The sequence below is a fragment of the Oryzias latipes genome, chromosome 2 (genome assembly GCF_002234675.1).
Source record: "Oryzias latipes chromosome 2, ASM223467v1".
NCBI classification, from domain to species: Eukaryota; Metazoa; Chordata; class Actinopteri; order Beloniformes; family Adrianichthyidae; genus Oryzias; species Oryzias latipes.
Window position 1 is genome coordinate 11,734,386 of NC_019860.2, and position 144,179 is coordinate 11,878,564.

General features: G+C 40.5%; 3 protein-coding genes, 1 non-coding gene and 1 pseudogene across 8 annotated transcripts; 4 read left to right on the top strand and 1 right to left on the bottom strand.

Moving 5' to 3' along the window:
- Positions 1–9,897: 9,897 nt before the first annotated feature.
- Positions 9,898–22,705, top strand: LOC105355574 (gastrula zinc finger protein XlCGF57.1). Its single transcript, XM_020708166.2, has 2 exons — positions 9,898–10,380; positions 18,839–22,705. The coding sequence occupies exons 1-2, from the start codon at positions 10,182–10,184 to the stop codon at positions 20,140–20,142; spliced, it is 1,503 nt and encodes a 500-aa protein (XP_020563825.2). The 5' UTR covers positions 9,898–10,181; the 3' UTR covers positions 20,143–22,705.
- Positions 22,706–25,138: 2,433 nt separating this feature from the next.
- On the bottom strand, positions 25,139–45,904 carry LOC101171644 (NLR family CARD domain-containing protein 3-like). Its single transcript, XM_020708085.1, has 9 exons — positions 45,772–45,904; positions 45,069–45,188; positions 44,161–44,239; positions 43,801–43,999; positions 41,891–43,658; positions 41,621–41,794; positions 37,709–37,882; positions 26,203–26,249; positions 25,139–26,052 (listed from the first exon to the last, which is right to left on the bottom strand). Exons 1-9 carry the CDS (start codon positions 45,858–45,860, stop codon positions 25,511–25,513), a joined length of 3,192 nt encoding a protein of 1,063 aa, XP_020563744.1. The 5' UTR covers positions 45,861–45,904; the 3' UTR covers positions 25,139–25,510.
- A 13,017-nt stretch (positions 45,905–58,921) lies between these two features.
- LOC101172139 lies at positions 58,922–63,947 on the top strand (annotated as a pseudogene).
- A 2,099-nt stretch (positions 63,948–66,046) lies between these two features.
- LOC101172391 (oocyte zinc finger protein XlCOF6.1) lies at positions 66,047–85,594 on the top strand. Of its 4 annotated transcripts, none has more exons than XM_023964566.1 (4): positions 66,047–66,337; positions 66,477–68,270; positions 68,371–68,544; positions 83,975–85,594. In XM_023964566.1, the coding sequence occupies exon 4, from the start codon at positions 84,037–84,039 to the stop codon at positions 85,357–85,359; it is 1,323 nt and encodes a 440-aa protein (XP_023820334.1). In that variant the 5' UTR covers positions 66,047–66,337; positions 66,477–68,270; positions 68,371–68,544; positions 83,975–84,036; the 3' UTR covers positions 85,360–85,594. The 4 variants fall into 4 exon arrangements, with proteins under 4 accessions (XP_023820334.1, XP_023820333.1, XP_023820330.1 ...); XM_023964565.1 differs by lacking the exon at positions 83,975–85,594 and adding an exon at positions 70,249–71,191 and having other exon boundaries at positions 66,051–66,337; XM_023964562.1 differs by lacking the exon at positions 83,975–85,594 and having other exon boundaries at positions 66,051–66,337; positions 68,371–68,775.
- Positions 85,595–111,117: 25,523 nt separating this feature from the next.
- LOC105355585 lies at positions 111,118–114,253 on the top strand. 2 transcript variants are annotated; one of them, XR_002875016.1, is made up of 3 exons: positions 111,118–111,226; positions 112,261–112,373; positions 112,577–114,253. It is a non-coding gene; the product is annotated as an uncharacterized LOC105355585 (transcript). The 2 variants fall into 2 exon arrangements; XR_002875015.1 differs by having other exon boundaries at positions 112,261–114,253.
- Positions 114,254–144,179: the final 29,926 nt, after the last annotated feature.

Here is a 144,179-nt window from a genome sequence, read left to right on the forward strand (position 1 = left end):
AGACAAGGTGGAAGGGCAGCAAGGCACGTAGTATTGGAAGAGGATACAAACTGTTCTATCATGGTGTTGATAGGAAGAGAAATGGGGTAGGAGTGATTCTGAAGGGGGAGTTTGTAAACAGTGTTCTAGAGGTGAAAAGAGTCTCAGACAGGATGATGAGCCTAAAGTTAGAAATTGAAGGGGTGATGGTGAATGTAGTCAGTGGGTATGCGCCACAGGTTGGCTGTGAGTTAGAAGTGAAGGAGAGATTCTGGAGTGAGTTGGATGAGGTCATAGAGAGTATCCCCAGAGGAGAGAGAGTTGTTATTGGAGCAGACTTTAATGGGCATGTTGGTGAGGGCAACAGAGGTGATGAGGAGGTGATGGGCAGGTTTGGTGTGAAGGAAAGGAATCTGGAAGGACAGATGGTGGTGGACTTTGCAAAGAGGATGGAAATGGCGGTAGTCAACACTTACTTCCAGAAGAGAGAGGAACATAGAGTGACATACAGAAGTGGAGGTAGGAGTACTCAGGTGGACTACATCCTATGTAGACGAGGTCATTTGAGAGAGGTTAATGACTGCAAGGTGGTGGTAGGAGAGAGTGTAGCCAGACAGCACCGCATGGTGGTGTGTAAGATGACTCTGGAGGCCAGGAAGAAGAAGAGAGGGAAAACAGAAAAGAAGACCAAGTGGTGGAAGCTACAGAATGAAGAAACTTGTGAGGAATTTAGGCAGAAGTTGAGACAGGTCCTGGGTGGTCAGGATGAGCTTCCAGAGGACTAGGAAACTACAGCAGAAATTATCAGGGAAACAGGTAGGAAGGTGCTAGGTGTGTCATCTGGAAAGAGGAAAGACGGTAAAGACACTTGGTGGTGGAATGAGGAAGTACAGGAATGCGTCCAGAGGAAGAGGTTGGCTAAAAGGAAGTGGGATGTAGAAAGGACTGAGGCAGGTAGACAGGAGTACAAGGAAGCGCAGCGTAGAGTGAAGAGAGAGGTGGCAAAGGCCAAACAGAAAGCTTACGATGAGCTTTATGACAGGTTAGACACAAAGGAAGGAGAGAAGGACTTGTACAGGCTAGCCAGACAGAGAGACAGAGATGGGAAGGACGTGCAACAGATAAGGGTGATTAAGGACAGAGATGGAAAGGTGCTAACAACCCAAGAGAGTGTACAGAAAAGATGGAAGGAGTATTTTGAGGAGCTGATGAACGAGGAAAATGACAGGGAAAGAAGGGAGGAAGATGTGGTTGTTGTGGAGCAGGAAGTAGCAGAGATTGGAAAGGATGAGGTTAGGAAGGCTCTGAAAAGGATGAAGAGCGGAAAGGCCGTTGGTCCTGATGACCTACCTGTGGAGGTATGGAAGTGCTTAGGAGAGACAGCAGTGGAATTTCTAACGAGGTTGTTCAATAGGATTTTAGAGAGTGAGAAGATGCCTGAGGAATGGAGGAGAAGCGTTCTGGTCCCGATCTTTAAAAACAAGGGTGACATGCAGAACTGCAGCAACTATAGAGGAATAAAGTTGATGAGCCACACAATGAAGCTGTGGGAAAGAGTAGTGGAAGCCAGGCTTAGGAAGAAGGTGGAGATTTGTGAGCAGCAGTATGGTTTCATGCCCCGTAAGAGCACCACTGATGCCATTTTTGCTTTGAGAATGTTGATGGAAAAGTACAGAGAAGGTCAGAAGGAGCTGCATTGTGTGTTCGTAGATTTAGAGAAGGCGTATGACAGGGTGCCGAGGGAGGAGCTGTGGTACTGTATGAGGTCGTCTGGAGTGGCAGAGAAGTATGTCAGAGTAGTTCAGGACATGTATGAGAGAAGTATGACGGTGGTGAGATGTGCTGTAGGTCAGACAGAGGAGTTCAAGGTGGAGGTGGGACTACACCAAGGATCAGCTTTGAGTCCTTTTTTGTTTGCTATGCTGATGGACAGGCTGACAGACGAGGTAAGACAGGAATCTCCCTGGACAATGATGTTTGCGGATGACATTGTAATTTGCAGTGAGAGTAGAGAGCAGGTGGAGGAACAGCTAGAGAGGTGGAGGTTTGCTCTGGAAAGAAGAGGTATGAAGGTCAGTCGTAGTAAGACAGAATACATGTGTCTGAACGAGAGGGATCAAGGTAGAAGCGTTAGGTTACAGGGGGCTGAGGTGAAGAAGGTGCAGGAGTTTAAGTACTTGGGGTCAACAGTTCAGTGTGATGGGGATTGTGGAAAAGAGGTGAAGAGGCGAGTGCAGGCAGGTTGGAGCGGTTGGAGGAAAGTGTCAGGAGTGTTGTGTGACAGAAGAGTGCCAGCAAGACTCAAAGGAAAGGTGTACAAGACAGTGGTGAGACCAGCTCTGCTCTATGGGTTAGAGACGGTAGCAGTGAGACAGAGACAAGAGGCTGAGATGGAGGTAGCAGAGATGAAGATGTTGAGGTTCTCCTTAGGAGTGACCAGGTTAGACAGGATAAGGAACGAGTACATCAGAGGGACGGCTCATGTTGCCTGTGTTAGCGACAAAGTCAGAGAAGCCAGACTGAGATGGTTTGGACATGTTCAGAGGAGGGATAGTGGATATATTGGTAGAAGGATGTTGGAGATGGAGCTGCCTGGCCGGAGGGCAAGAGGACGGCCAAAGAGGAGATACATGGATGTCTTAACAGAGGACATGAAGTTGGCTAACGTTAGGGTAGAAGATGTTCATGATAGAGTGAGGTGGAAAAGGATGATTCGCTGTGGCGACCCCTGATGGGAAAAGCCGAAAGAGAAAGAAGATTATTCAATATATTTCATTTTGCTTTAAAAACCTGTTCATTATTTTAAAACAGCATTTTAAAATATTCATTTTATTCATATAAAATTCATATTATTATAATTTTACGTTTGTTTGTTTTTTGGATTTCAAAATCAATATTTTCCAAAGTAGCTTTGTTTTTATTTCATGTTCCTGTTTTTCACAATGGCTTATTTCATGAAGAGCTTTTTCAGGAAACTGTGTCTGTCTGTCAATCAAACTAGACAAGGCGGAGACACTTTTGTGATTGGCTACTCCTTTACTCAGACATGAGCAGCAGCACCCTGACTACATCGATCGAAGATGCTTCACCAAACGTGACGGCGCAATGCACACTCCTCAACACTAGGGGGAGTATGCACCTCAACACATCCACAGTTTTACACGAAATTAGGAAGTTTTTGTTCTAAATTTGCGGATAAATGTGGCTTTGGGCAAGTGTGCATAATTCGGGTGATTTTGTGGTCGGTTCTGCAATTTTCATCTTCTCATTAACATCTAGTAGTGGTCTAAGTTAGGCTGGTGGCTGTTGGAGTTCCACAAAACTTCTATGAACTGGAGTTCCATGAACGCAACATGCCGCGTGTGGGAGGGGCTACCAGCTGATGCTTTAGCCTGATAGCCACATGGAGCGGTTGCCTGTGCTTATCTCAGTAAAAATGCATGGATGCACAATGTACATGGAATGTTAAAAGATCAGGTTTATTTATTTTGAATAGTTCCACATGATAACAATGTTTCCATGTTTGAGTTCATGAGATCATCCAGGAGAGTCTCTGCTTCAGGTCCTGCAGTCAAACTACGTCTTGAATTACGTGTAAATCAGAGCGCCCAGGCAGCGCGAGAGTGAGTGTGTGAGCGCAAGTTAAGGGTCTGTTACCCTGTTCCCCGGAAAAGTAAAAATAAAAAAAGGTTTCCTCCAAAGTACAGAGCCTGATTCTTGGAGTAAACCCTGGATCAATCCCGGATCTCCGCTGCGTTTTCCGACCACGGTCAGAAACGTCATCGCAGAAAAGGTTCAACATATTCCCGGGAGATAAAATAAAATCAGAGGACCTAATTCTAATCATTGTCTCATTGAAAATAGAAAAATATCATAAGGTTCAGGAGGCCTGAGCAGGCTTGTCCCGCTTTGCGCAGCTGCCTGGTATGACTCTCTGTCGGTCCGCCAGCACACCTCCTGCGAGCCGACATAAGGCATGATCTGAGCTATGAGTGAATGGCGTAAGAATGAGGAGTGTTTCAACGGGGGACTTCAAGATGTGGACGACCGGAGCTCCTCTGTGGTTTGGTCCACACAAACCCTCAAACTAAAAAAACAGAGTTGTCCATGTTTGCATCTGCTGTAGCAGACAGATTGTTTGTCTCTATTTAATCCTCTAATGTCAGCAAAGCTGTGCAGATATCGCTGAAATATGTCATCTCTCTGACTGGCACACCGCTGAGCGGGTATCCAGGAATATGAGTCGATTTCCAGGGATGAGCCAATGAGCGTTTAGATCCCGCCCACTTTCACTGATTGACAGATAGTCTCATTCTGCTGAAAAAGCTCTTCATGAAATAAATCAGTCATTGTGAAAAACAGCAACATGAAATAAAAACAAAGCTACTTTGGAAAATATTGATTTTGAAATACGAGATTCTGAAAAAAGACAGAATTATAATAATATTCCTCATGATTAAAAATGAATATTTTAAAATGCTGTTTTAAAATAATGAACAGGTTTTTAAAGCAAAATCCAATATATTGAATAATATAATGGCTTATTTAAAATCAGTGTGCAGGTTTTTCACAATTTCATGATCTTTTTATATATTTATGAGAGATTTATTGGTTGATTGTGTTTTTGCATGAGGCCATATTTATTTATTTAATTAAATATTTATTTATTTAATTATGAACATTATAGGACGCCATAGAGAAGGCCCTCCCGGCTGCAGACAGATGGGCGGAGTTGAAGTCTTTAAGTAACGTGTTTATTTTTTTGTCACAGTAAAGGTAGGCATTCAATTATACCAAGTGTGGCATCTTACTTAAGCTGATCTGGTTTCCTCAGTCAGTAATGATCTGTTCTGTTTAGAAGATTCTCTCAGTTCTCAGGTGCAGGTTTTTTGGGTAGCCGGTTCTAAGTTCTAGATGGAATTGTTTTCTCATAGACTCTAAATTCTCTTTTCGCTTTATCAATTAAAGTACAATTGTTCTGGATTTTGCTCCTTTTTCCACCGTCAATCATTTATGTACATTTTTGTGTTGATGTTGTCTCTTCTAGTCTTCTAAACCTTTTTTCCATTCACACGCTGTGCTGCTGTGTGAGAAGTTTTGCTACCCTTCCCCTGCTGAGCACAAAAACGTATTTATATCAATTATGAAGAAAAATAAGTAATAGAGAGAGGACAGTTAAAAAAACGGTTCCCATGAAGAATCCGGCTCTTGTCTTTCATGTCAAAGAGCCAAGCAATCGGTTATCGGACCAGCCATATCCACAATCGCTCACTTAGTTACTTAATTTTAATGTTTCGATTTACCTGCGATTGACCGCGAGAACTGCAAAAAACTTCTGAGCAGCGTTTCTACTTTTCAACAACGCGATTGTCTCCATGTTTATTTATAACATTTATAACAATATATTTAGAACTATCTTCTACTCATTGACTTGCTTTGTGTATGTGCTGAGGAAGAGGATGGTGGTGTGTTCGTCCACTGAGCAGAAGCAGGGAATACAGAGGCGGAAAAAAAGCGAATTGCATTCTCTAGTCTAGTGCAAAAATGAGATAAATTAATATGAAATAACAGACATCTCGTCCATGACAGATACATCACACCCTTTCTTGTTCCTGTAGCCATACATAAAAAGGGCTGTTTAAAAAAAATCTTAAAGCAGAAGAGTACATATCCTAAAATCAAAATAATTCATTTTTTCCTGAATTAAAAAAAATGTATATAGTGAGCGTTAATTTCTTAATTTCGGGATACACTCCAGAATCCAGGCGGCAATTTTGCACGTGGAGACTTCTAAAATGTGAAGAAAAAATAATTACGTTGACGAAGAAGAATCACATACAGTGGGTGGAACGCAACGCCTTTAACACCCCCTACGTTGAGCCACGTCTCAGTCTGCACACTGCAGCCAGGGGTAGTTGGAACTCATTGCTCCCTCGCGGCAGCAACCCCCTCCCCTTATAAAGCGAAATTACAGAGGGAAAGAAAAGGAAAAGTACAGAGCATGGTTGTCCTGCTCCACACCCAAAGAGCGGAGCGACGATTCTCTCCGCTCTCTGGGTGTCATGATATACTTTGTGCTGACTGCTCAGGAAATAGCTCTGTGGCATGGACAAGAGAGGGACGCTGCCATGACGGAGCAATGTGGATTGAGAAACTTTAGTGTTGCGTGATTTAAAGACGCATCTTTAAGGCCCGTACACACCGGGACGAATTTCGCGCGCGATATTCGCCGACGTTTAACGCCTCGTGACTAAACAAAGGGCACCAATGTGAGTGTGCACACCGACGCGAAAAAACGCCACGCGTCAAAGCGTCACTTTTTAAAAAACGCCTCGGGTTCATTTTTTTGGTCTGACGCGCCGCGTCAAAAACTATACGACCAATGAGATTGGCGCTTTTGCACAGATGTCTGGAGCTTCTGAAGTTACAGTAAACCACAACTTGGGGGCGCTCAAACACAAAACTGCCTTTCTGAGCACACATACCAGCGAAGAAGATAGACGCCAAGTAGCATCTACACTGCCGCGAAGAAATAATGACGGACACTCATGATACATTTTCAGCTCTTGTACCAGTCGATAAAACTCCCCATGTTCTTCTCTTCTCGTAACTATGGGATGTACCCAAAATCGGCGTCTTTTCCGGCGTCTTTCATCATTCAACAGAACAATAATTTTCTTCATCGCTGGAACTGGAGCTAGAGCTACAAGTGCTTGAAATATTCGTTTTCTTTGTATGATTCTGACCAGCGCGTAAATACTTGCTATCTTCTTCTGAGTGAAAAGCGACTTTAAGAAGCGTAAAGTTGCGCAGCGCCACCTTGTGTACAGGAGTATTTCTGTTTTACATTAAGCGCCATCTAATGTCAGGGAATGAAATTGCATGGTCGCTCGGCTCATTGTCAGCGAAAATCGTCTGGGTGTGAACACAAAAAATGTGTTGAAAAACGCTGGCGAAAAACGGCTGGCGAATATTCGTCCCGGTGTGTACGGGCCTTTAGGCTTTTTAACTGTTAATTATCAGGTATATCTTTTTAAGTAAGTCGGCAAAGTTGTGTATTGAATTTAATTGTATAGAACTTCTTTACCCAGCATGCATGACTATACATTATGCTAATGGAGTAGTCAGGTGTTAGTGCACTGAGTAGAGCTAAGAAGCTGTTGAGAGATTGCCATGCACTGTGTAGTATGTTGAAAGACACTGTTTAATAAAAAGTCTAAATAACCCAGCAAAAATTGCTAACTTGAAGATAACCAAGACGGTGTCAGAAGCAGCAAGATTAAATAGAAAAAGTCTCTGTCTTGTGAGAGATACATGCTGAGTAGCGTGCTACATCGTAGTGGGCTACATCGAGTGATGGCCATGAGCAGACTATATCACATTTTCCTTGACATTCTTCTACACAGTTTTCTGTCACTTTCTCTTTTCTCAGTCTTTCTTCCAGAAAGTCAGAGCCAGAGTTAGACTTTAATCCTTACATGTGTAAGCATGTGCACGAAGGTCTACCATTCCAGCCACAGATCATCTCTCCAGACAGAATCAAAGAGCTTCGTCTGAGCAGATGATCCTACAGTTTCTGCTGGTTCTCCTTTCACTCAGTTTGTGAGCCTATAGCCTCCCTCACTCCGACTTCTTTGTGTTCTTTTAACTCAGTGTGCCCCACAGTGTTGGGTGGTGGTACAGCTCTGCTGTAGCTTTGTATTATTATCTATTATTATTTTTTGATCCAGATGTGCAGAAGAATTAGGATACATTGATGCAGATATTTACTCTTCAAAGTAATGTATATATATATATATATATATATATATATATATATATATATATATATATATATATATATATATATATATATATATATATATATATATATATATATATATATATATATTCATCTATGTTTAAACCAATATTTCTTTTATCTCTCTTACATATGGTTATTTAATGTAGACATTTTTGAAAAACTCTGCTTTTTACTCTTTTTTTTTATTTTATTTTTTATAAAATAAACTTTATTGCACATTTTTATTACCAAAATTTACATACAGGTACGCAATTGCAAATATAAAAAACACATATGTATAAATATATATCTATTAAAAAAAACAATATTGGAAATAGAAATAAGCCAGGGGGTTAAACTTTACAAAAAAATGTTGAATCACATGCAGACAAGGTTTTGAGTGCTTTTTGCTTCTCAGAGTTGCAAATACTATTGATAAACAGATTTCAGAAAAAAATACAACGAAACAGAGTTTTTGACCAGAGAATATTTACTTTTGTGAATATGAAATTTGGCCAAATTTTAGCACCGAATACCAATTTTTTTTTAATCTTTATTGAAAATATACAGAATCATAATATAAAAATAAGTAACTTTAAAATAAACTGATTGAAAAATAAATAACAAAATGTGCCAGGGGAACATAAAGAACAAAAAGAACAACAACAACATAAACAAGAGCAGAAAAGAAGTAAACAAGAGCAGAAAAAAAAGTTGCTATTTGGTAGATTTAAAAAATTCCAAGGTGTAAAAAGTTCTCATGGCTTTGGGGTTAGAAGAAAATTTGATTGGTTGGCATTTTGGTTTAAATCATTCACAAAAAGCTTGAATAGGGTTTTTTTTTTGTAAGAAAATTTGCATTTGTGAATATGAAATTTGGCTTGCATTATGAAAAGATTAATTAAGTGGTATTCCCTTATAAGTGATTTTTTAACATTATAAAAACCAAATAATACATCTTTGTATACCGGATCAAATTTTTTTAAAATAAATTTTACAGTGTACAAAGGAGGTGAAGTTTTTCCCGAAAGTTGCTGTTTGGGGGTGTTTTCAAAATAGAAGTATGGTTTTTTTCACTGTCTAATTTACAAAACGGGCAGTTTCTATTAATGTCTATGTGTAGTGAGGATTTGGCTGCATCTGTTAAACATCTGTGCATCTGTGAAGAAGTTCAAAGCAAACATTCTGAGATTTATTTGAAATAAAATATTTGGAGGACAAACTTTCTTCCATTCCATATCTGGGGCAAATTTTCTCCAGTAGTGAGTCACATATGGTGCAGTTGCAATATCTGTCACAAACATGGATCTTATTTTTTCATTTCTTGTCGAAGATCTCACAGTAAAGCAGGCCTTACCAATATTGGTTTCAAATAAAGAAATTAAACGTGAGGGTAACGGGTGTACCGGACCTGTAAATAACATTATAATTCCTTCAGGAATAGCATCCATAACTTTTGCAAATTCTGTGGGGGTAACTGGAATCTTATGAGCAGTTGAAAATTGATTGTATGACATTAAACACCCCCTTGAGTCAAATAGTTTATTTACATATAGTATATTATTTTTAAACCCGTAAAGGCAGAATAAAGATATTTTTTAAATAAATGTTAGTGTTATTCCAGATATGAAAGTTGTGGGGAGAATATGAGTGTTATAGATTAAGGACCAAGCCAGAAGCATTTGCTTGTGAAAAATTTCAAATTTAAAGGGCAACTTTTTAATGTTATAATTAGATTGGAGAAGAAAAGGGAGGCCACCGAGTTAAGAAAAGAAATAGTTTGGAATGAAATTCCATAAGGAATCTGGGTTTGTAAGGAATTTCTTGATCCAGTTGATCTTAAAATTAAAGGTGTAATTTAAGGTGGTGAAATCCTGCGTCTATATTGTGCTCAAAAGCACTTTATCTTTGATGTACTGAGTTTTATTTTTCCAGATGAATGCCGAACACCAGCATTGTATCTAAAGGTTAGTCTTGCCGTCATATGTCATTTTTGTGTGCAAAGTTTTTGTTTTTCAGACTTTTCAATTTATTTATTTTTTTATGACTGAAGGAGTTATACATTTGTAAATCAGTTTAAAAGCACATTAAGCTACACCTAATTTGTGATTTTAAAGTTTTGTATCTATGTTATTGTCCTGACCCGGAAGTAATCCAGGCGAGGCGCTAGCAGCGTTAGCTTGTGTTCAGAGGACGGTGGTGTTTTGTTTTGAGTTTTAGGTGTTTTTAGACAGAAACAACGGTACGTGGTTCGTGTCCGAACTCTCAGCATTTTCCAAAGTGTCGTCAATGAGTGAATACGAGTTAAATGTAAAGACAACGTGCCTGTGTGATTGTGCGACTAGCAGATCATGAGATGGTGACATGGTGGTCGGAGCTGCTGTGAAGAGGACGGCGATGTTTGTGTGAGTTTGAGCTGATGATGATCGGAGCAGCTGCAGTAACGATGTCTTCACTTCAGTCTCTGAGAGAGTTTATCAACGAGCGACTAGCTGCTGCAGCTGAAGAAATCTTCAGACACTGTGAAGGAACCATCGTCCAGTACGAGCAGGAGCTCTGTCGTCAGCGCAGACTGCTGGATGTCATCTGGAAACCACAGCTTCAGCTGGACGCGATAGGTATGTTCACTTCAACAACAGAGAAGATAAAGCTTTCATCTTCCAGAACATTCTAATTCAGGTGAAAGTGGACAGATGACTGCTTATATTGGAATATTACGGTCTGCCATCTTGGAGCGGTAAACAGACGACCTGCACAATGAGTTAAATAGGCCAGAGACGCTACGCCTTCCTCTTTCCATTGTCCAATGTACGTAAAAAAGGACGCCTTATTGGAAAGGGCAGTACAGTAACACATCTTAGCGGCCACGGCATGCTCAATTCTAGTCCGATTAAGAAAAAAAAAAAGAAAAAATTTACAACAACTTTAACTATCACAAAAATAAGACACAAGCCAAGGTATAAGTTTTTTTTTTTTTTTACAAAGTGCAACAGTTGAATGACATTTCAACCTTTTCTTAAATAGGAAAAACAATGTATACCTGATGCATGGTTGTGACTATAGTAAAGTCTACACACATACTAAGACTTACACATGTTTTTAGATTCTGTGGTTTGTGTTTTAAGACGGGTCAGGTGGGTAGCTGAGATTGCCAAAGACCCCTTGGGCCTGTCATACATGGGCCGGTCCCCACCCATGGCGGGACAATGTGGTCGGCGTGCGCTGGGAGCAGCGTGTCTCGGTGGACATTCAGGCCGGGAGAAGAGGTGGGGCCTGTTCTTTGCACAGTTGGGAGAGAGGAGGGCGTAGTGAGCACTTCAGTCCACAACCCTGGCGTGACAAGGTCCGGTTGGGGGACTGTAAAGCATGTGGCGGCCAGGGCTTGCAAGCCAAGCCGGTCACAACGCACCACTCTGGATTGACTTAGACATTGACTTTGAATAGGCTTGGTTTGTGTAGACTTTGCCACCATCACTACAAGATCAGAGTAAGCCTTCTCCATTCTGACAGTAAACTTACTCAAATTTCCCTAAAATATATACTAAAAGTTCTCATTTATTAGCTGACAGTACTTATTTACTTGTGAAAAGTCATATCATTATTTTTCCAGCTCTGTTTGTGCAATTATGACAGCAGTGAGCCGGCATCTCGTCCTTTCCAATTGGCTTTGATAACGGAGGGTGTGCCCTCCTTCGCGCATGGGTATGCTTCGGGCCAGCCTGTGAATGTATCTGCAATCAGCAAAAGATATCTTCTGTGTCCAACTTTGCATATGTAACTTGTAGAGCACCGACTCTAGCCTATAAAAGTGAATTATTCTGCAGTGCAGTGCTCTCTGAATCTACAAGTCCAAAACAGCATGCCCTAGAAATCTCCTAGCAGTCTTTGCGATAAACCAGTGTGCATTGAAGCTCACTAGATTGGCTACATTGGGGAATATAGACCACAATTAAGTGTTTAAAAAATTTTGTGAAAACCTTTAGTAATCATTTAGTAATCAAACTACAATAAGGAACAGATAAACTGCTGCCCAACCTTTGGAATTTAATAAGAGGACAGATTGACTGATATACTAATAAATAGCCTTATGATTAGTTAAGGAGCAAATAATGATATTTTTAGAAATGTTATTTTTAAGTAGTAAGCATGGTGTCTGAGTTATTTAAAAAATCCAGGCAACTAGATAGTCCCGCACTATATAGTTCTTTTTAGTTGTTGGGGAGTAGGGAGGGAATTCTGACAGCATCATTCTTTGGCCTCTTTGTTGCTCCTCTATACAATCCAAACCTAAACGCTATCTGAAGAAAACCTAAGGAGGACGGAAGAGTTCAATGTGAGCTTGAGTCAGGCAAAGAACAGAGAGATGGAATCTCTATCTCTTGATAACTGATAGATGTGCGTGTGTGTCAGAATGAAGAAAAGCTCTGGCTGCAGAAACTGTGAAGAAAGGGGAGGGATGGGTGCTGTGAGTGACTGGCTTATCATGAATATTGATGAATTTTACATGTGAGTTTCTATGATCCATAACCCAAATACTGACATCACATGTTTTGTAGGATTCAGTGTCATCCTCCTGGAGATGCACAGAAAGACAACCAAGAACCAGAGTGCATCACATGTTGATGTCACATTGAGAAATACACATAGGTCAAGGTTGATGGCAGAGCAGCTGGTTAAAAATAACCCAATTTGAACACAAATGCACAATACACATGAAAACACATGCACATAAGACACTGAGGGTATGAGAATGGCGAGAATGGTGGGTGATCATTACCCCCCACCAGCTGCCATTCCTGTACTTACTGTACATAAAGTACATTGATGAATGACTAACACAAGAAATACTTATGAGTTACTCATATCACGCACGTATCGCAGAAGACCAATATTTCCCTAATGGACAATGCGGAGATTATGTGTTGCTGCAGTGTGACACGGCCTTGACTTAGAACTGGTGCAGACCAGGGGAATCCAACTGTTTTATTAAAACAAAGCATTGCGAGGGTCCGCAACCGGTGCTGACACAATGTGATTTCTGTCCAGTGCTCTGAATGTCGAAGTGAAGTCATACAATGAAGCACGGTTTACGTGTTCCTTGCGTTGTTTATTCATTTTAACGTGTTTCATTCAAGATGCATCTGTCTAAATTTCACATTAAGAACCACCACTTTTCTCAGTTTTTTCCATATATATATATATATATGTATATATATTAGGGTTGGGCGATGTCCCTTAAATTGGCCGTTGACGATGTTTGCTGTCAACCATCATATTTCGGTCTTATATAATTGCTATTCGTTGTTTTACTTTATTACTTCATTTATTTTATTTCCCAACTAATGACTCATCCGCGATTATCCAGTATAAACTGAGGGAAGTGACTTTAACAAAAAAGTAACCAACAAAATAGAAAAGAAATGGTCCGCTCCCGCACTTAACTAGTCAAGTGGACTGGCGGAGCGTGGACTTACAGCTTTGTGTTTGAGGGGAAGGGGGGGTGCTTTGTTACGTGAGCGGTATGTGGGAGATTTAAAACTGACACACACAGACAGAAATGTGAAGGTATCTGCTGTAAATCTATGACGTAAATTAATAACAGGATAAATGATCGGCTACTTAGTTAGCATGTAGCCTAATAGTTTTCGAATGTAAAGCGACTGACTGCTAAAGTTAATAAAAGACAAGTCCTGAATATTATTATTCCTATTGGACCCTAAACTACAATATCAGCTGTCTGTCAACCGACCAGCCAGTTGCCCAAATGCCGGCATACATCAGAGAGCTCTGCGGCGGAGCTAATAGTAGCCTATCAGGAGCTATCGTATGACAAAGAGGCCTAGTTATCATAAATCTTTTGCTATTTTTCTTATATTCATTCAGACAGTAATAAAGTGATCACTTTTGGTTTTTATGTTCCTTTCTTGAATGAATGTGGGTCACAGAGACACGGAAGATACCGCTGAAAGCGGCTTTTGCCGGCGTACAGAGAGCATATCCGCGTGAATGATTTATGACGTGAATAATTATTGCGTTCGAACGGATTAATTATTGCGTTCGAACGGATTGATTATTGCGTTCGCACGAGTTAATCATTTCGAGGGAACGGAATAGTATTTCGAGGGAACGCATTAGTATCTTGTGGGAACGGAATAGTATTTCGTGCGAACGAGATAATAATCTGTGGGAACAAGATATTAATCTGTGGGAACAAGATATATTTTAATATCTTAATGTCAGGACACGGGCTCGGGGCTCCGTGTCAAATGACTCAAAAATAAAATTAAAAATCAATCCTCCAAAATGCATTTTCATTTCCTTCTGTAACAGTGCTTATTCTGCGACATAATAAAAGTGAAATTGCAGAGATAGGATTGCATTTTCATTTTCACATACCATAATTAATTTTCAGTCAGCTTTTTCAGGGGGGAATCGGTCCTTTGTTGGTCCTAACAGAAAATGGCAAAAGCTTAGCATGGCGAAATCTGTGCTAGAGCTGTTCATGGAGCTGCAGGTGTCCTCTAATAGCAATATCAGCTTTTATTGTGCTTTTATTACTTTTATTACTGTTGTGAATATTATTAAGGGCCTGTTTGTTCATATTTATTATTTTTTTTCTTGTTCGCAAGGACCCGGAAGAAGGTTTATGTAAACGGCTATTTAACAAATTTGCCTGGTATGAACTGCTATTTTATGAACTATTAGTTTTTTGTTATTTATTGTGTCTGTGTTGCTCCCGGACTCTATCTATTTGAGGTATTTTTTCCGTACAGAAAACTAACAACACAGAAAACAATATTTACATTTATTGGTTTTACATAATACATAAAATTTACCTATGTAGGTGATCCGCTTAAAAAAAAAAAAAATACTATTGGCTGCCAGGAACCAAAAACTTTGTATAATTAACACTAGCCTGAAAAAACAACAACATTTTAACTTTAACTTAATTGTTTTTCTTGTAAACCCGATTGATACAGTCGGGTGATGTCATTTTAAGTTTGTTAACAGATTAGATGTGTTAGTGTCGCATACGCTATCTTTGTGTAACAATGTCGACACACAGCGTTCGACTTATCCAACTGTCTTTTTCCTTGATGGAAAATAGGACAAGAACAGGTAATGCAGCTAGTTAATTAGCAGCTCGGCTCTTGTTTCCCCGCTACGAGTGACAAAGCAGCAGGGTCGTAACAATGCATATGCGGGGGAAAAAAAGGAAACACGTACCGAAACGGTACAGCAGTGAACCGAACCGAAACTACAGTACCGAAACGGTTCGGTTACACTACGTGTATCGTTACACCCCTAATAAAGACCCATTCAAGCACAGGTGCTATCTCACCTTTGCACAAACAGTTTGAGTGACTTGGTCCAAATGCTTAAGTATATGTGTGTGAAATAGGGCTAGGAAGCGATACGATGCGATTTGCGATACATTGCTCACGATAACGATACTATCACGATATGGCGATAATGTGATAATCGATATATATCGTCTCTAACAACTCACGATATATCAAACTTTAAGAAAGAAGAACTTGAAAAACTGTTTTTTGGAAAATATTTCCCCACTTATTTTTTAGTTTTTAAACACAATGGTAACGAACAACTTGTGTCCTATTTGGTGTAATGAATAACAGACTTTAGTGTAACATTTCTGAAATCGGTAATACTCTGTCTTTGACAAACAATGAAAATTTTCATTTGGTGTAAAAAATGGTGAACATGAACAGCAGTGCCATTATTTAGTACAAAATTGCTGTAAACAGGATTAAAAGTAATAAGTCAAGTAGCTGCCAGGCACATTGGTATCAACTTTTCAAAAACAAAGCCATAGCTGTTGCATTATTTCAAAAAAATAGCTGTGAATCAGATTTTAATCCTGTTAACAAATTATAGTGTCTTTGTTAAAAATAAATGACACCATTTATTGCAAATGTGGTGTAAAACTAAAATAAAATTCTCCCAGAAAAAAAATCAAGGAGCTAGAATCTTTCCTTTAAGTTATTTAAGACATAAACTGCTTTCAAAATAAATTACCAGGGATAAAATACATGAACTTAAAGTGCATCTAAAAGTAAACATCTTTGTAAACAAAACGTTTGGGGAAAAGCTGCATGTGATGTATGTTAATATGTTAATGTTTTTCTGGAGAACCACAGGCTTTTTAGCGTCAAGATGCCGCTCGTCTACAGCTGCTTTGAGGAGAAGGGGGGTCTGAGGGCTGGGATGCCTACCGGTAGTTTAGCTTAGTCTGTTTAGCTATGTTTAGTTATATACGTAATGAATTAAATGACTTCATTTCCTTCATGATTTCAGTGAGACGACTATTGTTGTGATTTTGGGCTATATAAATAAAATGGAATAGAAGTGAATTGGGATTCGTGCATTGCTAAGGTTTGTAGGACATACTACTTCATTTCCCAGTCTTTGTTAATAATTAAATGGAGGTCCAGCCGTCACACGTGAGCTCTTTCTGCCGTTTCCATCTCAGCCATAGCTCTGGTCTGGGCGTACAGTGCAGGGATCATTTTTTCAGTATTTCCGAGAGGGAATATCAAAGTGTGGCTCTAATTCTATCAATTAAAACTGAAATCCACCTCGCTGCAGGGACGAAGCCCCTAGTACATTTAAACAGCTATCCCGTTTGTCATTGCCTCTGCTCTCGCAGATGCTGGTGATAGATTAAATGTACTTAAATCAGATCAACCAGAAAGATTACCTCCCCCAAGTGACAAACACTCCCCTGAACACCGCCCACTAAGTGACAAAAACGCCCCCTTAACACTGAGCGCAAATCCTGGTGAGGGCGCAAAGGAGAATTGACCGCGGAGGATCACCGCTCAGTTAGGATTGCAGGCTTGCAGTTGTAAAATGCTGGGTCGCTCGGTTAGAATTGCGCCTGCGCGGTTGTATGGTTCGCTCACGCAGTTCCTGAATACGCCTGCTCAGTTGTCTGTACGCCCTTTCACTTTATGGCAGAGATGAAATGCCATAGCGCTCCCTCTACTTACTCACACACGCGGTTTCAGAAGCGCATACACATCATTTACTGCGTTCTAATTATTCATTTCCATTGTATTCATTTCCATTACAAGCTGCTTACGTTCTCGAGTGCGCAACACGGCCGCCCGCCGGAGGATTTTGTATTGGTGGTGGTGGGGGGGGGGGTGTTATTACTGTTCTCCTTCACTCTGTAACACCAAACATGAACGCGCACTGTTAAATTTCGATGAATATCACTACATGTTTTGTTTGGAAACTATTTTGTACAGCGCAAAGTTACGTGTCTGTATAAATAAAGGCGGAGCCTCCTGCCCTGTGTTCTTCATGGTGACAAAGTGTCTGCAGTCTTGTTTATTACTGGGTAATGTTTAGCTCGTGCTGGTTTGAGGCGCCTTCCAACCATGAAACCAGGGATCGACTCCGGGCCGCTCCCTGTTCCCTTCTCTACCTCTGTGCCGGTCCCAAGCCCGGTTTGAGAAGGTTGCGTCAGGAAGGGCATCCGGCGTAAAACATTGCCAAGTTTACCATGCGACTTGTTCGCTGTGGCGACCCCTGATGGGAGAAGCCAAAAGAGGAAGAAGAATATATAATATTCTGAGAACATGTCTGTTGTACCAGAGAGCACAGGTGAATGCTCGCGTGCAGCTCGAGAGCGGTCCACTGCAGAAGAATCAACACGCACCCACAACACACTTGTGTGCGCTCCTTCCTCCTACACACGCAGCGCGCTGACACGCATACGCATAGTCATTCCACAACTATACTATATAGTTAGTTCATCAGCTAGATAGTAGGTAGTTGTTACTGTTATCTTTTTATTTTAAAGAATACTGCGTTGTAATTGTATTCATTTGCGATGCAGCAGCCGGGGAATTTTGTGTTGGGGGGAGGGGGTCGCTGCGCTTAACCGCGACACCGCGCCCCCTGCAGTGATAAAAAATCCCACACCGTCACAGCTCTACGTGTGTAAGAAGAGGGAGGCGTGCAGCGCAAGAGGGAGAGAGCGTGCAGGGAGTGAAGGAGTACAGTAATAAAAGGTTTCCCCTAGAAGCCCTTGAAGTCTGAAGGACACAAAACTAGCAGAAAAAATAAATTATCAGCAAGGAGTAGAGTGTTTAATGTGTTTATTATAGTTCCAATCACGCACCATATGCAGAACTTAATGACTAAAAATATATATTGTCATACCCATTTGAAAGAGTTATAAGCATGGACCAACAAGGTTTCCTTGATGGTGGAAAAGATAAGGAGGCCCAGAACACGAAGCAGAGGACAAGAACCATAGGGACACAGACAACCCCTTCTCCCAAGCTCTGATGTGATGTGTTCCATGGCGCATGCCATAGCCAGAGATTTCAGGGATCCACCTTCATGCATTTATCCAGCCAGACCCAGGAAGCTAATGATCAAGGGGCATTATCTGCTGAGCGGCTGGCTCCCCCCTCACAAGGGATGCGGTAGGGAATAGAAGATCAATGGCCACCCCTCTCTTTGTATTGAATGTGTTTGGTGTGTTGGTGTGAGTCTGCATTAAAAGTGTTGTTAAATTTCAAATACCTTTTTTTTTAAATCAAAACTGAAGAGCTTCTTTAACCCTGTAACTGCAGCTACTCTTTTCTTCTCTTTACATAGTATTAATCGGACCGTTCACAAGATCTCCATAAATCTGCTACTCATGCTGCAGCTTTTCTCTGTGGCTTTGCTCCGGGACAGAATAAGCTAATGTACATATATTGCGTAAGCACTTTACTGTTGTTCTGTGTTTCATATCAGCACAAGGCTGCTTTTCTTCTTTTCAGAATCTGCTGCTTCCATTAATTGCGTAAAAGAATGTAAATACTGAAGCTAAAGCACCGGGTAAAAAGGGTTAATTTTATGTTTCACCAACAGACCAACATCACCTTTTACGGTCTAACTTTCAATGAAAGCTAAAGAGTTACATTCTTTTGATACATATGTTAAATGGTAGGGCTTTTTAATGAGGTAATCTAGATTTTTATTGGTGTTTGACAATACACAAAGTCTTTTAAAAGTATAAAATGCCTCCTTCCTGTGTTTGTGTCCCTGCAGTCCTCCCCCAGCATTACATGAATGAAAAGGTAGATCTCTGCAACCAGCAGAGGAACTCAAGAGTGGGACAGGAAGAGCCAGAAGCTTCACAGGTAAAAGAGGAACAGGACGAACAAGAACCTCCACATATTGAAGAGGAATGGGAGGAACTAGAGCTTCCACAGATTAAAGAGGAGCAAGAAGGGCTGTACATCAGTCAGGATGAAGATCAACTTGAATGGAAGCAGGAGACTGATACCTTGATGGAGACTCCTACTTATGAGGACAATGAGCACAATATAGCAGACCTAAACTATTTGCAGAGCTTTGATGTAACTTATGGTCTGGATGAAATAGAAAGCCAGCTTGAAGAAGGATCAACATCAACTACAGGTGGAGAGACCAGCCCACAGAACAGAGTTCAGTGGAAAAGAAATGACAGAAGTCATTACCAAAATGTGGTAAGCTCTCACATGGCAGAAAGTCAGTGTGACTCGGATTTGAGTAAAATATCCAGTATGGCAACTTTGATTAAGCAACACAACCAAATCCGGAACAAAAAGAGACTTTCCTATATAAAGTCTGGTAAAAGCCGGTATGTCTACAGGAGAACTGAGTCTGATGAAAGACCATATGTCTGTAAAGAATGTGGTAAAAGTTTTATTTGGTGGTCTCAGTTCAGAATTCACATGAGAACGCATACAGGAGAAAAGCCCTTTTCTTGTAAGGAATGTCATACAAGTTTTAGCCTTTTATCTCATCTCAAAACACACATGAGAACTCACACAGGAGAAAAGCCTTTTTCGTGTAAAGAATGTGATAAAAGGTTTAGTCAAACTTTTGGCCTCAAAAGACACATGAGAACCCATACAGGAGAGAAGCCTTTTTCTTGCAAAGTATGTGATTCAAGCTTTAGTGAAATATATAATCTCAAAGCACACATGAGATCTCATACAGGAGAAAAGCCTTTTTCTTGTAAAGAATGTGATAAAAGTTATAGTCGATTATCTGATCTCAAAAGACACAAGAGAACTCACACAGGTGAGAAGCCTTTTACTTGTAACGAATGTAACAGACGTTTTTGTGAAAAATCTCATCTCAAAAGACACATCAGTACTCATACAGGAGAAAAGCCATTTTCTTGTAAAGAGTGTCCTAAAAGTTTTAGACATAAAACTCATCTCACAGCGCACATAAGAACTCACACAGGAGAAAAGCCTTTTTCCTGTAAAGTATGTGATACAAGTTTTAGTCAAATGTCTAGTCTCAAAAGACACATGAGAACTCACACAGGAGACAAGTCTTTCACTTTTCAAAAAATGTAAAAGTATTGAGTGATTTCTCTAAACCTAAAAAACTGAGGGAAACTCAAAGCAGACAACTGATGCATCTAAAAGACTGAGGGTTTACATAGGAATGGAAATATTTAGAGACATTTTTTTCTTTTATACAAAAATAAAGTGGAATTTTACAATTTTACAGGTGAAATAACCCAAAGTTCTGTCTCAGAAAATAGGTTATTCGGAAAAAAAAAGTATTGTTCAAAACTTCTTTGGTCCAGCCTTAAGGTTTATGGCTGGTGAGGCACTGATGTCATCAGTCAGATCTCCAAACATATGAATCCTACAGAGCAGCTTATTTACCATTTGATTGGGAACAGTTCAAGTGTGTTAAAAAAATTTCTGTCTTTAGCATTGAACCAAAAAAAGCACCAAGATTAATGACTTGTTTGTAGAAGTGTTCCTTTTCTTTCTGTAGTTTAAATAGTCTCTCTTACTCGATGCAAATCTCTGCCAGTGAAGAAAGTTTTGCTTGATCAGTCCTTTTCTAAATGTCAGCACGAGCTGGAGCAACTTTGCTGCCTTCTGGGCCAAAAAGCTGAGAAGCTTTCCAGAAGATTTACATTCATCCCTCACTGTTTGTGAGCTGTAAAGTCCAGTGAAATTTGCCAAGAGTCTTTGCCAAAGTCAAAGAATTTAGCATGTTTTGAGTGACGTTTTCCATCATTAAAATCTTGCGACTTTTTACTGAATTTCGTGCGGTCTACCAAAACCAAGAAAGTGAACTCACCAATATTAGGGCTGGGTATAAAAAAAATGGACCTTTAGACCACAAATAGTTACTTTGGAAAACATTATTCCTTATAAGAATTAGGGAAATTCATGCCTGTGAGTATATAAGCACTTAAACACTCCCAGGATGTATAAAGTAATGGCAGGAGAGTGTCTGTCTTCATTCACGTCCCCAAAGCCCTGAAACACTTCTTTTATCTCAAAACCTTCTTCAGATGTGCTGTAATGCGTCTAAAATCTGTGCGTTGTTTGTGACATCTGTGGTCTCATCTAATTCTACAGCACCAATCTCCTTTTTAATTTCAGTCCTTATGACATCATTGACTGATTCAGTTACTGGTGAATCATTCTGTATTCTTTTTGATTAGCCAGAAAATAGTGGATATCTCTAAATGTCTAGCTAGCCAGTCGCCTTTTTAAGCAAATGTGTGCAATAATTCAACATAGATGCAATGAATAACAGAGTTTGCATGAAATGCTGTCTAATGTTTGGCAAGGAAGCAGGTGGCATTGTAAAGATGTTTTCAAATCTCTCTTATCCTTTATCTAGCATTATGGATTCTAATGTTGAGTCTGTGCTGTTCGTCCAAAGCCAAGTTTAATTTGGACATCCCAAACATTTTTGCCGTGATTTGACTTTGGATGTGTGTGGCCGACTGCTCATGTTTGATGAGGCTTCTTGGCAATTTCTTTAGATCACAGTATCCCATCTCAGTCCAAACATTTTTAGAAGTTGAAAACAGGAGGCAGAAACAAACACTTTATTTTCTCAATCGAATTTTGGTGATTGGTTCTATTTTTTTCTTATACTAAAAAATAATATGTTGTGGAAGTTGAACAATGTTGACTCTTCCCTTTAAGAACAAATATTTCTTAATTAACCAAAATAAAGCACTAAGAATTTGCTTGGGTATATGCAACTTGCAACTTGTATATGAGATACAGTTGCGATGTTTAATGTTGTGATCATTAAATAAAATAAATGTCACAATTTTATTACAATGAAAGGCTTATTAACATTCAGGTAAATGTTTTTTTGTAAGTTATACTCTTTAAAAAAAGTGAAAATGCCTTCCAGCACAATATCGCGATACGTATCGTGTCGTTAGACTGGGAGCCAGTTTAGATCGTGCTGGTTTGCGGCGCCTTCCGTCCGTGAAACCCGGGTTCAACTCCGGGCTGCTCCCTGTTCCCTTCTCTACGCCGGTTCCAAGCCCGGTTTGAGAAGGTTGCGTCAGGAAGGGCATCCGGCATAAAACATTGCCAAATTTACCATGCGACTTGTTCGCTGTGGCGACCCCTGATGGGAGAAGCCGAAAGTGGAAGAAGTATCGTGTCGTTAGACGTGTATCGGGATATGTATCGTATCGCCAGACTCTTGCCAATAGATACTACTAAATCTGACAGTTGGTGAGAAAAAAGCAAATGAGGTAATTAAATAATGAATCATCTTCTATGACAGAAAAAACAAAAAAGCGCATGCATCAGCTCCAAAAAGTGTGTGGCGCAGGGGGGGCTCAGGCTGCCGCTCTCTCATAGATTTATAAATTTTCTACTTTTTTGTTTTTATTTTTACTAAAGTAATCTTGAAAAAAAAATCCAAATAAAAATTTGACTCATATGAGCAACTAAGTAATTTCTGAAGAAAGACTTTTCCCAAAAATGTGTTAAATAAGTAATGGATAAAGACGTGTACTGGTGTTTATGTTTTGTGTACATTTGATTCATGTTTTTTAGTAGAGATTAGAAAAAATGGTGTTTTAAGTGTTCTGTCTCCCAATCTTTACTGTGGAGAATAAAGTGGCTGTGAACATCAGTTAGAAGTGTGAAGTCTTTCCCACAGTGTGGGTTTCTTCTGTTTGTTGGTTCTCTTGCAGAATTTCAAAAGTGCCTGATGCTCTGAGCCTCAGCGTTCCAGTCAGCATGTGCTGAACAAAACACAGCAGCAGATGAGAATCTTGGACTGAAAGCAAACAAAAAGATAAATATCGGATAAATAAAGATAAAAGAAAAAAGTGATGGTGGTCCAGTGTACAACAGCTGGAGAAGCTTTGATGCTCTTTCATGTTTGATGTTACAGCACTGCTCACTTCCACCAAATTTGAGCATATGTGAGCTCTGAGTATTGATGAAGCACATTCTACAGAAGAGCATCATCAGCAGTAGAACTATGTTATAGTACTCTTGTGATTTTGGATTCAGAAGAACAGCTTCATTAAGTGGAAATAATCTGCATCCGTAACCCTTGTGCTATCATAGGCACTTTAACATTGGGAGTTGGGTCATCTAGACCCACTAGACAGTGCGCCGAACCTTTTTTCTTCAATGATTTGTGATCTTTACTGGTGTCCATGGATTACATGAAATCCTCTTCACCTTTATCCACCTTTGTCATGGTAGGGAGAACACGTCAATGTAAGGGTGGGGTCCTCTAAGATAGCACATGGGTTAAACAAATCAAGATCACAACATGATTTTATTCTCTCACATAAATGTCCAGTTTGGATTATGTTTTCATCCAGAACTTTATTAAAATGCTGCAGCAGCTTGGGGTGGGAGGGATGAGGGCTAAGTGGAACTTCCACAGGGAAACAATAAGTTTACTTAATACCTGCATCAGCATCGAGCACCTGAGATGTTTATATTGAATTTAACAATCTTTCAGACTTACCGATCGATTTCCATCCAGAAGCTCTAAACTTTGGGGCAATTCCAAAATGTTTGGGTGAACGTCATTGAAAGTATAGGAGAATTGAACTGAGTGACCAAAAAAAAATGATTTCCCATAGACTTCTATTGAGAAATCAACAGCTCTTACATAGACCTATTTTCCATTTTTAACACGTTATTGCTAATCCTAATTTTAACTGACTTATCAGATGCCTTTAGTTAATAGACGGTTAACCGACAGAGAAATGTTGACTCAGAAGGACCAATCACTGGGGAAAAATGGCAACTGAATTGAAAAGTAAGCCATTTTCTATGGATGACATTTTAAAGTTCTGGCTCATTCACATTCACACTAAGATCTTCTTTTTCCATGCCAGCTTGAGGTAAATAGGGCCCTTATCAGATATCTTGAGAAGCAGTGAATAAGAAGTTGAGGCCCTATAGCCTTTGCCAAAGAATGAGTGAAGATTGAGTAAAGAATAAGTGAATAAAGCTATAACCTCAGGAGAGAAGGTTGGTACACCAAACGAATGAGACAGCACGTCAATGCTGTTAGTATCTCTAACATTGATTCCGAGGTAGTTGGTACTGGACAATGAAATCATTGAAAGATTTAAGGGTCCCCACCCAACCAACACACACAAGGGGATTTGTCGATGGGCTTTATTGATAGAAAAAACATTTGATGTTAACATTGTATAATACAAGCAAACGAATCATGTTATCGATTCAAACATGAGCAGTTTCTGGGTCCAAAATTAGTCCCTAAATAATTCTTAAAAGCCTGAGCTGAGCTCCTCCCTCTGTGAGTGTTTTTGTTTCTTTGTTTCTGTTTGCTTGTTTGTGTTTGTGTGTGTGCTTGTGTTTCTTTTTCTCTGTATTTACAAGATATCAGCTGACTGCAGCAGTTTGGGGTCAACAAGCTGGTTATCTGAACTAAACTCGAGAAGAAAGCAAACTTCACAGTTCAGCTCCCCCTGAAGTTAAATTGTGATCCAGCATGAAGACCTTCCGTTCTACCGACATTCTTCAGAGTAAACTATCAGTCAAGGGAAGTGAGAAACTTTCTGTAAAAACAATTATTCATCTAACCGGAGTAGGTTTCTGTCTTCATCTTGGAGGCAGTTTCAGACTCAATCAAGTCAGCTTTGGTGATAGTCTACTTCTTGAAGCATCGCACATCGTTTTTTACTTTCATACTACAAAAATCTTTGTTGTTCTCTATATGATAAGTAGGCGGCAATGAAAGAAGCCCAAAGCCTACTGCATTCGTCACTGTTAGGCTAATGAAAGTATGGGGAAGACACATCGCCACAATGATCATCTGCTGTGATTGGGATGTGACTACTTTACACAAGTAGTCACAAAGTCCAGTAAAGTATCAACTTCTGTGGTAATATAACCCAAAATGTGATGTCCACACATGAGGACGCTGTGTTTTAACCCTTGTGCTATCCTAGGCACTTTAACATTGGGAATGAGGTTATCTAGACCTGACTAGACAGTGCGCTGAACCTTTTTTCTTCAATGATTTGTGATCTTCACTGGTGTCCATGGATTACATGAAATCCTCTTCACCTTTATCCACCTTTGTCATGGTAGGGAAAACACGTCAATGTAAGGGTGGGGTCATAGGATAGCACAAGGGTTAAGAGGCATCATCTCATCCTTTTTCATGAGCTTAGCAGAACAATATTTGAGCTTCATAGAAACACGACATGCTGACATTCATTGAAGCTTTGACTGGAATCACAAAGAATAACAACGTTGGGATTTTAGAATGATAGCACCTTCAACCTATGAAAACTGGAAAAGGAAGGAGTTTACAAGAAATGATTTAGATGAATTTCAGGAAGAAACAAATTAAATGTATGAATCTGAAAACATGTTAGTGATTGAACAGGCAGACAAGTAAAGTTTCTCTGGTGAGAACACAACTTTTCCTCTGATTTCAACATAGAACCACAGATGAACAAGTCAAGAATCTAAACCCAAATCCAGGGTAAAGAGGTGCAGTGAATGTGGTGTTGAAGGTGTAGAGGTGGATCAGTGAGTCAGAGGATACTTTGAAGAAGGACAGAGTTCCAGCAGGCCAGTCCACATACACTGCTACTCTGTGAGAAGAAGAGGAAGAGGAGGAGGAAGAGGAGATGTATGTTTCTATGTTATTGTGGGAGACGGAGTAACCACGATCATAAGAGCAGATCAGACTCCAGGACTGACTGTTAAATCCAAACATACAGTCATGGCTGTCTCCTATTCTTCTGATTCCTCTGTAACTCACTGATATATAAACAAAATCTGTCCACTCGACCTCCCAGTAACAGCGACCAGTCAGACCATCTCTGCACAGCAGTTGATGGCACACGTCAAATCTGTCTGGATGATCAGGATATGACTGAAGCTCCTTCTCAAAGGTCACCTTCTTGTTGTTTTCAGACAGTTTGAGGTTTCTGTTCACTGTGTTTGGGTCAAATCTGGGGTGACAGAAATCTAATAAAGAAAAAAACACAATCCAGATGCAGTTATTGATCCAACATCTGTTCATTGATAGACATTTTGATGAGGACTCAAATAAATGATTCGACAGTATAAAAATATTTGGATGTGAGCTTGTTAAAATCTTTTGAAAAGCACACTTACACTTCCTCAGACCTGGAGTCAACCACTGAACTCCAACAGGCTCCACCCTGAAAAGAGAAGAGGGGTCAGAGCAGAACAGCCTCTTTCAGCATGCAAATGTGGAGATTAACATAGCTGTCCTCAGATTATTTTTTAATGAGAAAGAACAGTCCAACATCTTGAAATTTAAAAGTAGCATTTTTAAAGTTCTGGTCTGACTTGTCACATTCCTGCAGTTTGAAGGCTCTTTTTTTTAATCTCTGCTGAAGCAGCAAAAAATTAAGAAAAGATCTTGTCATCACTGAGGGAAACTTCAGGACCTTTGTCTTTGCCTGGACCTTTACTATGTCTAGTGAGTCAATAAAGGCCTGGAGTTTTTAAATCTGGTGGCCACAATAATTCACCTCTCAAGAGCTGATTGTTTCAGTTTAAAATTTTGCTCTGGATTATGATCTGAAAAAAAGTCTGGGAATTAATCATCCTAATGTCTGCTTAAATTTAGTTTTTTGGGGAAAAATAAAGAAGCTTAAGGAGAAGGACAGAAATGAAGTTTGATAGGAAAAAAAAAAAAGACAGCTAAAACCAGAGAAATCTTGATCGGATCACTGGTCGGGTTAAAATTCACACATGCACATGGGCACAGAAAACCTTTCTCCGATTAGAACAAACGTTCCCATGGCTCACACTTTCGGTCGGAATGAATCATCTGGGCATGCGCAGTAGTGTTAAAAAAACCCCGGATGAGGAAATAGGTCCCGTTCTAAACAAACAGCTGCCACAGACATTTATTTTATGCCGCAGCTCGGTAATATACGAGACGATCTTCCAAACATGCTTTTATTAATGTTATGAATATTATGAAGCGCTTGTTGGCTCATCGTTTTATTTAATCCGTATGGTCAGTGCTTTTTTTGTGGAAGAACGGAGCTGGAAGAAGGGTTAGGACAGGCTATAAACACAGGCTAACATTAGCCCGATGGACACAAAATCCAGGACCATAAAACGCTGCAATCTGCATCTTGGCTGCACGTAAATGTCTGGGAATAACATCAGTCTTTATTTTGTCGGGACACAACTGGAAACACAAATCCATGTGATTGTTTGAACAGTTTCTAAAGACTGAGCGACATTTATTTCTGCTCTGAAAAGTTCACACACACACCGCCCAAAAGCCGCTGTATGAGTCTGAATTCTCCCACACATAACAAAACAACAAAACGCACACGTAAGAAAGCATCCTCCTCCCCTCAGACACAAAGTTATTATTCCGGCTGCTCTGCTCACTCGGGTGCCAGTGGACCAGATCAGTGTCGGGGGGGCACGAAGCGCTCCACCTCCGCATCTCCCTTGTGAGGGGTAGAGAGAGGCGGAGAGCCACCGGGGCGAGAGTGGAGCGGCGCTTTTCACGGTGCCTCCGCAGAGCAGCTGATCGGTCCCGTATGCGCTCCAAAGCTTTCTCTCAGCGAAACACCATCTATGCATGACGTAAACCAGAGCAGTAGTGACACACGATCGGAATGAACCGTTTACATGAACAACAATCGGATTAAAAATCGGCATAACCCACGTAACTCGATTGGAAAGAAATTTTGATCCGAACGAGTCTGATTTGGGCAGACTATTCCGAACGGCGTGTTTACATGACGCATTTTCTTTCCGATCAGGCGTTCTTTCCGATTACTTTTGCCCATGTAAACGCAGCTATTGTTTTGCATGTCACAAGTAGATCTCAAGTCTTTGTCCTCAAGTCCCAAGAAACAAGAAGGGGACTGAAAGTAGATCTCAGACAGAGAAGGGCTCTTTACCAAAACACTATGCCACAAAACAAACCAAAAAAAAAAAAAGAACGAAATGCAGGTGCTTCACACAGTAGCAGTCGAGACTGAGCTCCAACAGAACAAAAAAAGAACAATGTAAAATGCAGAGAACAATATCCCAATGATGGGGCATGGGGTAAGATGGCACCCCTCTGAAGAAATGAAGTAGAGTAGGGCCCTGGCAGCAAAGCTGCACCGTCTGTCGCTACCCAATCTGTTACAGCTCCCTGATCCCTGACGCGTATGTGCAAAATGGGTCTACTTCCACTAAAACATTTTACATTGCTTAATGGTCAGTGTATTTCCTGAAATGTTATCCATAATAATTCCGTCTTAAAATGTTTACAACCATGAGTTTTTGATAAGACCACGTATGGATGTTGTAGAGATACTTTTTTTTTACATTGATCTAACTTCATTATTTGCTTCAGTTAAGATAAATCATTTTTTGAGTTCAGTCAATTTAAAAATAACACATAGTTATCAGACATAGTTATTACACTTACATTCAAATTAGTTCAATTAAGTAGGTGTAACTGTGGTGCTGCTGTTAGATTGGTAGCGCAAGGAATTATGGGATACCATTCCCTTTGCCTGTCTGGACTGATTTGGGTTTAAGTGTGGGTTTTTGTCTAAATGTGTTCAGTTGTTTGTCTCATGTCTCCACCGCCCAATCTATCAGCACAGGATCTCCATAGGGAAGTGTACTTTCTCCTCTGCTCTTCTCCCTGTACACCAACTGCTGCACCTCCAGCGACGACGCTGTCAAATCAATCAAGTTTGCGGATGACACCACCCTCATCGTACTCATCTCTAACGATGATGAGTCTGCCTACAGGTGGACCAGCTGGAGTCGTGGTGCAGCATCACCAACCTGGACCTGAACACTCAGAATCCAGTGGAAATGATCGCAGATTTCAGGAAAGTCACAGCCACCTTACCCCCTCTCATCCTGACAGACTCTCCCATCACCATAGTGGACTCTGTTTCTTTCCTCGGCACCACCATTACTCAAGACCTCAAGTGGAAGCTGTCCATCAGCTCCCTGCTCAAAAAGGCCCAGCAGAGGATGCACTTCAGTTGAAGAGAGCCAAGCTGCCGGCCCAGATGATGGTGCAGTTCTACACGACCATCATAGAATCCATCATCACCTCCTCCATCACCGTCGAGCCACAATCAGGGACATAAACAGACTGCAGCGTATTGTGCGCTCAGCTGAGAAGGTGATTGGCTGCAGTCTTCCATCTGTCCAAGACCTATAAGTCTCCAGAACCCTGGGACATGCAGGTTGGATAGCAGCTGACCCTTCTCACCCTGGACATGAATTACTTGAACCACTCCCTTCGGGCAGAAGGCTAAGGTCCATCAGAACCAGAACCTCGAGACGTAAGAACAGTTTCTTTCCCTCTGCAGACTCATGAACACCTTTTAACCTCCCCCACCTAAACTTATATGTCTAGTCACCAGTCCACTACCAGCTCCTTCTCCATCCTCAGTTTGCACTGTTTGCACTATTGTACATCTATTTACTGCTCTGACCTTTGTGTTGTTATTTTTTTTTTGCTCAATGTTGTTTATTTTTGTTATTCATAATTGTTTTATGTCGCACATTAGCACCACAGCAAATTGCAATTCTGTGAAACTGCCCTGCTCACTGAAAATGGCAATAAATACTCTTTGAATCCTTGTTTAGCTGTTTTAATGTGTTTTCATGAATTATTTTATCCCGTTATGTTTAATTCTTTCTGCACCATGAGTGAGAGGAAGGGAGAGGATGATGAGGTTATTTAGCAACCCCAGTGCTGCGTCATGTAGTAAGAACTAGGTGTAAGCACAGGTAAACGCTACCTGCATGGCGTTTCCGCCTGACGCACCTCCGACGGCGCCAGTAGGGCAGCTGCAGGGTCATTAGCCGGGAGCCACCCTTCATTGATGTTTCGCTCCATTAATCCCGGAACATCTCATGGTGGTGGAGCAACGGCAGAGACGTCTCCCTGCCGCCCCCCGCAGCCGCCCTTAGGACCCATCTTTTCCCCACGAACTGTCCTTCCTCCTCAACTATAGCCAGAAACTGGCTTTTTCAGCCTCTTCTGCCAAGTCCTTGGATGCCTTCTTCAATTTCGACCCAGTCACTCCCATCTTACTAAGGAGGAGCTGGGTGCATGTTCCAACAAAGCCCCTGCAGCCAACCTCCACCGGGCAGATGATGGTTGACCACCCAGCATCTCGGCACTCAGCTACAAGCTCCGTGTATTTGTCCTTCTTCTTTTCATATGCAGCATCCATTCCTCCCTCCCAAGGGATTGTGAGCTCTGCCAGGATTACTGCTTTGGCTGCAGAGGACCACAGGATTATGAGGTGCCGTGTAGGACATTATTCAGAATTAGCATTCATAAACACATATGAAATCTCTCACACACACTAGTGAAATGCTTGTATACATACAACTGAAAATATATTCATTCACATACACATGTGAAATCTCTCACACACACAACTGAGAATGCTCTCACACACACTATCGAAAATGCTCTCACATACACATGTGAAAATGCTCTCACATACACGTGAAAATGCTCTCACATACACATGTGAAAATGCTCTCACACACACATGTGAAAATGCTCTCACATACACATGTGAAAATGCTCTCACATACACATGTGAAAATGCTCTCACATACACATGTGAAAATGCTCTCACACACACATGTGATAATGCTCTCACACACACTACTGAAAATGCTCTCACACACACATGTGAAAATGCTCTCACATACACAACTGAAAATGCTCTCACATACACATGTGAAAATGCTCTCACATACACATGTGAAAATGTTCTCACACACACTACTGAAAATGCTCTCTCACACACACTACTGAAAATGCTCTCACACACACTACAGAAATCCTCACACATATACTACTGAAATTTTCAATAGAAACGAAAGGCATTTCAGTAGAAACAATTTTTTTTTAAACTTTACCGTTAGCTTTACCGAAGTTGGTCGACGGAAGGCATTTCAGTGGAAACGAACCTGTGTCCGAATTCCTGCCCTAATCCCTAACTACAAAAACCCTATATAGTGCAGCATTATATAGTTCTCTATATAGTTCTCTGAATTTTCAAAGCAATTCGGACACCCATGCTCACTACTTTTTTCTTTCGGGTGTTGTTCATAAGGTGCTTGACACGAAAACAAAGTGGTGCATTACCGCCACCACCTGGTCTGGAGGCGAACTACTCCTATTTAAAGCGGAGAATGACACCTATTTGTCAGAGTAAAAACACAATAAATATGAACATTTTACAAAGACTATTTACAAATATGCTGTGTTCTGATCATGGAAAACGTGGCTGATTTATAAATAATTAAATTACAAACACTTTGGTGTTGATTTAATGTATTTGTTCATAAATAAACCCCCAAGTTAGTTGTTCATGCCAATATTTATTTTTTGTTTTTGTGCCGCTGAACGATTAACGGGCTCTTGCGAGGAGGCATTTTGGCTTTGAATATGAATCTGTCCGTGTTCCTGGCAATAATTCAACCGCTTTTCGTGAGATCATTTTGTATCGTCTCCCGTCCCGCAGGAAAAAAAACCCGTATTGGTATTGATATTATTAAAGAGATTCATGTCCCTCCTCCAGCCTCATCTTTTCATGCATTCCTCCTTTGTGTAATGTGCAACTTAATTATTAAATATATTTTCACAAATCCTGTTTGGTTAAAAGTGTGCGTGTGTCCGCGCGCAGACAGGCGGCCTGGACCGCGCTGAACCAGATGGTAAAGATGCAGGTCAAAGTCATTTGAATTTTATGGAGGAAAAAAAACATTGTAATGGTTCAACAGAGCTGAAAATCTATGACTTAATTTTTTCCTGATGGAAAAATACTTTTTTTTTTTTAGCTTCAGCCTTTTCCCGTTTTTGATGTTTTGCACCTCAGTGGGGCATCGGCACGCAGATCTGAACACCATGCGTGTCTCACGATGAACCTCATTTGAGGTTCTTTTCTGCTTCATCAATTGACATCATGTCCCTGCCAGGAAACCTACTCCTTCCTTCCTCATCCAGCGCAGTGTTGCCAGATAGAGTCACAGCTCTTTCATCCTTCTGCTGCCCCGACTGTTGTGTCAACCTACGATGACGCGCGCGCTCTCTGTGGAATACACTGGGAGCGCGGGGAAAAACAACTCTCAGCTACAGAGGATATGAACATGCGAACAGGTAGAGAGGAAAAGCAGGTAAAGAGGCGGGGTTTTTTTCTGTCGCCCGCTCCCACCCGCAGCACAATTCAAACCGCCCAATCCCGCGAGATTTGGGTTGGGTCCTGCGGGATCTGGCGGGACCCTATCCCAATGCAGCCCTCTACATCGATCCACACAGGTGTTTCGTAGAGACTTCTGGGAAATTTCTAGTGCAGGCTGCCGATACACATCACCATAGCAATGCTTTTGACTGCCGTTAAATCTCGCGATAATCAGCCAATTTCCGTTTCTACTGAAATGCCTTCCGTTTCTATCGAAATTTTCAGTAGTATGTGTGAGAGGATTTTGGTAGTGTGTGTGAGAGCATTTTCACATGTGTGTGTGAGAGCATTTTCACATGTGTGTGTGAGAGCATTTTCACATGTGTGTGTGTGAGAGCATTTTCACGTGTGTGTGAGAGCATTTTCAGTTGTGTATGTGAGAGCATTTTCACCTGTGTGTGTGAGAGCATTTTCACATGTGTGTGTGAGAGCATTTTCACATGTGTATGTGAGAGCATTTTCGATAGTGTGTGTGAGAGCATTCTCAGTTGTGTGTGTGAGAGATTTCACATGTGTATGTGAATGAATATATTTTCAGTTGTATGTATACAAGCATTTCACTAGTGTGTGAGAGATTTCATATGTGTTTATGAATGCTAATTCTGAATAATGTCCTACACGGCACCTTACACAGGATGATGTCTGGTCGCAGAGCGGTGGTAGTTATTTCTGATGGTTACTTGAGCTGACGGTCGAGGTCCACCCTTAAGTTCCAGTCACATCCTGGTGTTAACAGTGATGGTGTCCCTCTCTGGTTGGTGTTCTGTGCTCCAGCCCCTTCTCCAACGAAGTGGATCAAAGACGGTGTCTTCGTGGGAGGATCTTTAGCTGCCTCCATCCTCCGTACTTCCAGGACCTCTGCCAGTTTCCTCAAGACCTGGTCATGCCGCCATCTGTACCTACCCTGGGCCAGAGCTGCTTTGCAACCGGACAGGATGTGTTGTAACGTTGGGCTTGGAGTCTTGCAGAGATGGCAGTTTTCCTCTGAGCCAAACCATAGGCTCAGATTGCTGGGGCTGGGTAGGGTGTCATAGGTGGCCCGGATGAGGAAGCTCAGCCTTGCTTGAGGCATCTTCCATATGTCAGACCACACTATGGTCCTATTGGTCCCATGTTGTCCAACGCCCTTGTTGTGGCTGGCTGAGTGCTTTAATCTTGTACTGGTTTTCCTCGCTCCTGGTAACCTCTTCAATCACCAGCTCTTTCTTCTCGCTTCTTGTGGCTTTCGACCAGAACTTGGGGGCTATTCTCCAGCCTAACCCAGCTCTGCCGGACTGCGTCTTTCCCACGATTTTGTTGTGCTTAAGCTTGCTGATGGCCTGGTCAACAGCCTCTTCTGCCTTCCATTTGCTTCCGGTTCGGACAGGTGCCTTGGTGTTTCTTATAACAGGGTTGGTTGAGTCTCTCAGCTCAAGCACAAGCCTTGTCTTCTCCTGTCTGTAGCCTAGGCTGATGGGCTTCAGTGGCAGCTAGAGTGTGTTTCTCCCAAAAAGGCCTGTGTTGGACAGACTTTGAGGTAAGCCAAGCCACTTACGAATGAAATTGTTGGCTTTGGCATCCATCTTTGCTACTGTGGATGATGTAATCTCACACAACTTCAGGGGCCACATCAAGCGTGGATTGAGGATGAATTGGTAGCACCACACTTTGAATTTCCCTGGGAGGTGGCTTTTGTCAATCCTCTCCAGTCCGTCCTTAAGCTGGAGCATGATGGTGACTGCTCGAGCTCCGCCGTATACAGTCTTCCCAAGCTTCGCACTGGTTGCTCAGCCGACAATGGAATTCTTTCTCCATTCACTGTGAAAGAGATGTGGTAATTCCTCACCCCCTTCCGGATCGAGAGACTGCGAGACTTTGAGGGTTTGATTCTCATTCTGGCCCATCCAAGGAGATCTTCAAACCTCTTCAGGAACCTGGTAGTACATGGCGCTGTTTGCAGCAGGCTTGTTACATCATCCATGTAACTCCGCAAGGCTGGTAGTCGCTGGCCTGACTGTGACTTTTTCCCTAGCCCCATTTGCCTACCACCAATCAGAATGACCTCGAAGGCTGCCGTGAAGATGATGGGAGAGATTGAGCAGCCCATTGCAATGCCTTTTTTCAAGATGGTGCCAACTGGTGGTAGCTTCGTATGTGGTGTAGCATACTTGGAAACCACTGAAATAGTTGCATGTTAGCCTCTGGATACAAATTGAGATGTAGAAGAATTCTAGTGCAAAGGTTATGAGCTGATGAGGAACTGAACCATAGGTGTTTTCCAGATCCAGCCAGACAACATGCAGGTCGGACTTCTCGCGCTTGTCTGCTTGAATCTGGTTCCAAATCATAGTCGAGTGTTCCACACAACCTGAGAATCCTGCGATGCCTGCCTTTTGGCAGCTGGTGTCAATGTAATTGTTTTCCAGGAAATAGTTAGCCATTCTCTTTACCACCACTGAGAAAAAGATCTTCCCTTCCACATTGAGAAGGGCAATTCCTCTGAACTGATTGATGCTCCGGGAATCCTGTTCTTTTGGGATGAAGGTAGATATTGCTTTGCTCCATCAGTTGGAATGGCTTGGGTCTTCCAGGCAACTCTCACTAGCTTCCAAAGGAGCTTCAGCACCGCCGGGCAGTTCTTGTATACCTTGTAAGGCACACCGTTCGGGCCTTGCCTTGTCTACACCTGCCTAATTTCCGCCCACCTTGGCGGCATTGTGTCGAACTGAAGCTTAGGCTCAGCAGGACGGGGCACATAACCTGGTAAACCAAGAGGAGTATTCCTGTCTGGGTCACTTAGTTGACTTTTTATGTGCTCTTCAAGCTCCTGTACTGTTGCATTCAGCCTTCCACTCTTTTTCTCCTCAAGGAGGCTCTTGGCAAACTTTAACGGGTCCTGGAAGAACTTTGCGCTCTCTTTCTCTTTCCTGCTTCTTCTTCTGATCCGCTCTGCCCTTCTTAAGGCTGCAAGCCTGTCTCTGACTTGGACCCAAAGTGCCTTGAGCCCTTCTTTTTCATCATCAGCTGCCTTGCTCCAGGCCTTCCTGAGGGACCTCCTCTGTTTGATGAGATTGTGTTAGGTTGTGTAAAGTTAAAGTCAGTCATGATAACTGAATAAATGTTTCAAATTGCAAATCCACACTGCATCAGTCATTTTAATGTTGTAAAAATGAGAATCTCTGCAGCCTCAAACTTGGAAATATGCGAGTTCAAGAAGTAGAATAATTTAGGATGGAAAAATATTACATTTAGATAGACACATTTAGTTAGACAAATATGAAAATTTGAGTTATATAAACAAGTTCAGTTCAGTTGGATAGACATGCGAAATTATTTTGAATAAATATATCTTAATTACTTGGTACCAATTGAATTAATTCATTTACATTCTATCTATCTATCTATCTATCTATCTATCCATAAAATGTAATACTGTAATAATTACACAATGTAATTGGAAATGAGATCAGAAACTTATGCGTTCAATTTGTTCGTTATTTTTCTCCAAGCAGAAACTCTTTCTTTTGATGATGCAGCCGTATTACTTTTTTGATGTGTGTACTATCTTCATACGCAGTCATGCAAATCTCAGACTCCGTCTCACGGGAGTGTAGTGCTCCCTTTTTTTCTCCACTTCCATAGTGACTCTGAAAATCGGCGATCCATTGAGAATGCCTGTATGTACTTAACGTGTTCGTGCATTAACCCAGGGTTACCAAATCGAGCGTAATTACGCCAACTCATATCCAGCCTTTTGGAACTGACGTACCCAGAGTAAGCAAGTTCAGGCGACTTCATAGTTCAGGGTTAAAATCAGTGTAGTCTAAACGTGCCTTCTGGAATACCCCCCAGTTTACATTCAGGCAACATTCTTTTACTTTACTTCACTGTTATTCAGTTGGGGAAAGCTCTCCATTATTGAGGAAAACATAAAATTGTGTGAATGCGGAGTTGTCCTTTAATCAAGTGGCTCAGAATGTGTCACAGGCCAAAGCTGAGTTTTTGATTGGTTGATGTGACTTGACTTCTTGACCAAAATTCAGATATCTCTACTCTGGAAACTCTGAATTTTAGCCATGTCACCCGAAACACATTGACACTAGAAAGCCACGCCTGACGCTTGGCAGGCGTGGCTTAGAGACGCCTTGGCAGGCGTCTCTAAGCCACGCGTCTCTAAGTACTGCGACAGTACACACAGATGCAGGTATATACAAAGATAGAGAGTGGATTTCAATATTTTGGTCTTGGGAAAAGTAGCAAGTGTTTTTGAGTCAAAAGGTTTAAGTCCAAGTGAAGTCACAAGATGCTTCTGTTAAAGTCCAAGTCAAGTTGCAAGTTTATCTACATTTTGTCAAGTTGATTTTAAAAATCAAATTCATGCTAAGTCTAAATCGAGTCCAAGTTGTGCGACTCAAGTCTACGCTTCTGACCAGTTGCAATTTTGGGGCCCCAGGCGAACAATTAATTTTTTTTTTAAATCCTTTACAGTCACCCAATCATTCTGCTTCATTTGACCACTTTCTTAATAAAAATCTTCCTCAATCCTCGTTTAATATCTGCCTTTTGCCATATAGTCATGGTTTTCCAGTCTAATAGTCACTTGAAGACAAACACACCCAGCAAAAAAACAAACGGAAAAAAAAACCTTAATTAATCCTTCATTATTTATTGTTTTCTGATTTGACTGAAAGTCCAACAATAGCACATTTTAATGATTTTACATCCACTATTTTTGCAGTCAGAGAAAACATGAAATAATAGACTCCTACTGAAATGTACTAACAACCACTGATGTTTTGCTCAAATATTAAGAACGATAAAGCAAATAATGAATAATAGTGGATAACAACTAACAAATAATTAAACACCATAGGACTTGTGGTTTAACTGTTAAATAGAAAGGGAGGACATGAAATAAAAATTTTCTGGCACGTAAAAAGAATATAATAATAAAGGACTACATTATTAGCATACCCGTAAACTAAAGGTACAAACAACCCGACTTCACCCAGGATTACATAATCTGTCCTGCAGCAGATCTTGCAGCCTTGCACTGAAATTAAACAGCATTGCTGCAGAAGGACGGGGGAGGACAAAACACTTTTACATGATCAATCTTATGCCAGTTCAGGGATTTGGAGTGTTTTTTCATGACAGAATGAAATAATGATGGGCATAAAGTTTATTTTATAAATTTTTCTTAAGTGTTAGGTTCAGGGCCCCTGGAGTGTTGGCGGCCCCAGGCAATTGTCTACCTTTGTATGATGGTAAATCTGCCCCTGCTTCTGATTATTTATAAATCAATCAGATTCTATAATGATTCAGCCACAGACCTGAATGAAGGACATCAAGCATATATGTGCGGTAGTTTTTCTTCCTCAGTCACACACATGTGTCAGCAGCAAACTTCTCCGTACCTGAGAGTCTCAAGTCTCTTGTGTGGATCTTCCAGTGCAGCAGAAAGCAGCATCAATCCAGCCTCTCCTGGATGATTGTAGCTCAGGTCCAGCTCTCTCAGATAGGAAGGGTTGGAGTTCAGAGCTGAAGCCAGGGAAGCACAGCCTTCCTCTGTGATCAGACAGCCTGACAAACTGCAGACACACAACACACATGGCAAAGAGAGTGAGAGAACTGCAGTGCACTGGTTCTGTACAAAAGACTCAGATGATTATGTTTAAAATACGTTCCTGTACCCATAAGTCTGTTTAGAGTTAGACGCATCCTCATTACAATAGTGATGACGTCATCGTGCTGCTGCACGGCACCTGTCTCTCTGCTTTCCTCCGTGCGTGTGAGTGTGCCCTTGCTTGGCCGGTTGAAATGAAGAAGTTTTTTGCCTTGGAAGTTTAGTGTGCGTTGATGACAAATTAAGTTTCTCTTAGTATATGTTTCTTGGAGTATTTTTGTTCAAATATTCACAATGTTTAAGTAGTGCACAGCTAAATTAGTGTTAATTGGTCTATAATGAGCATAAAGTGCTTGTGGGTGCTCTTGACTTCTTTGGTCTTTTTGTGATTTAAGTTGCATTTTAAATCTTCCGGTTCCGGGGTTAAGGCAGGACGCGTGGTCGCGGCTCTCTGCGGATACTATCTTCAAATTACTTAAGAAGTTGATTTTCTCCAAAAAGAGAGCTGACCATGCCCCCGAAGAAACCCCAGGAATATGAAGAGCTCAAAAAATCTCTTGACATTATTCAAGAAACGCTGAAAAGTTTTATGGATCAAGTGTCGGCTAAGCTAACACCGCTCTGGGATATGATGGAAGAGTTCCGAAGATTTCGGGCTCAAAACGAGCAGGGAGAAAACCGGGTCGAGATTCTGGAGAAAAGACTGGACGATGTGGAACAGCAAGTAAGGATGAATAATGTCATTCTCACTGGAGTACCAATCAAGCCTCGAGCGAAGCTGAATTCAGCAGGAGCTAGCACTGCTAATGCTAGCGCTAGCGTAGCTAGCAGTGCTAATACGGAGATCGACGCGTCGCTGGAGCAGCAAATACATTCATTTCTCACATCTAAAGGGATTTCCCTGGATCTCAATACCATCGAGACCTGCCACCTGCTCCCCAGGAGAAAGGAGACGGATAAACCAGCGATCCTCATCAGGTTTGTGAATCACAAACACAAGCTAGCTCTGATGAATCAACGCAAAAACCTGAAAGGTTCGGCTGCTTATCTGAACGACCATCTGACAAGAAGGAATGCTGAAATCTCAAAACATGCACGGCTTCTCAGGAAGCGTAAGCAGATTGAGAACACTTGGGTTAAAGGCTGCAGGATTTATGTCAAACCGCTCGGTCCAGAGGACCGCACCAAGGTTATGGTTGTGAACACCATGAAGGACTTTGAGAAGTGTTTGATCACGGTCGTCTGAATCAACGTGGAGTAATAAATCAAAGAGCCAAATAATTTCAAGAAATATGACACCTGGAATCTTCACTTTCTCCATAAGTCTGACGTCACCTGAATAACAGCAGAGAGTTCTGACCTGCAGACAATTTGACCTCAACTTTCACCGCAGCTGATATCAGCTGAAGAAGGATATGGACCTGAATCTAATGTCTGCAGACATAACATGGAAGAGAACTATTAACTGTTTTGAACCCAGGAGATCAGCTGTTATCAGTAAAAGAAGAAATACCAACCTTGGACAATCGACAGATTGTGGACCCTTTTAAATTTTTTTCCTTACAGCATTACCTTATTATAAAAAAAAAAAAAAAGAAAAAAAAAATTTTTAAAAAGTAAAACAAATGATTAATCACTTATTGAAAATTGTTAAATTGATTGACTTTTGATGATATTACTTCACTAGCTCCTAAAATTGATAAAATGATTCAAAAATCTTTCCTAATGTAGCATAATTTTGCACATGTTTTTAACTTTTGATACTTGATGAAATTTTGCTATGAAAACTCCTGAAACAGTGTTGTGTCTATTTTACTGGTATAGTATTATGTTTTAAAGCATATGAATGACTTTTAAAAGTAACATAATTTGCATATATTTCAGATGCTGCATTTGCCATGTTGATTTCTAAAGTTATTTTTGACGTAGTACTTAAGTAATTTCATCTTTGGCACGTGCTTTATTGATACCTTATGATTATTAATTCTGTCTGATAAAACCTAGGAACCGGATATTGATAAATCATGTAATAAAATGGTTATAGTATAACGGGGTGGGATTATATAAGTTCGCTTCTTTCCACTCCCTTTCAAGCAATTTTTATTAATTATGTCTAATTATCCTAAGTTTGATTAGTTACTGTATGAATGTATAACTGATGATTATATTGCTTTTGTGTGTATTACTCCTATTTGATTGCTTGAAATAAACCATTTCAAAATCAAAAAAGTTTATATTTGTTTTTTGTGTTTACTAGAGACCACACATATACATATGTTCATCCACCTATTGAAATTTACCTCCCTCTGCATGTCAAACCAAAGGATGTAAAGCCTGAAGTGTGAATTACAGTTAGCTTGTGGATTACAGAAGCCATCCTCCTGCCTGTTGTCATTTGTTTCACACACCAACTAATGGAAACAGCCTCATCCAGGCCTTGAAGTAGTGCTCTGGCCGGCACTCCTGGTTCGAGAGTGGTGTCAACCATGAACAGAGTTTTAACCCAGATCCTCATTTACAGGTTCACACAATCTGGAACTTTCTCCATTCATTGTCTTTGTGATCAATGTTTTGGATTTCATGACTCAGTTTGGACAAATGTCACATTTAGAACTTTCCATCTACAGGAACTGAACCACCAGAGCTTCAGGTGGATCAACTTTCTCTACATTTACTTTGGTTTCAACCTTCGATCCCAATTCTGACGACCACTTCATCTAGGTAGAGCATATGCATAAAGCATAAAGATTGTAAAAAGAACAACACCATCCAACACCAGTCTATATGTTTTTTTTTTAATTTTATTTGTCTGAATTAAATTATTACATATCTTTTACAGAATGATTTGTGTATGTTTAGTCTGTTTTAATGTTATAAAGTTCTTTTTACAATCTTTCTGCTTTGTGGTTGTTTGTGCTAAAAACCGTCCTCCCTTTAGATGAGGTGCTGCAAAACAATTAATAAACTATTAACAAAGTTAATTAATACATTTGCAAAGCTTATAAGCAGTTTAGTAATATGGATTTTGAAGACAATGGTCTGACTTAAGATGTTAATAAATCTTATTAACACTTTCAGGTATTAGCAAGACATCCATAATGCTAAGAAATATCTTACTAGCATCTGACACATTAATAAAGCCTATTAATTTGTTAAGTTAGTCAATAAAACGTATTAAGTTTATGAACACTTAGGCTTGTGTCAGGCATCTATAATGATAATAAATATCTTACTAGAACCCCAAACAATAATAATACTTCTTCATTTGTTAACAAAGGTTGTTAATAAATCTTATTAAGCTTATTAACACTGACACATTTGTTAGGCACCTATAATATCAATAAATGCATCATTAGCATCTTAAAAACATCCTAATAATAATGCTTGTAAATGTGTTAACTAAGTAATTTAATAAACCTTATTAGACTTATTGTAATAATAAATGTCTTACTAACACCCTAAAAAAATTAATTTATAATGCTTGTTAATGTGTTAACAAAGCTTGTTAAGGAATCTTAATATAAAGTGTTACCAAAACATCCCCTTATCCCAACAATGTAGGTATTGATAGACTTACCTTCTTTTTATTCTGGTGGGACAAAGGTGCAACCATATACACAGAAGGACCTCTGTGGTCACCATACTAAGTCAAAGTGAGATTTTTTATGTCTTATTTAATTCAACAATACAAGCAAAATCTGACCTGAGAGTCTCCAGTTCACAGTGTGGACTCTTAAATCCAGCTGAAAGCAACTTCATTCCCGAATCCTGCAGGTTGTTGTTACTCAAGTCCAGATTTCTGAGACTGGAGGACTGAGAGCTGAGAATGGAGGACAGAGCTGCACAGCTTCTCTCTGACAGGTTACAGTCACTCAGACTGAAGAAAACAAATAAGACAGCAGTTATTGAAGCCTTAATTTTTATAGTTTAATTCATTTGTTTCATTAAACCTGATTTTAATAAAAATTCTTACAGAGCTTTGTTGGAGGCTTTGATCACTGGCAGCAACCTCAGAAGAGCCTCCTCTGAAGCAGAGTATTTCTTCAGGTCAAACACTTCCATGTCTTCTTCTGATGACAGTAAGATGAAAACCAGAGCTGACCACTGAGCAGGAGACAGTTTATCTCTGGAGAGACGTCCTGACCTCAGAGACTGTTGGATCTCCTCCACTAGAGAACCATCGTTCAGTTCATTCAGGCAGTGGAACAGGTTGATGCTTTTATCTGCAGACAGATTCTCACTGATCTTCTTTTTGATATACTGGACTGTTTCCTGATTGGACAGTGAGCTGCTTCCTGTCTGAGTCAGCAGACCTCGTAGGAGACTCTGGTTGGTCTGCAGTGAAAGACCCAGGAGGAAGCGGAGGAACAAGTCCAGGTGTCCATTTGGACTCTGTAAGGCATTTTTCACAGCACTCTGGTAGAACTGAATTGGTGTCTTCTGTTGATTCACCATGAGGTTGGCTCCAGAGTTGATGAAGGTCAGATGGACATGAAGAGCAGCCAGAAACTCCTGAACACTCAGATGGATGAAGCAGAACACCATGTCCTGGTACAGCCCTCTCTCTTCTCTAAAGATCTGTGTGAACACTCCAGAGTACACTGAGGCTGCTCTGATATCGATGCCACACTCTTTCAGGTCGGATTCATAGAAGATCAGGTTGCCTTTCTGTAGCTGCTCAAAAGCCAGTTTTCCCAGAGACTCCATCATCTTCCTGCTCTCTGGACTCCAGTGAGGATCTGTGTCAGCTCCTCCATCATACTTGACTTTCTTGACTTTGGCCTGAACCACCAGGAAGTGGATGTACATCTCAGTCAGGCTCTTGGGCAGCTCTCCTCCCTCTGTGTTCTTCAGCAGATCCTCCAGAACTGTAGCAGTGATCCAGCAGAAGACTGGGATGTGGCACATGATGTGGAGGCTTCGAGATGTCTTGATGTGGGAGATAATTCTGTTGGCCTGCTTTTTAATTCTGAATCTCTTCCTGAAGTACTCCTCCTTCTGTGGCTCATTGAACCCTCTGACTTCTGTCACCATGTCAACACACTCAGCAGGGATCTGATTGGCTGCTGCAGGTCGTGTGGTGATCCAGAGGCGAGCAGAGGAAAGCAGCTTCCCCCTGATGAGGTTTGTCAGCAGATCACCCACTGTGGTGGACTTTCTAGGGTCAGTTAGGATCTGTGTTTTATGGAAGTTCAGCGGAAGTCGACACTCATCCAGACCATCAAAGATGAAGATGACCTGGAAGTCTTCAAAGCTGCAGATTCCTGCTTCTTTGGTTTCAGGGAAGAAGTGATGAACAAGTTCCACTAAGCTGAACTTCTTCTCTTTCAGCACATTCAGCTCTCTGAAAGTAAATGGAAAGATGTAGTTGATGTTCTGGTTAGCTTTGCCTTCAGCCCAGTCCAGAGTGAACTTCTGTGTTAAGACTGTTTTCCCGATGCCAGCCACTCCCTTAGTCATCACGGTTCTGATTGGTTCTTGTCTTCCAACTGGGAGTTCAAAGAGCTCTTCTTGTCTGATGCTTTTTTCTGCTCTGTCTGCTTTCCTGAATGCTGCTTCAATCTGTCTGACCTCATGTTCTTCATTCAACTCTCCAGTTCCTCCCTCTGTGATGTAGAGATCTGTGTAGATCTCATTCAGAAGGGTTGGGTTTCCTGCTTTGGTGATTCCCTCAAACACATGCTTGAACTTCTTTTTCAACCCAGATTGGACTTTATGTTTACAAACTGCAGGAGAAGATCCTGAATGAAGACAACAAACAGATTAAAGAAATTCTGTGAAACCCTGAATTACGAGGATTTGAATCCATGTTGTTCCATTTGTTGAGACATCACTAAATCTTCATTTATCCAGCAGGTGAAATCTTTAGAGAAATCCTCTTACCTCTCTGCAATCGATCAGCCAGCTCCTCCTGCTTCATTCTCCTCAGGAAGTTCTCTGTGATATTTATCAGTGACTCTCTGCTGCTCCTCTGCCCTTCATCTTCATCCTCCAGCTCATCCTCATTCTCCCTCTGATTCAGAAGCTTTTGGATCTTCTTCAGCTCCTTTTTCACAAAAGTGACAATGCTGTCCTCCAGCAGCTGGAAAAGAATTATAGATGAATGAGCCAATCAGATTGAATCCATGGAGCCAAACATCTGCTCCATGTTGTACACACTGACAATCCACTGATCTACAAAGTGCAGCATGGAGATGAATGTGTACAGAATGATGGAAAAATATTTATTGTTTATGTACAGACCAGAAATATGGAGTCCAGCTGTGTTTGATGCTGCTGGACAGACTGACCACTGGGAGTCTCTGAGCTCTGCTGGTCCACTCTGTGGAGAATCATCAACAATCAACTCCATTCTGTCTTAGCACCCAGAACTAACATAAGGTGAAGGTCAATGAAGTCAGATGTGGATGCTAACAGTGAAGCATATGATTCCTTGTTGTGGGAAAGCTGTACTTTCCCACTGATCAGTCTGCTCAGTCTGCAGATGTTTGTAGCTTTCAGGTCACTTTGAATTAGTCTTAGTAGCTCTTATCAAATATTTATTAAGCTGTAGATTCCTGCTGAAGTGTCTAGGAGCAAGGTCATTCAGTATGGTTTGTGGTTCAGACTGGTTGTACTGGGCAGCACCCAGTGTGAATGTGTTTTAGTGTGAATTTTAGATGCAGCCCTAAAGCAGCAGATAAACCCAGTAAAGCTGCCTAACATCATCAGCATCAGAGCTCTGGAAGATCAAACATCCAACTATTTTAAACATTTGAAAAAGATGATGTCAGGAGATGAGGCTCTATGAGGAGGAAGATCAGATCTGAAGTAGTTGATCCCGAACCACCAAACTGCAAAAGATTTCACAAACCTTCAGAAAAACTTACCACCCCACAGCATATCAAAGCAGAGAAAATATGTCATGTGTTTAAGTTAGAGCACAAAGGCCACAGCTGCTGGACCAACTGGTGTCCTACAGACACTCTAAAGCGCCTCAAACCTCCATTCTTTCACTGTAACTGTTATGTTCATGAAAATGGACCAACACTCACTGCTGCACACATAAGAAGAAATGTATGTGAGAAAGATCTCAACTCACCCTTCCTAACACATTGGAATTAAAACATTTCACTCATTTGACTCTGTTTCAACATTTACATGCAGCTCACCTCTCTGCATTAGAAGATCCTGCTGATTTAAAGTGGATAAGAAAATCCTTTGACTGGTCACTCCTTAAGGACACACAGCTGGGTTCAGATCCAGATCCAGTTCTGAGTTTCTGATGAATCCTGAGAGAAAAGCAAATGGTTTGTTTGAAGTGAGCTTCTTTTTTGATGATTTTGATTAATTATTTTGGATTTGGATCATTTCTGATCATAAATGTTTCAAAAGTGCTGTAATTTTCAGAACAGCATACTTCATCTCAAAGTTTCATTCTGAGCTCACAGATGAATGAATTTCTTAATGTTTAGTTCCCTCATCTGCATTTAGAGAAGTAGCTCATCTTTAGAAGCTGATTGAAGCAGAAGACAAGAAGAAACTGTAGAACTTGATGATTCTTGATTAAAACTACACCTTATATTTAAAGCTTCTTTTAATTTCTTAGAAATCCAAATGGACAAGCTCAATCAAAGGTGTGATGAGAACAATGTTAAGCTCACACAAACATGTGAGGCAGTGGCTCAGATGGTTGAGCAGCTCAGCTAATGATTGGAGGCTCGATAATTGCTCCCCCAGTTAACTGTCGATGTGTCCTTGGGCAGAAACGTCACCCTCATTGCCTCAAGTGTTGCTCCACTGGTTTGTGAATGCGTATGAATGTTGACTCTGACATTGAAAAGAGTCATGGACAGTTAAAGATGTTCATCTTACCCATGAGTTTTACTCTGGCTCTCATCTTCCCCAACTCTGTTTTTCTTAAAGGGAGGGGCTCCCTCTTCTATGTCATCACACGGATCCATGCTGCTGGATTCACCAGATCCACATCAGCTTACACACATTCTACCTTTATCTGCAGAGGAAACACATGATCAGCTCTGATACTCCTTCACAAACAGATCAACTGCTCCTCCACTGGTTGGCTCTTCTCTTGTGTTTCCTCTCCGGTTCAGGGGCCTCATTTATAAACGTTGCGTACGCACAAAAGAAGGCGTACGCCACTCTCTACGCAATAGTTGAGATTTATAAAAGGCAAACTTGACGGGAAAATGTGCGGTCCTTTACGTGAAAGTGAAAATGACAATACTGCCTCTCAGAAATAACATGAAGACTCCACAAAGCAAGTCTTACAATTACCAGCCTACACGAACACCTGTTTGATCGATCAGCAGTGAAACAAATAAAAAAAAAATCAAACGAAAATTACAACAGAAATTCAAATGAACACATATTTGCAAAAAGAAAAGTGAAATATGTTCTGCAATATTGGCATGTTGTGGAATACATCCTCATAAATAATATAGTTAACAGAACGAAATAATGTACAAAACTGATATTCCCGTCAATGTGTCCGTCTGGCGGAGCAGATATAGGTGCAATTAGACAGACAGATGGATAGATAGACAGATGTATTAATTGTCCACTGGGGAAAGTTGTTTTCATAGTAAAACATTTCTTCATCAGCTACAGAATTATGGTATTCATGCATATGTCTTTTAGTTTGTTTTAATTTTGATAAAACAATGTATGGCGTGTGTCTCAACCATTCAGAAAGCAACAAGAAATTACATTTGCGCTGATCAATTTCCCATTTCATCTGTAGCTTGTCAGTTGTAATTAAATGGAGGAAAATCAAATGCCCCATCACAATGAGTAATGACGCACAATGGCTGATCTTGCGCTCTTAGAAGATGTGGCAAATGGAAGAATTCGGAGTGAACGCATCTTTAGACAGCAAGGAGACTTGCTGGCAAACGAGGACGAGTGGCTTATGAGCCGGTTCCGACTTCCTCGAGCCGTCCTGTTGGACCTCTGCAGGCTTTTGGGGGGGGTGTCACCCGGTGTCCCCCTCCGCCTCAGTCACCACTCCACTTAAGGGATTCCCCAATTATTGCCGCCATTCTCTCATCAAGAGGGGTCAGCTCTGAGAATTGTACTAAAGCGACTGATAAAAACTAAAAACACCTGCTGCTAAACACCAGCAAGACAAAGGAGCTGGTCCTAGACTTCAGGAGGTCCCCTACTCCACACTCACCGGTGAACATCCAGGGTTCAGACATTGAGTTTGTGGACACTTTATTATACACTATATTAAAATTATAAAATTATCATAATAAAATTATTATTATACACTATATTAAAAGTATATTATTCTCAGAGACACCGAATTGATACAAAATGAGTAACAGGAACGACCAGTAGGGGGCACTGTTTTTTTTCTTCCGGAAAAATCAAAGGCAGTCAGACTGAGAGAGTCACGGGAAGAATGGCAGCCCATCTCGGTGGTCAGCGCCCCGAAGTAAGTAGCCTCTATGTTCAACACTACTACACTACAACATCCACTGTCTACATGTATTGATTGAGTCCTTGTCTGGGAAGGCTGATCAGAAAATTCTAATGACCGAGCATTCCACTGGTATTTAAACGCAGCACTTACGGACGAATTTGTGAGACGTCAAAACAGTCTCATGGTAGATCCGTGCGTAGTTTTGGCTTCGTGTGTGCGTAACAAGGGATTCGTGCGTGTTTTTTAAAGATGTGTGTGTGTAAGTAGTTTCAAGCTGTTGTAATCTTAATTTGTGCATACGTAAATTGCACTCTTTTTAGCATCTAACTCGGTTCTATGTGAAACTCAGTCAGGTTTCTGATCAGGCCACAGTACTGTAACAGCTGCTGTATCTGTAACAAATGACATCATCAATGCCCTAGATAAGAAATTGCACTGTGCAGCCCTATTTGTGGACTTATCTAAAGCCTTTGATTCTGTAAACCATCAGCTTCTACTACAAAAGCTAAATCTTATTGGTATAGGTGATTCTGCTATTGGGTGGTTTAGAAATTATCTCTCACAGAGAACCCAGTGTGTGATTGTTGAAGATGTAAAATCAGACTTTATGAACATCAATAGTGGAGTCCCACAGGGATCAATCTTAGCTCCTATCCTGTTCACCATCTTTATAAATGACCTAGGTAGTCATTTGCCAAACGTTAAATCCCATCTTTATGCAGATGACACCATCATTTACACAGTTGCTTCTTCGGTCCATCTTGCTGTGAACGAGCTCCAGGAAGTCTTCAATGAACTTCAGTATTCTCTTCATCAATTACAGTTGACCTTAAATGCTAAAAAGACACAATTCATGATATTTTCCAGGTCTCCTTCACATGATGTACTGAAGGCTGATATTCATACTTTGGAAGGGTTGAAAATTGAAAAAGTGTCCTCATATAAATATCTGGGTGTGTGGATTGATGAAAAATTGTCTTTTACCTCTCACACTAACCACTTGCTAAAAAAGCAAAAAGCGCTTCTGGGTTTCTACTGTTGTTTCCCTTTTGGCTTTTCCCATCAGGGGTTGCCACAGTGAACGAGTCGCACGGTAAACTTGGCAATGTTTTACGCCGGATGCCCTTCCTGACGCAACCATCTCAAAGCAACCGGGCTTGGGACCGGTACAGAAGTAGAGAAGGGAACAGGGAGCAGCCTGGGGTTGAGCCCTGGTTTCACGGACGGAAGGCACCGCAAACCAGCACGAGCTAAACCGGCTCCCGCTTCTGGGTTTCTACTAGAGAAATAAATCTCGTCTAAGCCCAGGTGTGAGGAAAAGACTTGTTTAGAGCAATTTCCTCCCAATTTTGGATTACGGGGACATTCTGTACATGAATGCTGCCTCGTCAACTCTACGTAGTCTGGACACACTTTATCACAGTGCCTTGCGTTTTATCACAAACTCTGCAAACAGAACCCACCATTGTGAACTGTACTCCCTGCTCTCTTGGTCTTCACTCAAAGTCAGGCGACAGAAACACTGGCTAATATTTATGGAAGCAATTCTGTAGCATTAATAAAAAGCAAAGTCAAAACCAGAAATGCTTTTTCATTTTCAAAATGAAGCTGCATTCTTTCACTCAAAAATAAAATGAAAAAGCAATCCACCAAAATGCTTTTTCTTTTCCTTCCTCAACACAGCTTATTCTGTCACTTAATTAAAATTAAAATTAAAATGGTATTTGACATTTCATTTTCAAGACGTTCCATGGTAAATGTGTAGCATAATTCATTTAGAAATGTTTAATTTGACATTTAAAATGGATTAATAGAAATGCTTTTTAATTTTCAAAATGAAGCTGCATTTTTTGACTCAAAATTAAAAAGAAAAAGCAATACTTCAAAATGCTTTATCATTTCCTTCCTCAACACTGCTTATTCTGTCACTTAATTAAAATGATAAAGAAAATGGTATTTGACATTTCATTTTAAAAAAGGTCCATGGTAAATGTGTAGCAAAATTCATTTAGAAATGTTTAATTTGACAATTAAAATGGATTAACAGAAATACTTTTTAATTTTCAAAATGAAGCTGCATCAAATGCCTCAAAATTCACATGGAAAAGCAATATTTCAAAATGCTTTTTCATTTTATACTTAAAACCGCTTATTCTGTGTCATAATTAAAACGAAAATGCAAAGAGGGGATTGCATTTGCATTTTAACATCCACCCTGCAAAACTTGGAGCAATATTCATTTAGAAAAAGCATTAGCAGAGGGGAGGCGGGGCGATGACGTCACTGCTTTCTCCGTGTGTCCGGCAGCTGTCGCTGAGAGACCTGGTGTGTCTGTGTTCGCATTGAGATCACCTAAAACCGGGTCCTGTTCACAAACCGCTGGACCTGGACTGCTCAAACCTGGATTTCTGGATCTTAATGCGAAAAATGCAGCAGAATGTTCCTTTAGCTCCCTCGTGAATCAGAAGCTGTGAATCGCAACCAAACTTCTTCAGCGTCATCTGACCGCACGGATTTAAAAACATATGATTGAGTAGAGCAGGCCCTTAATAATAATATTGACAGTAATAAAAGCACATTATGAAGATAGTCTCCTGCAGCTTCGCGCTGAGTGAGTGTTTTTGGTCCAACCAGCAACGTTTAGTACGGTGAAATCTGCTATCTGTTGATGGGGCTCCAGCTGTCATCAAACAGCAAATTCAGCGCGAAGCTGCAAATAAATGTGTAAATATGTGGAAATTACATGAGTCTTTATTTTGTTCTGGACACTACTGGAAACACAAATTCATTTGATGGTTTCTCAGATCGCAGCAGCATTTCCGCCTTCAGCGATCATCGGGAGCTTCGCGCTCCGCTCTGCGAAGGCAGCTGGCGGTCCGCAGAAAAAATCTTGTCCGCGGTGCGTCAGGAGGAGGACCGCAGAAGAAGGACATGCTGTTATGTAGTCCTGAGAAGCTGTGGAAACTCACCAGAAGTTCACAACCAACTCAAAGCCGTCTTCTCTGCCGCTAACACAGTCTGCTCCTGGTGCGTGTGTGTGTGTGTCAGCGGCCGGACACACGGAGAAAGCAGTGACGTCATCGCCCCGCCTCCCCTCTGCTAATGCTTTTTCTAAATGAATATTGCTCCAAGTTTTGCAGGGTGGATTTGAAATTGCAAATGCAATCCCCTCTTTGCATTTTCGTTTTAATTATGACACAGAATAAGCGGTTTTAAGTATAAAATGAAAAAGCATTTTGAAATATTGCTTTTTCATTTGAATTTTGAGGCATTTGATGCAGCTACATTTTGAAAATTAAAAAGCATTTCTGTTAATCCATTTTAATTGTCAAATAAGACATTTCTAAATGAATTTTGCTACACATTTACCAGGGACCTTTCTTAAAATGAAATGTCAAATACCATTTTCTTTATCATTTTAATTAAGTGACAGAAAAAGCTGTGTTGAGGAAGGAAATGATAAAGCATTTTGAAGTATTGCTTTTTCTTTTTAATTTTGAGTCAAAAAATGCAGCTTCATTTTGAAAATTAAAAAGCATTTCTATTAATCCATTTTAAATGTCAAATTAAACATTTCTAAATGAATTATGCTACACATTTACCATGGAACGTCTTGAAAATGAAATGTCAAATACCATTTTAATTTTAATTTTAATTAAGTGACAGAATAAGCTGTGTTGAGGAAGGAAATGGAAAAGCATTTTGGTGGATTGCTTTTTCATTTTCTTTTTTAGTCAAAAAATGCAGCTTCATTTTGAAAATGAAAAAGCATTTCTGGTTTTGACTTTGCTTTTTATTAATGCTACAAAATCGCTTCCATAAATATTCACCTATAAGGCCATTCTCGGCAAACTACCTCAATATCTGTGCCGTCTTCTTTCTCCTGTTAACAACATATATAACTCTCGTTCCTCACTCAAATTGCTTCTTTATGGAGAAAAATTAGACTCAGTCGGATTTGTGCGTGCGTAATTCTTGATTTGTGCGTAAATTAGAATTTGTGTATGCATATTCTTGCTTACAACAGCTTGAAACTACTTACACACACACATCTTTAAAAAACACGCACGAATCCCTTGTCACGCACACACGAAGCCAAAGTTACGCACGGATCTACCGTGAGACTGTTTTCACGACTCACAAATTCGTCCGTAAGTGCTGCGTTTAAATACCAGTGGAATGCTCAGTCATTGGAATTTTCCTATCAGCCTTAGTAGTAAGTAGTTTCAAGCTGTTGTAATCTTAATTTGTGCATACGTAAATTGCATTTTGTATTTTTTTCATTTTATATTTTTTTAACTTATACACAAAACGTACTATGTGAGTAACAAATCACGCATAAATTCAAATTTATGCACAAATCCTAATTTACGCACGCAAAAAGCAAGAATATGCATACACAAATCCTAATTTACGCACAAATCAAGAATTACGCACGCACAAATCCGACTGAGTCTAATTTCTCTCCATACTTCTTTATGTCCCTAGATTCCTCAGTGAACTAGGAAAAACAGCCTTTTCCATTGCTGCTCCGCTTTCCTGGAATAATATTCAAAACTCACTGCATTTAAGTGACCTTATTCCATTGAATTTTTTAAAGCAAAACTTTCTGAGCTTTTAAAAGAAACATGCACATGTCACCCTTGACCTATCTGTACCACTTTTTAAATAATCCTATTAGTCATTGCCCCACTGTTCATTTCAATTTTAATTGCATCTGTATTTTGTAATGTATTTTATTTCAGTTCTTTTTTAACTGTATTTATTTTGTATTGATGCCTTTTGGCCCAGGTCTTCCTTGAAAAAGAGATGCAGTCTCAGTGGAATTTCCTGGTAAAATAAAATAAAGTAAGATGTTCAAAGACTAAATTTTATTCATGTTGCCAATCAAAGCTACTCTGTAGGGTTTAATTTTTGTAAAACAGATTAATACCACGAGTGCCTCACCAGCACGTTACTAAAAAAATCAATGAAACAATTGATTTTGATTTACAGTTTTTCTCAGTCACTTTAGTACAATTCTCAGATCAGAATTGAAGTTTTTTTTTTTTTTTTTTTTTTTTTTTTTTAACTTGTCCTGTCCAACAGCTGGGCAGACAGATGAGAGCTGAGGGCCTCTTGTGTTGGACATATTTTACTTTAACAAGAGGGGTTATTAATCTTCAGACAAACCAAAGGTATGTCTGAATAAACCCCTTTTGTAATTGAGGCCAAACTTTATTAATTTCAATCATGTCTGAAAATCTTTGGTGTTGGACCGGACGGAAAAGGAAAGAGGGGAAGAAGAGAGAGGGGGGGTAGGGGGTGATAATAGGAGGGGAAGGGGGATAAGACCATGAAGCAGCATAAAGCAACAAGTTTACTGGTTGTTAATCATTATGGTAAGGTTCAAATGTAGAAAAAAAAAAAAGAAAAAAAAAAAGGGGCGGAGCCTGTCCACACACACACTCAAATGTTATAAACACACCTGCTAGCTGCAAAAATGTCCACCTGTCGACATGTACACAAAACAGATAGTGTTCACACGCATACTTATGCCTTAAAACCAACTAGTGTGAAATATTTCAGTCATTCAGTCATGCAAACTGTTAGTGCAAAGGTGAGCTAACACCAGTGCTCAGGTGAGTGTTTATGTTCTTCTAAAATGGATGGTGGAACGTGAAAAGAAGTAGGGAGAGTGCCCAGCCATCCCCACCCCAAGACCCCCACCGCAGCAGCAGCGGCAGCCGGTATCCCCCCAACGCCATACGGGAACCGGCAGGGAACAACCGCCGCCCGGGCGACCAAGCCTGCCACCCAGGCCAGGGCCAGCAGGGCCGCCGCAAGGACCCCAGAGCCAGAGGCCAGGGACGCACGGAGGGAAAGAGAGCGCCGCCCCAGCCCAACCAGGAGAGCAGCCCCCCCGCCGCGCCGGGAAAACCCAACGCAGGGCCCCACCGGAGAAGGACGCCCACAGCCCCAAACGAGCACCCCACCACCACCCAGGAGTTCCGGGCATCCCCCCGCCCCAACCCCAGGTACGAGCCAGGACCCCCCAAGGGAGACCCGCTCCGCACTCCAGGCAGCCACCCGCCCGGCCCACGGTTGGTCCAGGGAGGAGCGAGGCAGGGGCCCGCCGCCCCCGCCCAGGAGGGGGGAGCCCCGGGGAAAAAAGAGTCTTCAGAATTGAAGTTTGATGAACTAATGACTAGGTCTTTTGAGGAGAAAGACTATTGCACAGTGAACTATATAATATATTTTGATCAACATGACATGAACAATTGATAATGTAGCAAAGAGCCGAGAATTGTACATAATCATTTGCATGGATGTACCAAAGGAATTACAACTTGTTCAAAGAAGTGAGAAACTGCTTATATCATGTGCACAAGTGACATCATGATGTGAAGATTGAACAAATAGTTTTGGGAATTTCATTCTGATCTGAGAATTGTACTAAAGCGACTGAGAAAAACTGTAATACTCCACAAAATGAATGGATTTCAAATCTCTTGTCAAAAATGTTCTACCGTTTAGTGACTAAAAAGTGCACTGTCTTGTGGGTCTAGATTCTAGACTCACAAGACAGTGCACTCGGAAGACCTTATTTTTTTCAATGATTTGTTATCTTCTCTGGTGTCCATGGATTACATGAAATCTTTCCACCTTTATCCACCTTTGTCATGGTAGAAATAACACGTCCATAGTCATCTTGACCCATTGGACAGCACAAGGGTTAAGTAGTTATGTGCTTTTTATTGTATTATTAGAGTTTAACATTTTACAAGATCCTGCAGTTTCAACAATTTTGACTGTATAAAAAGCTGATTAGTATGTATTAGTATCCACAAAGTGTCCAACTTTGTGGATACTAATACATACTGAAACATACTGAAATGAAATAAAGGTTTGATGATGGTGTTGACGATTGAAAATGAAAACAAAGTGTCTCAGTTTAACTTGATATTGATATGCAGATGGATGATGTGCTTCTCTTCTGAAGATGAAGGTAAAATGTTTGTGTGAGCTGATGTGGATCCAGTGAATCCAGCAGCATGTATCAGTGTGAGGACAGAAAGGAGGGATCCCCTCACTCCAAAAGCACTCTGGGGAAGATAAGAGCCAAAGCAAAGCTCAGAGGTGAGATGAAAATCTTCAACTGTCCATGACTCTTCTTGATGTAAGAGCTCAGTACTCACATCAACAACCTTCGTTCTTCACATGAACCTTGGACCTGGATCAGAACCCGGCTGGATGTCCTTAAGGAGTGACAACTTAGATGATGTTTTCATTGATTTCAAATGCAGCGGGTCAAGAGTGAAACAGTAGGTGGTTGCCAAATGGATTCAAGAAACGAACAATAATAGTTCAAATTTGAGTTTTTTTCTGACAATTAAAAAAATCTCAAGATTATTTTTTTGTGTTATTAATTAATAATGACATGTAATTGATTAATATAATTAATCGATTTTTAATCTAACCTACTGATTGCCGATTTTGAGGTACTGCGGAGCAGAAACGTTTTTAGTCAGCCACCGATTGTGCAAGTTCTCCCACTTAAAGACGAGAGACCTGTAATTTTCATCATAGTTATACCTCAAGACAAAATGAGAAAAAAAATCCAGAATATCACAATGTTGGATTTTTCAAAAACGTATTTGCAAATTATGTGAAAAATAATTTTTTTGTCACCTACAGCAAGACTTTGTGATCCTCTCTCCTTCACTCCTTAACTGTTGTAATGGCACCTGTTTGAACTCATTATCTTTATGAAAGACACCTTTCCACACCCTCAAACAGTCACACTCCAAACTCCACTATGGCTAAGACCAAAGAGCTGTCTAAGGACACCAGAAACAAAATTGTTGACCCCCACCAGGCTGGGGAAGACAGTAATAGGTAACCAGCTTGGTGTAAAGAAATCAACTGTGGGATCGATTATTAGGAAATGGAAGACATACAACACCACTGATAATCTCCATCCATCTGGGGGTCCCTCTAAGATTTCACCCCGTGGGGTCAAAATGATCACAAGAACGGTGAGTAAAAATCGTAGAACCACAAGGGGGATACCTAGTGAATGATCTGCATAGAGCTGGGACCAAAGTAACAAAGACGACCATCAGTAACACACTATGCCGCCAGGGACTCAAATCCTGCAGTGCCAGACGTGCCCCTTGCCAGTTTATATGCAGGCCTGTCTACAGTTGGCTAGAGAACATTTGGATGATCCAGAAGAGGATTGGGAGAATGTCCTATGATCAGATGACACCAAAATAGAACTTTTTGATAAGAACTCTACTCGCCGTGTTCAGAGGAGAAAGAGTGCCGAGTTGCATCCAAAGAACACCATACAAACTGTAAAGCATGGGGGTGGAAACATCATGCTTCGGGGATGTTTTTAAGCAAAGGGACAAGGACGACTGTCCGTTTAAAGAAAAGGTCCTGAAGTGGCCTAGCCAGTCTCCAGATCTCAACCCCATAGGAAATCTTTGGAGGGAGTTGAAAGTCTGTGTTGCCCAGCAACAGCTTCAAAACATCACTTTTCTATAGGAGATCTGCATTAAAGAATGGGTCAAAATACCAGCAACAGTTTCTGAAAACCTTGTAAAGGTCAGTGGACTTGTAGTAGAGTGTACGCCCTGTAACTGGAAGGTTGTGAGTTTAAATCCAGGCAGAGTCATACCAAAGACTCTAAAAATGGGACCCAATAAAACTCATCCCCTAGGCCCTAGGGCAGGGGTCGGGAAGCTTTTATGCCGAGAGAGCCATAAACGCAGTGGCGGTTTTTGATATGAGCGATGTGGGCGGTCGCCCAGGGCGGCACTTCATAGGGGGCGGCATTTGCCGTGCCCGATGCGTGCGTTACGCACACATTATGCTGTGCTACGATAGATGATATTCAAAGAGGAAGCTTGTAGCTTTTAATTTGAAATTGCTTCAGCTGCCGACACTTAACACTTGTATTTTGATACATCAGACTCTTAAGAATGTTTTCATCCTATTTGGTCTTCACACTTCTGGTGCAAAAAAAAAAAAAGATGAAATAACTCAGAGTGAAAGGACGTAAAACAGGCACATGAAAAGGAATTGGGCAGAACAATCACCCGTGCTCAACCCAATTTCGACAAAAGCAGGCAATGGGGATTATTTCCCACAATTCCTTGCTCTGTTTCTCTGAAATGTTTATCTTCTTCGGCCCAAAATTTTAAGCTTGTTTTTAACTTAGGCCCTCTGTGTGACTGAGTTTGACCCCGGCTGTAATACGAGTCTAGAAAAGTTTGTGTAAAATGGCTAAATAGAAGATATGGAACACAACAGGATGTTGTTGTCAATTTTTGTATGTGTGCAGGGGGGGGGGGGGGGTAGTTTTGCTGATGGTCTAGTCTGGTTGATAGGTGGTGAGTTTCTGCTTCACGGAGGCGTTGAGAGTTTAAACGTGATCTTAGGTTAGTATGCAGTGGCGGTTCTACCCTGAATTACTCCCCGGGCAAGACCCTCCTCTGGCGCCCCCCCCCCCCTTCCCCCCAATAGAGTCACTTTGTCCATTTATTGTAACTGAAAATACAGTGGGAAATATTTAATCAAACACAAATAAATAATCTAAAATAAATATAAACTACAAATCACACTAATAACACACTAGAATAAATGTAACTGCAGCACTAAGAACAGAAAACACTAACTAAACCTAACCTTTGTGGCCTTCCTGATGCAAGCTTGTCAATAACGTCATCATATGAAATCTGCTCCCCCCCCTGAATGATTGATACTAACAACAGCAGGTTAGTGAGTTGCTCCTGAGACATTGGTGATCTCAGGTATGATTTGATCAACTGGAGTTTTGAAAAGCTAACAGCAGCAGCAGCAGCAGCAGCAGCATGCTACCATCACAGCTTATTTAACATTATGAACTAATATACAACAATAAAACACAACAAAAACTTTGTGTTACAGCAGAGCAGACAGACACACGAATCATAACTAATGTTACAAGTTAAGGCAGAGCAAACATTTAAGAATAAATATCTTAAAAATGACGTTATTTGCAATATTTGGGCCTACTTCAGTTTTGGTCATGATAGACCAAACAAGAGATTTTTCCTCTGCAACGCTGTTGTTGTTGTAGGGCAGGTAGCATTCGTATTTAGAAAACGTGCATCTAGCTATGCGATAATACCCTTTTCTTTGTCTCTTTTCTCCTCTTCTTCTCTTTTCTTTCTAAATTGGGCACCAGCTTTGACCTTTTTTCTCCATATTTCAGATGTTTTTGCATTTAGCATAAATGTCCTGACATAGGTATCAAGTCTGTCGACTAAACCAACTGTCATCTAAGTGAAGAATTTTTTTTGTTTTTCCATTTTTTATTTGGGCATTTCACACAAAAATAACCAAAAAAGCATGTTTTTTTATACCTTTTTTATACCCGCAGCCCCCCCCGTTCGTCAAACATTTCCAGCAGGAGCACGTGCAGCTGCACCCAGGGGCGCCAATTCGCTACATGGCGGCGCAATTTTTATTTTTATTTTTTCATCAAGCACTGAGCCGCGGCCCGCGACCGTTGCCCCCCTGGAAGAAGATCCAGCCAGGTTTGCGCATGCGTTTTGCGCTCCGTGCTCACCTCTCAGCCTGCACCCTTCACCCCGCGCCCTCTCCCTTCTCCTTCTTCACCCCGCGCCCCCTCCCTTCTCCTTCTCACACACATTTGCGTCTACTTCTCAAAGACAGGAGGGAGCGCAGCTGCGGGGCGGGGGCGCCGCCAGGTTTCAGGCTGTTACAAACTCTGTGATATAAGTAAACCAATAGTGGTGCATAAAGTATTTTACAAGAGCTGAGCCGCTGGCGCCGCCCCTCCGTCATTTTTTCCGCCCCGGGCGATCGCCCGTATGGCCCGTGCCTAAAACCGCTACTGTTAGTATGAATGTTCTTTAGATGTGAGACAGACTGATCACATGCAGACGGGGAGCCAAACACACACTCACACGCCGCAGTGAGTGACGGGCAGCGGGTTTTACGTTTTTACAATCCCTGCGCGATTCACCTGCTGCCGGTCCCCACAACCCCTCACCCCCACCCTCTGCTTTTTTCTTCACACCTCCGGTCCCCGCAACTGCGCGCTCTTTCTCAGAGACGGGAGCGCGCAGTTTTGGGCACGGCAATTCACAGGTTTCCGGGTGGTACAAACTCTGTGAAATAATAGATAATAGTAAAGTGAAGTGATAATGCTGGCGCAGATTTTTTTCTCCAAGCACCGCTACTACTGCGCGCCTCTGGCATCGCATCGCGCCCGAGAAAGACTGGTCTAATGAATAAAAAAGTATAATTAAAGATTTGTCTGCGAGCCACATGTGACCATCAAAAGAGCCATATATGGCTCGCGAGCCATAAGTTCCCGACCCCTGCCCTAGGGGATGGGTCAAATGCGAAAACAAATTTCACACACCTGTGTGTGACAGCTAAAGGGGCTTTGACTTTAACTTTAAAGACTTACAGCTACGTTTGACAGCTGTCATTGTCAACAAAGGGTAAATAACAAAGTATTGAGTTGAACTTTTGTTATTGATCAAATACTTATTTTTCACGATAATTAACAAATAAATTCTTTATAAATCAGACAATGTGATTTTGTGGATTTTTTCTGTCTCATGTTGTCTGTCATAGTTGAGGTTTACCCATGACGAAAACTACAGGCCTGTCACATCTTTTAAGTAGGGAACTTGCAAAATTGATGCCTGACTAAAAACTGTCTTGCCATACTGTATTTTCATTTAAATGTGTAACATCGTAGTGTACTAAAAGATCAAAATACAATTTTATAAGGGTCTTTATGAAGTTTTCCGTTTACAACAGATTTCCTTTAATTTTGAACCATGAAGACATACTATTTCGAATTTCAAACAATTACAAAAAAATAATTAAATAACTAGAACAAAACATCCGGTCCAGAGTACCCTAATTATCATTTTCTATGGTTGACATCAGAGGCACTTTGTTCAGTTCAATATATGGTCAATGGTTGACACTGAGAGCGATGTAAGACACGTTTTAAGCTGTGTTCAAATAAAACATTCATGCAAGTAACAGTTGAACCCTTGTTTGACATTTGGGAACACGACAAGAGTTAATTTAAATTAGATTAACACAATAAATAAAATAATGCTTTAATTTTTCTTTAATGAATTATTCCCAATTAATGCGATAATTTGACACCCCTAATTAAAAACTCTGAATGCAGGGTCACAAAGTAGTCACAAGGTGTCATTTTAACAAACCAATCTTTTTATTATCTGAGTTCAATAGTCTAACAAGGAAAAACAATCTGATCAATATTTATAACAAGAAAAATGAATTGTTAATATACTAATATAACAAATGCTTTTCCATCAGGATTCAACAGAGAGGGAGAACTGAGCATGTATTTGAACCCAGCTGTGTGTCCTTCAGGAGTGACAAGTCAAAGGGTCAAATTATGGATTTTAAATCAGCAGCAGTTTCTCCTGCAGAAAGGTGAGCTGATTAGGTCATTTACAGCAGTTCAAGAATGAAATACTGTTTGTCAAATATGTTTAGGTTAAAATGTAAACAAAAATATACATTTTTATGAATCACATACTTTTTCCTTCAATTGAAACAACTGCATGTAGGGTCACAATGTTTTCACAAAGGAGAATATTATTGTAGATTTGTCTCTTCTTGATCTGACCTCAATAGTTCATTTTTGAAGATAATATGATTAAGCTTCATGACAGAAGAAATTGGGTTTGTTTGAAAATAAAATAAATGTTTTTCTATCAGGAGTCATCACAGACTCAGAACTGGATCTGGATCTGAACACAGCTGTGTGTCCTTGAGGAGTGACCAGTCAAAGCATCATATTATCGACTTTAAATCAGCAGCATCTTCTTGTGCAGAGAGGTGAGCCATAAATAAATGTTGAAACAGAGTCAAATGAGTGAATTGTTTCATTCCAACATGAGTTTGATGTGAGTTAGGCTCTTTGTCACAGATATTTCTATCTTCATGTGTGCAGCAGTGAGTGTTGGAGCTTTTTCCACAAACACAACAATCACAATGAGATAATGGATGTTGGAGGAGTTTCTGAGTGTCTGTAGGGCTCCCGTTGGCCGAGCAGAGCTATGTGCTTTTGCTCCTAATCAGTGTAGCTACATTAGGTTGTGATCGCTGGTTTAAATAGCTGCAAAAAAGTGAGACTTTGCAGGTTTGTAGAATCTTATTGGAGCTCTGTGGTTCTGGATCAACTGCTTCAGATCTGATCTTCCTCCTCATGGAACCTCATTTCCTGACATCAGCTTTGTCAAATGTAAAAAAATAGTTGGAGGTCTGACTTTCCAGAGCTCTTATGCTGATGATGCTGAGCAGATTTACAAAGTTCATCTGAAGCGTCATGGTTTCACATGACAATCACAGTAAAACACATTCACATTGAGGGCTACCCAGTACAATCAATCTGAACCAAACACCAGAGTGAATGACCTCGCTCCAGGGCACTTCAGCAGTTATCTACAGCTTTGAATGCTTGGTAAGAGTTGCTGGAACTCTGTCAAAGCTGACGAGCTGAAAGCTGCAAACATGTTCAGACTTAGCTGTTGTTGGATTAGAAGGACCAGTAAAGCGTTCCCACAACAGGGAATCCTCTGGTTCATTGTCCACACCCACATCTGACTGCATGGACCTTCACCTCATGTAAGTCTTTTTGTGCACAGACAGAATAGTGCTGATTGTTGATGATTCTTCACAGAGTGGACCAGCAGAGCTCAGAGACTCCCAGTGGTCAGTCTGTCCAGCAGCATCAAACACAGCTGGACTCCATATTTCTGGTCTGTACATGAACAACAACTACTTTTCCATCATTCTGTTCACAGTCATCTCCATGCTGCACTTTGTAGACCAGTGGATTGTCAGTGCGTCCAACATGGAGCAGATGTTTGGCTCCATGAATTCACTCTGATCTAGAATTCTTTTCCAGCTGCTGGAGGAAAACATTGTAACTTTTGTGAAGAAAGAGCTGAAGAAGATCCAGAAGCTTCTGAATCAGAAGACAGATGAGGAGGAGCTGAAGGATGAAGATGAAAAGCAGAAGAGCAGCAGGGAGTCACTGATGAAGATCACAGAGAACTTCCTGAGGAAAATGAAGCAGGAGGAGCTGGCTGATCGATTGCATAGCAGTAAGAGGATTTCTCTGAAGATTTCACCTACTGGATAAATGAAGATTTAGTGATGTATCAAATGGAACAATGTGGATTCAAATCCTCATCTTTCAGGGTTTTGGAGACTTTATTTCATCTATTTGTTGTCTTATTTCAGGATCTTCTGCTGCAGTTTGTCAACATAAAGTCCAATCTGGGTTGAAGAAGAAGTTCCAGTGTTTGTTTGAGGGGATAACCAAAGCAGGAAACTCAATCCTTCCTAATGAGATCTTTACAGATCTCTACATCACAGAGGGAGGAACTGGAGAGTTGAATGAAGAACATGAGGTCAGACAGATTGAAGCAGCATCCAGGAAAGCAGACAGAGCAGAAACAAGCATCAGACAAGAAGAGCTCTTTAAACTCCCAGCTGGAAGACAAGAACCAATCAGAACTGTGATGACAAAGGGAGTGGCTGGCATTGGGAAAACAGTCTTAACACAGAAGTTCACTCTGGACTGGGCTGAAGGCAAAGCTAACCAGAACATCAACTTCATATTTCCATTCACTTTCAGAGAGCTGAATGTGCTGAAAGAGGAGAAGTTCAGCTTGGTGGAACTTGTTCATCACTTCTTCCCTGAAACCAAAGAAGCAGGAATCTGCAGCTTTGAAGACTTCCAGATCATCTTCATCTTTGATGGTCTGGATGAGGGTCGACTTCCACTGAACTTCCACAAGACTTGGACACTAAATGACCCTAGAAAGTCAACCACAGTGGGTGATCTGCTGACAAACCTCATTAGAGGGACCTTGCTCCCCTCTGCTCACCTCTGGATCACCACACGACCTGCAGCAGCCAGTCAAATTCCTCCTAGATATGTTGACATGGTGACAGAGGTCAGAGGGTTCAATAACCCTCAAAAGGATGAGCATTTCAAGAAGAGATTCAGAGATGAAGAGCAGGCCAACAGAATCATCTCCCACATCAAGAGATCCCGAAGCCTCCACATCATGTGCCACATCCCAGTTTTCTGCTGGATCACTGCTACAGTTCTGGAGGATCTGCTGAAGAGCACAGAGGGAGGAGAGCTGCCCAAGAGCCTGACTGAGATGTACATCCACTTCCTGGTGGTTCAGGCCAAAGTAAAGAAGGTCAAGTATGATGGAGGAGCTGAGACAGATCCTCACTGGAGTCCAGAGAGCAGGAAAATGATGGAGTCTGTGGCAAAACTTGCTTTTGAGCAGCTGCAGAAAGGCAACCTGATCTTCTATGAATCCGACCTGAAAGAGTGTGGCATCGATATCAGAGCAGCCTCAGTGTACTCTGGAGTGTTCACACAGATCTTTAGAGAGGAGCGAGGGCTGTACCAGGACATGGTGTTCTGCTTCATCCATCTGAGTGTTCAGGAGTTTTTGGCTGCTCTTCATGTTCATCTGACCTTCATCAACTCTGGAGTCAACCTAATGGAGAAAGAACTGAAAAAACCCAAGCTCTGTAATCTGAACCAAAGCAGTCCAGTCCAGTTTTACCAGAGTTCTGTGAAAAAGGCCTTACAGAGTCCGAACACCTGGGCTTGCTCCTCCGCTTCCTTCTGGGTCTTTCATTGCAAATCAATCAGAGTCTCCTACGAGGTCTGCTGACTCAGAAAAGAATTAGCTCACTGTCCAATCAGGAAACAGTCCAGTACATCAAGAAGAAGATCAGTCAGAATCTGTCTGCAGATAAAAGCATCAACCTGTTCCACTGCCTGAATGAACTGAATGATGATTCTCTTGTGGAGGAGATCCAACAGTCCCTGAGGTCAGGACATCTCTCCATAGATAAACTGTCTCCTGCTCAGTGGTCGGCTCTGGCCTTCATTTTACTGTCATTAGAAGATTATCTGGAAGTGTTTGACCTGAAGAAATACTCTGCTTCAGAGGAGGCTCTTCTGAGGCTTCTGCCAGTGATCAAAGCCTCCAACAAAGCTCTGTAAGAACTCTCAGGAAAATCACCTTCAGTGAACAAATGAATTTGAGTTAAAAAGTTAAAGATTCAATCAATAACTGCTTTCTTGCTTTGTTTTCTTCAGACTGAGTGGCTGTAACCTGTCAGAGAGAAGCTGTGCAGCTCTGTCCTCAGTTCTCAGCTCTCGGTCCTCCAGTCTCAGAGATTTGGACCTGAGTAACAACAAGCTGCAGGACTCGGGAGTGAAACTTCTGTCTGATGGACTAAAGAGTCCACACTGTGAACTGGAGACTCTCAGGTCAGGTTTCACTAAACTCTTGGTGCCAGGTTCTGTTTGGAGAAAAAAATTCAGATTGGTGTCAATAAAAAGTAATCAGCAGAGTACTGTTGCATAGAAGAAGAAGAAGAACTTTCCGTTTTAATTTTAAAAATATTGTAACCTTGTCTGATGGTTACAATGATCATATATTTTTCATGTTTGTCATACCAGAATAAAGCAAGCACCCAAGTCCATGCAGGTGTATATACTGTATCTGGGATAAGTTCCTGTTCACTGTGTTATTACAAAGTAAATGCATCATTCACAGAACTGCAGATTTAAACTGGACAAACATTTTAGCATAGTTCTGACCCACAGAACAGCAGTTTCTAATGAAGAGACAACAGAAAGGTTCAAATAAAACATGCATGATTATTATTTTTAGATAAACTGGATCTGATATGATTAGTAGCCACTAGGGGGCCCAACTCTAGGCTTCCCTGAAGTGGCAGTTCTGGCACAAATGACACCCTGGGCGAGCCACACCAGTGGCACCCCTAGGTCCCCCCAATTATGACCCAGAAAAGTACAATTGCTTATATTTTAATACTTTTTTTTAACTTTATTTACTTTTTTAAATGTACTTTTTTATACTTATTTACTTTATTTTTCAAATATTTAATAATTAAAAATGATTGAAAAAAATGCAACTAGAGGCATTTAAATCCTTACAGCTTATAAAAAAAACTAAAAGTAACAATAAGCAGAACAATCACCCGTGCTCAACCCAATTTCGACAAAAGCAGGCAATGGGGATTATTTCCCACAATTCCTTGCTCTGTTTCTCTGAAATGTTTATCTTCTTCGGCCCAAAATTTTAAGCTTGTTTTTAACTTAGGCCCTCTGTGTGACTGAGTTTGACCCCGGCTGTAATACGAGTCTAGAAAAGTTTGTGTAAAATGGCTAAATAGAAGATATGGAACACAACAGGATGTTGTTGTCAATTTTTGTATGTGTGCAGGGGGGGGGGGGGGGTAGTTTTGCTGATGGTCTAGTCTGGTTGATAGGTGGTGAGTTTCTGCTTCACGGAGGCGTTGAGAGTTTAAACGTGATCTTAGGTTAGTATGCAGTGGCGGTTCTACCCTGAATTACTCCCCGGGCAAGACCCTCCTCTGGCGCCCCCCCCCCCCTTCCCCCCAATAGAGTCACTTTGTCCATTTATTGTAACTGAAAATACAGTGGGAAATATTTAATCAAACACAAATAAATAATCTAAAATAAATATAAACTACAAATCACACTAATAACACACTAGAATAAATGTAACTGCAGCACTAAGAACAGAAAACACTAACTAAACCTAACCTTTGTGGCCTTCCTGATGCAAGCTTGTCAATAACGTCATCATATGAAATCTGCTCCCCCCCCTGAATGATTGATACTAACAACAGCAGGTTAGTGAGTTGCTCCTGAGACATTGGTGATCTCAGGTATGATTTGATCAACTGGAGTTTTGAAAAGCTAACAGCAGCAGCAGCAGCAGCAGCAGCATGCTACCATCACAGCTTATTTAACATTATGAACTAATATACAACAATAAAACACAACAAAAACTTTGTGTTACAGCAGAGCAGACAGACACACGAATCATAACTAATGTTACAAGTTAAGGCAGAGCAAACATTTAAGAATAAATATCTTAAAAATGACGTTATTTGCAATATTTGGGCCTACTTCAGTTTTGGTCATGATAGACCAAACAAGAGATTTTTCCTCTGCAACGCTGTTGTTGTTGTAGGGCAGGTAGCATTCGAATTTAGAAAACGTGCATCTAGCTATGCGATAATACCCTTTTCTTTGTCTCTTTTCTCCTCTTCTTCTCTTTTCTTTCTAAATTGGGCACCAGCTTTGACCTTTTTTCTCCATATTTCAGATGTTTTTGCATTTAGCATAAATGTCCTGACATAGGTATCAAGTCTGTCGACTAAACCAACTGTCATCTAAGTGAAGAATTTTTTTTGTTTTTCCATTTTTTATTTGGGCATTTCACACAAAAATAACCAAAAAAGCATGTTTTTTTTATACCTTTTTTATACCCGCAGCCCCCCCCGTTCGTCAAACATTTCCAGCAGGAGCACGTGCAGCTGCACCCAGGGGCGCCAATTCGCTACATGGCGGCGCAATTTTTATTTTTATTTTTTCATCATGACTTTAACTTTAAAGACTTACAGCTACGTTTGACAGCTGTCATTGTCAACAAAGGGTAAATAACAAAGTATTGAGTTGAACTTTTGTTATTGATCAAATACTTATTTTTCACGATAATTAACAAATAAATTCTTTATAAATCAGACAATGTGATTTTGTGGATTTTTGAGTGCCCCAGTGGATTGTCAGTGCGTCCAACATGGAGCAGATGTTTGGCTCCATGAATTCACTCTGATCTAGAATTCTTTTCCAGCTGCTGGAGGAAAACATTGTAACTTTTGTGAAGAAAGAGCTGAAGAAGATCCAGAAGCTTCTGAATCAGAAGACAGATGAGGAGGAGCTGAAGGATGAAGATGAAAAGCAGAAGAGCAGCAGGGAGTCACTGATGAAGATCACAGAGAACTTCCTGAGGAAAATGAAGCAGGAGGAGCTGGCTGATCGATTGCATAGCAGTAAGAGGATTTCTCTGAAGATTTCACCTACTGGATAAATGAAGATTTAGTGATGTATCAAATGGAACAATGTGGATTCAAATCCTCATCTTTCAGGGTTTTGGAGACTTTATTTCATCTATTTGTTGTCTTATTTCAGGATCTTCTGCTGCAGTTTGTCAACATAAAGTCCAATCTGGGTTGAAGAAGAAGTTCCAGTGTTTGTTTGAGGGGATAACCAAAGCAGGAAACTCAATCCTTCCTAATGAGATCTTTACAGATCTCTACATCACAGAGGGAGGAACTGGAGAGTTGAATGAAGAACATGAGGTCAGACAGATTGAAGCAGCATCCAGGAAAGCAGACAGAGCAGAAACAAGCATCAGACAAGAAGAGCTCTTTAAACTCCCAGCTGGAAGACAAGAACCAATCAGAACTGTGATGACAAAGGGAGTGGCTGGCATTGGGAAAACAGTCTTAACACAGAAGTTCACTCTGGACTGGGCTGAAGGCAAAGCTAACCAGAACATCAACTTCATATTTCCATTCACTTTCAGAGAGCTGAATGTGCTGAAAGAGGAGAAGTTCAGCTTGGTGGAACTTGTTCATCACTTCTTCCCTGAAACCAAAGAAGCAGGAATCTGCAGCTTTGAAGACTTCCAGATCATCTTCATCTTTGATGGTCTGGATGAGGGTCGACTTCCACTGAACTTCCACAAGACTTGGACACTAAATGACCCTAGAAAGTCAACCACAGTGGGTGATCTGCTGACAAACCTCATTAGAGGGACCTTGCTCCCCTCTGCTCACCTCTGGATCACCACACGACCTGCAGCAGCCAGTCAAATTCCTCCTAGATATGTTGACATGGTGACAGAGGTCAGAGGGTTCAATAACCCTCAAAAGGATGAGCATTTCAAGAAGAGATTCAGAGATGAAGAGCAGGCCAACAGAATCATCTCCCACATCAAGAGATCCCGAAGCCTCCACATCATGTGCCACATCCCAGTTTTCTGCTGGATCACTGCTACAGTTCTGGAGGATCTGCTGAAGAGCACAGAGGGAGGAGAGCTGCCCAAGAGCCTGACTGAGATGTACATCCACTTCCTGGTGGTTCAGGCCAAAGTAAAGAAGGTCAAGTATGATGGAGGAGCTGAGACAGATCCTCACTGGAGTCCAGAGAGCAGGAAAATGATGGAGTCTGTGGCAAAACTTGCTTTTGAGCAGCTGCAGAAAGGCAACCTGATCTTCTATGAATCCGACCTGAAAGAGTGTGGCATCGATATCAGAGCAGCCTCAGTGTACTCTGGAGTGTTCACACAGATCTTTAGAGAGGAGCGAGGGCTGTACCAGGACATGGTGTTCTGCTTCATCCATCTGAGTGTTCAGGAGTTTTTGGCTGCTCTTCATGTTCATCTGACCTTCATCAACTCTGGAGTCAACCTAATGGAGAAAGAACTGAAAAAACCCAAGCTCTGTAATCTGAACCAAAGCAGTCCAGTCCAGTTTTACCAGAGTTCTGTGAAAAAGGCCTTACAGAGTCCGAACACCTGGGCTTGCTCCTCCGCTTCCTTCTGGGTCTTTCATTGCAAATCAATCAGAGTCTCCTACGAGGTCTGCTGACTCAGAAAAGAATTAGCTCACTGTCCAATCAGGAAACAGTCCAGTACATCAAGAAGAAGATCAGTCAGAATCTGTCTGCAGATAAAAGCATCAACCTGTTCCACTGCCTGAATGAACTGAATGATGATTCTCTTGTGGAGGAGATCCAACAGTCCCTGAGGTCAGGACATCTCTCCATAGATAAACTGTCTCCTGCTCAGTGGTCGGCTCTGGCCTTCATTTTACTGTCATTAGAAGATTATCTGGAAGTGTTTGACCTGAAGAAATACTCTGCTTCAGAGGAGGCTCTTCTGAGGCTTCTGCCAGTGATCAAAGCCTCCAACAAAGCTCTGTAAGAACTCTCAGGAAAATCACCTTCAGTGAACAAATGAATTTGAGTTAAAAAGTTAAAGATTCAATCAATAACTGCTTTCTTGCTTTGTTTTCTTCAGACTGAGTGGCTGTAACCTGTCAGAGAGAAGCTGTGCAGCTCTGTCCTCAGTTCTCAGCTCTCGGTCCTCCAGTCTCAGAGATTTGGACCTGAGTAACAACAAGCTGCAGGACTCGGGAGTGAAACTTCTGTCTGATGGACTAAAGAGTCCACACTGTGAACTGGAGACTCTCAGGTCAGGTTTCACTAAACTCTTGGTGCCAGGTTCTGTTTGGAGAAAAAAATTCAGATTGGTGTCAATAAAAAGTAATCAGCAGAGTACTGTTGCATAGAAGAAGAAGAAGAACTTTCCGTTTTAATTTTAAAAATATTGTAACCTTGTCTGATGGTTACAATGATCATATATTTTTCATGTTTGTCATACCAGAATAAAGCAAGCACCCAAGTCCATGCAGGTGTATATACTGTATCTGGGATAAGTTCCTGTTCACTGTGTTATTACAAAGTAAATGCATCATTCACAGAACTGCAGATTTAAACTGGACAAACATTTTAGCATAGTTCTGACCCACAGAACAGCAGTTTCTAATGAAGAGACAACAGAAAGGTTCAAATAAAACATGCATGATTATTATTTTTAGATAAACTGGATCTGATATGATTAGTAGCCACTAGGGGGCCCAACTCTAGGCTTCCCTGAAGTGGCAGTTCTGGCACAAATGACACCCTGGGCGAGCCACACCAGTGGCACCCCTAGGTCCCCCCAATTATGACCCAGAAAAGTACAATTGCTTATATTTTAATACTTTTTTTTAACTTTATTTACTTTTTTAAATGTACTTTTTTATACTTATTTACTTTATTTTTCAAATATTTAATAATTAAAAATGATTGAAAAAAATGCAACTAGAGGCATTTAAATCCTTACAGCTTATAAAAAAAACTAAAAGTAACAATAACTCTTACAAGGATAACATCACGCGTTTGCTTGAGGTTTCAAAAGACCTCCATTTAAAAAACTATACACAATTAGTGCAATTTAAAGCTTTAAGCCGATTGAGATTATTATTGCTGTAATATGTGGCTATATAAATAAAACTGAATTTAATTCATTCTCATATCATATAATTCTCATAGCTCACACTATGAACTTGGTCTTCTTCTCTTAGAAACTAAAAATGTGCCTGTCTTGCCTTATTACGGGCAAAGTCATCAATGTAATCCCCATATGTTGGACTCTCAGCATTTTACGATTATAACTGCCAAACTAGATAGCCGATCTTGAGCCATGGTTGATCGTAGGAACATTTTGATAAGCTTAAGCTTTTTTATCCTGACAGCTAACTCTTTCCAAGTTTTCATGCAGTGGATATGATCTGGGACACTGTCATGTGAGGTGATCAAAGAACTGGCATGCTTCCAAACATTAAATTGTTTGCGAAACTAATTTTCTTTTTGGAAAAAAAGTTTGCGGCAAAAACACAACAGTCTATCATTTTTTTCCGAGTACACAAACCATGTTCTTTTTACCTCTTCTCCACTAACTAAAGTTTTTTGAAGTACTATATATGGCAGGTTTTTCCATCACTGTCATTCCTGGAAGAAACAAATGTGGATGGCACCTCAATTGGTCCTCTGCAAACCAGATGTGTTTGAATCCTGTCATTCATGGAAAAGGGTGTCAGTGGGCAGTTCTTAATTCACTGAAGCCACTGTACTGGATGGGGATGTTTTTGTGTTTGTAATCCTAAAAAAGGCACATTTATTGTCAATAAATAAGTGTTTGCGGAATTTGTTGAGGCAGCACAGATAGTAATACATTTTATGAAATGATGTACACACTGTGACTGACTATGAAAATATATATCTACTTTTAATTTTATTTATACTACACTAGTAATCTAAATGATGTGCAATGCAAACCTGATGTTTCTTGCAGTTATGGATAAGATTCAAATGGGCCTCCAGCATCTGTGGAAATGTTCGGCTCTGCATCCTGAACTTCCAAAACGGGTTCTGAAGTGGTCTCCATCTCCTTCTGAGTGACTGAAATTGAGGTTGATGGCTCAGGGACATCATTTTCGTCTTACACCACAGCAACTGGTTCCAAATATTTTAGAAGTGCATTTAATGTGAAAGGAAAAATAGAACATTCTTACAAAATATTTAGACAAATATACTAAAGTAGAAGGGATTGAAACAGTATATTTTAATGCAATTTCTGACAACAAAATGGGGAACCACTAGAAAGTAATTCTAATAATATTGAGAATAAGAGACAGTGTACTGAATATATGTATTTACGAATATCTGAATAAGGTGACAGCAGATCATCATGTCATGGTATGCTATTTTGATAAAATATGAATATACAATTGTATTTATTTGGATTAGAGCACAAATTGAGTTCGGACTAAAATTTTAGGTTGACAATAGCCTTCACGAGTGAAAGAAGACGAGATCGACAGGCAGATCGGAGCGGCATCCATAGTTATGCGGTCACTGTATCGGTCTGTTGTGGTGAAGAGAGAGCTGAGCCGAAAAGCAAAGCTCTCAATTTACCGGTCGATCTTCAGTATCTTCAGTCCAATACTCACCTATGGTCATGAGCTATGGGTCATGACCGAAAGAACGAGGTCCCGAATACAAGCGGTTGAAATGAGCTTCCTCAATAGGGTGGCGGGGCGCTCCCTCAGAGATAAGGTGAGAAGCTCGGCAATCCGTGGAGAGCTCGGAGTAGAACCGCTTCTCCTCCACATTGAAAGGAGCCACAACTGGCTCCTTTCGATGTGGAGGAGAAGCAGTGGCTAAATATTTTGTAAGCGGTGGCTCGGGCATCTAGTCCGGATGCCTCCTGGACGCCTCCCTGGAGAGGTGTTTCGGGCATGCCCCACTGGGCGGAGGCCCCGGAGAAGACCCAGGTCACGCTGGAGAGACTACATCTCTCGGCTACATCTCTCGGCTGGCCTGGGAACGCCGTGGGGTCCCCCCAGAGGAGCTGGAGGAAGTGGCTGGGGTGAGGTCTGGGCATCTCTGCTCAGTCTGCTGCCCCCGCAACCCAGTTCCGGATAAGCGGAGGAAGATGGATGGATGGAATAGCCTTAGCGTACCTACTCTTCAAATATTATTGTGCATGTTTAATAAAGTTGTCTTAGGTTTACATCAATATCATACCGTTGTCCTCTTCATGTTTCTCTTGGTCTTCTTTCTTATTTTTTTCCAAATTGGGCACTGGATGGTTTTGTCCTTTTCATTTTATTGAATTCACGGAAATAAACAAGTTAACATCTTCTGACACCAAATACTGCTTAGCATCACTTCAGGTTCGGGCTAAGCCAATACTTATTATTGAATGTTTGAGAGATACGAATTGGGTTTTAAAAATACATTAAAGCTGAATGCAGTCTGTAATTTGGTGTGGAAGTAGTTAGAGCTAGGGATGATTGTTAGACTGAAAAATACTCCCAATTACCTGTGTTTGTGTGTGATTCACTCAACTACCGGTGAACGTGTGCACTGACAGCTGCTTTGCAGTAAAAACAGAACAGACCTATGACGTCTTTCTGCATTGGCCAATATCTCCATTGAGAGGGAGATACTCATTAAACTAAAGGAAAATAAGGAAGGCTTTCACAACAGCAGCATTAATCTTTCTGTAGAGAAGGATTGGCACATGGACTCAAAAAGTAAGACCAAACATGGTTTTCAATTTTTTTTTTTAAATAACATGGGAGTAAGCGGGAACAAATGTAAGTTTGTGAAACTAAAATTTAGGCCTACAAACTATCTGGCAACACCGGTTGTGACCGGTTGTGACCCAACACAAACCAATGCAACCAATTAAGAAAGAAAGAAAGAAAGAATTTACATGATGTACATGTAATATTGCTATATTACTCAATTTCTAAACAATTATTTATCAGCATAGAATAATCTTTAAAATTTTAGAATACTCTTTAAAACTTTAGAATAATCTTTTTTGGAAGACTATTTACTGTACTGATGTTTCATGTCAAAGTCAATGAATTTTCAAGGACACTCCAGGGACTCGAACCCTGTCCAGCTGAATCCATAGTACCATCTACCAGTGCCTTTTGCTTGTTTGACTGAACATGGAAGAATAAAAGGAAACCTAAGAAGTTACAAAGTGTGTGTGTGTGTGTGTGGGGGGGGGGGGGGGGGGGGCAGAAAACTAAAGAGTTTACAAAGTGTGTGTGTCTTGGGGGGGGGGCAGAGTTCATGTCCCCCCCCCCCAAAGAAAAAAACTTTTTTTTTTTTAGAATGGAATATTTACACTAGACATCAAACAAACGAATAATTTAAGAATTTACAAAGTATGTGTGTGAGGGAGGAACTCCCAATTTTTAATTCCACACAAAATAAACATTTACGGAATAAAATGAAAAACGTTATGAACCTATTAACTTAAACTACCTAACTTTTTTTAAATTGGCTTCTTAGTTTTATTTTAATTAGAAAAAAAGACACTTAAGTCTCTTCCAGAATCCCCATTAAACTAAAGTGCTACAAGAAAAGCCAAACATTGCAGACCACACATTTTGGGCGGTATTCTGTGGGAGCTGGCTGTTTTTAGATGGCTTTTAGGCTGGAAATCCGTGACTATCTGGCAACACGGGGTAGGGGCCTAGCAGGCTAGCAGGGTTAGCTTGTGGTCAGAGGGTGGTAGTGTTTTGTTCGGACATTTCTGAGGTTTTTGAGCATAAAAGACGATACGTGGTTTGCGTCCGAACTCTCACCATTTGTCAAGTGTTGTAAGTGAGTATATACGTGTTTTAAAGACAACGTGGCTGTGATAGTCAGACTAGCAGTGAAGAGGACGGCGGTGTTTGGGTGAGGTGAAGATCGGAGCAGCTGCAGTAGTAACGATGTCTTCAGAACCTCAGAAAGATGAAGTCAGAAAACAACTTTCTGCTGCTGAATGAACCATCGTCCAGTATGAGAAGGAGCTCTGTTGTCAGCGCAGACTGCTGGATATCATGTGGAAACCACAGCTTCAGCTGCACGCAATAGGTATGTGTTCACTTCAACCTCGGAGATAAAGCCTTCATCCTCCAGAACTATCTGATCCAAGTGAAACAGTGGCGCCACTAGGGGTTGGCCACGGCCCCCCCTGGCCGACACCTGGTTCCCCCACCAGCCACTGTAAACTGTGGTAGCATCAGTTGCGCATTCCATCCTAAATACACAGCCAGCAGGCGGGCCAGTCGCTCTGATGATCACCTACATTCTAGCTCTGAAGATGCTAGAATGTTTTGACATAACCTTTATTGTAGTAAAATCAGGTCATTATTAGTCAGAACAGAAAGTTTTAATAATAATAATAATACATTTTATTTAAAAGCGCCTTTCAAAAGGTCACCGTACAAAGTTACAGGTAAAACCCAATAAAATCACAACATGTTAAAGACTATAGATAAATTGGATTCATCAGCTGACAGAAGATGAGAAATTGTGTTCCGGAAATGCGAGCTTTAAACAGATAGGTTTTGAGACTGGATTTAAAGATCAAAAAGGAGTCAGTGTACGGAGATCTGTGTCAGTAACTACAGCATCTTCAGAGCTATTGAGGATTTTTGACCGAATGTTATTCATTTTTCAATATGAAAAATTCCTAAAAATAAACAAAGTGAATTTATGACAATCTTTGTTGTAGTAGGACAAAAAGGTCATGATTAGTCAGTACAGGATGTTTGGTGACATTAGCTTTAGTATCTTCAGAGCTATTGTGCACATATGTTATGATTTCTATCTCTATTAAATTTTAAAAAGTATATGCAATACAATAAAATAGAGATTGGCTTTCTCACAAAATATGTAATGTAGCATGAATATGCTGAGGAGTCTTCATTATCAGTTCATATAAATATAGACATTTATTCGCTTTTTAAAAGTTTATTGATTTTTACAGAATGGTGTTTCACAGAGTTTGCACTTTGTTGACGGTCCCTTGGCAGCCGGTGTAGGTACAATAACCGTTCGGCCTGGAACTACCGTTCAGAGTCCTATTGACTGAAGGAAACGTCACACTATGGTAGCCCCACTTGGACAAACTACGTAGAGTGGAGATCTGCTCGGGCTCTACATATTTTAATTTCACGTTCTCTTTTGTAACCTAAAGTTATTTTCCTTCATAAATTGTGTCTGACAATATTCTTTGTAATTTTTATAAAAAGATTTTGCCACAGTCCGCTTGTTATTCCAGTTTAAGTTCAGCCATTATGGCTGAAAATGTTGTTAGCACGGCTAAATGTTGTGCTTCCGGGTCCGATCTGCCAATAATAAAGCACTGGGCGCAGGGATTATAAAAACTATAAGCAAACATGCATTCAATAATAATCATAACAATAATAAAAGCACGTTTAGAAGACAATGTAGCTCTATTACGGAGCTCTGTTTGTTTACAACAGACGTCATAATATTTTCGTCTATGGTGGTATCGTACTTTGTCCAGACCAATCACTATCTGACACGTCATCGGGCCAACGGACAGCCAATCACATAATGTGACGTCAGCATTAGTCCCAGGACCCCGAAGGACCCCGAACGGATGTTCCAGGCCGAACGGTTATTGTACCTACACCGGCTCGCTGCATGTCTCCATTCACAGCTTGAAGAGAACAATTCTGATTAAAAGGCAAAAAAGCTATCTTTTTTTCTTTTGAAATGCATTTTTAGTTCACTCTCTGTGTTAATACAAAAGGATTGAGATACTTTCTGACACATTTGAACGTTTATCAGAAGAGTTATTGAGGGCGGAAGTTTGAATCTGTGAAGATCTTTCTAACGAACTTCAGCTGCTCTATTCCCATTTTCCTCCGTGAAGCTGATAGCCTTCAGTTTAAACTCTGCTTTACAGTATAATCGTGTCTCTTTGCATTTCCAGGGTTTCCAAAATGAAATTGTTCTGCATTATGCACATATTTGTACAATGGGGGGAGTTCTGTCACATCCTCACCTCTCTCCGTACCGTTCTCATGTTGTTCTCTTTTAGGTCCTCTTTACAATAGTCACACAACAACACGTAAGGGCCGCTCTGTACATTTTGGAGAAAATGTAAAACTTTTATGTTAGACATATGGTTTTGAAAGTACGGTATATAAAAAATATCATAATAGACAGAGAGCCGCCTGTTAGCCACCCCCTGCTCTGAAAAATGAAAGTCCCGCCCCGCTGCCTTGCCGGATTTGACCAGCAAATTTCAGCCAATCAGATCAACCAGAAAGTTTTCCGGCACCAAGCGACAAACACACCCCTGAACACCGCCCCCCAAGTGACAAAAACGCCCCCTTAACACTGAGCACAAATCCAGGCAAGCATGCAAAAGGGAAGTGACTGCGCAAGATCACCTCTCAGTTAGGATTGTAAGCGTGCAATTGTAAAATGGGGGGTCGCTCGGTTAGAATTGCGATTGTAAGGGTCGCTCACTCAGTTCCTGAATACACTGCTCAGTTTTTACGCTCTTTCACTTTATGGCAGCGATAAAACGCCATCATGGCATTAGTGTTGTCTGTGTTTTGTGGTACCGTTATCTCCAAATCAACACTTTTTTTTAAATTGAACTCTTTGTTTTCTGCTGTAAGTCCAGCGGGTTTATTCTACATCTCTGTCTGGATCCTAGGGATTGTCACAAATGCGGCTTCTTCGTCAGCCGAATGCTGTGCTTGTGTACCTTGTGTGCAGAGAGTACAGGGAAAAAAAAGTTTACCATAAAGAGGACTAATAAACATGACTAAAGTGGCACAAGCATTTCTCAAGACTATTTCTCAAAAAGACCATGACTTTACTGGGCTCCAGACTAACTTTTTTCACTAGGAGCACAGTGGCCCCCAACTGAAAATTTTAGGGGCACAACCAGAAAATTTAGGGGTGCATGCCGTAAATCAACATGCTAACCAAATTCACTAATTTTCACTGTATTACTAATACATACTTTAATAAAAGATGCAGAAATTACAATGTGCTGTTCCAAATTCAGTGTCACATTTTATGATGCACTTTTGAAGATGCAACAAGAAGGTAAACTGACAGCACCATCGCTGTCATGACAGTACAAATGGTAAACAAAATACCATACATTTAGAATAAAAACAAGTGCTTAGTAACAAAGTGATTACAGTAGTAACCTTTCGGTCATTTCACAGTTACAAACAATACTTAAATGTATGTAAACATTAGGGGCACTGGCCAATAACATTCCACTAGAACATGTAGGTCTAAACAACTTGAGCCTTTACTCACTCCCCCTTCGAGCAGAACTTCCTGTGTTCTTCTAGGAGGTTCAGAAGGCCAGCCCTTGTAATTTGGCCTCCTAGACCTTTTATACTGACTGAATCATGTTTGCACAGCTTCCTTGGTATCAACTCTTGTTTTATTCAGTCTTCTATATCTGCCGTTTTCACAGTTAAACATCCTTATTAACAAGGTTCAGTTAACACTGTTGAGTTTTAACTATTAAACACAAAAGAAGACTCCAATTCTAATTCACACAAAAGTTGCTCTCACGTGCACATTCCTTGTCCAATCTTACTAAAATTCGGTAGAGGTGATGAGGGTTCCATTCTGAACCCATGGATATGACAATCTTGGACGAGCTCCATAGCGCCACCTAGATATTGAAAAATACATTTTATGTCACATTTTGACCTATCTTTTCTCTGTGCTTTGTCCGACGTTCATAAATTTACAACAAGAGATACTCATAAGGGTCTTCTCTCATCATTTAAAGTTTCATGGGTGTACACCTGACGGTGCCTGCGCATGCCACCGCCAAACAGGAAGTGGTCGATTGTGTTGCAGTCAGATAATTAAAAATTCATAATAAATCAGCTGTTTGTATCACCAGGCTGAGATTTCAGAATGAGATGCCTCTTAGGCTACGTTCACACTGCAGGGCTTAATGCTCAATTCGGATTTTTTGAAAAAATCCGAATTGTTTGCTAGACCGTTCACATTTCCAAGTAAATCCGAACTTTTGTGATCTCCAGTGTGACCGTGACACGACCCAAACGAGACCCGCATGCGCAGAAGCCAGAAGAATACTCAACGGTGAACGACGTCACTTGTTTGCGGAGCAGATGTCAACAACAGTGTTGTCAAAAGCGGAACTCTTTTTGTAATATTAAATTTATTTTCACGAAGGAGCAGCACAATTACAATCTTCTCATTTTAAGAAGGCATTGGAGTCGGGATCGTCTGTACCCACTGTAGTGGAAGAGGAATGTGTATGTGTTGGGCCCGCGCGCCCCGTGTGTGTGTGCAAGCGCGTGCCGCGATAGAGAATAGGGGGGGGCAGTGTGGGCGCGCATTCATGTTGTGTGTTACGGAGGACGGTAATAAAAGAAGGTTTCCCCCAAAATAAATGCTATGGACTCTTTATCAACCCGTTCTGGAGAATCTAAGGATCAGAACAGGGAGGAGGAGGAGGATCGCCTCGGGTCCCCTGCGCTTCTGAGCACGGTGACGGTCGGAAGGGGAGAAAGAAAAAAAAGTTATAGCTGTAAAGGTTACAGCTATAACGCTCTGCCATTTATCTGGAAAATTTTTCAAAAACCGCCCAGTTGCAATAAGAGCCCTGGAGTTCGGCCTGAAAAGAGCGATCAGCCCAAATATTAATCCAATCGGGGATCTCACTTCCCTTCCACTGACTGATCTCAGCAGCATCGTCCACCATGGTTGATGTTTACGTTCTCGTTCCTGCCTACTTTAACGCAAAATGATGACGTTTGTTGCGTGTCGATGACGTACGGTTCGGAATCAAGTCGCCTGGCCGGTCAGACGGCGGTCGCAATTGAAAAGAACGGCTACAATTCGGATTCAGGACGGCAAACCCACGGGGCCTGGGTCGCAATTGAAAAGATCGGATCTGTGTCATTCAGACTGTCGTGAAAAGATCGGAATCGGGCCACTTAGGTGCAAAAAATTCGGAATTGGGTCGTTTCAGCCTGCAGTGTGAACGTAGCCTTACATATCTCCAACTTAGATATACAGCACTCGCATGGGTGCACAAAAACGGCTCAATAGAGCCACCTACAATGTTTGTTTTTGCGAGCCCCGCCATGTTCTTTAACATACAAGCTTGATTTTTACAGGACATGTTCATCAGATGAAAACCTACAAAAAAGTCTCTTGGGACCAAGCTGTCAGATGCACAGGAAGTCTGCTATATTGATGTCAATATGTCATTTTTGCTGTATTTTGGTCATTTGCAGGCATCGTTCTAGAACGAACTCCTCCTACAGATTTGTGAATAATGACTCCAAACTTTGGTTTTGTAAACTAGACACATGTCCGATGGTAAATTGCGAAGCTTTTAAGTTTTTATGGTTGTTTGTGACCGTGGCGGCACGTAAAAATTGGAGGTCGTTTCGAAAACATGCCATGAAAAGACAAATGGCCATTACTCAGCCATGCATAATCTTATCTGATCCAAAATTGATGTGCATGATTATAGTCTGACTTAAACACATCAGCAGTGGAAGAATCCGGAACAGATGTAGCTCCACCTGTTGGCAACAGGAAATGACATGTTTGACTTGGAGCATCACTGCTCCAAGTAGGATGAGCCGACACACCTCAAAATGGCGTCCACCTGTTGAAAAACCATTGAAGTTTACTCTGATAAAAACGATATCTTTCAATGCGGGGGTGTGGTTGTGACATAGCAGCAAAGTTGGGCATCTCGCCATGCACACAAAAGTTGCTCTCACGTGCACATTCCTTGTCCAATCTCACTGAAATTCAATGGATATGATAAAGCTTCCATTCTGAACCCATGGATATGACAACTTTGGACGAGCTCTATAGCGCCACCTAGTTATTGCATGGGGCACATTCTGCCCTGTATTTTCTCTGTGCTTCGTCCGATGTGCATGAACTTAAAACTGGAGATACTCAGATATGGAAGCAATTCTGTAGCATTAATAAAAAGCAAAGTCAAAACCAGAAATGCTTTTTCATTTTCAAAATGAAGCTGCATTTTTTGACTCAAAAATAAAATGAAAAAGTAATCCATCAAAATGCTTTTTCTTTTCCTTCCTCAACACAGCTTATTCTGTCACTTAATTAAAATGATAATGAAAATGGTATTTGACATTTCATTTTCAAGACGTTCTCTGGTAAATGTGTAGCATAATTCATTTAGAAATGTCTAATTTTACATTTAAAATGGATTAATAGAAATGCTTTTTAATTTTCAAAATGAAGCTGCATCAAATGACTCAAAATTAAAAAGAAAAAGCAATACTTCAAAATGCTTTTTCATTTCCTTCCTCAACACCGCTTATTCTGTCACTTAATTAAAATGACAAAGAAAATGGTATTTGACATTTCATTTTAAAAAAGGTCCACGGTAAATGTGTAGCAAAATTCATTTAGAAATGTCTAATTTGACAATTAAAACGGATTAACATAAATGCTTTTTAATTTTCAAAATGAAGCTGCATTAAATGACTCAAAATTCAAATGAAAAAGCAATATTTCAAAATGCTTTTTCATTTTATACTTAAAACCGCTTATTCTGTGTCATAATTAAAACGAAAATGCAAAGAGGGGATTGCATTTGCATTTTAACATCCACCCTGGGAAACTTGTAGCAATATTCATTTCTTAAAAGCATTAGCAGAGGGGAGGCGGGGCGATGACGTCACTGCTTTCTCCGTGTGTCCGGCCGCTGTCGCTGAGAGACCTGGTGTGTCTGTGTTCGCATTGAGATCACCTAAAACCGGGTCCTGTTCACAAACCGCTGGACCTGGACTGCTCAAACCTGGATTCCTGGATCTTAATGCGAGAAATGCAGCAGAATGTTCCTTTATCTCCCTCGCGAATCAGAAGCTGTGAATCGCAAACCAACTTCTTCAGCGTCGTCTGACCGCACGGATTTAAAAACATATGATCGAGCAAAGCAGGCCCTTAATAATAATCATGACAGTAATAAAAGCACATTATGAAGATAGTCTCCTGCAGCTTCGCGCTGAGTGAGTGTTTTTGGTCCAACCAGCAACGTTTAGCATCGAGAAATCTGCTATCTGTTGATGGAGCTCCTGCTGTCATCAAACAGCAAATTCAGCGCGAAGCTGCAAATAAATGTGTAAATATGTGGGAATAACATCAGTGTTTATTTTGTTCTGGACACCACTGGAAACACAAATTCATATGATGGTTTCTCAGATCGCAGCAGCATTTCCGCCTTCAGCGATCATCGGGAGCTTCGCGCTCCGCTGTGCGAAGGCAGCTGGCGGTCCGAAGAACAAAAGCTTGTCCGCGCTGCGTCAGGAGGAGGACCGCAGAAGAAGGACATGCTGTTATGTAGTCCTGAGAAGCTGTGTAAACTCATCAGAAGTTCACAACCAACTCAAAGCCGTCTTCTCTGCCGCTAACACAGTCTGCTCCTGGTGCGTGTGTGTGTGTCAGCGGCCGTACACACGGCGAAAGCAGTGACGTCATCGCCCCGCCTCCCTTCTGCTAATGCTTTTAAGAAATGAATATTGCTACAAGTTTCCCAGGGTGGATGTTAAAATGCAAATGCAATCCCCTCTTTGCATTTTCGTTTTAATTATGACACAGAATAAGCGGTTTTAAGTATAAAATGAAAAAGCATTTTGAAATATTGCTTTTTCATTTGAATTTTGAGTCATTTGATGCAGCTACATTTTGAAAATTAAAAAGCATTTCTGTTAATCCATTTTAATTGTCAAATTAGACATTTCTAAATGAATTTTGCTACACATTTACCGTGGACCTTTTTTAAAATGAAATGTCAAATACCATTTTCTTTATCATTTTAATTAAGTGACAGAAAAAGCTGGGTTGAAGTATAAAATGATAAAGCACTTTGGTACATTGCTTTTTCTTTTAAATTTTGAGTAAAAAAATGCAGCTTCATTTTGAAAATTAAAAAGCATTTCTATTAATCTATTTTAAACGTCAAATTAAACATTTCTAAATCAATTATGCTACACATTTACCAGAGAACGTCTTGAAAATGAAATGTCAAATACCATTTTAATTTTAATTTTAATTAAGTGACAGAATAAGCTGTGTTGAGGAAGGAAAAGAAAAAGCATTTTGGTGGATTGCTTTTTCATTTTATTTTTGAGTCAAAAAATGCAGCTTCATTTTGAAAATGAAAAAGCATTTCTGGTTTTGACTTTGCTTTTTATTAATGCTACAGAATCGCTTCCATACTCAGAAGGGTCTTCTCTCATCATTTAAAGTTTCATGGCTGTACATCTGACGGTGCCTTCGTACGCCACCGCCAAACAGGAAGTGGTCGATTGTGTTGCAGTCATAGAAAAAAGCTTCATATCAGTCAGCCGTTTGTCTCAGGAAGCTGAGATTTGATAATTAGATGTGTCTTACAAAGCTCTACGTTTGAAAAGCAGCACTATACGTATGAGAAACATTTAACCACCTTAATCACCCTATTGTGCTGAAAGCAACGTTTTGGACATTTTGACTCAAACAAATATTTTTATCATAGCTTCTGTTTAGGTTATCAGCACCAAAATAAAAAATATATACATATATAAAATGAACTGGTCAACTCCAGGATTTTTTTTAATCTTACATCCTCCAGCCTCTCCTCAGTCTCCCCTGCTGCAGGAGTGGAGTCCCCCCCCCCCCCCCCCCCCCCCAGCTGTGTGCTCACATGTAAATTAGCCAGGAGTGGCAGACAAGAATGACAACAGTTAGAAAGCCTAGTTCAACACTGAAAGACAGCCTTTTCCTTTGTTTTGTTTGGCTTTTATAGATCTTTAGCACTAATCATTGCTTTTTTAGTCATCCAAAAATACAATTAACTTTATATTTTATCTTTTTTTTTTTTTTTTACAAACGACACATATGAATGTGCTCCAAAACAAAACCCAGCCTCAGTACACTCCTACAGATGTAACATCAGACAGTAAATGTCTCTTTTATGCTTTTTTAATCAATGCTGCAACTTCTTTTCCTTTCTATACATCCAAAGAAATTAAACTACGACAACAAACACAACATATAGCAAATGTCTCTAAGATGATTGTGTATATACAATATGTACCACCTTTAAACACCAAAGAAATAACAAATCTTTCTAATAAAAAAATGGAACACAAAATGTAAAACCCAAATTAGAAATTGCAATTTTAAAAAGATAATTATTTCAGCAGCTTTTTAAAAACAAATCAGCAATTTAACTTTTCTGTGGGTGAAACAAAGAAGTACAGAACAATGTAGCCACTTCTCCAAAGTCTCTGTCACCTTCAGTTTTAAACAAAGTCTCTGTACTCAGAGTCCTGTTAAAAGTGCACAATTGTAAAAAGGTCTTTTGTATAGACAACTGTTTTGTTGCTTAGAGCTTTAAATATAAAAACAATGTTTTTAATCACTTAGACACAAATGAAGAACCATATCAACTGGATTAGTAACAGGGTGGCATGTTTAGGCTTACTTAGGTTAAAAACTTACATCACAAGACAACATGAAGCTGTTCATCACATTTTTGACCTAAACATGTAAACATATGCTTGGCTCTGCAGTTAGGAAACGGTTTTTGGGAATCTCTTCATTCCAGGAGCCAGCTTGGCTATAGGAACATCGCCACAGCACCCACCCAGACTGGGACAGCAACGGGGTCCACTTCACAGCCGGGAGGCTGCAAAGTTAAACCCCAGCTGTCCCAGCAAGGGCGACAACTGCAGCAACAACCACCGACCAAGCCGGCAAGCCCTGGCAGAAAAGATCCCCACAAGAAACACTGGTTCGGGCAGGCTGTTCCATAAAAAATATATAGTTTTGTCATTGCCTTGCAGCTCGCAGCTCAAGTGGTTTAGTTTTCCAGTAATATCAGTCAAAAATGCAAGTTCAGATTCACCAAATTCATATTCACCATATTCAACAGACATCTTCTCCAATAGCACCTTGAAAATTCTGCGCTATTTTGCTTGGCAGCTGAGGTTGTTTATGGTTTTCACAACAGGAGTCATTATATGTCCAGAGCCAATCACTTCTGCACATAAGGCCTGCTTTTGAATGAAGCAGCAGTAATGCAGACATTTTGGAAAGTCTGGGTCAGCTTTACAGTGAGTGATGAAACCTGTTTGTCTATTGATCATAGCAGGAGCCCCGTCTGCAGTCACTGCTACCAGCTTTACTAATGGTACCTTTTTCTGAACAAAAACTCCTTCACCGTGTTATACATTTCAACTCCTCTTGTAGTTGTCTGTTAGGGCAGTTGTGTCAAGAGTTCTTCTCTTGTGGAAACCAAAAGCTATGTACTGCTGCTGTCCACAGACTCATCACACTGGACATTAAACCACCTGCACTTCCCGGTCCACCTGATCGGCCAAATTATCAGACATAGCTGAAACTTGTCTAGACATTGTAGTGAAAATTAGATCAGTTCCATGTTTCTCCTCCTTAGGTACAGTGTTAGTAATTATCATCATTGCTTGATTGACACCTTCTTAATCTGAAAATGCCTTCTTCTTGATGAGAAAACGAGCAGGTCTAATCAAGGCTTCGGTTGAAGATTTTTTTTTTCATGCTATATGCAAAAGTGTCTGTCCTTAAACAGTTGGACAGGTGTGCCTAATAAAGGGGCCAGTGTTTGTATTTCTACTGTCTTCTGTCCTCTCAGTGTCCTACTTTTTCTTGTGTCCCTGCAGTCCTCCCCCAGCATTATGTGACCGAAGAAGAAAATCTCTGCAACCAGCAAAGGAACTCAAGAATGGAACAGGAGGAACCACAGATTAAGGAGGAACTGGGGGAACCAGAAGATCCACAGATTAAGGAGGAACAGGAGGAACCAGAAATTCCACAGATTAAGGAGGAAGAGGGGGAACGAGAAGCTCCACAGTTTAAAGAGGAACAGGAGGAACCAGAGGCTCCACAGTTTAAAGAGGAACAGGAGGAACCAGAGGCTCCACAGTTTAAAGAGGAACAGGAGGAACCAGAAGCTCCACAGTTTAAAGAGGAACAGGATAAACCAGAACATCCACAGATTAAAGAGGAGCAAGAAAAGTTCTTCATCTGTCAGGATGAAGAGCAGTTTGATATGAAGCAGGAGACTGATACCGTTATGAAGATTCCTACTTATGAGGAAAATGAGTACAGTGAAGCAGATCTAAACAATCAGCAGAGCTTTAATGTAATTTATAGTCAGGATCAAGAAGGATCCCAGCAGGAAGAATCATCAACTACAGATGAAGAGACCCACTCTCAAAACAGAGATCAGAGTAAGAGAGGAAACACAAGTCATGTCCAAAATGTGGACAGCTCTCACATTTCACAGTGTCAATTTGACACTAATGTTCTGATTGCTCAAAAAGTTTCCGTCTGCAAGAGAAATAAGTCTGATAAACGACCTCATGTCTGTGAAGAATGCGGTAAAAGTTTTAGTTATTGGTCTAAGTTCAGACTTCACATGAGAAGCCACACAGGCGAAAAGCCGTTTTCTTGTCAAGAATGTGAAACAAGTTTTAAGACTAAATCAAGTCTTAAAGTACACATGAAAACTCATACAGGAGAGAAGCCTTTTTCTTGCAAAGAATGTGATAAATGTTTTTGTGAAAAATCTCATCTCAAAAGACACATGAGAATTCATACAGGAGAGAAGCCTTTTTCTTGTCAAGAATGTGACACAAGATTTAGTCGAATATCTAGTCTCAAAACGCACATTATAATTCATACAGGAGAAAAGCCATTTTCTTGTAAAGAATGCAATAAAAGTTTTCGTGAAAAGTCTCATCTCAAAAGACACATGAGAACTCACACGGGAGAGAAGCCTTTTTGTTGTCAAGAATGTGACACAAGTTTTAGTCTTAAATCTCATCTTGAAACACACATGAGAACTCACACAGGAGAGAAGCCTTTTTCTTGTCAAGCATGTGATAAAAGTTTTAGTCAAATATCTCATCTAAAAAGACACTTGAGGACGCATACAGGAGAGAAGCCCTTTTCTTGTCAAGAATGTGATGCAAGTTTTAGTCAAATATCTCACCTTAAAAGACACATGACGACTCACACCGGGGAGAAACCTTTTACTTCTTAGAAATCAAATTGAAACATGCGTTTTTAAAACTCTGAGCTTCCGTCTAGACTTTGGTCCTTCCAGAAGCAACTGATCTGAGAGACCGGGGTGGAGAATAAGGAGAGAAAAGCTTAGAGAGGTATAACGGGGCAGCACCATGGAAAGAAATAAAAATATATTATAATGAAGCTAAAATGCACAGGCACTAGGGTTGGGCGATGTCCCTTAAATTGGCCGTTGACGATGTTTGCTGTCAACCATCGGGATGGACGATGACATCGTCGGGGGGGGGGGTATTTTTACATTTTTCGTTCTTATATAGCTGCTATTCGTTTTTTTGCTTTTTTCATTTTATTTCCCAATCCGCGATGATCCAGTATAAACTGAGGGAAGTGACTTTAACAAAAAAAGTAACAAACAAAATAGAAGAGAAGTAGTCCGCTCCCGCACTTCCGGGGGAGTGCAGACTTACAGCTTTGTGTTTGATGGGAAGGGGGGGGTACATGAGCGATATGTGTGGGAGATTTAAGACTGCGATCCGTCCCGCAGCTCTAGGGGTACAAGCAACCGAACTCAGAACCGGGTCTAAAAGTGTGTGTCTGTGCACAGCTCGGATCGTCAGCAGACACAGAGCGGTTTGAGCTTCAAAGCAGAAATGTCGCTCAGTCCTTAGAAAACATTCAAACAATCACGCGGATTTGTGTTTCCAGTCGTGTCCCGACTAAATAAAGGCTGATGTTATTCTTACATGTTTACGTGCAGCCAGCAAGCAGCACCACCCAAAGCTAATGTTGTTAGCCCGTGTTAGCATACTGCTAATCCTGGCTTCGTTCAGAAAAAGCACTGACCACACGGATTAAAATTCAAATGATGAGCGAACAGGTGTTTCATAGTAACCGTAACATTATTAAAAGCACGTTTAGAAGATCATCTCGTAATTTACCGAGCTGACATGTCAATGCATATAGCCGCTCGGCGCTGTTTAACAATGTTTTGTATTGAATTGTTACATACAATAAAGTTTAAAGAAAAAAAGCCGCTCGGCGGAGTTTATATCCTTCCGTTTTTCAAACCCTACTGCGCATGTGCGAATGATTTATTCCGACGGAAAGTGTGACCTTAGTGAACGTTTTTATATTCTAAAAACATTTTTCTGGGCCCATGTACACGGTTGGATTCTAATCCGACCATTGATCCCATCAAGATATTTTGTACATGTAACCGCGGCTTATGGTGTCGACGCGCAACGTGGCGGGGGCGTGGCATCACGATGGTGGTCTCTCCATCGGGATGTCAGTCACCCATCACGATGGACGATGATATCGTCCATCGGCACAACCCTAACAGGCACTTTTGGCACAGGCCAAAATCTCTTGTGATGTGGTCTCTCTTACGTCCCTCCAACCAAAAGATAGGCAGCTGCGTTTTGAACATGTTAGAGATGTGAAAGACACCAAGTCCAAAATAAAGAGTTACAGTAATCCCGCCGGGATGTCTACGTGTGTGGATTATCGTTTCAACATGTGCAGCTCTTAAGAATGGTCTTACCTTTGCAAGTTGGCGAAGATTTAAAAGCATGACTTTATCACTGAGCTTATCTACTGATTCAATTTAAAATGACTGTCCAATTTAAAACCCAAGTTAGAAACAGTTGGTTTTGAAAAGCCACTAAAAGAACACAACTGGGGATGGTCCACTAAAATCATTTGGTCCCGGAACTAAAACTTCAGTATTCGTTTTATTAAAACTCAAAAAGCTTAGGGCCAACCAGTCCTTACTGTCCTGAAGACATGACAGCAGCTGTTTCATGGAGGAATCACCCTTTTTTTTGATGGCAGATAAAATGACCGTCATCTGCATGCAAATGATAGGAAATCTTGTGCTTTCTCAGAATTGAAGCAGAAGGTAACATATATAAGGGAAACAAATGTACCCCTAAAATCGATCTTTGTAGAACTCCATAAGAAACCTGAGCTGTGGTGGATTCAAAACCGCATCCACATAAGCTGAATCAAGTTCAATGATTCACAGATTGAACCACAATTCCCAATTTTTTAGTATACAGTAATACGTTTTTGTTTGTACAGCAGTCAGGCTTTAAAAGCTCACACAGATATGTTGGAGCAATTTCAAAATAGCTTTGTTAGCCAGCATGGGGAACTCCTTGTCAGCTGCCAACCAAAAAACTGTCCAAAGGTAGATCAGCAAAACTTAGCTTGAGACTCCAATCTTGTCTCAGTACAGTTAGTTCCTCCTGCTCCTGTAAAGTCATGTCCTTCCCAACAAATTATCCTTAGCTGAATTGGTCCCTATCCCAGTCAAGAGACTCTGTGGAGGCTGAAGAGAAATAATGACATCTTCTTCTCAAGAGTTTTCAAATGTTTCACTATTATCTCACACAGTGCACCAGTGTTAAAATCTTCCCATTTATTGGTAAGTGGGAATATGTCAAGATTGCCACTTTCCACATGTTTCTGCCATAGTTGCACCTTTGAACGGAATCCATTTATTTTATCTGTACTTGCAAGCAGGTTTTCATTTTGGCCTTGCCTTCGTGCATTCAGTTCATTCAGATGATAAAAAATATCTGGCAGGTATGCCAGTCTTGCACACCACTCATCATTTGCAAGCAGCTTTGCGTAATCAGAACCCTCATTTGTCAGAAACACTTTAAGTTCCTCTCGCAGCTCATACACACAGGCCAGCACTTTGCTGCGCGACAACCATCGGACCTCCGTATGAAACAGCAAGGCTTTGTGCTCCGCTTCCATTTCCTCACACAAAGCTGCAAATATGCAACTTTTCATAGGTCATGACTTCACAAAGTTTACAACGCATACATCATCCAACACAGGAACGAGATCTACTGATAAAGTCTTGGCTACGGGGGCGGTGTAAAAAACAGTGTGTAATGATCACATCTGGGTTTTTTACATTCAATCTGCTTTCAAAGCCTTTGGTGCACCCGACCATGGCTGCAGCTCCATCAGTGCAAACAGTTGTACAGTTTTCCCACTTAAGTCCTCCTTTTTCCAGATATTCTGATGTGGCCCAAAACATTAACCTTTCCTGTTGTTTTTTCTAGCAAAGCCTTGCAAAATAGTTTTTTTTCTGATTGTGTCTACATCCACAAAACTTACATAGGCCAAGAGCTGAGCTTGTCCACTTTTATCGGTAGACTGATCAAGTTGCAATGCAAATTTATTGCTGATACGGATCTTGCCCAAAACCACACTTTCAATGTCTGCAGACATCTCATCAATATGTCTGGAAATTGTGTTATCTGAGAGAGGGACTTTGTTGCCAGAAACATTACCGGACATCACCATCTTTGCTTTCTTTTAACCTCCGCCCACACTAGGGCCTTCATCTGATTCCAAATTTTGTCCAGCGTCCAGTTCAGAATCAGTATTTTTCCTCTTTAAAAACATATCCATCACTTTTACCGTCCTCTGCTATCCATAATGCCACCGTCAACGCCACCTGCTGCTTTAACTGCCATAACTAATTTGCTTGTCTCCAGGCATAAGGCAATTAGCTACCTGCTGCTGCCACCTACTGGTATGGAAGAGTTGGCTTCTTACATTGATAACTCCCAGGTGCTCCACCGCGCAAGCACACAAATTGAAAACACTGTTTTAGAGAGTTTAATTGTTGTGATAGTGGTGCTGCACATTTCCCTTTTCTTAGTATGAACTTAAATTTCAGCAATATTCTGCATTTCAGAGCAATAAATAATTGTACTTTTTCCTGCAAAAAGATCACAAATCAGCTCTTTTGGATGTTGCGAATAATCGTATTACTTTTTGGGAGCAGATTGCAAGTATACGCATTACAGCCCTATTTCATCATCTACAATTCACAATCTTTAAAATACACAAAAATAAAAATGTATACGTTTTAATGTATGTGTAATGGTTCTATACAAATGAGTTTCACTTTTTTAATTGACGGACAAATGTTAAACTTTTTCACAAATTTTTTTTTTAATGAGAATGTGAGAAGGAAAAGGGTTATGAGTTACAACATACATTTTCAGCTCTTGAATGGCTTTTACCAGGTTAAAAATATCATTACTTTCACACTGACTTTGTTCATTTGTTTTTTTAAGGACATTTTTTCAAACAATTCAAAGGCAATATTTAATTTGATGTTGGTGGATTTTTTTTAGACTTAAGTATAAATGTTTTTTTGTATGAATTTGTGTAATTGACCTTGTTGTGTATATGCTTAGGTAATGTGAATGCTATCAAAGTTTGTGTGTACTATGACAGCAGTAGAAGTAGTTTGTATACTCCTCTGTTTATTAACTTCTGTAAATATTTTGCATTGCTAAGCAAGAAATGTAGTACGGAATAGGTGGATAAAGAAACTAACTGGTCTTTACATCTTGTGTTCATGTTTTCTAGTAGAGTTTAGAACTGATAACTGTTCTTTTTATTTTTCTAAAACTATCTATCTTTACTGAGAAGAATAGATCCGTAAAGAGGAGATTGGACATGCAATTGATAGTCTCAAATCTGTCAAAAAAAATGAGGACCAGATGGTTCTTCCAATCGATTAAGGAATTAAAAAAAAAATTTACACCCATTTTTGAAATGTTCCAAACAGCATTTAGAAATAACAACCTCACCCCATCAATGAACAGTATGTAGATTATTCTATTACCCAGACCTGGAAAGCCTTTAAACAAATGTGAACATTTTAGACAACCTTAAAGCTGTTAACTCTGAGCAATGCGACTACAGAATATAGTGCCAAGTATTATTGGTAGAGACCAAAATGAATTTATATCTGTAAGGCAAGGGTTTCAGAAAGTGAGAAGATTTAAAATACTATCCATAGTAACAAAAATAAAGCAAAACGGCTTTATTAGCACTGAATGCTGAAAAGGCCCTTGAGAACGTCCCTTGGCCTTTTCTGTTCAGGGTTATGGATAAATTTGGGCGTGAAACCAATTTTAAAACATAGGTCCAGATCAGTGACGTGCGGTGAGGTTGATGGCTGGTGAGGCACCGACTCCTCTGGAGTAAAATAAACAATGAAAGAACTAAATATTTCCCTGCTCATCCAAAAACAGCTTGTAAAATACACAGAAGAAAATAGTCCTACAGAGAATATTTATTTTATAGACATGGATAGAACGCTCTTCTTGAGTATAAATTATTCATATTTACTGTAAACAAATTAAATTATACAGACGTGTTCAGCACAAATTTGACGCTCAGTAACTATTTCTGGTATTTTTCCAACTTAAAATTCTGGAGCTTTGATCAGTATTATCAAATGTGTTCTGTGAAAATTATCATAAAAATAAAATAAATGATTTTACTTACAATTATTTCCACTTACTCCCTTGTTATTTCTTAAAATACAAAAATTGAAAACCATGGTTGGCCTTACTTTTTGAATCCATGTGCCGATCCTTCTCCACAAAAAGCTCCATGAACTGTGGGAATAGTCTTTCTTATTTTCCTTTATTGTATGAGTTTTGGTCTGCTTCTACGGCACCAGTGTAGCTACAAAGGAGCTGCCAGCTCATGCCTGCCTTCTGCTGGTGAGGCATGCCCCGTAAAAGCCTTTTCTGCGGGCCTACAGCAGTGTTTTCAGCGCACGTGTCTGTTAAGATTGAGCCCTGCCGTCAGACATGAGGCATATGGAGTCCTATACTGTTCATAATTAAATAAATAAATATTTAATTAAATAAATAAATATGACCTCATGCAAATACACAATCAACCAATAAATCTCTCATTAATATATAAAAAGATCATGAAATTGTGAAAAACCTGCACACAGATTTTAAATTAGCCATTATATTATTCAATATATTTTATTTTGCTTTAAAAACCTGTTCATTATTTTAAAACAGCATTTTAAAATATTCATTTTAATCATGTGGAATATTATTATAATTCTACGTCTTTTTTCAGAACCTTGGATTTCAAAATCAATATTTTCCAAAGTAGCTTTGTTTTTATTTCATGTTGCTGTTTTTCACAATGGCTTATTTATTTCATGAAGGGCTTTTTCAGGAGAATGGGTCTGTCTGTCAATCAAACTATACAAGGTGGAGACACTTTTGTGATTGGCTACTCCTCCTTACTCAGACATGAGCAGCAGCACCGTAACTACATCGATCGAAGATGCTTCAGCAAACGTGACGGCGCAATGCACACCCCTCAACACTAGGGGGAGTATGCACCTCAACACATCCACAGTGTTACCATAAATTGGGCAGTTTTGGTTCTAAATTTGCGGATAATAGTGGCTTTGGGCGAGTGTGCATTATTCGGGTGATTTTGTGGTCGGTTCAGCAATTTTCATCTTCTCATGAACATCTAGTAGTGGCCTAAGTTAGGCTGAGTGGTTGTTGGAGTTCCACTAAGCTTCTATGAACTGGAGTTTCCATGAATGCACCATGCCGTGTGTGGGAGGAGCTATCAGCTAATGTTTTTAGCCTTATAGCCACATGGAGCGGTTGCTTGTGCTTATCTCAGTAACAATGCATGGATGCACAATGCACATGGAGAGTGTTAACATGTCAGAAACGTCATCGCAGGAAAGGTTCAACATTTTCCCTGAGAGGGAAAATAAAATCAGAGGACCGGATTATAATCATTGTCTCAATGAAAATAGAAAAATATCATAAGGTTCAGGAGGCACGAACAGGCTTGTCCCCCTTTGCGCAGCTGCCTGGTCTGACTGTCGGTCCGCCAGCTCGCCTCCTGCGTGCTGACATCAGGCACGATGTGAGCTATGAGTGAATGGCGTAAGAATGAGGAGTGTTTCAACCGGGGACTTCGAGACGTGGACGACCGGAGCTCCTCTGTGGTTTGGTCCACACAAACCCTCAAACTACAAAAACAGAGTCGTATATGTTTGCATCTTCTGCAGCAGATATATTGTTCTACTCTATTTGATCTCTAATGTCAGCAAAGCCGCGCGGATATCACTGAAACATGTAATCTCTCTGACTGACACACCGCTGAGCGGGTATCGAGGAATAAGAGTTGATTTCATTGGATGAGCCAATGAGCGTTTAGATCCCACCCACTATCACTGATTGACAGACAAACCTATTCTCCTGAAAAACCTCTTCATGAAATAGACCTTTGTCGCAAAAACCGGAAACACGTCAGCAACGTGTAAACTTAGTTCCGGTTTGTGCTTCGCTGGCGGAGAATGGCAGAGCCTAGAGTGTTTTCGAAGAGCCTGAGTTGTGTTCCGAAGTTCATCAGCGCCGATGTGATGAAAAGTGTGAAGATGCATTCGTCCACTAAAGGAAACAAATTGGACAAGGGATATAAATTCGTCCACGAAGAGTTTATCCACCATTACCAAGGTAAGCTTCAGCTAGCTTAGCCATAGCCGCATCACCGATAACTAACTCTGTGTGTTTACGTCAACTGTAAATCCTGGTGTTATTTGTAATATAAGGTATAACACATCGCAGTGAATATGTTGTGTGTATGTTTAGTTAAAAGGCATGGGATTAACATAACACCCAAAAATTTGGTGAAGCTGTAAATAAGAAATGTTAAGTTGCCCGTTTGCGTGTTCATTCTTCTTGCTGCAGACACTTTCTTCACTTACTATTAGTATTATTTTTCTGAAAGTAGGGTGACCAGACGTCCTCTTTTCCTGGACATGTCCTCTTTTTTGATACTTATATAATACAATAACATTGAACATGGATGAAATGTAATCATATTTGCTTTATGTATGCAGCTCTGAACACCAATTACTCTCGATGAAATATCTCACAAACTCACTTCACTCCTCTTTTTTACAAACTCAAATCTGGTCACCCTACTGACAGTTATAGTTTCGTGTTACATTGATGTAGCAACATAAGTATGTCTTAATTTTAACCTATTTAATTTATTGTGGTTTGATATCACTGGATGGATGCAGAAAGTGACAACCTGAAAGCTTTCTACTGCAGTTGTACGGCTGATAAAGGATTCTGCAATCACATAGTTGCCATCCTGAGAGAGCACAGGTGGGTTCGTGATCAAATTATCATTATGATTTAAGAACGGATGTGTATCCATAACAACTATAAATTATTATAAAAACACCCCCAGTAGTGACTACAGACTGTAATTGCTTTTTGCCTTTTATTTATAAGGGAATCCATCCTGAACCGGTTAGTGAGCTGGTGGTGCAAAAGCCCAAAACAGTTGGCAGGGACGGTCTGAGGTCCACACTGTACAAGGCACTGTACAGGTGAAAAATTTAACTTTTTGTTGCTTTGTGAGAGCACGTTAAGTTTTTTTTTTTGATGTTATGACTAACCAAATTATGGTTGCAGCAGATATAATGAATTAAATTTAAATGTAGTTATGCACTTATGTCTAACTTTTGTGTGTTGTGTTTCTCTTGTGTAGGACCACAGCCAGATCCATATATGATGGCATCTGGAAGCAGATTATGCCAGGTGCAGCCCCAACCTCTCATGGCTGTGTTGGATGGGGTTTCTCAGATGGAATGAAAGAGAACTTGGATATATATTATAGCAAATGCATGAATGCATACCTTAAATTACACTTATCTTGTCTTTAACAATCAGTTCAGCTTTCTGTCTTACTGTTGATGATCTGTAATGTTCTTTTTTATTGTAAATCTTTGATGTTATTTGTGTTGTGATTAATCAGTTGTTGTTACGCAAACCAAAAAATTAAATGAGGCACAATTTTGACCAAAATTGTTTTATTTGTTCATTTAATTTTTTTGTGAAGTCAAAGTCACATTTCAACAGGAAAATATTACAAATATAACAATTATATTTAATTAGATTTTAAGAATATGTGGAAACACTAAATTTTTCCATACTATTTGCACATTATACATTATTTACATACCAAACATTAATTCACTCTTCAACACAAAAAAGTCCATGATCATTTGCCAAAACACGGCAGTTAAGCCAGATCTGATTCACACTGCCCATCAGTGTGAGCGGAACGGGAGAGTCCCTGATGTGAAAGGACTTTATCCTACCGATCACTCTTTCCACCATAATTCTGAGGCGGGTAATGGCTGCGGTTTGTTCCATTTCCTCCTTGCTGATTTGAGCTGAAAGCTTAAAAGGTGGAATGATGATCTTAGATCCAATGTCAGTAAGGAGGTCTTCAATGAGGAACTCTTTGTCCGCCATGACATCGTCTCCTGGGTCCAGCAAAGGAACTTGGCTTCTAAGTCATGGATGTACGCTCTAAGGTGAGAGCGTGAACAGCTTTTATTATAAACATTCATTTGTTCAGGTAGAAATGCATTTATCCAATAACGGTACACATAGTTGACTAACGTTAACCAAACACATTATGAACAACCTTACTTGCAGTGGGTGTGTCACGTAGTCCTGATCCATCTTTACTGACTTAACTTAGCCACCATGTCGCCATCTTCACAGCAAAGCTGCATAGCCTGACGTTTGAGGTTCTGTCATATACTGACTCCCTTCTCCACGGAGCAGTAAAGTTTTTCCAAGGGAAAATACTCGGGACGACACCACTCTTCAGGCGACGAACGACGCAGCCGCACCACATCCGGAGCAAGTGCCGGCAGCAGACGGTGCTACCTGTGTTTACATTAAACTATGCCCTTCCTCTCTTCGGATCGCCTGTATCCATTTGGGTTTCAGGTTTGGATCTACAGGAAAATAATGATATGAGAGGCCGGGCTGTTTTTGGTTGGAAGACAAACAGCCTGGAACACAACAGAAACTGCAACTCTTCGACTCTGTCATTCTTCATATGTGCCGCTTTGCTAACAGGAAGTTGTTTTACACGTCATTGACGTATTTCCGGTCGAAAAATGCGGAAGTGTGAAAAAGGTCTATAAATAAGCCATTGTGAAAAACAGCAACATGAAATAAAAACAAAGCTACTTTGGAAAATATTGATTTTGAAATCCAAGGTTCTGAAAAAAGACGTAGAATTATAATAATATTCCACATGATTAAAATGAATATTTTAAAATGCTGTTTTAAAATAATGAACAGGTTTTTAAAGCAAAATAAAATATATTGAATAATATAATGGCTAATTTAAAATCTGTGTGCAGGTTTTTCACAATTTCATGATCTTTTTATATATTAATGAGAGATTTATTGGTTGATTGTGTATTTGCATGAGGTCATATTTATTTATTTAATTAAATATTTATTTATTTAATTATGAACAGTATAGGACTCCATAGAGGCACAGGCGCTTCAAAGCCTCACCCAGAGTTTCCGCTCCGTTTGTGATTGTGCAACACTCAAATCCGCGATTTTAACCTCAGAAACTGTGGAAAATGTGTTGAGTTGACAGAAAATGTATATTTAACACAGATCAGTGGAAATAAAATCTACTTAATTTACCTTTTTCTATTTTATCACCATCATGACAGGTGAGGCATGGGCCTCACCTGACCCCACGTCACTGGTCCAGATTATCAACATAAACGGCAAGGCAAAAGTCTTGAAAAACAGAAACATTTCACAAAAAAGAAACATAACTTTCATTGGGTTGAAATAGACTCCTAGGATCTACATTTGCCCTTCCCATTGTTTCTTCATTCAAACACATCAAAAACATTACTCAAAGAAACGTAGAACCCAATTCTTACAGATAACCATATCTGTAACACATGTTGCAGATATGGTTCAGAGTTTTAAATTACATGAAAAATTCTCAACCACTTTTACAATACAGCCCAATTTGGGGGAACAAATTCTTCACCCGAGGTAGAGCGGATGCCACTTTTAAATTATGGGCAACTAAAGGTCTTTCCACCATCCAGGACTCATATTTGGCAGCTTCTGATATTATGATGTTATTTGAAGAGTTAAAAACTAAATATGAGTTTAGTTAAATTTTTATAAATGTATCCAGTTAAGAAACTTAGTAAAAAAAAATCACACAAAAAAACCACAATGCTCAGTTTTAGAAAAATCTATGGTGAGGGAAAGCTCCCAAAAGACGCCATTTTGGAGTTTTACAATATGTTTTTGTCAAATTCAAATGAAAGTTCTTAATACAAAGTAAATGGAAAGAAGCTGTCTAAAAAAGGAATTACAAATGAGGAATGGAAAGATGCTTCTTCTGCATCTCAAAAGGTGTCAATTTACTCTAGACTAATATTAAAACAATATAAATGGTTAATGAGTGTATATGTAACACCAGCAGATTTAAATGCATATAACAAAAATATAACAGATGTCTGCCCAAAATGTATGGAAACTAAAGGAACATACTTCCACTGTACTTGGGAATGCAAATGTATACAAACTTTTCGGAAGAAGTGAAAGTCACAACAGAGAAAATTACTTAAATCAGATCTCACTGGAGCCAAAAGTTATTTTATTAGGTATATTTCCAAAAAATAAACAACTACAACAAAGGGGAAAGTCCATTTAAATATCTCAGATTGAGTCGTGCAAAAATGTGTATTCCCGATGCTGGAAAAACACTTACAGTCCAAGCATAACTGGTTCCGACAAATGATGTCAGGTGTCCCTTCTGAAAGAATTACATATATTTTAAAAGACATCACATGAGTGTTATCTGATGTGATGCACTTGGTTGTTTCATTTTGAAATGATTTAATAATGTTATAGTTGAATTTGATGTGATTAACAACTTGAATGAGACAGATCAGTTTGGTTGGATAAATCAATTAATTGATTATTCATTACAACCCCTGTCTGCATTAAGTGCTGATGTTGATGTGATGTGAAATGATGTTGATAAAACTTGTTATGGTACCAGCATAATCAAAAAAATGTTGGAAAATGGTAAATACTCATCTTCAAAACAACTTACAGATTTAGGATAATTGCCATTGACTAAGTATAGAACCCAAAATGCTGGATATAAATAAAAAAATAACTTCATATAGGCTGGCTCACAGTTACCCCACTTTAGCTGTTAAAATCTCAAGTTAACTGGTTAAAATCTTTTAAAATGTTAAGGCTGCCGCAAGTGATTATTAGAGTAATGCCTAATCAGATGTTTTATGTCCCATCTTATCGTAGCTGCACATGATGCATAACAATCACAATTCCTTATACATTTAAGAACTAATTATACAATAAAACCTTGATGTCACAGCAGATACATGAGTCACGACGTGCTGAGGGTCCATCCATCCATCCATCCATCCATCCATCAATCTTCCTCCGCTTATCCGGAACCGGGTCGCGGCGGCAGCAGATTGAGCAGAGATGCCCAGACTTCCCTCGTCCAAGCCACTTCCTCCAGCTCCTCTGGGGGGACCCCGAGGCGTTCCCAGGCCAGTCGAGAGACGTAGTCTCTCCAGCGTGTCCTGGGTCTTCTCCGGACTCAGCTCTCTCTTCACCACAACGGACCGATACAATGACCACATAACTACGGACGCCGCTCCGAACTGCCTGTCAATCTCACGCTCCGGTCTTCCCTCACTCGTGAACAAGACCCCCAGATATTTAAACTCCTGGGGCAGGGACACTCCACCCACCGAGGGTGCTGAGGGTTACCATTTATTTTACATACAGCTGTCAATGCAACTGAAAGGTATAAGAAAATATAAAAATTATGTTAATGTCATTGCCTATAAGAATATAGGCAATGACATCAACAGCAACATTTTAGCCTACTTCAGTCTTGGTCAACGACAAAAAATAAAAAAGCTTTTGTTGTTGCAGAAGGTAACAGTAGAAAAATTGCATCCCTAGCTATGAGGACAAACCCTTTTCTTTATTTCGTATTTCCAAGTATTTCATATATCGGAACAGAGCTGTGAAAGAAAAGCCTAGAGGAGGATTAATGAGATTTCCAACATTTTGCACTAACCCTTTTCCAACTGTAAGTGGCAGTCATGTGCTACCAAACATTAGGGAAAAAGAAGACTAAGTAGCCCTTTCAAGGTAAAACCAGTAAGAACACCATGAACTAAATGGACTTTCTAAAGTCTGCTTTTAGCTCGTCAACCAATGCACTAGATATAACAGGTGTGTACGTTGCATAGAGGTCTGTAGGTTTAATCAGCTGCGTCACTGTACAAGTAACTAATCATGATAAAGTTTCAAAACGACAAGATGTAAACTGAATACAAGAATCTGCTGTTCAAATGTTGAACTAAATCAAAGTCCCCTTTTTCTGCAAACATGAGGAGATTCCTTAAATTGTGCACAATCAAACATTTTTTTAATTAGCTTCCAAATCATGTGCCCTTATGATTGCAAATATATGCCATATTATTACTCCAACATACACCATACACAAAATTCCAAAGGTTTGTATATGAAATTTGGTCAGTTTTTTCAATAGCTCCCAAACCAAGTGACCTGAACAGATGAAACCTATGCTGAATTGTGGTAATGATGACCTCACATCAGACACAAGACTTTATTTTGTAATCAAATATGTTAAATATGTTATATGAATTTGTGTATTAATATTCAAGAAGTTTGCATGTGAAATGTTGCCTTTTTTTCAATTGCTCCTGAACCGCCAGACCCAAAGAGATGAAACCTATGCCGATTTGTGCAACTAAACTCCCCACATAAGACACACCACTTTGTTTTTTAATCAAAGATGTTAAATATTTTGTATGTATATTTATTTCAAAATTCCAGAGGTTTGCATATGAAATGGTGTCATTTTTTCAAAAGCTCCGAAACCGCCTGACAAAGAGATGAAACCTATGCTGAATTGTGGTTCTGCCATCACTACATCCGACACACCACTTTGTTTTGTAATCGTACATTAAACACAATTTATATGCATTTTTATATTTATATTCTACAGGTTCGCAAATGAAATCTGTAATTTCTATTCCAATAGCTCTGAAACCGCCTGACACAAACAGATGAAACCTATGCCAATTTGTGGTACTAGCCTCCCCACATCAGACACACCACTTTTTTTCTTAATCAAAGATGTTAAATATTTTATATGAATTCTTATATCAAAATTCCTAAGGTTTGCATGTGAAATGGTGTCATTTTTTCCATAGCTCCATAACTGCCTGACACAAAGAGATGAAACCTATGCAGAGTTGTGGTTCTGACATCCCTACATCAGACTCACCACTTTGTTTTTAATCTTACATTACACAAAATTTATATACATTTTTATATTACAACTGAAGAGCATAATAGATAATCCATGTCATAAAACTCCCACTTAAAGCTCCTAGTAGCAAATGTCAGGATGTGGAGCAGGGTGTCAGGCAGCCATGGTGGGGGGGGGATCCTTTGAAGTTTGTGTTCTGATCTTAACCATGCAGGTGGCTGCGGGACAGCTAACATTCCTTGAGCCATGGAGACCACTGACCAGGCGGATTCTACACCCTCCTCTTTGCATTTGCATATTCATCCAGAGATTGTATGAAACCTGGGCAGGGAGAGAAAACAGTGCTCTTTTCTTTGTTTCTGCTGTGAGTCCTGTTTTAGTAAAAGGCATTGAGGGAAATTGATTGAGCCCGGATATCTGTATTAGAAAAATTGTTGGGGTAATAAATCTTTGGCTTGAATTGAATACCCCCGTCTATGCGCTTTCATTCCAACAGAATCTCCACGCTTCACAACTCCGCAGGTTTGCATATGAAATTTGGTCATTTTTTTCATAGTTCCCAAACGGCATGACCCAAAGAGATATAATCTAAGCCGAATTGGGGCACTGATATCCGAACATCAGACAGACCACTTTATTTTGTAATCAAAGATGTTCAATATTTTATATGAATTTTTCTATCAAAATGCCAATGATTCAAATGAAAAATCTGGACACTTTTTTCAAAAGCTCCCAAACCTGGTGACCCAAAGAGATAAAACCTATGCCAAATTATGGCACTGACATCCCGACATCAGACACCGAATTTTATTTTAAAATTATAGATGATAGAAAATTTATATGAATTGTTTTATCAAAATTCCAGAACTTTAAATATGTTTTTCAATACCTCCCAAACTGCATGACCCAAAAAGATAAAACCTATGCCGAAATTTGGTACTGACCTCTCCACATCAGACACACCCCTTTGTTTTGGAATCAAAGATTTTATATATTTAATATGAATTTCTATGTTAAAATTCCAAAAATTTGCATGTGAAATTTGTTCATTTTTTCAAAAGCTCTGAAACTGCATGAACCAAAGAGATGAAACTTATGCCAAATAGTGGTTCTGACATCACTACATTAGACACACACCTTTGTTTTGTAATCAAAGATGTTTAATAATTTACATTATTTTTTATATCAAAATTCCAGAGGTTTACATATGAAATTTGGACTTTTTTTAATAGCTCCCAAACTGCCTGACACAAAGTGATAAAGCCAATGCTGAAATTTGGTTCTAACCTCCACACATCAGACAGACCACTTTGTTTTTTAAATAAAGCTGGTAAATATTTTATATGAATTTTTATATCAATTGCATTGGAAATTTGGTCATTTTTGTAATAGCTCCCAAATCACCTGAACCAAAGAGATAAGTATAATCCTCCATAATTGTTTCCTCCTGTCATTCCCTCCCTCATGCCTTAAATAGTGTCCCTTTGTCCTGTATCTGTGTGTTTGGTTTTATCCCATGTAACAGCAATAGCCTATTCCTGAGATTAAAAGCTCTAGTCTAGGGATGGGAATAGCAGGCCCGTGAAGCTTCCCTTGGGCTTCATGTAATTGTGCCAGAAAAATGAACCAATTCCGAGCTATGAAACCACACAGAACAGCTGCATCTGGTGGCGGACTGGACGTATATCATGTGCTTCAACTAAGCTCCTTGTAACACTTCAATGTGAAAATGATGATGAAAAAACATTAAAAAAAACAATGTTGTTAATGATGATTAAAAAGAATAACGTAAAACAACACAAAAGGTGACGTTTTCTGTGAGAAGTGCTTGACACAGCAAAATATACATCACATGAAGAAAACAAACGCAAAGCAAATTTAAAAAAATGTTTAAAACTGATCTTGAACTCAGGACCTCTGGATTATAACCCCATTGCCCGTTCCACTGCGCTATCTCTATTGATACCACCATGCCATGTCATTATAGACTAATTGAAGTAGTTTTTTTATACCCAGTTTTTATAGTGTACTGTTTTATTAGGAGAAGTCGAGTTGAAATGATCCTGAGCCACAGTACTTTTTTTTACAAGCACCCATGGTAAAGTGCAATGAACTGACGCTGATTCCAATAAAGGGGGAAACGATAGAACTGGTCGGGAAATGTTCGGGATTCATTTCGTATTTCTAGAGAATAGCGTGCCCAGCTGTTCAAAAGACAACTAGGACACCCTGGGGGAACAATGAATGCTAAAATTATTAGATGTTCACTTGCTATAATTATATCCGCTTAGAAAATTTGAAACCATCTAACAGCTTCTGCATCTTGGTACTGGAACCAATATCTTCTTCCTTTGGCCAAGTAGCCCTGCCCTCAATTGCGTAAATAAGCTATATGCAGAGCAGTGAGGTTTGTGGCTGGTGAGGCACTGACCCTTTCAAAGTCAGATTTTAAATAAAAGCACCCACAATAATTGCCAACTATTACTTGTGTTTTGCAGCATAAAAAAAATGTAGTGAAAGTGCCTTTATCCCAGACAAGTGCACCTGGATGAAGCTGGGTATTCCGTTTTATTCTAGCATAACAAACATTAAAAGAAGTGTAACCATTTTACGAGGTCAATCCAGCCATTTTCTGATCCCAGAAAATTCTTGAGGATTCCTGAAGCTTTTACTTGCTACTTTTGGGCATATGTGATGACAAGATTTCAGACACAAATCACCCCATTCTTTTACAGTTTTTCTCAGTCGCTTTAGTACAATTCTCAGATCAGAATGAAATTCCCAAAACTATTTGTTCAATCTTCACATCATGATGTCACTTGTGCACATCATATAAGCAGTTTTTCACTTCTTTGAACAAATTGCAATTGCTTTGGTACATCCATGCAAATGATTATGTACAATTCTCTGCTCTTTGCTACATTATCAATTGTTTATGTCATGTTGATCAAAATGTATTATATAGTTCATTGTGCAATAGTCTTACTCCTCAAAATACCCAGTCATTAGTTCATCATATAAGTCATTAACTGCAAAATGGTTGACCAAGTTGTCATAATGTGACAAAAATATTTTGCTGCATTGCAAGAGAGGATATTCGCTGTGATGTGGATAGGAATTTGTGGCCTAACATACAGGAACGACAAGAGGTGTAGGAAGACCACACCAATTCCTACTGCACTGCCTATACTGTTGTACAGAATATTGTCCTATCTTTTTTTCCCTTTGTGTTACTGTTTGCAGTGGGTTTTTTCTATGTTGGTATGACATGGTCTGTCAACAAATTACAATATGAACAATAAAAGTGTAAATGTGAATCTTGTCCAGTCTCTTGCAATCAAACAAAAAAGGTGTAACTTACATTTTACAATAATTGTCATCAAAACTTTATCCATCAGAATGTCAAGTCCTTGTGTCATTGTCTACGAACTATACAGTGAAATTACTTAGTCATGTTGTCAATATAACTGTGTACTTTAGAGGGAGGTTCTGATGTAAACTATGGCTAAAGTTTTGATGACAAATATAGTAAAATGTAAGTTACACCTTTTTTGTTTGATTACAAGAGACTGGACAAGATTCACATTTACACTTTTACAGTTTTTCTCAGTCACTTTAGTACAATTCTCAGATCAGAATTGATGTTTGCAAATACGTGTGTGCATTTCTCAAAACAATTTGTACAAACAGCAAAAAACTATGGATTTCTTGCAAAAGCATGTAACTTGCTCAAAATCTTTATTTCATCTCTCAAAACTAAGTCTTTATGTCATTGAACCTGTCAGTGCCATCAGAATGTCAAGTCCTTGTGTCATTGTCTACAAACAAGACAGTCAAATTACTTAGTCATGTTGTCAATATAACTGTGTCCTTTAGAGGGAGGTTCTGATGTAAACTATGGCTAAAGTTTTGATGACAATTATTGTAAAATGTGAGTTACACCTTTTTTGTTTGATTGCAAGAGACTGGACAAGATTCACATTTACACTTTTATCATTCATATTGTAATTTGTTGACAGACCATGTCATACCAACATAGAAAAAACCCACTGCAAACAGTAACACAAAGGGAAAGAAAAGATAGGACAATATTCTGTACAACAGTCCAAGCAGTGCAGTAGGAATTGGTGTGGTCTTCCTACACCTCTTGTCGTTCCTGTATGTTAGGCCACAAATTCTCATCCACATCACACCGAATATCCTCTCTTGCAACGCAGCGAAATATGTTTGTCACATTATGACAACTTGGTCAACCATTTTGCAGTCAATTACTTATACGATGAACTAATGACTAGGGGTTTTGAGGAGTAAGACTATTGCACAGTGAACTATATAATACATTTTGATCAACATGACATAAACAATTGATAATGTTGCAAAGAGCAGAGAATTGTACATAATCATTTGCATGGATGTACCAAAGCAATTGCAACTTGTTCAAAAAAGTGAAAAACTGCTTATATGATGTGCACAAGTGACATCATGATGTGAAGATTGAACAAATAATTTTGGGAATTTCATTCTGATCTGAGAATTGTACTAAAGCGGCTGAGAAGAACTGTATTGTTCATATTGTAATTTCTTGACAGACCATGTCATACCAACATAGAAAAAAACCCACTGCAAACAGTAACACAAAGGGAAAAAAGATAAGACAATATTCTGTACAACAGTATAGGCAGTGCAGTAGGAATTGGTGTGGTCTTCCTACACCTCTTGTCGTTCCTGTATGTTAGGCCACAAATTCCTATCCACATCACAGCGAATATCCTCTCTTGCAATGCAGTGAAATATGTTTGTCACATTATGACAACTTGGTCAACCATTTTGCAGTTAATGACTTCTACGATGAACTAACGACTAGGTCTTTTCAGGAGTAAGACTATTGCACAGTGAACTATACAATACATTTTGATCAACGTGACATAAACAATTCATAATGTAGCAAAGAGCAGAGGATTGTACATAATCATTTGCATGGATGTACCAAAGCAATTGCAACTTGTTCAAAGAAGTGAGAAACTGCTTATATGATGTGGACAAGTGACATCATGATGTGAAGACTGAACAACTAGTTTTGGGAATTTCATTCTGATCTGAGAATTGTAGTAAAGCGACTAAGAAAACTGTAAATACAAAACCCTTGTCTTCTTTCTCTTCACAAAATGGCTACATAATTAAATTTCTTTTTTAAGAAAACTTGAATTCCAGATATCGTTCCTCAAACTCAAATATTGTATCCCATAACTTCAAGAAACGGAATTATCTCCTTTCTTTTTACATTTGCTTATCTACATATTCTTGTTCTTACAAAACAAAATACAAAAAAACAAACGCATGACCAGGTTGGATTAAATGTACTAAAAATATTTAACTATTCTCAGACAAAACAACTTCCAATCTCTCCTCTGAGACTTTCAAATCTCTGTTTAGTCAATGCCTTGGTCAAGATATATGCTTTTATATCCTTTGTTGGACAATATTGTAGTTTTATTTGTCCATTTTGAACAAATTCACAGATTTAGTGATATGGAATGTCTATGTGCTTGGTTCTGAAGTGATCCACTGGATTTTTTGCAATTGCAATGACATTGGTTGTCTTCCATGATTACTGTGGGCGTATCCTCCATTCCAAGATCACCCAGTAAACTTCTCAGCCAAGCTCCTTCTTAAGTAGCTTGACTAAGTGCAACACATTCAGCTTCTGCAGTTGAAAGTGCAACTGTTGTCTGTTTCTTGCTGAGCCAACTCACCGCTCCTCCACTCAGTAGAAACGTGTTGCCTGTTGTCGTGCGTCGGTCATCTTGGTCACCGGCCCAATCTGCATCTGAAAATCCAATAAAAGATCCAGAGTCTGACCGTTTATATTTAAGGTCGGTCATCTTGGTCACCGGCCCAATCTGCATCTGAAAATCCATTAAAAGATCCAGAGTCTGACCGTTTATATTTAAGGTCGGTCATCTTGGTCACCGGCCCAATCTGCATCTGAAAATCCAATTAAAGATCCAGAGTCTGACCGTTCATATTTAAGGACAAGATTCACAGTCCCTTTCAAGCATCAAAGTATCCTCTTCAGAGCAGTCAGATGAGCAACATTGGGATCTGCATTGAGCTTTGAGACAGCATTCACAGCTTGAATTATATCTGTTGCTGTTGCTATTGAAGCATACAGCAAACTTCCCACCACTGACTGGTAGTTTTGTTGGTGTACTGATTAACAAAAACATCATTTTTTTCAGTTTTGTGTTGGTACCAGCAGGAGTTACTACAGGATTAGCATTTTCCATCCTGTATTTCTTAAGTATGGCTTCATTATAACTCTTCTGATGTAGAAAGACGCAGCTCATCATCATCATGGAACACAGAGATGCCCATGATGTAGGACAGCTCACCCATGTCTTTCATCTTGTAGCGCTTTTTGAAAGCTGCTCTCAACTTGTTCATGCTCTGTTTAAAACCAAGTTCCATCATGAACTCTGTGAAGGCTTTGCTCCAGCAACAAGGAGATTGCTTCAATCCATAGACTGATATATATATATTTTTTAAGTTTGCACACCAGGTGTTCCTGTCCTGGTTTGATGTCTCCTTCTGGTTGCTCCATATAGATTTCTTCTTCCAGGTGTCCATTTAGAAATGCAGTTACAACGTCCATCAGATGAACATGCAGAATATTTTGATTTGCAAAAGACAACAATGTATGAATAGAGCAGAAACGTACCACTGGGGAAAGTGTCTCACCATAGTCAGCACCATACAACTGTGAGTAGCCTTTGGCGACATGTCTGCACATTTTCCATCACTAGGATGCTTGACTTTGAACACCCATCTTGAACCAACAGCTTTTCTGTCTTTTGGTAAGTCTTCTAGATTCCACGTCTCATTTTTGAGCAGCAACTCATATTCCAGATCAGCTGCATCCTGCCATTCTTTTGCATTTGGACTCATCAGAGCTTCTTTCATAATGACTGGCATAATGACAACACATATTTGCTCGATGATCAACAATGACTGTATCAGCAAACTCGTCGTTTCCATTTTTCTTTGGAGCCTTTTTGATTCTTTCACCTTTTCTGACAGCCTCATCAGCAGTGACTTCACGTGTTTCATTCTCATTTTTGTCCACAAGTATTTCATTCTCTGGGTGGGGCTCTTCTGCTCCCTGTTTCCAGTCAAAGTTTGTTTTATTGAAAATGACATCACGGCAGATTAAAATAATTTTTCTCTTCATATAGGCAATAACCCTTAGCGTTCTTGCAAAGCCTACAAAATGAAGCTTCATAGCTTTTTTTTGCCCTGTTTGTCTTTTTTCATCTGGGACATGTGTGTAAGCAACACATCCAAACACCCTCAGGTGATTCATGTTAGGTTTTTTTTTTTCATACCATCTCTCATAGGGTGTCTGCTGAGTGAACTGCTGGTTATCTTGAAGACGGTTGTTATCACATGTCATTTGCTCTGATGTTCCTGAATCTATCAACCATTCAAACTGTTGTGGTGTGTCAGTTGGATTTGCCTCTTTGATGACAAAAGCACTTTCACCTTCTGTAACGTCACACGTCATGATTTTAGCCTTGTGAATTTTCTTTTTGGCCTTCTACTTCCAACTTGGAAAGTCATATTTAATGTGACCTTCTTCTCCACATTTATAACACCGCCATATGGTTGGGCTTTCTACTCAAACTGTCCTGGAGCTGTCCTGTACACTGCCCAGACACTGAGATGACATGGCTGATGCACCACCACCACCTGAGCTAGCACCGATGAAACTTTCATATGCATTTACTCGCGTTTACTCTTCATTTCTTAAGGCTTGTTGAACAAACTGCACCGTCAAATTGTCCATCTTTGTAGTGACAATGGTGGCATAACTAGGTGGCAGACTGCCCAAAAATGTTACAATATGATCTTCTTCTGTAATTACAGCTGATCAGTCAGTTCCTTCATTTGCTTCAAATGCTCACTTAATTGACTGCCAATGTATCGCTCTCAAAATGGCCTTTAAGCGTGGTCCTCGCTTCCTTGGGAATCTGGCAGCTTGTTACCAGGTATAGCTGGAGTGTATTCGTGGAGAATATTTTCTATCTCCGTCTGGTAAATTGTACTTGTGCTTGAGCGTTAGCATTTGCGACTAACACATCTGTCTCTGATAGCATGCCCCATAGTCCTTTACTTTTAGCTAGTGCTCCATTCGAAACTTCCGTGTTGCCCAATTTTCAGGTCCACTCAGCTTGTCTATTAAGATAAGTTTATTTAAGTTTATCATCCATTGTGAAAAAAACAAAAAGCTCAGAATACTGTTTAACCCACAAAATATAGAGAAAAGACAGCTTTTTCTGCATTCTCTGGGCCCATGACCTGATGAGTTTCAAACACGAGTCACCCTGTTCTTTTATTAACTCTTTGTAGGACAAAACAACAATGTTACAACTGACACCTAATTGTGAAATTACAGTATTACAACAGGTGAGGTACACCCTGGGCGGGTTGCCAGGGATCCTGATAGAAAAACATTTGATTTATTAGAAGTGAGTTCCTTTCACGGTGAAGTTTGATTGGTTCTTTTGGATTTCGATAATCTCTGATCAATTGATCAAATGTTACATAAATGCTGTCATTTTTAGAACAGCAATGATTCAACTCAGTCATTCTGAGCTCATAGATCAATCAGATTTCCAGTGATCTAGATTAAAGCTTTCTAATGTTTGGTTCCATCATTTTCATTTAGAGGAGAATCTTATCTTATCTTTAGAAGCCGATTGAAGCAGAAGACAAGAAGACAACATGTAGAACTTGATTGATTACAGTCAAACTTTCAATTTAAAGACTGGTTAGTCAGACTTCATGTATCAATGTTTCATCCTTCCTGTTGTAGTTGTTCCCTTTGTATGGGAAATGACAACATGAAGACTCTAATTAAACGCCTGAGACCAAATCTGAATCCTAGAAATCTGTACTTCTCATTAGACTGTAGCTGCTGTCAGTCAGGAGTCAACATGTTTTCTTCCCCAGTATGTCTGCCCTCAGAGAGACACTCAGAAGAACCAGCTGAAAAGATTTCATCACACACATTATGCTACAAGTGAATTTGATCAAAGAACTGAACCAGATCTCAAATCATTCAGCTAAAAAACTTAATTATCTGAACTATTATTCAGCATCCTTTTAATTCTGACAAACACAAACTCTTCCACTCCTGAACTGATTGCTTTAAAGTCGGGATTCAAATTCATTGACTTGCAAATTCATTGCTTTTGGGGGGGGCTGGGATATAGTTGTTTCAATAAATCGAGGGTCAGTCCGTAAGATGTACTTGAACTTTCCCCCAGGGTGTCAGGGGAGAACACATCTCAACCCCTATCTTTTGTGGGGGAAATTGGGCCCTCAGCAGTAGTGGCTGTTTTGAGGGTGTTGGCTTTCCGGTGGTCCTTTCTCTGTGTGGGGAGAGGGATCCCTGAGTTTTCTGGACAAGCCGTGAGCCAAGGACCTGCCCGACGACTTCTGTGGAAGATCTGTGTGACTTTGGACGTACTCCCACTTACACAAGAACATTCATTGGATCGGATGACGAATGAAAAGTTACACAGAGACTTTAAGAGATATGGTCAAAGTATCACTGCAGATGGCACTCTTTGCATCTGCAACATCAGGATTAGGAAACTCAAAATAAGTTACTTCAACAGAAAACGGACAATCTCAGTGTGAAAACATTTGAAAGAAGCACGAAAGCATCAGGGTTCAAAGCTGTCAGATGAAGCAGAGTCCAGCCTCTTTCTCATTCTGAATCTTTCTCTGTCTGTGGATCCATAACAGCCTCAGAAAAAAACAGAGACGTGTTTCTTGAGTCCAACAGGTTTTGGGGTGTTTACTAACACACACATAGGTGGAAGCGCTGCAGGATCCTGAGGATCCTGTCATCATGATTAAGGTGTCTTCATTTGGCAGTAGTCAGAGACGGGGCAAAGCTCATCTTCGACGGCTTCAGTTTGGAAGGCTCATATTCTTGTTCTGCAATTCTGTGGAACCAAAAGATCCCAAAGTGAATCCAGATTCAAGCTTTGCTGTTCCTGCTGTTTTTTTTCTGCAACACTTTTTTACATTTACAGTGGTTTGAAACCAGAAGAAGTTGATTTTTATATTCAGAACAATTTCTACAAATATGCTGTCATTAATGCTCCCTTTTCAGTCCAAGGAAAGCAGAGAAGTTCAGAAGTTCTGACAGGGATTTGCTGTCTGCACTCACTGGAGCAGAAATCCCATTTCAGGTTTGCGCTGCTCTTCCTTTGAAGCTCCTTCATGTTTAAACAGCAACAAAGACAATGCTGTCCTCCAATAGTAAAAATGGGAAGAGTAGCATAGGTTTTTTCATTTCTGTCTCAGCAGCATGAAAATTTAGTACAAATATGATCAAACAGTGAAATCCCATCCAATTTGCTTCTAAATTCAGAAGTTTTTTTGTGCTTATATATATATATATATATATATATATATATATATATATATATATATATATATATATATATATATATATATATATATATAAATATATATTTAGATCTAGATAGACAGACAGACAGACAGACAGACAGACAGACAGACAGACAGACAGACAGACAGACAGACAGACAGACAGACAGACAGACAGACAGACAGACAGACAGATAGATAGATAGATAGATAGATAGATAGATAGATAGATAGATAGATAGATAGATAGATAGATAGATAGATAGATAGATAGATAGATAGATAGATAGATAGATAGATAGATAGATAGATAGATAGATAGATAGATAGATAGATAGATATACAGATAGATGTATAGATAGATAGATACAGATGTAGATAAATCTATAGAGAGAGAGAGAGATATAGTTAGATGTATAGATAGATATTTATAAAGATATAGACATATCGAGAGAGAGAGAGACAGAGAGAAAGAGAGATCCCACACACACCAACATGATCTTGTTTTGACTAGTCAGCTAAGTAGAAACTCCAGAGGAGCCAAAATCCAACTCCTGGTAGATGGAACAATCGCTCAAGACTGCAGGTCACAACACATCAAGCTGTGCACAGCGTGGATTGTTTACAAAAAACCTATGACTCAATGCCACAACATTGATCACTGAATGCTTGGGGCTGTACACATCAACAGGACTCAAATACCCTTTTCTTTATCATTTTAATTAAATGACAGAATGAGCGGTGTTAACGAAGAAGAAATGATTTTTCATTTCATTTTTGAGTCAACGAACGCAGCGTTAATGTGAAAATGAAAAAGTATATTGGGTATAGAATTTTTTTATTATTATTATGAGACACATTTGAGCAGATGGAAAACATTTCCCCTTACGCTCTAGACCAGGTGGCGGCGCTAATGCCCCAGGTTTGCCAACGGCCAAGAAACGCTACAAAGAAGAACAGCACAAGGAACTAGCAGCGTTAGCTTGTCCTCAGAGGACGGTGGGGCTCTGTTCGGACGTCTGTGAGGTTTTTGGGCAGAAATGACGATACGTGGTTTGTGTATGAACCCTCAGCATTTTTCAAAGTGTCGTAATTGGGTGAATACGTGTTTGTGATTGTGAGACTACTAGATGATCGGAGCTGCAGGAAAGTACAGCGTTGTTGTTTGTTTGTGTGAGTTTGAGCTCAAATCGGAGCAGCTGCAGGAACTATGTCTTCACTTCAGTCTTTGAGAGAGTTTATCAGCGAGCGACTAGCTGCTGCAGCTGAAGAAATCTTCAGACACTGTGAAGGAACCATCGTCCAGTTCGAGCAGGAGCTCTGTCGTCAGCGCAGACTGGATGTCATCTGGAAACCACAACTTCAGCCGGACTCTATAGGTATGTTCATTTCAACCTCGGAGATAAGCCTTCATCTTGCAGAACATAATGTACCCAGTGAAAGTGGACCGATTACCGCTTACGTTGGAGGATTACGATCCGCCATCTTGAAGCGGTGAACAAGCGCCCTGCAGTCCTTAGGTTCGGTTCCTCTCCGCCTCTGTTGTTGCTTCTCTCCTTGCTGTTAAAGTAGTTCTGAAATCAATCCCTCAAGTTGTTAAAGATGTCATTGTGTATTTTTCTCTGGCCTCCTTTTATTCCGTTTGCATGTGTTTTGTCCATCGACTTTATGATAATAGGACTGACACCTGTCATTCCTGTCGTCTTTTTATCTATTTATTTGTTTGCAAACTTAGATTTCATAACACAACCAGTGACCAGATCCCTCTTTCTTAATTAAGGGACCCCTGTTTATCGGTTGGTGCCATGAGCAAAGTAGATTTAGTCCCCCACTAATTAATTGTCATCGTTCTCAATTGAGTGACTTTCTTGAAGATGGTATTTGCAAAGCAAAAAAGTCAATTTCCTTTTAACAGAGTCCCTAAAACCCCAAGTATTTTGGTAAACAAAAGACCATACAGAACGTAGACAGAATAAGGAAAAGAAAAGGGAACATTTGACAATATACAAGTTAGTGTTTTAAATATTAGCCCAAACTAATTTTCAATGTTAAAACAGAGAATTTTAGTATTAAACAGTGAAAATCACTGAAATGTTTACTTGAAAAACAGTATAAGTTACATTTATGATATAAATGATTCAAACAAAGTAAAGACGACTTCCTACAGCTTAAAAAAAAACTTTTTTTGTAGTTAAAGGTAAGTACTGAACTTGGATTTGCTCAAAAACATAAACAAAATGACTTGGATTTATTAAAAATAGACCAATGAACCTTTGAGTAACTATAATAAAATTACCTACTTCAAAAGAACACTAGTAACTCTCAATAACACAAAATATATTGTTCACCTAGATAGATATCTCACTTCGTATTGACCCTAGTCCCATTGATGTATCCCACATGTTCCCTGTAGTGGAGCTTCTTCCCTACCACCTGGGCCCGCTTCATCTTTAGCCAGACAGCTGCTCGAACTTCTTGGTCCGCTTTCTGAAGTCCCCCTGGAAGCGGATCCCTGGGTCTTTGCAGGTTTGAGATTTTTTTAGTGGTCTTCCAGAAAGCATCTCTATGGCGCCTCATGATGAACTGCTGGATTACTTGGCGATGTCTTCCTTCTTCCCTCCTCCTCAGTTGATATACAGTATCCACCACCGTGTTCATCATGTGTGCCCCCTGCGGTGCAATCTTGGAGAAAATTCCAGTCATAGTGTCTGATCTTTTTTTTTTTACAGACCATGAATTTTCAAGTTCACCCCATTTACATCTCTCCAGGTCAGCAACAACTTTATTCTTCAGTTCTTGGTTCTCCTTCACAATTTGTAGCATACAGTATCTCTTTCCATGGTTGCAATCTCTGTCTTACAGTCCCTTATCTTAGCAGCATTCATCTCAACCAGCCAGGAGATGTTTGCAACCATTGAAGAGTTTTCACACAGCTGACATCCAAAATACTCTATTTTGGAAGTTAGCCTTTCAATTGCAGCCAAAATTGCATTATCTGATCTGAAAGTAGACACCTGTCTCACTTTCACCTTTAAAGGTGGTCCATTAGGTTTTTTAGGAGTTGTTTGTGGTTTCCTTTTAATATCGGGAGCGATGTCCATCTGTGGTCGCATGGTTGACTGCTGCGGTGTAGCTTATGCTATTAAAGGAAAATGAAGCTGTTTTCCTCCAAACAGAAATGTAAACAAAGTGCAACTGTTTTTCAGCAGGGCTGTTCAGTCTCAGTATTAAAGATTTTAAATTCTGACATTTGCAACGAAAAATGAGGCAAACAGCTAGAGCGTCATTGGGTGTCATGTGACATACAACGTGACACACGTGCACCAATATTATACTCAGAGTCTTGGTCGTCTTGCTGAGTGAACAAATGACAAGGTTCAAGCAGGTACTCAAAGAATAAAAATGTTGCTTTCCGAACATGAGTCCCCTTTCACAGGTTAGTAATCACATCTCATTAGAGAGAAATCAGACTGGGAAGCATAAAGTGGGGACTAAAGTAGATTCTAGCATATTAGTTTTGGTAGTCAATATATATTTTTATTAATGTTTGATGTTTATCACTTCAGAAGTAGAAAAACCTGCTGTTATGTTGTCAGACTAAGAGGAGGTGGTCGCCGTTGACGTTTGTGAATGTGTTCGGTAAAAGTTGTGCCAACTGGAGAGCTGGTGGACCGGTCGTTGCAGAATAAAGTGGCTTCGGGATCAGTAAGGATGATGGTGATGTCGTGCGATGGAATTTGGCTAATAGCCTGGTGGATTTGGTCAAAGAATGCATCTTTATTGGCAACATTTGTAGGGGCATATGCAACTATTAGTGTCACCTTGCCATGTTTATGTAGGAGGCGGGCAGATTGTATTCTGTCGCTCAGGGGTGTCCAGTTGAGAAGAGACATCCTGATGTCCTTTGGGATGGCAATTGCCACACCATAAAGGCCTGTCATTTTACCGATACCTGACCATTGTAATTCACAGAGCCCTGCTAGAGTAATGTTGTAGCGACGGAGCCCGTGGGATAGCAATGTGGTGGCTCCAAAGCAAAGAAGTGTCTGGATATTCCAGGTAGCAATACAGGTTGTTTGACGAAGGCCAAATAGTACTCTTTTGGTCAGGGGCAAGCTGAGGTCTGTTACCATATTGCCATACTGTTACCATATACCATATTGTTTTCTGGAGAAGTTTCTCCTGGGTGGGTTGTTGGCCCTCGAATAGTGGGGCTGCCACCTTAAAGCGTTCCGACAAGCTGCGGGCCTATGTTTTTTCTGGAACCTCGTCAGGTGACCGGCCCGCTAATGGTAGCCCAACAAAGGGGCAAGTTCCAGACCATCTTGCTCCCTGGGTCATCGGTTCACACAAGCCTCCTTGCCACGACAAGGCCAGACCCATAAGAAGGTGAAGTTTTAGTGGAAGAATAAAATATATTACTTTTACAAAAGGCTTTTCTAGCTGAAGACTGTAAATTAGAAACATTTGCAGCCATGCAAATAAATTCTTCTTTGCTGCTAATTTACACACCTTTTTAAAACTTATGAGAAACAGTGTACAAACTAAGGGCAAAATGTTAATGTATTTGTTTCATTTAAGACTAAAAAGCAAAATTTACCAATGTTTAGGTTGTTTATGACAAAAGACATATAAATGCATTAATAGTGATATATATTTCAATAAATGCCGGGTCTAACAGTATGGAAGCATATTTGTCTCATAATTCAAAATATAAGTCAATACCTGAAATGCTTTTTCCTTTTTGCAATAAAGCTGCATTCTTTGACTCAAAAATAAAAGGAAAAATCAATCCGCCATACGTCTTTTTGTTTTTTTATTTCAATACCACTCATTCTGTGACTTAATTAGGGTGATGATGCAAAGGGGGATTGCATTTTCATTTTCATATCCTCGTGCCAAAACTGTTGCATAATTCATTATCAGTCAGCAGTTCCAGGGGGAGATGGGGCAATGACCTCTGTGCTCACTCTTTTTCTGCATTGTTAACACCACCGGCAAATGGCAAAAGTTCAGTACGGTGAAATCTGTGCTTGAGCTGTTGAGGGTAGCTGCAGCTGTGCTTGAGCGGCAAAAACAGTGGGAAACAGTAGATGACAATCCCACCACATCTTCATCAATGACACTAGGGCTGGGAATCACTGGGTACCTCACGATACGATAACGATACATTGCTCATGATAACGATACTATCACGATATGGCGATATTGTAATAATCTATATATCTCGTCTCTACCAACTCACGATATATCAAACTTTAAGAAAGAAGAACTTGAAAAACTGTTTTTTGGAAAATATTTACCCATTTATTTTTTAAACACCATGATAATAAACAACTTGTGTCCTATTTGGTGAAATGAATAACAGACTTTTGTGTAACATTGCTGAAATCAGTAATACTCTGTCTTTGACATTGACAATTTTCATTTGGAAATATCTGTAAAATTTGGTTTAAACGATGGCGAACATGAACAGCAATGCCATTATTTAGTACAAATTTGCTGTAAACAGGATAAAAAATAAATTAGTCAAGTAGCTGCCAGGCACATTATTAACTTTGGAAAAACAAAACCATAGCCATTGCTTGATTTAAACAAAGAGCTGTGAATCAGATATTAATTCTCTGAACAAATTAAAGTGTCTTTGTTAAAAATAAATGACACCATTTAGTGCAAATGTGGTGTAAACAAAAATATAATTCTCACAGAAAAATAAAATCAAGTAGCTAGGAACTTTCCTTTAAGTTATTTAAAAAATAAACTGCTTTCAAAATAAATGACCAGGGGCCTGTTTCAGAAAGGAGGTTAAGTGTAAACTCTGAGTGCGTTAACCCTGAAATCAGGGAAACCCTGGGTTTTCCGTTTCAGAATGGGAGGTTTGTTAAACCAGAGTAAATAGAGTAAGTCAAATCCATTTCTGAAAGAGAGGTAACTTATACTCGGAGTCAGTGTCCATGGTTACTTATGCTGTGAACCTAACCTGGTCGGGAGCAGGTTTTATCCGCTAAACTCAAGGTTTCTGCCGGTCCCCTCCCCTTTTTAAAGACGAAGCGGTATTTTTCGCTTTAACCTTCATTGCCCACATTTCCGTCACACAGAGACTGTCTAAGTGACAAGAATGGCCTGTCCTTTTTGGAGGACCCAATAGACGAGGAGGCTGCATTAATTCATAGAGAATTACATTTACCTCGTACGAGGATTTTGAGAAAACTCGATTTTTTGTCATTTCCCCATACGTTTTTGTTTGAGTTTTACCGTTTTTCGTTGCAGTCAATTACATATATACAATGAAAACAACATTAGATATGTATTGCTATGTAGATGTTTCATATGTCAAATATTGTCAACAAAGCCTACATCCATGACATGCTCAAATTTGACCTGATTGAATTATGTTTTTATACTTAATTTTTAGCTGCTGCCATGTTCTTTAATTCCTGCAGGATTGCATCTACATGAAAATGAAATCAGGGACATTGAATTAGATTAATGTAACAATTACCTTTTGGAAACACAATTTGCTAGTACTGCTTACTTTCTTAATCCCATATAAACCTATACCACTTGATCAATTCAAGGGTAGTGTTGCAGTGTGTGTGTGCTGAGCGGGGTGCGATCCACGAGAGACAAGTGGAGGGGCGATTGCAGGTGCAGATGGGGGGGGGGGGGGGGGTGAGCACGGAGCGGAGGTGTGTGCGTGGAATATATTGTGTGTTCGGAGGACGGAGCACTTAGTTAAATAAAGAGAAGGTGTCATTCCCAGAATAACTGTTTTGGAGTCATTCTTTATCCGCTCTGGAGGTTGAGGGTTTCGAACGGGAAGTGAACCCCGAAGGAGAATTCCCTTCGGCCCTGAAGGAAATCTCCCCTGCGCTTCTGACCACGGTCGGAAAGACGAGAGAAAAGAAAGGAGAAGTCTTCGCGCAGCGAAAGGTTCAACAGTAGACAAAAGTTCACTTTTAAAAACACAATTGCATGTATTAATATTAAACTGACCAACGTTTGCAAGAGGGGAAGGTTAACAAAAAAGTCCTCTAAACATTACCAACGTTAAATGCATTTTCCCCCAGATTGGTTCTGTACACTATGCAGCATTTCATGCATTTACACCAGGAATGACACTTCAAAAGTACACCTAAATATCGCCATTTTTATTTCACACCTTACGCTATTTAGAAAGTTATTACAGCCAATATTTTATAACAATGATTTAAATGCAAACTTACGCATTAACTTGAACAGCTATGTTTTCCCACGCTAAGTGTCTCTGTTTTGCAGATGCAGCGGTGTTGCTTTTCTTCCGTAATATGTGCTCATATTCACTCCAACTCTGCAGCAGCACGTCAAGTTCAGCTGTCGAAAAATACGCAGACCTCTTTGTTTTCACCGTTGCCATGGTGACTCGTGATATCTGCGCTCCATTGATAATGGCTTCTTATAGTCGCGGTGCGCACGCTTAACTCCGAATCAGTCCACTCAGAGTTGATTGACCTAACTCCGATCAGCTTCTCTGAAACAGAAAACTCAGAGTTGTTAATCTCTTGATTGACCAACTCAGAGTTCAAGTTTAACCTCAGAGTTGGTTGAACCTCCTTTCTGAAACAGGCCCCAGGGCCAGACCAATACTTAAGCTTAAAGTGCATCCAAAAGTAAATATCTCTGTGAACAACACGTTTGGGGAACAGCTGCATGTGATGTATGTTTAAATGTTCTTGTTTTTCTTGAGAACCACAGGCTTTTTAGCGTCAATATGCAGCTCTTCTACTGCTGTTTGAGGAGAAGGGGGGTCTGAGGGCAGGGATGCCTCTCTTCCTTCCATTTCCATCTCAACCATAGCTCTGGTCTGGGTGTACAGTGCAGGGTTCCTTTTTCAGTATTTCCGAGTATGTCAAAGCGTGGCTCTAATGGATTCAATAAAAACCCAAATCCCTCGTTCTCCACCGCGCTGTAGGGACGGGCAGTTGTCCGTTTGTTATTGCCTCTGCTCTGTCTCGCAGAAGACAGCGGTAGCTTCGTCTGGAAAAAGGTATACGCGTCTGGTTGGCTTCAGGCCATCAACAGCCACGGCTTTCTCACACAACTCCAGGTGATGCAGCTTCAATGCTGCCGCCGCGTCTTTTAGTTGCTGCTCTAGCTTCTCATTGTTTTTCCGCTCCGCCATCTTTGTTTGAATGTGTATTCTTATTCGTCCGTCCGCAACAGCCAATCTCGCGACTAGCACCCCCTATCGACCCTCCGGATGGTTAATGGTTAATGTAACGTTTTACATGGTCTTTTAACGTAAATAAAAGGTCGATACTTGATGAAGACGTATCAATAATCAATCGCGGGACTAAATATCGCGATATCTCGCCATATCGATTTTTTTGGCACACCCCTAAATGACTCCAGCTGCGGTTACATGGACAAAAGGAATAATCGCCTGATCAGATTAAAAATGTCATTTAAACATGCCACCCAGATCAGACTCATTCGGATCAAAATTTCCTTCTGATTGAGATAGGTGGGTTATGCCGATTGTTGATCGATTGTTGAACGGGGTGCATGTAAACCAGGGGTCTCAAACTTGCAACCCACTGGCTATTTGCGACCCCCAATACATTATTTTGTGGCCCCCGCCTTTAGATGAAAGTTACAAAGTCCGCCAGTTTTTTATGAATGACACTTTTTCAGAGCTGACGAACCAACCAACCACACTGGGGTGTATGACTCTTGGGGGCATAGCATTGACCAGGCCTGAACCAGAAAAAACATTTAGGGCAGGAAACCTGACTGCGACCTCCCTGGGCTGGGATGAGTTCCTTACTTTCCTTTTAAGAAAGTGTTTATTTGCATGTAATTTTCTAAAAACATGCAGCCAGTGCTGAACTTTTTTCTGGGTCGCACGGACCCGGAAGAACGTTATAATTATGATTACGGTTACGGGTGGTGGCGTATTAACGCTAACCAAACGGCAAACCCATGCTTTTTGCCATTGGGGTCAATAACGCAGAAGCATAGTGAACACTGGCGTCATCAGTGGAAATGATTTATGCGACAGATTTTGCGGGGTAAAGGTAAAAACGAATAGAGACCATGAATTTCTGCTTATTTTTTATTTTTTTGGATGCTGGTGTGCCGCGGGATTTTTGTCAAGGTTAAAGTGTGCCGTGGCTCAAAAAAGGTTGAAAAACACTGGCCTAAGATTCACCCTGAGACCAAAGCGTTGATTATCAAGAGGCTGAAGACCAGATCCACTGCTGAGGTGGCTGACACCTTCAATGTGTCTCAGCGTCAAGTACAAAGAATAAGAAAAATATTTGAAGAGACTGGAGATGTTTTTGACAAGCCCAGGTCCGGCAGACCCCGCAAGACAACTGCTCGGGAAGACTGTTTGTTGGTTCGAAAATCCAATGCCAGCCCCTTTTCCACTGCAGCAGAGCTCCACCAGGCCTGGTCACCCTGTGTCAACCAGAACAGTTTGTAAAATTCTGTCTCAAAATGGCCTCCATGGTCGAATCGGTGCCCAGAAACCAGCACTAAACAAAAGGCAATTGAAAAAACGTGTGGCATTTGCCAAGGCCCACAGCCTGCTAAAAGGATGGACACTGGAAAAGTGGGAGAAGGTTGATTTCTTAGATGAGTCTTCAGTTGAATTACATCACAGCCGCCGCAAATATTGCAGGAGACCAACTGGAGCCCGCATGGACCCAAGATTCACCCAGAAAACAGTTAAGTTTGGTGGCGGAAAAATCATGGTCTGGGGTTACATCCAGTATGGGGGTGTGTGAAACATTTGCAGGGTGGAAGGCAATATCAATAGCCTAAAATATCAAGAAGTATTAGCTACCTCTTACATTCCCAACCATAAAAGGGGTCAAATTCTGCAGCAGGATGGTGCTCCATCGCATACTTCCATCTGTACATCAAAGTTCCTCAAGGCGAAGAAGATCAAGGTGCTCCAGAACTGGCCAGCCCTGTCACCAGACATGAACATCAGAAATAGAAATAGAAATAGAAAAGGTCTTTAATAATCCCTGAGGAAATTTAAAAATGGCCATCTGCTCACACTCATAAAACACATACACACATTAAAAACAATAAAATAGTAAAAATAGCAATAGACTAAAAAGATTAATAGATAAAAAGATTAATAATATAAAAAACAGTGGGTAAGAAAATGAAATTAAATGAATAAATAAAAACAAGAGTTACAAGAAATTGCTTCTAAGATGCCCTGCCAGAGAATTGTATTGCCTGATGGCACGAGGAACAAACGATTGCTTCAGTCTTTCTGTGGAGCTGCCCTGGGACAGCAGTCTGTTGCTGAAAGTGCTCCTCCTGCTGGTGAAGGCCTCATGTAGGGGATGTGAGATATTCCTCATGATGGCCCTGAACCTGGCCAGAGTTTTTTGTTCTGCCACCTCCTCCACAAGATCCAGCTTCAGTCCCACCACAGAGCTCGCCCTCTTGATGATCTTGTTGAGCCTGGAGATGTTCTTCTTGCTGGTATTGCACCAGCACACAGCAGCATGGAGGAGAGCACTTTCCACCACTGACTGATAAAACATGTGGAGCAGTTTAGTGCAGATGTTAAAGGAGCGCAGCCTCCGGAGAAAGTACAGCCTGGATTGGGTCTTCTTGTAAAGCTGGTCCGTGTCCAGTCCAGCTTGTTTTCCAACACAACCCCCAGGTACTTGTAAGTCTGTACCATCTCCACACTCAGCACAGGCTGAGGAGTTCGGGCTTTCCTTCTGAAATCCAGACCCATCTCCTTGGTCTTCTGGATGTTCAGCTGCAGCTTATTCTCCCCACACCAGGCCACAAAGTCCTCCACCAGCCGCCTGTACTCCCCCTCCTCTTCTCCTTTGATGTAAGCCACAATAGCTGTATCGTCCGAAAACTTCTGCATGTGGCAGGTCAAGGTGTTATAGCGGAAGTCGGACGTATACAGCGTGAAAAGAAGAGGACAGCACAGTCCCCTGTGGTGCCCCTACACTGCAGCTGAGGGTACTGGAGACAGACCCCCCCCCCATGCGGACATACTGCTGCCTGTTGGTCAAATAGTCCATGATCCAGGACACCATGAATGGTTTCAAAGTCATCCTGGTGAGCTTCTCCTGCAGCAGATGAGGATGGATGGTGTTAAAGGCACAGGAGAAATCAAAGAAAAGCATTCTCACAGCGCCATCATTGAGCATGTCTGGGGTAGAATGAAAGAGGAAGCATGGAAGACAAAACCAAAGAATCTTGATGAACTCTGGGAGGCATGTAAGACTGCTTTCTTTGCTATTCCTGATGACTTCATCGATAAATTGTATGAATCATTGTCAAACCGCATGGATGCTGTCCTTCAAGCTCATGGAAGTCATACAAGATATTAAATATGGATCTCACAGTTGCACTACTTAATTCACAGATGTTGTGCAACATATTTTTGTTTTTGAAGTAAATTATTTGTTACATTTTCACATTACTCTCTGTAGGTGACAAAACTTTTGCCTTGCCAAAATGTGACCTTTCTGTGTTCGTCAAATGATCAATCTTTCTTCAGTTAAGCAATTTTATTTTAGTATATTGAACATAATTTGGGAGGGTTTTAGCTTTCATATGAGACATTTCTAAAACCAATGGATTCATTAAGTGAGGTTATACGCTTTTGTTTCTACAAAATGGATAAGCGACAAGACTTTTGTCAGGGACTGTATTGTAGCGGACTGAGTTTAACTGGGTGGCTGTTGGGTCGCGTTATAAGTTCCCGAGTTCATTGAACGCATCATGCAGAGATATGATTGGCCCTCAGTTCTGTCACTCAGCCTGTCGTTGGGGAGTTTGGGCCAATGGGGTTCAGCTATGGGCCGAATAAGGGAAATGGGAGGGATGATGCGGCAGTGGGGAAATATAAAGTTGGGAGAAGCGCCCTCGTTTCGGCGGGAGAGATTAAGGAGTTGCTAAATTAATTGTACTGCGTTTGTTGCGGTCTACAGTAACCAGAATAAAGAACCCTAAAAGAGGTTAAGTCTCCGTGCCTCAGTGTGGGAAAGGGACACTACATTATTGTATGGCTCTTTCAAAATTACATTTATAAATATGTGGTGTTTATGGCTCTCTCGGCTAGAAAGGTTACCGTCCCCTGGTTTAGAGGATTGGCTTTTGTGTTTTAGCATTTGGAATAACTGTAACACCGTTGTGCGAGCAGGCACAGAGCAGCGTGAACCCGCATAGCGGGCGTGTCTGCGGCTGTGAACATGGACAGGGCCTGTTTTGGGATGGCAAGTTCCTCTAAAAAGACAGTACATGTTGAATGAGGAAGAATGAGAATTAATAAAAGCCTCATCATGCAGAACCTCTCTGGTGTCAACCAGCAGTTATACTTTTGTAAACAGGTCTGAATCCAGGTCAGAACCAAGCGAGCTGCTCGTCCCTAGAGCGGCTCTCCTGTGCAGACAACTTAATAAAAATTATTTTAAAAAAAACAAAAAAGGAACGGGCTGAGTATTAGGTTTTTTTTTTTGTTTTGTTTTTTGAATCCCAATGTAGACATTTTCAAAGTTAAGTTCTATGTGACCTGTGTCGCCGCCACGACTCCAACCGCCGTGTAATCCCAACAATGTCGGAAGACCCAGGTGGGACAATGATGGAGAATTTTGGGAAAATTGAAGTTCCTGCAAAAAAACGGTACGTTTAATGGCACCTGGGCGGATTTGTTTGCTTTCAGTGACTTATCAGCATGATTAATGTGTAATGAGGAATTGGAAAACAACAAAGTTGACAAGACATCCCAGAATAAACAAACAGCTTTTGCCCAACAACGTCCTGATTGATATGGGGAAAAAAGTTGTTTGTATTGGAGAAGTTTTTGTTAATTATGACATATTTGATAGTTTTATGGCCTCTTGGGAAATAGTTATCATCAGAACCCATGACAGAGGATACAAAAAAATGTGCATGTCTTCACAAACTTAAAAACAAGTGAAATTATACCATTCACTGAAAACACCAGGTTTTCCAAAAGGTATTGTGGCTACCCGTGTTTTAATTTCTGTTGGAGACCGATCCAAAACCTCCAAGATGGCGCTGCAGGAGCAGCAGCTAGTTACAGCAGCTCTCTCTTTTCTTCTCTTTTCTATTGTTTTTTGGCCCGCTCTACGGCTTTTCCTTTATGTGGTCAATGCCTTTTGCAAGTCTGCACATAAGGAGACCAATTTTATTATTTTTGCATTCTGTTTTTCATTGTTTTTTAACTTGTTTGGGAGTGTGTCTGCGGACCCCCTCAGCTTCGCACATGGCTCCATTGTTTACTCCGGGGATCAGCTGTTGGCTCTGCGTGGCCCTGCACCTCTCTACACCGAAAGACCTGAAGTTCCACCTGAAATTCGGAGGAAAAGGAGAGGCTGCAGAGCAGGACGTAGGCTTCGGGAGAGGAGATGGAGGTACAAACCATACGTTCCATCCATCATTATGGGAAACGTCCGTTCCCTTTCCAACAAGATGGACGAGCTGACGGCGCTGACCCGGTTACAGCAGGAGTACAGGGAGTGTAGCCTCATGTGTTTGACTGAGACGTGGCTGAATGAATCGACACCGGACTCCGTGGTCGCACTGGATGGATTCAAACTGGTTCGGGCGGACAGGAGTTTGAGAGACAGTGGTAAGAAGAAGGGAGGAGGACTGGCGGTGTTTATTAACGAGAGATGGTGCAACCCGGCGCACGTCTCTGTGAAGGAACAGTTTTGCTCCTGTGACATTGAGCTTCTCGCTGTGGGCATTTGGCCGTATTACATCCCGAGGGAGTTTTCGCATGTTATGATTTTTAACGTGTACATCCCTCCATCGGCCGATGCGGACGCAGCCTGCGAGCGACTCCACGGAGCGGTGACGCGCATGCAGACCCGGCACCCGCAGGTGCTGCTTCTCATCAGCGGGGACTTCAACCATGCCTCGCTCTCCTCCGTTCTCCCCACTTTCACTCAGTATGTTAAGTGCCACACTAGGGAGAACAAGACGCTGGACTTAATGTATGTGAACGTAAAGGACGCATATGACTCCAACCCACTCGGCCGCTCTGATCACAACCTGGTGCATCTGGTTCCTGAATACAAACCCAGGGCAAAAAGAGAGCCGCCCAAGAAGAAGAAGTCAGTGAGAGCGTGGACTGATGAGGCCAGGGAGAGACTGAGAGACTGTTTCCAGACCACAGACTGGGAGACACTCTGCAGCTCTCATGGAGATGACATCGACAGCCTGACCCACTGCATCACTGACTACATCAGCTTCTGTGTAGAGAACACTGTACCAACTCGGAGGGTGCGGTGTTTCTCCAACAGCAAGCCCTGGGTGACCCCTGAGCTGAGAGCCTTACTGAAGGAGAAGAGGAGGGCTTTTATTTCAGGGGACAGAGAGGAGCAGAGGAGAGTTCAGCATGAACTCAAATACAAAATCAGACAGGCCAAGAACAGCTACAGGAGGAAGCTGGAGGAGCGGCTGGAGAACAACAACGTTCGAGGTGTGTGGAGAGGTCTAAAGACCATCAGTGGTCACGGACAGAGAGCAGACACGGTGGCATCTGATGAAGACCAGGGCTTGGCCAACGAGTTAAATCTGTTCTTCAACAGGTTTGACTCCAGCCCTCCCCCCTCCACTTCACACATCTCCAGCCCAGCAGCTAAACCAACCCCCACCCCCAATCACTCTCATCACTGCACACCACCCCCATCCACAGCCGTACCATCTCTGCCCCACACCTCCACCCCCCTTTGCCTCACTTCTGATCAGGTGAGGAGAGAACTGAGGCGACTTAAGACCAGGAAAGCTGCAGGTCCAGACGGCATCGGACCCGGACTGCTCAGGGACTGTGCTGACCAGCTCTGTGAGGTGGTCACTTACATCTTCAACCTGAGCCTGAGTCTGGAGACGGTCCCAGTCCTGTGGAAGACCTCCTGTGTGGTTCCGGTTCCTAAGATGGCACACACTAAGGAACCAAACCACTACAGACCAGTAGCCCTGACCTCCCACCTGATGAAGACCATGGAGAGGCTCATCCTCAGCCACCTTCGCTCAGTGGTCAGCACCGCAACGGACCCGCTGCAGTTTGCCTACAGGCCGAACATCGGGGTGGATGACGCTGTCATCTACCTGCTGCACCGGGCGTTGACTCATCTGGAGGACGCTGGAACCGCTGTGAGGGTCATGTTCTTTGACTTCTCCAGCGCCTTAAACACCATCCGGCCAGCTTTGCTGAGAGAGAAGCTGGAAGGGGCTGGAGTGGACAGACGACTGACTGCATGGACGACCGACTACCTCACCAACAGACCACAGTATGTGAGGCTACACAACTGTGTGTCGGAGGTGGTGGTCTCCAGCACTGGTGCTCCTCAGGGGACGGTGCTCTCACCGTTCCTCTTCACCCTTTATACCTCGGACTTTACATACAACACTGGCAGTTGTCACCTCCAGAAGTTCTCTGACGACTCGGCCATTGTCGGCTGTGTGTCGGGGAGGAACGAGCTGGAGTACAGGTCAGTCATCAAGGACTTTGTGGACTGGTGTGAGCGTAATCACCTGTGCTTGAACACCAGTAAAACAAAGGAGATGGTGATTGATTTCCGGAGGAGAACACCACAATACACACCGGTGAGCATCCAGGGCTCGGACATTGAGGTAGTGGACAGTTTTAAGTACCTGGGTGTTCACCTCAACAAGAAACTTGACTGGACTCAAAACACTGATGCCCTGTATAAGAAGGGCCAAAGTCGCCTCCACCTTCTGAGGAGACTGAGGTCCTTTGGAGTGTGCAGGCCTCTCTTAAGGACATTTTATGACTCTGTGGTAGCCTCTGTTATCCACTACGCCGTGGCCTGTTGGGGAGCAGGCAGCACAGACCGGGACAGGAAGAGACTGAACAAGCTGGTCAGGAAGGCCAGCTCTGTCCTGGGCTGCCCACTGGACTTTGTGGGGGAAGGAGGATGTTGACCAAGTTAACATCCATCATGTCACCGTTAACACCTCTCACCCACTACATCAGACAGTGGAGGCAATGAACAGCTCCTTCAGTGGCAGACTGTTACACCCCCCATGCAGGAAGGAACGGTTCAGGAGGTCATTCATCCCAACAGCTGTGAGACTGTACAATGCCACAGTTTAAAAATGCATGTACAAACCGGTTTTTCATACATCCGTAGCTCATCTGTATATTCTGTGTCTTTACTTTATTTATTTAATTTTATTATTAGGCATAACATGTGTTATGTTGTAATAGTGTACATAATTTATTACTTACTTACTTTTTACTTTTTTCTATTTTTGCACATTTTTTGTATTTGAATACTTGCACATTTGGGAACACCCCTCACTTTTGCACATTGCTGTCACTTTTCTTTTCTCTGCTCTTTGGAACTGCTTTGACAATTGAATTTCCCCAATGTGGGATCAATAAAGAATATCTATCTATCTATCTATCTATCTATCAAATGGCTTTTTGAGTGTTTAAGGTTGCCAGTCCCCGATCTAGGCCAATCAACAAGGCTGGTCTCATCACAGTTTTGTAGCACTTTCCTTTCATTTGAGCTGAAAGTCTTCGATCACATCTGACACTTTTTTCCAGCAATTCCAACCTGCCAGCACTTGCTTCTTCACTTATTCACTTGGATTGTTGACCCTAGATAATTAAAATCCTCCACCTACTTGATCTCTTCTCCCTGTAACCCAGGGATGTCAAACTCATTTTCACTGGGGGCCACATCAGCATAAAGCTGTCCTCAAAGGGCCAGATATAACTTGTACATGTAACTAAATATAATGAAAAGTAAATGTAACTACTCCTTAATGTTAAATAGCTCATTTATTTATTATAACTTTTTAAAGTGACAATTGCAGTTGAATAAAAAATATGTTTGCTTGTTACTCTAGCATAAATCCTTTTAAATTGGATTCTGTCAGGTCAGGTTATATGTACAGTGTTTAAGTCTTAATGTATAGTTGCCCAATTTGATATTTCAAGTCTGATTCTCCCTACATATGAATAAATACACAACATTTTTGATTAAGAAATGAAAAACTTTTATGCTCTCGTGGGCCACATAAAATGACATGGAGGGCCACATTTGGCCCCCAGGCCTTGAGTTTGACACATGTGCTGTAAGTCCTAGCTGCAGCTAACATTTATTCCTCTCCTTTCCAGGGCAAACCAACACTTCTAGCATCTCCTCTAAGTTTTCCCTGTTCTTGCTATAAATCACAATATCATCTGCAAACATTATAGTCCGTGGTGATTCCTGTCTAACCTTATTTTTCAGCCTGTCCAACACCATTGCAAACAGGAAGGGGCTTAGAGAAGACCCCTGATGTAATCCCACCTCCACCTTAAACTCTTCTCTCCCTCCTACAGCATACCTCACCACTGTCTTACAGCCCTCATACATGTCCTGTGCTGCTGGAACATACTTCTCTCTCTCACTCCAGGTTTACTCATACAATATCACAATTCTTCTTTGGGCACCTTGTCATAAGCGTTTTCCAGCGCTACAAAGATGCAGTGTAGTGCTTGCTGACCTTCTCTGTACTTCTGTATGAACAAATATTGCATCTGTAGTGCTCTTTTGTCATGAAACCATACTGCTGCTCACAAGTGTTCACTTCTGCTCTTATTCTTGCTAAGAGCTAACTACTTTTTCCCATAACTGCATTGTATGTGTCAGGGGGGTGGTTGAAGGTGAAAGGCATTAAGAAATTTGGAGATGGAATGAAAAGATGAAATTGAATTATTGCAGGTTAGACGGATGATCTGGGTGAGAGCACACGAGCCACCAAAGAGGAACCGGGAATTTTTGGCCACAACAACAATTTATTAATCTTAAAACCTGACTGGCCAATACAATGGTAAAAAACTATAAAATACATAAAACAGCTCTTAAAAGTATAAAATACAATAAGATGAAGAAACAGGGTAAAAACTACTAAAAAGCGATATTAAAAGTCCGGGGGACAGCAGACAAAAGCAGCTTTGGGAGACAGCAGATCCGAAATCCAGGGGACGTCCTCCACCCGCCAGACTTGACCCAGGATGTCCTTTCTCCATGACCAGGGAAGTCTTCGGGTCACACGCACCAGGACCTGCAGGCAAACACATCTGCCAGCACCGGAAGCAACCACAGTTGCCTTAGGCCATCTTGAGGAGTGTGACTACGCTTTCCCATACTTACAGCGCAGGCAGAGTTCCCCTCTGCCTCTGCGCGTATTAAGCCTCACACACTCCTCCCCGTGTTGTGTTGCTTCTGGCTGGCCCTCCGGCGCGCTGGGACTCCTGCGTGGAAACACACAAGCGGCAGCACCAAAGGTACTCCAACATTCAAGCTGGACCCAGCCTTCTTGTGTGTTTCTACCTGTCTGCTAAGTCACGTCAGGCCACTTACAACACAGGCAGGATCCCTGCCCTGCCCCTGCGTGTTGACGGCATGCCAGAACTGGCTTTCTCAGCGGTCCAGTTGCCCCCAGTGAGTGCGCACTACTCACTCCATTGGTGCATCTGATGAGTGGTCTGGCAGTCCAAATGCGTCCCCTGTGCATACAGGTCCGCTGGTTCCCGCCGTGTATGCCATGCTCCCAGGGTGTTCAGGACCAAGCGGCCCTGGGGTATGCGCCTTCCTGGCCAGGCAGGAACTTTTCCCAGAGTCTGCTACATTCTGGAGCCCGCGTCTGCTTCTCTGCTCCACTCCTATATAGTCTCTCAATTAAGAGCAGGTGGTTCTAATTAAGGAGCGTGTCCACATGAAGCATGCAAGGGGTGTAAAAACACAACAAACATGCAAAAAAACATCCAATCATGCAATTAGTTTGTCCCACCTGCTCACATATGGCTCATCAGCTTTATTCCTCTGTATTTTCCACAACTATGCACATGTGCACCATAACACTTCTCTTCCATTCCTCAGACATCTTCTCACCCCCTAATAATCTGTTGAACATCCCTGTCAAAGACTCCACCGCCATCTCTTATACACTTCCAAGCCATTCACCTTCCTCCGCTTAGCAGAGACCGGGTCGTGGTGGCAGCGGTCTAAGTCAAGATGCCCAGACTTCCCTCGCCTCAACCACTTCCTCCAGCTTCCCCCCTCTGCCACCAACACGGAGGTGTTCCCAGGCAAGCCAAAAGACTTAGTCTCCCCAACCTGTCCTGGGTCTTCCCAGGGCCTCTGCCCAGTGGGACATGCCAGGAACACCTCTCCAGGGAGGCGTCCAGGAGGTATCCGGACTAGATGCCCTAGTCACCTCAACTGACTACTTTCAATGTGCAGGAGACAGGGTTCTACTCAGAGTCCTCCGTGGGTGACCGAGCTTCTCACCCGATAATTAGGGGAGCGCCCAGCCACAGTATAGAGGAAGCTCATTTCAACTGCTTGTATCCGGGACCTCGTTCTTTCGGTCATGACCCATAGCCCATGACCATAGGTGAGTATTGGAACGAAGATCGCCCGGTAAATTGAGAGCTTTTCTTTCTGGCTCAGCTCCCTCTTCACACTCTGCCGCAAAACGCCCCAATGCACGCTCGAGGTCCCGGCTCAATGAAAGCCAACAGGACAACATCAGCTGCTTAGCACTTCTGTACATAAAACCTAACAGAACCAGTGATAAAGGGCAGCCCTGCCGGAGTCCAAGATTTCCATAGCGTCACTGGTATATCATAAGTCTCTTTCCACTCTTTCATCCTCTTGAATGCTCCCACACTTCACCCTTTCTAATCTTTTTTACTTTCTATTCCACAATTGCCTCTTCTAATTTTTGTTCTCTCTCTTTTTCTTTATTCATCAACAATTCCAAGTATTCTTTCCATCTTTCCATTATACTACTGACGACTCTTATTACATTACCATCCCTATCCCTAATTACCCTAACCTGCCGCATGTCCCTTCCTACTCGGTCTCTAAGCCTTGCTTCTCTGCATAGGTCAGTCTCTCCTTCTCTATTACCAACCTAGCATACAAGCCCCTTGTTTGGCCTTTGACACCTCTACTTTCACCTTGGGCTGGATCCCCCTGTACTCCTGTTTACTCAGTAATCAAAACATTACTCTGCCACCTCCTTGCTGATATTGCAACTTGGGGCATGGTAGCCATCACCAACCACCAAGCACTGCTTTCATCTGGACCATCAAGGGTTGCACGGCACTCCTCAGGGAACCAGACTGTTTGAAAATTCGTCTTCAGTGCACGTTTTGGTCCGGAATTATGTTGGAGAGCAGGTCGGCACCTTTAGGATCCCTGACTGATTACTTTCCCTGACACAAAAAAAACTGTGCTTTCTATAACAATCATCTTAATGCATGACAACGCATTCTGCAAGGATTACATACTTACATTAAAATATATACATCATCCTGTAATGCTACGCTCACACCGGCTCCGACTAGCAGATTCTTGAACAAGGATTGAGGCTTGTGTGTTCACAGCAAGGAAGGGCTTCTTCTTTTGTTTTCTATTTACTAGCACTTGTCCGCTACCTACAGCTGGGAACAGCCCGGTGTGAAATGTTGAAGTGGTGGAAATCTCACAAATCTTGCTCCAGGCTTTTTCCTTCACAGCTATATTCCAATGTATGAATGACTTGGTGTAACATAATTCTGGGTGGGCTCAAACTCCAATTGTTCTTTCTCTTCCATGATCTACGTTCAAATGGTTGGCACTTCCATAAATTGAAAGAAACTTTATCCAAACGTCAGTACCAAATCGGAGTCCCTGTTTATTTAAAGTTCAACTGGTTAAACTTTCAGCGTGCAATAGATGGTTGTGCAATTTGTACATAGAGCCAAAGAAAGGTTTTAAAAATGTGCATAGCATGAATGTGAGTTTTAAACTAGGGTTGTGCCGATGGACGATACCATCGTCCATCGTGATGGGTGACTGACATCCCGATGGAGAGACACCATCGTGATGCCACGCCCCCGCCACGCTGCGAGTCGACACCATAAGCCGCGGTTACATGTGAATAATATCTTGACCGGATCAATGGTCGGATTAGAATCCAAACGTGTACATGGTTCCAGAAAAATGTTTTCAGAATATAAAAAACGTTCACATGGCTCACACTTTTGGTCGGAATAAATCATTCGCACATGCGCAGTAGGGTTTGAAAAACCGGAAGCGGATATCAGTTCCGCCGAGCGGCTATTTTTTTCTCAAACTTTATTGAATGTAACAATTCAATACAAAACAATGTTGCCGAGCGGCTTTATACATTGATATGTCAGCTCTGTAACAAGACGATCTTCTAAACGGGCTTTTAATAATGTTACGATTATTATGAAACGCCTGTTCGCTCATCGTTTTAATTTTAATCCGTGTGGTCATTGCTTTTTCTGTTGAAAAACGGAGCCGGAAAGAAGCCAGAATTAGCAGTATGCTAACACGGGCTAACAACATTAGCTTTGGGTGGTGCTGCAATCTGCATCTTGGCTGCATTTACACATGTGGGAATAACATCAGCCTTTATTTAGTCGGGACACGACTCGAAACACAAATCCATGTGATTGTTTGAACGATTTCTAAGGACTGAGCGGCCTTTCTGCTTTGAAGCTCACACCGCCCCAAAGCGCTGTGTGTGTGCTCAAGATCCTCTGCTCAGACACACACTTTTAGACCCGGTTCTGAGTTCGGTAGCCCGTTCCCCTAGAGCTGCGGAACGGATCGCAGTTCTAAATCTCCCACATACCGCTCATGTAACAAAGCACCCCCCCCCCCCCCCCCTTCCCCTCAAACACAAAGCTGTAAGTCCGCGCTCCGCCGGTCCACTTGACTAGTTAAGTGCGGGAGCAAACCATTTCTTTTCTAGTTTGTTTGTTACTTTTTTTGTTAAAGTTATTTCCCTCAGTACTGCGGATGAGTCATTAGTTGGGAAATAAAATAAATAAAGTAATAAAGTAAAATAACGAATAGCAATTATATAAGACCGAAATATTAAAAATAGCCCCCCCCCCACGACGATATCATCGTCCATCCCGATGGTTGACAGCAAACATCGTCAACGGCCAATTTAAGGGACATCGCCCAACCCTATTTTAAACCCAAAAGCACAATACTGTAGTTTACACACGTTTACATAGAATTTTCATTGAAAGTAGTCACTTGAACGCACGTTGCGGAGGCCAGTGGGAACATGGCTTTTCTGTCTTAATTTTAATTGAGAACCTAGTAGTTACTAGGGGTGTAACGATACGCATTAATCTCAATTCGGTTCGATTCAGAAATTCATAGGGCTCGGTTTTGTAGATTCCGGTTTGGTACCGCTTTGTAACAAATCTTTCTGATATGAACTGCTATTTTATGAACTATTATTTTATTATTTATTGTGTGTGTTTTTTTGTGTTTTGTTGCCTGATACCTGAATTTTTCCCTTGGGAGCTTAATAAAGTTTTCTATATATCTATCTATTTTCGGTATTTTTTCGGTACAATAAAGACAAAAAAAAATTACTTTCAAAATGCATTTATTGATTTTAGATAACAATAACTAAAATGGACCTATGAAGGTGATCTGCTTTATAAAATAAAAAAAACTATTAGGTACCAGGAACCCAAAACTCTGAAAGATTAACGCTGGCCTGAAATTTTTTTTTAACTTGCACATTTTTTTTCTTGTAGACCCGATTGTTACAGTCGGGTGATGCCGTTTTAAGTTTGTTAACAGATTAGATATGTTACCTGTGGCTTACGCTATCTTTGTGTAACAATGTCGACACACAGCACTCGACCTATCCAATTGTTTTTTTCCTTAATGGATACTCGCAACAAAGCCAAAGTGTTCCGGCACAGCAGTGTGGATGTAACGTTACACCCCTAGTAGTTACACTTGGACACTGGGGAGCCTTATTTGATTTGTATCTTTATTGGTGCTTTACCATATACAACGTTTTTTAATAGTATTAAAGGGCTCATTCTTTGTTTTTCTCTGCAGACCTTTCCAAGCATTATGTGAATGAAAAGTTAGATCTATGCAACCAGCAGAGGAACTCCAGAGTGGAACAAGGAAAACCAGAACCTCCACCAGTTGAAGAACAACAGAAAGAACCAGACCTTGTAAAAATTAAAGAACAAGAGGAACACAAACCTTCAAACATTAAAGAGGAATTGAAAGAACCAGAACCTCCACCGATTGAAAAGGAACAAGGAAAACCAGAAACCCCACAAATTAAAGAGGAACCGATGGAACCAGAACCTCCACAAATTAAAGAGGAGGAAGAAGGGTTCTGCATCAGTCAAGATGAAGACCAGTTTGACCTGAAGGAGGAGACTGACACCTTGATGGAAATTCCTACTTATGAGGAAAATGAGCACAGGGAAGCACATCTAAACAGTCAGCATAGCTTTTATGTAACTGATAGCTTTTATGTAACTGATAGTCAGCATGAAGAAGGAAGCCAATATGAAGAATTAACATCAACTACAGATGGAGAGACAGACATACACAACAGCAATTTGAAGAAGAGAAGAGACAAAAGTTCTGTCCAAAATGTGGATAGCTCTCACCTGTCAGAAAGTCAGTGCGACTCTGATGTTGGAAAAAAAACAAAGAAGGTGACTTTGGTTAGAAAATGCGAACAGTCCTCGGAGGAAAATAGACTTTCCTTTGAGAAAAGTGTGAAAATTGCTCACATTATGTCTGACCACACAAGGGATATTTCTGATAAAGACCTTTATGTCTGTGAGGAATGTGGTGAAAGTTTTAGGTGGTGGACTCATCTCAAAACACACATGAGAACTCACTCAGGAGAGCTGTTTTCTTGTACCGAATGTGATAAAAGTTTTTGTGCTAAATCCTATCTCGAAAGACATATGAGAAGTCATACAGGAGAGAAACTTTTTTCTTGCAAAGAATGTGATAAAGGTTTTGGTCAAATATCTCACCTTAAAAGACACATGAGAACCCACACAGGAGAAAAACCTTTTGCGTGTTTAGAATGTGATAAAAGTTATGGTGATGCATCTACTCTCAAATACCATATGACAACTCATACAGGAGAGAAGCCTTTTTCTTGTGAAGAATGTGACGCATGTTTTAGTCGTGTATCTGGTCTCAAAATACACATGAGAACCCATACAGGAGAGAAGCCTTTTTCTTGTAAAGAATGTGATAGAAGTTTTAGTCATGTATTTAGTCTCAAAATACACATGCGGACCCATACAGGAGAGAGGCCTTTCTCTTGTAAAGAATGTGATAAAAGGTTTAGTCAGTTATCTACTCTCAAAAACCATATAAGAACTCATACAGGTGAGAAGCCATTTTCTTGTAACGAATGTGATTCCAGTTTTAGTCAAAAATCTAATCTTAAAACACACATGAGAACTCATACAGGAGAGAAGCCTGTTTCTTTTCAAGAATTTCATAAGGAATTTAGTGAAAACTGTTAACTTTGGAATACACAGAAAAACTCAAAGCAGAGGACTGATCCGTTAAAAGATGGTATGAGTTTACATAGGAGTGGAAACATTTTGTGAAGGTCTTATTTTTTTTATATGACGAATTTGATTAAAAATTCTTGCACGAAGATTGAAATATCTTAATCCTCTTTATTTTGTTAAAGGTAATTAAAAATACCTAAGTTCTCTGTGAAGAAAATTAGAATTTCGAGAAAAAAAAGATCTTGAAACCTTTAAACTCTAGTTTCAGTGTTTGCATTCTTTAAACAATAACTCTTCGACAGCTTACACAACTAGTGTAATTCCCGTGGATTATGCAGATGAGAAACGCATCTTTGTGTTGATTTTGGAGGATGGTGCACAAAAAAACATTTTTTTTTTTAAAGTGCAATATAGGCATTCAAAGGAATTTGCGTTAATGCTTTATTAAAGCATTGAAAGTGACAATCAGATGGCACTGTGGACAGGACAATGCTGGAGACGGAGTGGTACAGCTGCATCTGGGCCAATTTAATCAGCTCTAATTGGTCCGTCAAATCAAACAAAGGCTGACGATATGTCAAATTAAATTCGCTCATTAATCTTTATACACAGTCCACGAAATACTGCATAAAAGATTCAAATTACTTTTTTGTGACACAATACAGTTTAGTTCTATATCAATTTGTCAATATCTGTTTCTTACATTCCTAGTCTGTTGTGTGAATGATCAAGGAATTGAGCTTGTTCAAAAAGAGTGTGATATTTTCTGTTCTCTAACGAAAGCTCCAGTGTTAAAGGATTAAATGGTCTATCAGTCTGAGTCAGTAGAATACAATAGATACTAAAGAACTTCACACTGTCCTTTGCTGTCAAGCTCAATGGAGATTTTTTTTTTGTTTTTGTTTTTTTGCTAGAAGGGCTTGGCTTCTTCTCATACTGCTAAAGGTACCTACATCTGCTTCAGTGGCCATGATCTTACTGTTTGATGAACCAGCAAATCTGAACCTATTCTGTCAAGAGGAATATATGATGCCAGACACAACAATGAAGATGACCGGAAGTCAGATATCAGAGCAACCTAAACTTAAATGTACTCTGAGCGACAGGCTGATGGCCTCCATATCATGACATTGATGCAGTAATTCAATTAAAAGGATCCAAAACTGAGAAACATTTGCATTTAAATTGCATTTTCTGAAATCTGATGTGCTAAAAAAAAAATGTTTGGATTGTTTTGATGTGATTTTCGGATGTGTCTTGTCTGCGTATTTTTTGGTTTTCATCATCTATAAGCCACATTAATAAACATCTTAAAAACTAACAGACAGATACATTTTCATCTATGTGTAATGATTCTATATGATATGGTTGATCTTTTTAATTGGATGACATAAATAATGAAGATTTTCACTGAATTATTTTTTTAGATGTATTAAAAAAATAAAAAGTTTGTTTTGCTTTATAACAGGTAAATCTTAAGCTCTAGAATGGCTTTTACCAGTTTAAAGGTAACTTTACTTTTCTTTTTTTGTTTTTCACATTTCGTTTAACTAATTAAATTAATTAAATTTTTGTAGATTGATTTTTATTGGAACAGTTTTATTATTTTGTCTAACGTTTCATTTATCTTTGTGGTTGTGGTTTATGCTGAGACTATGTGTATGTTTAAGTCTGACACTTTAAGCATATTGTGAAAATCTCTAATTCTAACACTTAATTGAAACATTTCAATCATTCATTGTTTTGGACAAAAATGACTACAGCTTTTATTTTGTTAAATCATGCAAGCAAGTAACTGCTTTGAAAAAAACAGACTGGTATTTCTTGCTTATATCCATGTGATTCATGTTAAATAGTTTTTTCAAAATGTGTGTGTTCTTTTTAGTTTCAGTTTTCTGTCCCAATTTTTACTGTGAAGAATAAAGTGGATGTGACATCAGTAAGAAGTGTGAAGTTTTTCCCACAGTATGGGTTTCAGCCGTTTGTTGGTTCTCTACAGATTTCAAAGCTGTGCTCCTCTCCTCTTGTCTTGTTCTGTCTGGAGAACACAGGACTGTGGTAAGATCAGAGATTCATCACAACTGTGAAAATAACTGAAGCAAACAAACTGCTTCTCTGCAGTTTTCTCATCAACCTGAGTGCAGCAGTCAGGGCGACCCAGCTCAACAGCAATCTCGAAATGCTTTTTTATACTGGCTTTGCTGAGTCTTCTTACAGAGCCCGGGACCTGACATGGGTAAAATAAATAAATGAAGTGTTCACACGAAATAATTAATGCGTGACCTGGGAAATAGAAGTATGCTGCATGTATTATGCAGAACTGAGAGACCTGGATAAGAATTTGGCAACTTGCCTTACACAGCTCTATCAGGTTGGATAAATCGATCCATCAATTAATCCTTACAACCCTACATTTCTTCTAGCTGTTGGGTGTGATGTGGGGGCAAATCACTGTATTATTATTGTTTTTAATTTGTTCTGTCCAACAACTGAGCAAACAGATTGGAGCCGAAGGCCTTTTGTGTTGGACAGGTTTTACTATCACAATAAGGTTCATGCATGTTCAGGTAGTCAGGGTGTATATTTGTAAAAGCCCCTTTTTGTTTGTATTTTAATAATTTTTTCTAATCACTACTTTTTATTTTTTAAACATATATTTCCTTTTTTTACAGAGGGAAGACAAAGAGGGAAAATGTGAAAGGGGGTAGTTGAAGGGTAAAATAATAAAAAGTGGGGAGGAAATGATGGGACACAAGTGCCACTTTGCTAAGTTGAATAGGTTATGATTTTAAGCTTAAGAAAGACAAATGTTACATCCAAGGGTGAAAATCTGACACTAAGAGAAGCAAAAAATATCTGGCCATCAATACATTGTGGGTTAGAAGCAAGGGATAAAGCCGACAGTCCAAGTTGATTTTCATTAAACTGACTGATATTGAAGTTCCTGAGCAAGATTTTAAGCTAAAGGATACAGCCAGAAGATAGGGATACATTTGTTTGTTTTCACAGATCATATAAGAAGGATAATAGTATTTCTACACAAAGCAGAAATGACAGCTTGATACTATGTAGAATGGATGTGAAAACAACGTATTTATACTGTACACCTCATCTGAAAATTGGATCTATATTCGATCTACTCCAATCCTGTACTGACCTCAGAGTCTGCAGTTTGGAGTTTGGACTTTCCACTTTATCCTGAAGCTGCTAAACATCTGAATCCTGCGATATGGGACAGGTTGGACTGAGGCCAAAGCTTCAAAGCTGAACTTTAACAAACTGCCTTTCATGCCAAGGCTCTGCTGGGCTTTTAATACAAAATCAAACCCTGTCTGAACACAGCTGTAAGAAAAAGACTTTTGGACCACCTTCCTCCCAGTTCTGGATTATGAGGATATTCTGCACATGAATGCTGCCTCTCTTAAGCTCTCCACCGCCTGGACTTAGATTATCACAGTGCCCACTTCATCACCAATTCTGCCCATTGGACCCATCACTTTGAGCTGTACTCTCTGCTCTCATGGCCTTTACTAAACCTCAGATGACAAAGTCACTGACTATATTTTATCTACAAGGCCATTCTTGTAAAACTACCTTCAAACTTATGCAGTCTCTTGTGTCCTACTAACAGTGGATACAACTCCCAATCCTTACACTGGCTTCTCTCTTTCGTTCCCAGGATCCACAGATACACACACGTACATACAAACATGCACATACACACGCACACACACACTGTGTGCGTGTATGTGTGTGCCTCTTGGCCAAGTCTCTCTCGAAAAAGAGATTTTATCTCAAGGGACTTCCAGATAAAATTAAGGTTAAATAAATTAATCTAAATCCCAAATAAAGGCTTGAGTTTAAAGACAAAGTTCATATTGCCTTCGGTTCTTCTAAGGAGTTCAGAGCTGTAGAAGATCAGAAAGTTTGTAAAAAGTCTGAATGTGTAAATCAACAGCAGCAGATCATAGGAGTTCAGCAGAAGCAGAGAAGAACAATTGAAACATTTAGGACAACATGCAACTTTTCAGTAAAGAAATCAGGATAAATGAAAGTCTAACATCCTCCCGTGGCCACATCTTAACCAACTCATGTTTGTGCAAAAACAACAGAACAAGGCCACTTACTCTTTCTGCTCAATAAACAGCACTAAATCATGGAAGAATTTCAGCACCATAATCCTGGAAAGTCTTATTCCCAGTTATCAGGAGATGATCTTCCAGTCCTTCTCTACAGCAGCCCTTCAAGCCAGAGACTTTCAGCTCCAACAGATCAAAGCAGAGAGAAGAAGGAAGGGATGAGGAAGTGGCAGCAGCAAATGTTGGACACTGATCCCTGATCAATGACTTCAGCTTTGAATGAAGAGTCAGAAACTGCACGGAGCTTTGATGGATGGATGTGAGCAGATATTTGTTGATGAAAAAGTGAGGAAGTTTGTGGAGGATGTGAGTACATATTTGACAGGGTTAATAGCTGCATCATAGTGTAACTGTCTGCTCACAAACATCAGCCTGCTGAAACAGGACTAAGGGTGCATGTGAGCATCAATCAATCAATCAAATCTTTATATATATAGCACTTTCACATCTGCCAGACTTCCGAAGTGCTGCACACGTATAACTACACTAAAACCATAGGTAAAGTTCAAAGAAGGACAGTAAAACGATAATATAATCATCAATAAAAGAAAACACTAAAAAAGCTGTCTAATTATCATTCTCTCTGTTGTTAAAAGCCAATGTAAAAAGATGCATTTTTAGCAGAGATTTAAAATAATTTAAGGATTTGGCAGATCTCACTGACAGGGGGAGAAGATTCCATAGTTTAGGAGCAGCCACTGAAAACGCTCTGTCCCCCTTGCAGTATGCATGTCTGCTTCTTCTGCACTTGCTTTCAAAGGAGTCTGTTTGACCAAAGCAAAGACACAAAGTCAAGTCAAGTCAACTTTATTTATAAAGTACTTTTAAAAACAGCAGAGGCTGACCAAAGTGCTTAAAAATGAAAGATAAAACAAAAATACAGTCTAAACTAAACAACATAATACAAAAGTATTAAAAATCCATAAATTAATAAAATCACCAATTCATTCTGAGTTAAAAGCCAGAGAGAAAAAGTGAGTTTTCAACTTGGATTTAAAATCATGCAATGACTGGCCCTGCCTAACCTGCATAAGCCGGGGGTCGGCAACCCGCGGCTCTTTAGAGCTGCCCTAGTGGCTCCCTGGAGCATTTTCAAAAATTTTGGAAAATGTAATACGTTGGGGGAGATAAATATATTTTTTGTTTCTAATGTGGTTTCTATAGGAGGAAAAACAAGACACAACCATTCTTAACATTTTCTAATTCTGTAAGAATGAGTAGAATAAATATTGTAACGTCCAGCAGATACGTCAGCGGGAAACACGGGAGCAAAGCTGTCATCAAATTGAGCTGTCAGTCAACTGGCTGCGCTGGAGAACTGTCCCTGTCCCATACACCGCACAACTCCGAAAAGCCTCAGAGAGGAGAGGCCTGCAAGAGAAGCTGAAAACACAACCCCCTCCTAGTATAGCAAGCCCATTTACGTTGAACAAACGCCACAATGAGCGTTGCACAGGTGTCATCAACCTTTCCCCCTTCCACACTCATGGTTTAACATAAAGAAACAACATAACAGGAAGAATAAACTAAGGTGGAACAACAAAACTGCCACATGAAAAGAAACGTGGGCAAACAGAAACGCTCATGCTGAGCCCTAATTAGATCAGGAAACCTCGTCCCACAATCCCCTGCTGCTAACAGACCTAAAATGCACATGACTGCTACTACAATATTAGATTTCAACATTTCTGTCAACAAAAATTTGCGTCATAGCCTGCGACACACGTTTCTACCAGCAGGACTTTTTTTTCCTTTTTTTTTTTTTTAAACGTTTAGCGGACCGCTAGGCAGGTGGCTGATGTAAATGGAACCACCGTCAGCTCCGTGCATTGCTTGATGAAGTTGAAAGCGAATATTCTGATCTCCTGCTACACAACAAAACAAAGTCAGATGGCTGTCGGGTATGAGGTGCCGTGTAGGACATTATTCAGAATTAGCATTCACAAACACATATGAAATCTCTCACACACACTAGTGAAATGCTTGTATACATACAACTGAAAATGTATTCATTCACATACACATGTGAAATCTCTCACATACACATGTGAAATCTCTCACATACACATGTGAAATCTCTCACATACACATGTGAAAATGCTCTCACACACACTATCGAAAATGCTCCCACACACACTATCGAAAATGCTCTCACATACACATGTGAAAATGCTCTCACATCTTCTTCCTCTTTCGGCTTCTCCCATCAGGGGTCGCCACAGCGAACAAGTCGCATGGTAAACTTGGCAATGTTTTACGCCGGATGCCCTTCCTGACGCAACCTTCTCAAACCGGGCTTGGAGCCGGCACGGGGGTGGAGAAGGGAACAGGGAGCAGCCCGGAATTCGAACCCTGGTTTCACGGACGGAAGGCGCCGCAAACCAGCACGAGTTAAACCGGCTCTGAAAATGCTCTCACATACACATGTAAAAATGCTCTCACATACACATGTGAAAATGCTCTCACATACACTATCCAAAATGCTCTCACATACACATGTGAAAATGCTCTCACATACACTATCCAAAATGCTCTCACATACACTATCCAAAATGCTCTCACACACACATGTGAAAATGCTCTCACATACACAGTAGAAACGTTTTTACTTTATTGTTAGAAACGAAGTTGGTCGACCGAAGGCATTTCAGTGGAAATGAACCTGTGTCCGAATTCCTGCCCTGATCCCTAACTACTAAAACCCTATATAGTGCAGCACTATATAGTTGTCTATATAGTTCTCTGAATTTAAAAGCAATTCAGACACCCGTGCTCAGTACTTTTTTCTTTAGGATGTTGTTCATAACGCGCTTGACACGGAAACAAAGTGGCGCATTACCGCCACCACCTGGTCTGGAGGCGAACTACTCCTATTTAACGCGGAGAATGAAACTTATTTGTCAGAGTAAAAACATAATAAATATGAACATTTTACGAAGACTATTTATGAATCTGCTGTGTTCTGATCATTGAAAACCTGACTGATTTATAAATAATTAAATTACAAACACTGTGGTGTTGATTTAATGTATTTGTTCAAAAATAAACCCCCAAGTTATTTTTTCATGCCAATATTTGTTTTTGTGCTGCTGAACGATTAACGGGCTCTTGCGAGGAGGCTATTTTTTCTGTAGTTTTCTTACACCTTACTGAAAATGGCTTTGAATATGAATCTGTCCGTGTTCCTGGCAATAATTCAACCGTTTCTCGTGAGATCAAACTGAAAATGAGCAGATATGCAGCATCACAGCAAGGAGAAGCAGACGTCTCAGAAGATTTCCTCTGGATGCCCTGACCAGACATTAACAACTTGTTAGTTAAACTTAAAGTTGTTTTTTTTTGTTAAACTTTAACTTAAACTTTGTTACTAATCGTGCTCAAGGTTACAGTCTGCTGGGTAAGAGTTTAACATTCTTTTTCAAGGGAGTTGTGTAGTCTAACTACATGAAAAACTTGTGAGTTCAAAGTTTAGAATTTTTTATTCAGAGTCAAACCATATCACTTGTTTTATACAAAAATACTTTAATTTTTAAAAATGTAAATGAAAATCCAAAAACCCAGACAAACAAAAAAACAAGATTTATCAGCATTCATAAATACTTCATAAACTAAAATGTAAGACATCAAAATAAATAAGACATTCAAAAAATGATGTTTAATTTCCTCAATGAAATAAGTATTGTTGCATTTTCCAGGGTCTTCCACGTCTCTACTGCTTTGCCAACACAAAGGTGTCTGTCCTGGCCCTTTACGCTGACGGTCCGTCCAACACAAGACCGGATTTTCAGTTGACCCGCAGGACCATCGAGCATCTGGTGGAGGGGGGGGCACAGGAAACGGAGGTCCTGGTGTTTCTGTTCTGGCTGGTGTGTGGCACATCTTACAGTGTGGTAGCCAGGGCCTTTGACATGCCACGGTCCACTGTGAGGGACATTGTCCACAGGACGGCAGACCGCATCCTCCAGCTCATCCAGCTTCCCAGTGGAAATGAACTACCATAAGTCGCCTCTGGATATTAGCAGCTCGCTTGGTCTTCCCCCTTCCAAAAGGTCGTGGGAAGCATCGATGGCTGCCACATAAGAATAAAGGCCCTAATAGAAAATGCAGCTTGTTATTTTAACAGGAAGCTTTTTTATTCCATTCAAATGCAGGCTATATGTGACTCTTATGCCAAATGTATAGATATTTTTGTTGGGAATCCAGGATCAATCCATGATTCACAGGTTCTACGTAAAAGCCCAATTTATGTAAATCAAACATTACCCACCTGAAGGATCATTTTGGGTGATGGTGGGTATCCCTGCATAGCTCATCCCATCATGCTGCTGACACCCTAAGGGGGAACCCATGAGGAATGTGGGTGAGGCCCGTTACAACCAGCACCACACCAAGGCACGCTCTGTGGTGGAGAGAGCATTTGGCATGATGAAGATGAGGAGGAGAGCAATATTTTTGGGGGCACTGGAAGTAAAACCAACCTTTGCAATGAAAATCATTGCCTGCAGTTTAATTCTGCACAATCTGCGCATCAGCGAAGGGGACTGCTGAGAGCCACAGATGTTGAACCACACCAGGAACCAACAGGACGAGCAAAGTGGCATTCGTCTGCGAGGAAAAATCTCTGCTTTCCTTTAAGCTCCAACTGTGACACACATGACTCTGGAGGATCACAATTATTGTTAACATGTATAACAATAAATGTTAACATATAAAACGAAATTGTGAATATGAACATTTGATATTTATATGAAAATCCTTGTGAGATTGTTAAAAATGGCTCAAATTTAAATAATACATATAAATAATTCATTTTTTTTCATGCATTTTTTAAACAAATTGCAAAAACGATGACGTTACATTTTTTTAACAATATTTTCAACTTATGTAAGCTTAACAGACTCTCCTGTCGCTCTTCGTCCCTACTTGCTCTTTCCTCCTCTTCTCTCTCCTAACCCAACATGACAACGATTACAGTTTAATGACAAATAAATACAAATCTGATCAAGTGTGATCTCTGACTCCCATCCGACACAAGCTTGCTGAGCGTTTAAAAAATGTGTTAAAAACGTATGACCACAGTTAGAACTCACTGCTTTTTGATGTAATATCAACAGCGTTTGTTTTTAGCCTTCGACGCTAATTCGCGTTAGCGCTAGCTTTAGCATTACCGAAATTGATGAGCTTCGAAACAATGTAGTTTGTCGAATGAGGAATATAACATATGAAACACATCATCTTACGTATTTACAAATATATTTTACAACAAATACTTGATACTTTTTAATATACTTACATTTTTATGTCCTCCTTCTAGCGCAACCGTTCGCCATCTTCGAATAATTCAAACGCAATGCATTGTGGCTCATTCGCAATGCATTGTGGTATGACTCAGGGACGGATCCGTCCAAACAGGACTCAGTTCTCGTAACACTGTGAATACGAGTGCACTAAAAATTTAGGAGGGGCTAATTTGACCACGCAAATCAGTGTTTACTGCTGTTAAACACCAAGGCGGATAGTGGCAGTGTTCTATAATGTCTGTTCGTTTGGCCCTCTTTTTTATTTTATTTGTATCAATATTTTTTACATCCAGAAGCAATGAAGAAGAGGTGGAACATTTTTTCATTAGCGCCCTACAATGTATCGAGTCTCTCCAAAGGTGATACCAACGATTTTACACGGGAGAGACTTTATAGGCAGCTTGATGATTGTACTCGAATTTTATCATCATTTCTTGTTCAGTTATCAAGATTTGACCCTAACAATAGGGAAGTCATAGATCTTCTAGAATCACTGTACTGCAGCTTTCGTTCCTTGGTGCTTGAA

Bases quoted from the DNA above. Each gene is read 5' to 3' on its own strand.
- LOC101171644 (XM_020708085.1), bottom strand. From the start codon at position 45,860: ATGGATCCGTGTGATGACATAGAAGAGGGAGCCCCTCCCTTTAAGAAA. The intron at 45,189-45,771 runs GTAAGATGAACA...CTTTTCTCTCAG, and splicing joins AGCCAGAGTAAAACTCATGG to GATTCATCAGAAACTCAGAA. The intron at 44,240-45,068 runs GTGAGCTGCATG...GATTCTCCACAG, and splicing joins GGATCTTCTAATGCAGAGAG to AGTGGACCAGCAGAGCTCAG.
- LOC105355574 (XM_020708166.2), top strand. From the start codon at position 10,182: ATGATGATCGGAGCAGCTGCAGTAACGATGTCTTCACTTCAGTCTCTG. The intron at 10,381-18,838 runs GTATGTTCACTT...GTGTCCCTGCAG, and splicing joins GCTTCAGCTGGACGCGATAG to TCCTCCCCCAGCATTACATG.
- LOC101172391 (XM_023964565.1), top strand. From the start codon at position 66,271: ATGAAGATCACAGAGAACTTCCTGAGGAAAATGAAGCAGGAGGAGCTG. The intron at 66,338-66,476 runs GTAAGAGGATTT...GTCTTATTTCAG, and splicing joins GGCTGATCGATTGCATAGCA to GATCTTCTGCTGCAGTTTGT.